This window comes from Panthera onca, chromosome B1 (assembly GCF_046562875.1).
Source record: "Panthera onca isolate mPanOnc1 chromosome B1, mPanOnc1 haplotype 2, whole genome shotgun sequence".
NCBI lineage: Eukaryota > Metazoa > Chordata > Mammalia > Carnivora > Felidae > Panthera > Panthera onca.
The window spans coordinates 162,346,186-162,490,364 of record NC_138342.1 but is presented as its reverse complement, the minus strand read 5'-3'; the positions used below and the strand labels follow the sequence as shown (position 1 = coordinate 162,490,364).

The following is a 144,179-nucleotide window of genomic DNA, read 5'->3' as shown; positions in this document are numbered from 1 at the left end:
TTGTTACAAGTGTTGCATAAATGAAATTACTGCACAGATTAAGAATAAGGCACAGAAAGTGGTACATAATATTCAACATATGGTAGTTATTGCTATTTTCACTCTGGTTTTGAATGAAGAGAACAGAGAGGCTTTGAGACTACTTTGTCCTGGCAGGTTTCTGACCAGGAATAGGCATTGTAATGGACTTCTCCATTGTAGGAGAGCCTGCTATCTGCCATATGCTTATTCTCCTTTTCCTTTCTAACAGACCCCGACTGAAATACTACCCTCCAAGCTTTGCTGCAGAAAATGTGGCCATGTGCCCGAGTTCGGGCCAATCAGGCACAAGCGGAAATCTCTGGGAGGGATTTCCTGGAAGACCCTTTAAATGGAACTGAGACATTGGAGTACTGTTTTCCTTCCTTATTCTTCCACGTGACCACTCTTGTGGGTATTTTGAGAGTAGAGGGCACGGGTTACACCCAAAGATCTGAGGAGCACAAAGTTAAAAGGAGACTGACTCCCGACTGAAATTGTGATTCCTCCCTAAGAACAGGAGACTGCTGACCTCCAGTAAGAACAACAAATAAACCTTAAATTGTTTAAGCTGTTGAATTTAGGGTTTCTGTTACTAGCAGCCAAATTCACTTCCAGGGATGCTACTATGCCTGACTAGAGCTCAGGAGGATCTAGTAGGTATGGGTGTGGAATGTACTCAAGACTTTTGACCTTGTTAGGAAATACAAGTGGCAAGTTCTAACATAGAATGTGGGACCTTACACTGTTCTGTTGGTGCTTTTGCATGATCATCAAAATCATGATCATGGTGGCATTGAGTCAATAGAAGTAGAAATTTGAGAAACAGTTTTCTCTTCTTTTGTATGTTGAGTTCAACATAGAACAATTCATGCCCAAAACTATGGCACACATATTTCTTTCAGTTGGGTGAGAGTTTCCTGGTTTTATGGTCAGATATTTGATTCTGTATAATCTCGTCTAAAATGTCAACTGTAAATAGATATTGAAGTGATCCAGGATATGGTCTCCCGATAAAATTAAAGTCACTTAGGTGAGTGAATTATATCTCTCTTTTAAGTCGGTTGCCAGTTCTTCCAGGTATTACTTTATATGCCCCCAGCAGTTTGACCCGGCTTCGAAAGATAGCCTGAGTTCAAACTTTCTGCCTCTTGGCCTTAATGGTGAATGACAGCAGACCCCTCCCAATTACTGAAAAGAATGTTGCAGATTTCCTGTTTAACAAATTATGGTGAAGATGGGCAGAGGATGAGGCGTCAGTGATCCTACCTATGAAAATATGGTACATGGCTTTGCTAAAAAAGGATAAAGATGAAAGGTTTCTAAGTGGCTGCATATCTATCCATTGTTTAGTGCAGACGGTGCTGACTCACTGTCTTTAGGGCAAGGGGAAATCCTGTATTTCCCTCTCTGGGACTTTTGGCTTAATCTTGCTTAAGAGGGGCAGACATTTCATTGTCCTGCTGGAGCCTTGGTGTCACTATTCTTGACACACTTGTGCCTGGTTTCAGGTGGCCTCTATAAATCACGTCATTGGAACTTGGGGCATAACTTTTTTTCTCTTCTGTTTGGATACTGGCTAGTATTGTGTTTGTATTGTGTGTTTGTATGTATGTATTGTGTATGTGCATATGTCTGTCTTCCTATTCACTAAGACAATTCAGCTAGGTCTTCATGGCGACATCCTTCCAAGTTCACCTGCCATTTTCAAGAAGAATTATTCACTTTTTTAATCATATTAGGACAACTCCATACTACAAAAACTCCAGCTACTTATTTCATCATATTAAGAAAATACTATATAAATTTACAATATCATTTACAATATCATGTATTCAACACTACGCTCATCAATTTACAGAAAGGAACCCTCCCCCCCAAAAAATTAAGATATAGCATCTGCCTTAAATGGATGAAAAGAGTGAGACAATCAACTTGAGAACAATATGGCCTAGAACTCAGGAAACTCCCCAGTCATTTGACTGCAAGTGAAAACCACAAAGGATTCAATGAGAAGTCAAATGGACTAAAGTACTGGAAGAATTCACCAACAAGGTAGGTGGCTTGAGGGCTTATAGTTTATGTAGATTCTAAATTAGGAGGGGGAAAAAGGCAATTCCAGCAAGAATCACTGTATTCAAAAGTTTGGGATCAAAACTACTTGCTAGCAGGGATCAGTCAACTAAAACCCTGTCTGAAAAAAAGAGAATTTGCAGAGAGCCAGCAGCATTTTAAATTGTTTAGGTGAGGCTACATTTTGGAAAGTGTTTCAGTTTAATCCACTGGAAAACAGAGAATCTTTAGAGATGCTCAGGGACAAAACAAAACAGTGTTTAAGGAGAAAGTTGGCAAATGTTCATTAACTATTAATATAATGCTTACAAAACAAATGAATAATAAAATTAAAATTTAATGTAAGGATGTTTAAAATTACTTAAAAGGATAAGCAGTTTACTTACATTAAAGGATCTATTTATGGACAATTAAGATGCTATGTCCAAATTACAGAATGATGAAATTGGTGGAACAAAAATTTCATGAGTTTGAGCCCCACATCAGGCTCTGTGCTGACAGCTTGGAGCTTGCTTGGGATTCTCTCTCTCCCTCTCTCTCTCTCTGCCCTTCCCCCACTCACGCTGTCTCTGTCTCTCTCAAAATAAACAAGTAAGCAAATAAATAAACAAACTTAGAAAAAACATTTTGTAATTTAAACTTAAGCTGAGTTCTTCCACTAGTTGCTTTGAATTAGGGAGTCATAGTAAACAAACTCTGGCCTTATGCTCTAAGTTGTAGTTGAGTTGGGGGCCATGCTGCCCATGCCCATTATATAATTTGTCTTCCAGTTCAGCCACTTCAGACAGTCATTTGTACTTGACAATTATTTTGTCCAAAGTTCAATTCTTTGATAACTGTGAATTAATTTGGCTTGTTACTGTTTCTGTCCCTCTACCTTCCCCATCCAGCTAATTTTTGTTTAGTGTATTATTGCTTATTTCCTCAGGTTCAGCACTCTGCTCTGTCCTTTAACTCTTGTAAAATCTGATGGATTTAATCTTTCTTATTTGGTATCTTGGCTATTTGCTGTGGTGCTACTTCTGAGTAGCACTAGCTCTCTGGCTTTCACAGTTCATTTTGAGAGCAGTCTAACATTACACAGTTTTCCAGTGTTCACCTGTTGGGTATTGTGGATGTCACTCAGGGCTGTCTTTCAGAACTCCCAGCTTGCGAAGTAATGGCCAGTAGGTTCAACCACAATAATTTCCAATAATTTTAATCATTACTATATGAAATACTTTTATTCAAGGACTTTAAATGTAAAACACAGTCATCTCAGTAATAACCAGGTCAGATCTCTGGATATAACTTCACTCAACCTGAAAAAGAAATGGTGATTTCATTCTTAATTTAGGGAATGTTTTGGCTGTATATAACCTTTTAGTTTCCAGATTTTCCATTTGCATGTTCTCTTTATCATTTGCATAGTTATATATTGAAGAGTCTTGCTCTCACATCAAAGTAAGTTTTGAAGTTAAAAGGTTTTATTGTCATTAAGTCTCTTTCGCTGACAGATTTGCATTGCCAGTGGTAAGACAGAGTGGGTCTCAGCCCAGGAAGAAGGATCTGGGAAAGACAGACAAGACTGACCTTGTAATTGCTGGGAAAAAACATGTAGCATCTTCTAGTTCAATCTTTTCAAAATATACCTTTTTATCTGCTTGAATTAGAGGAGCAGTTTCTCTGTTGTAGTGCACCACATTGTACTGATTCATTCACCCATTGTAAATTGGTTGAATCGTTAGCCAGGTGATTTAATTCAATCTCTATTCCCCTCCTTTACCTGTGGATGGGAGGTTGGACTGACCTCACAAGGCTCAAAGTCCCAACCCTCTAATCACACAATAGATTTTTCCAGCATGGCCAGCCCTACACTGAGCTAGCTAGGGGCTCCCCAAGAGTCATCTAATCAGCATAAACTCATGTGTGGTCTCAGGGGTCTACAATGAATAACAAAGACACTCCAGTATCTTGGAAAATTCCAAAGATTTAGAGTCTTCTTCCCAGGAACCAGGGAAAAAGACCAGTCAAATTCTTTATTATACAACAGGATTCAATAAATTTATTTACATTTGTTAATGTTATTACTCCGTTGAGGATCATAATAACTTTGTAAAGCAGAGAGAATTTTTAACATAAATCTTCACCCTGTGTTTTTTAGAGGTGAGAAAAGAGTGCAGATTGAGGGTGTGTTCAGTTCAAGATAAACCTTCTGAGACTCTTTGGGAAACCAAATACTTTTAAGCAAGTAAAGAAGAATGCTAGCCATTTCACACATTCAATTTTTACATTTGTAAGCAAAAGAGTAAAGGGGCTAATATTGTCATAACTTTGCATGGTGACAGGTGTTAACTATACTTACCAGGGTGAGCTTTCCATAATGTATATAATTATTGAATCACTATGTTGTACACCTAAAATTAATGTAATACTGTATGCCAAGTATGCTTCAATGAAAAAGGAAGAAAATATTATAAAGCTTTTTAAAAAAGACCAGAAGGGCTAACTGTAGCATATTTCTGTAAATTAAGTCAAACTAAAAAAAATGTGTGCTTGAATTCTCTGCTAATTACATATAACAACTGTTAAAAAATAACTTCCGTGCAAAAGCTGATTAATTCATTTTTGGAAGAGAAAATAGAGATGGAAGGTAAGCCAGATCCTCCAAAAATACAAGGTACAGATGTTTGGCATATGCTGTTTACAACCATTATCACTGGTGGCAACCAAGGAAAATGAACTCTTGTCAAAATGCCCTGGGTTTTGCTGTATCACTATAGCTTTGATTTACCTTATATTTTTCCCAGAGAAGCAATAACAGACTTATAAAGATTACATTAGCATTTTTATACCTTTGTAACAGTGGGTCTGATGATGGCTTTGCATCCTATTAAACAAAAATAAAGACATTTGAAAAGTGTTCTGCTACAGTTTTAAGATATAAGAAGTCTCAGGGTTCACTTATTTACCCAGATGGATCCTGACTCAGCATATGAGTGACACAGGGAATGAGACCTGCCTCACAGTGGAAGGTTGCAAAGTAGAGGCTTTTGAAAAGGATTCTGAATAGAGTATCTCTTCAGGCCTTTTTCCTTCAGACAGTTAGACAATTCCATAATATTTTATATTTCAGACAATTGAGGCCCAAAACTAGGTAACTTCCTCAAAGTTATGGGGTAGATCTTGTTTAAATAAGAATGATGTAAAAACAAGTAAGCCTGAATTTCCATGAGTTTAAAACATTTCTCAGCAATCCATCTACTTTCTGTGAAAGGATGTGACAGAGACGGTTAGAAACTATTTATTAGATAACCATGACCTCTCTGAAAAAAGGCAGTTTTTTTCAGACATTCCAAGTTGCCTATTTTGTATCACATTTAAGTACACACTTCGCTTCTCAGGTTGTTTGTATCAGAGTAACATGATTTATTTAGGTGATTATCTTAAAGTTTTAAAAGAAACTGCTCCTTCGGTGGTGTTGGAAACACTTTGTTAATATAATGTGTCAGAGTCATAAACCACCAAAGGGGACTGTTTGGTTACTATGCAACTTGGAGAGGAACTCTGAGACAGATTATTTTCTTCTGTTTCTTGGAGAAAAGACTGTAGAGAAAGCCTGGACCTAAAGACAGAGATAGCCTCAAACCAGTACAGAAGATCCAGGTCATTTCCACTTCTAGGTAAAGAGGAAGAGAAGGTGAGGTAAAACCATAAGCAATGTAATTGGTTGCCCTTGTGGTATAAACATAGAGTCCCTAAAAAGCCACTTTTTTGGTAGGCTCTGATTTCTGCAGAATTTTACCCTAACATTGACTAGCTGTCTTATCCACAGTACTTCACAAGGTCTGTTTGTGACTCAGGTCCTTGTCTATAAAGCTCAGGACTTTTTTTTAAATTTTTTTAATGTTTATTTATTTTTTTTGAGAGAGAGACACACACACAGAGTGTGAGCAGGGGAGGGGCAGAGAGAGAGGGAGACACAGAATCCAAAGCAGGCTCCAGGCTCTGAGCTGTCAGCTTAGAGCCTGACGCAGGGCTCGAGCTCAGGTAGCTGTGAGATCTTGACCTGAGCCAAAGTCAGACACCCAACCGACTGAGCTACCCAGGTGCCCCTAAAGCTCATGATTTTATAATGGAACATTTAAGATGGACACATGATTCATGTTTTTCATGTATAAGCAACTCATATAAAAAGAGGACTACTTAACAGATAAATCGGTACATGGTATGTAAATGGAAATTTATAAAAGGATAAATGTAATTAGACATTAAGTATATTATTAGTGATTATCAAAATCATTAGCCGTTTTTATGTACCAAATTGTCAAGTATATAATAATAATGAATGCTCAGATCATTCTTACCTTACTGTAGTAGTTAGAAAGCAAGATGATAATAAGTATGAGTCATTTTTAAAAGTTTTATATTTTTGAAACAGAAAGCCCACATTTAAGAATTTATATTATGTAAGAGATGTACAAAGACACTGTTGAAAATGAGCATTCACTGCACTGAGATTTGAAAACGATATTCCTTTCTAACTATAGAGAAATCTTAAATTATAGGACATCTTTAAGATAAAATATTTATATGCTGTAATTAACATCACATTCTCAAAGAATAATTAGCATGTGGGAATATATTCATGATATATTAAATGCAAAAGACAAATTTCAAAAAAGGAGTATGATTCCTATTTTGCTATAAAAGATGATAAGCATAGGAAAAGTCCTGGAAACATAAGCTAACATTTTAACACCAGGTGTCTCTAGGTCTAAAAATACATTTTGATTTTTATATTTCTCTTAATTCTTCACTTTATTTAAAAATAAAATGTGGATTACTTTTAGAGTCATAGAAGACAAAGAAAGTTATTTTAAAAAAAAAAGCTGGGATAGAGTAGAATGATCTCTAATAGCCTCTCATTAACAAAACTTCATGATTCATTTTTTGGACTGAAAGAGCATATTAACACATTTGTCACTCACCAATCAGTCGATAGGGATTTGTTTTGCATGTTAGCTAGTCCTTCATGACTGCCTTTAAAACTTACTAGAAGTGAGGAAATATGCATCTTGATTTGGGAGAAAATGGAGTCCAAAATTTTAGGAAGCATTACAGCTTTATTGGAGGCACCGCAGCACAGACTAAGTGCTGGCCTGGAACTGGGTCTGCAGGGGCAGAAGACACTCTTTTTCTGTTGTTCTTGTCAAATTCTGAGTGCAAAGCCTTGACAGATATCATCTGGTAAAGCATACATCCAATTTTTAACACCCACAGTAATAGATACATTTTACAAAGCAACTCAGCACACTCAAGTGAAGATGAGTACATGTGCAAGCACACACACACACACACACACACACAAATGGAACAAAAGTTCCAACCACATACAAAAACTTACCACTCTTACCACATACTGATAACGCTGGTCTATTTCATTATTAAAAAGATCTGGTAGAATAACATAGAACTTTGCATTGTTAAGGGAAGTCACAATATCATAAACACACACAAAAAAAATCTAAGCACTGAAGATAGAGGGAAGATCCAGATTCTCCAAAGTGAAGCAAACTCATAAGGTAAGAGTGAAAAAAAATGTTTGAGCTTTTATTCATATTTATTATATTGATTTCTATTTGTCCATCTTATTTATATATTTATATTAGTAATACACACATATAATTTATAAATAAACATATAAATTAGCATAGTATGGAGAAGTGTGCCCAAATTATTTTTTCTTTGATAGGGTTTTGTGGTCAAAACGTATGGAGAACAGAATATGGTGTATATGTGCAAAAAGAGTTGAGAGGAGAAGAGATTTCTGGAAGTACATAATTAGGAAAGTTCCCCAGAGTAGAATATTATTTTATTTGAGCCTTTAAAGATGGATTATATTTGGCCAGATATATGTGTAAAATATGTCATATAAAAGTTTGATATTCAGAGGATCAAGTTACAGGGCAATGGGCAGAGGGACCCTGGAGAATACCAAAAGAGATGGGACTCAAATCTTCAGACAAACCACACAGGAAAGTAGGGGCAGAGAGGAGATCGGAAAGTTTCCCTTCCTTTTAAGGACACCAGGGCTAGGGGGTTATGGATGGTTTCTGAAGCCCTTTTGTTACTGGTGCCTTAGAAGTTGTGGTGCATGCCTCCATTTACTCATCCAGATTTATTCTCCATTCATCTCTATCTGCTTCATGACCCAGAAAGGCCCAATTTGAAATGTGTGATCTATTTCTTGGGACCCAGATTGACAGAGGAGCAAAACAGGTGGGGTGGAATCCTAGAAGGCAGAATGTGGAAGAACTGGAGTCTGAGCACTTGAAGGCTGGCAGCACAGGAAGAGAAATGCATGTTAGTGTGGGATGCAAATAAAAGATTTATCATTTCCAAAAGTAATCATATGCAGAAAGGTCCTAAGGAGGCGAGTGCACTCACTGTAAGGTATTACTCTCCACCCCACCCACCCCACCCCCCACATCCCCACTCTCCTACCTGCCCCCAGCCCAGGAAAAGAACAATGAAGAGAAGGACAGATAGAACACTTCAAAGGTTCTGGCTGTGTCCAATTTCCTGGTCTGGTGGTTGATTCACAGGCATTCATGTATTTTTATAGACTCATCTGTATGTTTATGCTTTTCATAATTAAATAAGTGGAGGAAGAGTGAATAAGGATATGCTGAACAAAATCACCCAGGATTCCTGTCAACATCATATCTGATATGTTTTACATACTATTTTCTGTTATTTGATCTTCATCCCAGGACTATGAGGTAGAAACATTCATCCTTTATTTCAGACATTCTCAAGAGTGTGGGAAAGAGGTATATATTAGATGGCAGTATTCTATGAAACGACTTAACCAGAAAAAAATATCGTGAAAGATTGCCCAGATTGTGATGTCTCACTTTGCAAAACATCCTTACTTTGCATCTCAAATCAATTTGTGAGCCAAGAGTGTTTTTAATAAGTAATTATCTTTTTTAAAAGAGTCTTTAATCATTAACAGGAAATTTTATACTTCAGTGAATGCAAACTCAAAAAACTATTGCCAACCTGTGAAGCAACCTTAAAATATTTACCATATTTTTACACTCTGGCTTTCAAAAGCAAAGAAAATTTCCAATTTTTCTCAGTTATCAGAACAAAATAGAATGCTTATAAAAAACTAAGCAGGATGAAGTTTGGCATTATATTTGGTTTCTAAACAGAAAGTTCCCCAGTACATATGTGCATAAAGTCCCCTTGAGAGTGACCTAGCAACAGTGAATAGTTTCAAGGATAAAAACAGAAAACTGTTTATTATACTCATTCCCTACCAAGAATACAAATGAGTAGAGACGTTATTATTAAACCTCTTTGAATTGGAGTTTTTCTCCAACAACTCACATTTACTACTGTTAGTTTCATTTTAAAGTCAATGTGAATTCAGATGTGAGGAAGGAAATGCTTTATTCATATGAAATTTCTGCAGTGATTTATACACGAGTGCTTCAGGCAAAAAGTGAGATGAAAGCATTTTATTCCCCATTTAGAATTCTTTTCCACAGTTCATAAGTAAAATTCCTTCTCACTGTGGTTGAGTTTAAACTCACTTAAAGTCCTAAAAAAAATCATGGAAGAGGTACTCTCTACTTGGACTCGGTCCCATCCTTCTACAGAAGTTGCTTAGACAGAAAGTTCAGAGAAAGGGATATAGGAAAGTCACCAGGATATATAGTAGCCTCACTTGATTTCCATGGTGGATCATTAAGAACAACCACAGGGGATTGGATTATGGAGAACCTTGAAAACTCGACTGAAAATTTAGTATTTTCCATTTATCTGCAGTAAATCATTAATATATTCTTAAAAAATAGAATAGTCCAGTACATGTAGTATTTTAAGAGAGTTAGTCTGATAGTGTACCAGTTAAATTGTGTGCGGAGAGGACACATTTGGAGTAACCCACAGCTGCAACAATAAAGGAAGGACTGTGTAATTATGAGGTGGGACAAACAGGGAGATAAGCTTGAAAGGTAATTCAAAACTTCAAAGACAGTAGAAGACTCTGATGGAAATATGGACATATAATGGGATGGAAGAATAGGGCATAAAGAGGGCATAATTGCAAAGCTTCCTGCCTTCAAGATCCTAAAGATAGATAGTGGGCACAGCAAGACTGTTGGGAATGTGTTTGTGATTTGCATTTTGATTTGAGTGAGTTTGCTTTGGGCCTGTGGGGTTTGTGATGGCCATGGAATATCCAATGAGAAGCATTTAATAGGAATGGTAGTCATCTATGTAAATGTATTGACAGTCACTAATTCCACAAAATAATTAGAATGAGAGAGAAGAGGAGAGAGGACAAGAAAGACCTTTGGTAAAAGTAAAAAAGTGTACCATGAAAGCAGAGTGAAAGAACAGCAAGAGAAGTAGGAGAAGAAAGCAAACGGGAATTCTATGGAAACAGAGACAGAAGAATCTTAGGAAGTAGGTGGATACCAGGGTCACACCTTTCACTGACGTCAAGGGCATGAAAGTTCAGACTAAGTCACTGTGTAGGGCAGTTGTGTTCAATGGAGTAGTTACAGAGAAAGTTGAAGGTAGAGCAGAAGACAGCTAAAGGAAGGTGTTGGATGTAGATCACAGTAAATGAACAGGGACAAGAAGAAAGTAGAAGGCATCGAGTAGATTACAACTACAGAAACAGCAGGGTCAACTGGAAGGGTTTATTTTAGGACTTGAGAGTCTTGGGGCATGGGAACACTTTTGAACCTGGGGTGAAACAGCCACACATTTGGAAATACAGTATGTGGAGTATCATGGGCCTGAAAATGGCTCCAATGCTGTAATCTGATTTCTGGTTTTCTATTTGTGGCTTCAGTGGATGAGTTTCAGAGACCAGCTCACATGATAAGAGAAAGAAAAATGCTAAAATACCCTTCGTACTCCATTTCACTGTAAAAGGCAGCCTTACCACCCCCTTCTAACTGGTTAGAAACCGGCATCTTCAGAGCCTACTTACTTCCTGCTCAAACTGTGAGGGTAGACTAAAACCAGATGTGTTGTGACCTTATCAAAACCTACACACAGGCAGGAGGCCATAACATACTGTTTCAATACAGCCCACGTGTCACTAATACAGGCTTTCATTTTCCATGATGTGCCGAAGGGCTGGGGCCCAGCCAGCTGCGAGAGCCCCAGGCTAGAATTTTACAAAGAACCTGCTACCCTAAGAGAAAAGCCTGTGCCACGGACAGATAAGTCACGGAGTGGCCATTCTTCCACATGGAGATGTTTCACCTTAAAGCTTAAACCACCTAGAAGAAAAGTGACATATAATTTTGACCCTTTTCAATTTTCTCATAATGAAAAGAACTCATGAAGATGGGTCCCTGAAAGGTCAGCTTTGAAAAACTGGAAAAGACAAACAAAATAATATTTTGTTTTCTTTTTTTTTTTCGACATGACTCAAGTAACAGACTCCCTCCACTTCCCTTGTGGTTCAGCTCCACCATCCAGTGTATCTCTCATTGGGAATTTTATTTTCTTTTAAATGCAGCTTTGACATTTTTCTTAATTTGTTTCCATCGCTTCTTCTAGACCACCCTGAAAATGTTTTTCTTTTATTTTCTATTCCCTCTCTGTCTCAGACACACAAACACACACACACTTGCACACACGTGCACATGCACATGCACACACATCACAATCTCTCTCTCTTCCTTCTCTCTCTCTCTCTCTCTCCCCCCTTGATTTTGAAGAATTTCAGCTATGTTTCATTTCTCGCCTTCAAATTTCAATTCGACAAACATGCACTGAATACCAATTCTGCAGTAATCAGCCATTTATTATTGTTTTATATTGAAAATAGCTGTATTGCTTTGGGGGAAAAATAAAGGGCTTAAAGATAGAAAGGAGAAAAATGAAAGAAGATCTTTCAGATTCCCACCATTCAAATATAACCGAATTAACCATTCATTAGCTATTTCTTCAGACATATTTATAATATATATGCTTATAACTTTGTAAAATGGAATCATATAGATTTCCTATAAGGAGCTTCTTTCACTCACTATGCTGTGAATATCTTTCCTAGTGAAAATGTATCACAACATCATTTTTCATAGTTAAATCATGTTACATGATACACATTCACTAGATCATCTAAGTTCCTATGACTTCTTTTTCTTATTTGAATTTCCAGAAGCAACCTTTGACATACATAGTTTTTCAGTTTTTTCTCTAGGTGCTTATTGTTTGTCAGTAGGTTGCTAACTCTTTTCCCTGATGCTTCCTCTTCCTACCCCAGATTGGCTTATAAGGGCTTGAGAGTGATTTAAAAAAAAATAATGTTTTATTTTTTATTTTTGAGAGAGAGAGAGAAACAGATCATTAATGGGGGAGGGGCAGAAAGAGAGAGGGAGACACAGAATCTGAAGTTTCCTTCAGGCTCCAAGCTGTCAGCACAGAGCCCGACATGGGGCTCAAACTCATGGACCAGGAGATCATGACCTGAGCTGAAGTTGGATATTTAAACGACTGAGCCACCCAGGCACCCCGAGAGTGATTTTTCATACAAAGATCTTTCATGGAAGCCACATTTTATGGGCTGCTCCAAGCAGATGAGATCACAGGGTGGAAGTTACACACAGGAAGATTATAGTTCAACACTCAGAAGTATGTCCAGAAATAACTTTATTAAATAAATGGAATAGTATAGATTTAAAAGTGTGCTGAAAGTTGATAGCCCAGTAATACCAAACAAATACCATTATTATACTGTAATTATGGGAGGATCTGCTTCATTGGTGAATTCTTAGGTCTCTTTGTACTAAAGGCAGATGAACACTTTCAGCAATTACAAGACATGTTCTTAGGTGAAATTTGAGAAAGCTAACCTCTTATATATTATTCTCCTATAAGTTTCTAAGGTTCCAAAATGGAGCTAGTATTGAATTGCTCTTTAACCTCACCACCATTTCCTTAAATCCTTCCCCCCTAAGGTCTTATTTTTTTATGTTAATTTATTTATTATTGACAGAGTGATCAAGGTAGGGACAGAGAGAGAGGGAGACAGAGAATTTCAAGCAGGCTCTGACCTCACAAACCATGAGAACATGACCTGAGCCTAAATCAAGAGTCAGTTGCTTAACTGACTGAGCCAGTTAAGCAAGCCTCCCTGGTATTTATGCTATAATAAGGGATTTTGGAATATTTTAATTTTGCCAAATCCTTGGCAGGTAGGTAGAGAGAGAGAGAGATTTGGAGGGAGGGAAGACTTATGGGTGTCCCTTTAAATCATAACTTTTCTATTTATATGTACCCAACTCAGATTTCATGTGTCTCACATGGGACTAACTCTCCTCCTAAACTCTCCTCCTATGTACACACACACACACACACACACACACACACACACACAGAGGCACACGCATCCAGAGTTTTAGTCCATAAAATTTTCTAGTTTGGGGGATTATTGGGTGGATGAAGAAGAAATAGCAACAGGGAGAGACATGTATATTCCATTAGTCCATTATATCCCCAGTTATGAATTATGAAAAGATAGGATATGCTAGACATTGAGGCACATGGAAATAAAAGTTGTCAATGCAATCATTGGGGTGGGAGAGCTTGGACAATTCTGTCTTAAATTCCCTACAACAACCTCAAGGAAAGATGTCTTTCCAAAAAAGCTTCCTTGCCCAGCAGCTAGGGACCAGGACCCACCAGCATGCACACATAGAGTCTCAGCTATGGTGTCCTTGTCAATGTTCATACAAATAAATTAATGGAAAGTAGGATTACCCTGTCAGTTAAGAACGGTCTCATTATTGCAGAAAGAATATTTATACTTGGAAATTTAATATTTCCCAAAGTAGAAACTTTTTCAAATAAACTCTTGACTTTTTAATAAAAGAAATAGTGTCCTCAAATAAGGAGGAAAATGTACAAATTTTCCCACTGGTGAACTTTTTGTGACCTCTGAGCGTGCCTTTCTTTCTTTTTCTCCCTTTCTCTCTTTTCTTTCTTTCTTTCTTTCTTTCTTTCTTTCTTTCTTCCTTCTTTCTTTACTATGGTCATAGGTTTTGCTTTGTTTTGTTTTACTTTTAATTCTAGTGTATTACAGTACTATACTATATGTAATACAGTATTATATTAATTCAGGTGTACAATAGAGTGATTCAACATTCCATGTATTACTAAGCACTCATGAAGATAAATGTACTCTTCGTCCCCTTCACCTGTCTCACCCATCCCCCCACCCACTGAAAGAACACGCTGCAATAAAAATGAAACCATGTATGTGCAAGTGCTTTGAAGACATAAAGGCTGCCTGCTGTTTGTCAATGACAGTGATGGTCTTTATCTTCACTGTCCTGTGAAGTCTTCAGGGTGTGAGGAAGAGTTAGGAAAAGGAAGGATCTCCCAGAACAGAAAGAGTTTGCATTTGTATGGAACTTGAGTTTCCTTTTAAAATTGCTCCATAACCTGAAATAGTGATGATTCTCTTCTTTTCAAAATATCTGCAATGGTTTTCCATAACTTAAGGCTGGTGCTTTTACCTGGGGTAACTTACCTCCAGGGTTATTGGGCTGTAAGTACAAGGTACTTAAAGCTCCAAGATAAAACATTTGCCTACAGCTTAGATTTCTTGGAATTTTTCATAAAAGAATGTAATAATTGTTATAATAAAATGAAATAGGTATTATGAGTAGTATACAATATTGATATACATCATTTGATTTTATTTTAAAAATTATCTATGTAAATTATCATAAAACTTCAAAACTTTTTTCCTTTACAGTCAAATGACAATAGAAGCATTCACATATTCAAACTAGCCTTGGAGATGCTTCTGTGGAGAATTGGGAGAGGCATTAACCTAAGCATAGAGCACAGACTCCCACCCTGGTACTCAAAATCCTTCATAATGTGCTCTCAAATTCTTCTTCAGATTTTTTCCACTACCCTCTATCTCAAATCTGAACACCAGCTGGCAAGTTCACCCCCTCACTATTCCCCAGACACATCAAGCTCTACAATGCCTCAACTAGCTTTTTTCCCTTCCAGCATGTTCCTTTACCTCTACTTTTCCTTGACTTCTGGTTTTTAAATTTCAGCTCTCCTTAACTCTTCAGCAGCCCCCAATCCCTTAGTGGTTATCCTCTCCTCTGTCCCACATCTGTACCTATTTATTTTTCATGTTATTTGCCACTAGTGACAAAATACATTGCTTACTCTGAAAACATACAACTTCTTGTTTCACTTATATTTATTTTCTTCCCAACTTAAACTGAATATTCCCCAAAGGTAGGGCTTTTAATATTCTTTATAAATCTCAGCACACTGTGAACCACATAGTGATATAGGTTACAATAAATGGACAACATTTTAGAGATCGTTGAGTCTGAATTTCGCATTTTACATAAGATGAAAGAAGCCAAAGTTAGAAAGGTGACCACTGATTGAATGAATGAGAGAAACAAAATGAGGAAACTTGGAGGATAAGACAAGAGTGATGTTCATGGAGTCCTTCTCCTTTTAGTTCTGTTAGAGGTTAGCTTTACATAATACCCTCAAGTATTAAGAGAGGTGGGAGGGACTGTTGCTTAGTCTATGGCACACAGATTAGGTCAGAAATAAGGAATTTTGTCTAATAGAAAGGATTGTTCCGTTTGTTTCACTCTGGCCTCTGGGGATCTTTCATGCTGATCTGAGAGAAGTCTGGCATTTCCTGACAGGAGGAGGCACCACATTCTTGCGATTTCCCTCATCTATACTCAGCACTAGTTTGGCCTTCATTTTTAGTGTGGCTTTATTTTTGGATTTCTACCCATTCACATGCAAAACCATAAATCCCATACCAACCCTCTGAAGATTTCTTTACAGCCTTCTCTGTGACTCTTACATCACCACTACATTTGTTTGTTCAGGTGTGTCAAGCCTCCTTTATATAGCATGATGTCATTTGAGAGGCTGGTGGAGGGCGAAAGTTGAAAGAAAGGCAGATGTTGGAGGGGGGAAATGAGGCTTATAACTACCAATGTACAACCCAAGAGGGAAGGCAAAATGAGGACTTCTTTATTCACTCCCCTTTCTCTCTAGGAGAATAATAGCCTTGGTCTATGCATCCTGTATTTGTTGACTCATTGAACGTTCACAGCAATCCGGGAGAGATAGGCACCCTTATAATCAGAAATGGGGGCCCAGAGAGGTTATAACTCAACCAAGGGGGCCAGCTTAATAGGGGTCAGCACCAGTATTTGTACCCAGGGGTTCCAGTTCCATAGCTATGCTTCCATCTACGATGGACACTACTTTCAAGACCAGGAGACATAGCTGACCTCCCTAATACATTGAAACAAACACAGGGAGTCACATAAAGTGAGGAGACAAAGGAAATGTGGCATTTTTGCATTACCTGGCCCATGCTGACCTCTCCCGGACAAGCCTGGCTTGTCAGCACTCTACAGGGATTCTCTCATCACATTTGCCCACCACCCAGACTAGCCTAGCCTATCTCATGGTCTTTGAACCTTCTGGAGATCTCAGCTCAGATATGTTGCCATGATGGAAATTCATACAAAGTTGAGTCCTCTCAGTCATATCCTTTTAGAACCCTGTGCTCTTTGCCCATCACAGATTTGCACTCTACACCAAGTGTATAGAACAGTGTTGGACCTAAGCAGCCATGGAATCACTAAATATTGGATGACTACATATGTTTCTATGTTGGTATTTGACTTGCTTTTTCAGCACAGCAAGTTTATTTTTATGAGTGTGTTTTTTAACAATAACTAGCATGGTATGGTGGAAAGATCACAGGCTATGGAATTAGACACACCTGAATTTAAATTGAGCTGTTGTGTTTTGGTTGTCTAGATTCAGATGAAAGAGATGTCAGTTGCTAACCTTCAGTTCCCACTTCCTTTGATCTTTCTGTTGAACACTCACTTTTACTTAAAAGTGTTCCCTGCCACTCTTATGATTCTCTTTCTAAATCTCTGAGAACTTCCTCAGTTTTCTTCCCTTTGCCTTCAAAGTGCTCTTCTGCATCCTCTCCTCATTTTATATCTTTATACAATGTTTTATTTTCTCTTGTGGTTCCAACAGCCCAAACCTGAATCTTTCTACTGCTCCATTAGGATCTCCATGAGAGATTAACGCCAGGACCATGCTGTGTGATGTCCATCCATCACTTGTAATTTCTGTATAGTTTAAAGTTTAAGGTAATATTTTAGTGAATTACTTATGGTTTATACCCAAATGCCATGGGAAATGTATTTGGCACAGTCTTAGCTCAGATTCACTTACTTTGTTATAAAAACAATTCCTGCGCATGCACAATCTACAATAGATGGCTGCATATATTATCTAGTGCAAGAAGGAACGTCTAATATTTCACTGAGTGATCACAGAGATAAGAAATCCCTTCCAGTCCATCCATAGAAATTATTGAGTTTGAATACAGTCCTCTTCACTCAGATACTTAGACAACTTCTCAGGGCAATAAAATCCATATGGAAGGAGATATGCACTCTAAAAATAATTTCAAAAGAAAGTTCAGATATAAAGATAAGAAACGCATCATCTAGATATATATCTGTGTTAAGGAAGGCATCTCCAAATTTACTATAACAATCTAAAATGGAAGGACCTTCTTTAAGAAGAAGGATAAAGATTTGACTGATTATGACCCATCAAACTCAAAGCTGCCATTCATCAAAGAGAAATAAGTTTTCTTTGTGTTTAAATAGCTGCTGCTAAGTCAAGACATTTTCTTTGATTAAAAAAAATGTATTAGTCATATTTTTAACTTCCTATTGTGAGCCTTTGAATTATCTACAGGTTATAGATAAATATGTTTTTAAGTTACTCTGCAGCCGTACAGAGCAAGAAAGACAAAAATAATCAGGCCATATTTGGGAAAGTCACCCTTCGATAGACCTGAGGCATTGAGCCTTGCTTCTCCAACATACTTTGCCCTAAACTTTCTCATGAAAACTTTGAAATCCATGGCTGCTCAGAGACATCTGGAGACTAGGTGAATAAGAAGATAAAAGTTCCATTCTAAACACTATCCTTCTAAAGTCATAATAGGAAAATGAGGGAAAGGAAAAAAAAGCAATATTAGAAAACATTTTCTATGCTCTTTCAAATCAGAAAACAGTTGTCCCACATTCTTATAGACCCAGACGTGGAAGCACAGTCTCTAAGCAACTGTCTGTGATGAGATTTATTCACTTGACTTGTAGACATACTCTTCAGTCGTTTATCCAAGCCCATTTATGGTTCTTTCATGCTAGTTTCAATAAATTTTCATATTTGATAGCTGAGCCAATATCAGTTTATAACGTAGAAATTAGAATATAGAAATGGGAAAGCCTTACTTTCAGCAATGATATAAATCATTCGAATCTATTTGACAGAGAAAAGAAAGAAAAACTAAACAAATCAGTAATACCTCAAAGAACACAGAACATGTGACATCGAGGACATGCAGGGAATCCTACATAGCACAAGATGTCCTGATGAAACAATGCATTGTAAACAGCAAAAAACCCTGTTGATCCTAAGATACCAGGAAACGTGAGATTTAAACCTTCTGTGAAAGACAGTGCAGTTTTTTTAATTTTTATTTTTTATTTAAAATAGGTATCATTGGAGTTTTGATGTTTAAAGAAGTCTTCAACTACTCATCAATTTTACTGTGCTAATTATTCACTATTTTCTCTCATTTCCAAGCCCATCCTCTGTCCTCTGGTATGTGATGCTGAGGCTGGAGTCTCCCTTAGCTTCTTCCTTCTGGTTAGCATCTGACAGTGGGAGGCACTGAGAGTCAGTGGAGACAGAATGGAAGGAAGAAATAAGTCACAAAGCATCCCTTCATGTTTTCCTGTGCCCATCCGCTTTTCTCCAGCAACAATAGACAGTTGGTTCCAGCTCTCAGCACACCAGCACCTGCCTCAGCTGAGTCCTTCCTCAATAACCCATCCACAAAGTAGTAAGCACAATTAAATGTCTGTTTAATTAAGTAAACGTTTAATTAAGTAGAATGGAACTTTTACCTTCTTATTCACCTAGTTTCCAGATGTCTCTAAGCAGCCACTGATTTCAAAGATAACATGAGAAAGTTGATGGGTAAAACTTAATACTGCTAAGTTTTAAGATAATTTCTTGTAACAATGGTAACCAGAACAGTAGATGTCTTAAATGTGTCCTCATAGTAGGTGCTCAAATAATATTTATTGATGAAAAGAAAATATGCAGAGAAAATAGGTGGTGGCAGGATGCCAACCGTATACTCTATTTATTCCCTAAGTTTGCATCAGATTGTCCGTAGAATGAAGAAGCTACCTAGAAACAGTTCAGAAAGCAAATTCCATGACACAAAGTAGTTGTTTCCCCTTTTGTTTTTGTGAATAGAGGAAATATGCTTTAACCTTAATACTGAGGAAGCCTGCTTTTTAAATATTGACACAAAACAGTAATTTCCACATTTCCCATCCCATCATCTCAAATTCCCTTTAATTCTCATTGATTCCTGAGACTAGACTAGACGTTCATGTTATTTCAGGAATTCTAGGAATTGGTGTTAATAAAGTGCTTATACTATCGCATAATCCCAGAAATGGTGGTCTTCTGGAGAGTGATTATTAAGGAAATTTTCATTCTTAATAGATTAGATGTACATTCCAGATGAAACTCAGATTTTAAATACTTACAAGAACATCACAGTAGCAGCAGGCACATCTAGCACCCAGATCTTGGTTTCTAATATAATAAAAGGATTTAGGGCTCCTTGGAAATGTAGCCAATTCTTAGATCAGAACAGGAAATATACAAGGTGAGTCTGGACCATCTTGTCATTCTAGAAAATAAGAAACTGCTCAAAAAATAAAAGACCCACACTGATGGGGGTGTGAAGAGACATAGAAGCCAAGTAAAAGAGTTCCCAATAGTCAAATCTAGAATAATTTGAGTAATAAAATAAATAATTATTGGATTATAATCCAAACTATAAAATAAATATTTATTAATCCATACTTACATAAATAAATGATTCCACAAATAAATGGGGAAAACAGATAGATTTCCCATTTGGAAGAATTCAAATAATTAATATAAACATTCCACTTTGAGGGAAGTGTACCTGAACTCCTCACTTCTTACTTGCGGGCTGCATTGAGTGACTTGTCTCCTAGGAATACAGTATAGAAGGTGGGGAGTAACTTTACAGTGGAGAAATTGACAAGCACTACCTCAAACCAGGTGATCAAGATTAACATCAATAGTCATAAGTCATGTGATAGTATGTACCCTCGATATAATATGATGAGAAGGATATTTTACCTCTGTGATCTTTTTTCCAAGAATGATTGCCCCAGTCTAATCCTGAGAAAAACAGACAAATTTCAGTTGAGGGACATTCTACAAAATACTTGACCAATGCTCCTCAAAACTGTTAAGGTCATCAAAAACAAAGAAGGGTATAACCAAATGGAGTCTAAGGAAGACATGACAACTCAGTATAATGTAATATCCTGAATGGAGTCCTGGAACAGTAAAAGGACATTAGAGAAAAACTGGGGAGATCTGAATTAAGCTTTTAATTCACAATAATGTACCTATATTGGTTCATTAGTTATGACAAATGTAATATACCAATAAAAATTTTAATAATAATAACCAGGGAAACTGGGTTGGAGTATAAGGGATCTCTCTGTATTGCCTTCACAACAATTAAATTTATTTAATTTATAATTATTAAATAAATAACACTTAAAAATGTTGACAAAACTCAACACAGTAGCTTCACTCTGTGCACAACTGACTGCCATATATTTCGATGGCTGGGTTTACAAGGACAAGTTAAACCTATACACGTGGCTACACATAACAGGCAGTATTAAAATCCTGCCAACTTTACACATGGGGGGCTCAGTCGGTTGAGCGACCGACTTCGGCTCAGGTCATGATCTCATGGTTCGTGGGTTCGAGCCCCGCATTGGGCTCTGTGCTGACCGCTTGCTCAGAGTCTGGAGCCTGCTTCAGATTCTGTGTCTCCTTCTCTTTCTGCCCCTCCTCCACTCGTACTCTGTCTCACTCTGTCTCTCAAAAATAAATAAATGTAAAAAAAATTTTTTTAAACCCTGCCAACTTTGGTGATTAATAGTCTGAATGCTGCCATAGCAAGTCTGCTCCAAGTATTTAGAAAAACCAGCTTAGTCATCTGCCCACTCACTCCTTCATTAAATTTAATTTATGGACTACGGATTTCAGTGTAGTGAAATTTGAAAACAACAGCAAATTGTTCCACAGAAATGGGATGCCATGGGGGCTGAGGCCCACGAATCTCAGAAACAAAGGGGAGATACAATTATTAAAAAAAAATGATGGGGTCACATTGTTGAGGTGGTCCCAGAACAGAACTTTGTGAAACGATTAAAAATGTAATTAAAAAAAGTTAAGGCAGACATGTATCCCAACCTTATTTATGTATTTGCAAGAATTTATTTTTCAATTGTGAGATTTAAGATAAACTAAAAAAATAGGATACAAATGGAAAAAGTCTATGAAACTCTTCCAGAAGAAGTGATTTTGAAGACAATGTCTGTATCACTTGGGCAACATGTCTTAGAGGACAGACAAAATAAACCAAGACCTAAGAACCAATCACAGAGAGGTTAAAGCCATGATTCAAAATGAAGAAGTTATTTCCATCATGGAATTCTATGGCTTTCTACTGGCTCCAGGTCAGTTTCCTTTAAAAAACAGTGTGCTAAAAATGAATCCAACTGAAAGATAAATTTATTTACTTATCGAATGTAATAAATTTAATAAATTATTAAATTGTTGAAATATTTTTCAGAGTTTTTCTTTCACCTCAAACTCATGCCTCTGCCTCCCTCTACCTCTTCCAGCAGTTCTACCTTGTGTTTGCTTCTACTCCAGCCTGTTGTTTGTATAAATATAGGCAGGCTTACTTTTAAATGCTGCACAAAGAGAGCTCTGGCATATAGTGTCAGAATCTATACAAAGACAGCAAGTTTTTTAAAGTCTATTTATTTGAGAGAGAGAGAGAAGGAGAGTACAGGAGAGGCATAGAGAGAGTGGGAGAGAGAGAGAATCTCAAGCAAACTCCGCACCACCAGAGCAGTACCCAACGTGGGTCTCAAACCCACGAACTGTGAGATAATGACCCAAGCTGAAATCAAGAGTTGGACGCTTAACCGACTGAGCCACCCAGGCACCCCTGAAGGTAGCATTTAACCTTTTGGGCTAAAATAGGTTCAGGATGGAAGGCAGTGGCAGGACTCAAATCCACAAAATTAAGAAACTAAAAAGCATAAAAGGAAAGGCTATCATTTACATATAACATGGCAAAAATAAGAACAAGAAGTGTAGATGCAAGTCCTGGATAGGAACTGAATAAAATATAAACCTTGAAAAATCCTCAATAATTTGGCAGTTAGGATTCTTAAAAAAAAAAAAAATCGATCTATTGGCAAAATGACTTTTTGCAAATTTCCCTACTTCTTTTTTGACAATTCCTTTACCATGAAACCAAATTGGAATGCTTTGATCTTTACCAAGAAGACATGAGAAATTATTTGGTAAATAAACTTTTAAATAACCATGCACATGATCCTCTTTCTGATTTTCCTTACTGGTTTACTGTGTGCCTTAAGTAAGAGAGCCCAGAGCTCTCTGAGTTTCAACATTTCTATTTTAGGGAAGAGAGAAAAGAGAGGAGGGAGAGAAGAACTTTATCCTCTTTTAATTTCTGGATAAAGTCAGTTTATGCATAAGTAGTTGTCGCTGTCTTGCTTTAAATAAACCCACTGTGACCCCAGAAACTTCTTTGAAAGCATAGTGTGATTTTTCTGTTACATGATCATTTGCGAACTGCTCAAAAGAGTGGAGCAGATGCCAGTGATCTGGGGCAGCACCAACCCTAAATTCTATAGGTTAAATTCCCACATCCTCAAAATAATATAAAGCCTTTCCTAATATTATTGTGTTCTACCCAGCAATCTGTTGAAAGAAAGAACAGATGGAGGGGTGGAAAAGGAAAAGAAGACAGGAAAAGACATTGATGTTAAACCCTTTTGGTATGGCCAACATGTGGAAAGAAGACAAGATAAACGTTTTCCACCCTTTTCGCACTAGGATCTTCCAGAAACAACCTCCTCACTGTTGTCTGAACACACTGCACTTAACCTGACCTCCTCGCCATGATTACCTTTCCTTTCTGATTCTCTGAATCCCACTATTTGTCTCAATCCAGTTCAGCGACCCCTCTCCTATGCCTTTCCCAACCACCCTGACCTACCTTATCTCATCTACCCCTTCCATAAATTTATAGCAGATTTAAGAAAGAAACTCATCTGAGTTTTCTTTTAGCTTTTATAACTTACTTAGAAATTAATGAGCAACAAAGGAGCAGGATATTATTATTTCCTGTGTGTATTGTATAATAAAAGTATGAGCAGGCCCACAAAATTCACTGTCTTGCAATTTTTTTTCCTTCCAATGTTTACAGCCCACTTGGAGAACATATGGATTAATAAACAAATTGAAAAGTGAATGGATGCACTGACCTAACAGTTGCAGACATAAATGGAAGCAGCATGAGGAAGGGCCAAGCAATAGAACAAAGAATCAGGTCAGAACGATTTCATTGGCTCAGCTCTCCCTCTTTCCCACAGAGCTCTCAGCTTTCTTTAGAGACTGGAACTCTGCTGTTTTGAAATGGTCATGGCAAAGAAAGTGAGTGGACTTCAAAAGAGAAATGAATGATTTCATAAACATGGATCTCTACCTTAACATCCCTTTATGGACAGTAAAAGTCCAAGGAGGCAAACCTAAAATAAGTTTCCAGAGCCCAAGAGAAAAATAATCTTTGAACATCTTTTTTTAATCAAGTTTACATTTCCAGTAATGGGGAAGCTTAAACAATTCCATTTCCTGTTTATGTAAAACCTTTTGCCACTGAATTTGGGGAAAAATGTTCATCTTGTTGGCCTTCACAAAAAGGTATCACCCACTCACCAGTGCCCTGTTCTTTTAGAGTGTAATTTATTAATGTCAGTACCAGTTACTCAAAGACCATATTGAGGCAAACTTCATGTTTCCTTTGTGTCCTGCAGTTCCATAAGGGAAGAGATTCCATTTGCCTAATATTTAATTTTGTTCCATTCCCAGAGGTTTTGGAAAGCATACTTTAAAGTCCAACATGGGGTCTGTCAGAGTGATTTGGGCCGGTACAGTTTTCTACCGTGAGCCTGTCTGAGCTGGTGCCTTTTAGAGAACTCTTTTATTATAAATTAAACATGGATTAATAAATATTTACATGGCATTTGTTTATTGCCTGTCTTAAGGTGTCAGATGCCAAAACTACAGATTTGTTGAAACTATAGTTTTGTTCTGCCCACACATTGCATAGATAGCATCAGCTAAAGCTGGTCATTGCTATTGCTGACTCCATCATTTGAAAGAAGGGGAGAGCATGTAATTCTGCCTCTGGAAATCTGCTTGTGGCAGAGATTTTATTGCCTTCATACTTTTGCTTACTGTGCCCAGATGTTGCATATACTTTACCAAAAAATGCATACTTTAAAGAATTTGTATTAACTGTTTTGAAATAATTTTATGCTTATACCATGTTTGTTTTATCATTCTGTCTCCCTCTTTCTCTGTCAATGTGTGTGTGTGTGTGTGTGTGTGTGTGTGTGTGTGTAAATATTTTTTCTGAATGATTTGCCAGTAAATTGCAAGGATAATGTCCCTTTACTTCAGTGTGTATTTCTTAAAAACAAGGGTATTCTCTTACAAATCCAGAGTACCATTTTCAAGTCAGGAAATTTATACTAGTACAGCTTTTTAATCTATAGACCTTAGCCAAGTTTTATCATTTCTGTCACTAAATTCTTCATAGAGTAATTTTTTTTTTCTGGTACAGAATTCAATCCAAGAATTAGCGTCACATTTTGTGTTCTTGTGTTTTTATTCTCCATTAGTTGAAAATAGTTCTTCAACCTTTCTTTGACTTTTGTGACCCTAATCTTTTTGAAGAGTAATTCCTATTTATTTTGTAGACTAACCCTCCACTGATAATTTTCTGAATCCTCTTTATAGTTAGACTCACAAGATACATTTTCAGCAGGAACCCCAGCAGCGATATTGTGTTCTTCTCAGTTGTCCCATCAGGAGGCACAGGGTATCTATCTGGCTAACTAATGGCAATGCTCATTTTGTTCACTTTGTCAAGGTTTCTCATCAAATTGTCACACACTGGTTTTAGTAGCTACTGATGTTTCTTGAGTAAAACAATTATTACTAAGGTGATTGCCAAATGGCAATTTTCTGAATATATCATGAATATTTTTGAATATTTATTATTTGCCATTCTACTATAAAGAACTTTCCCCTCCTGCTTGTTCATTTAATTTTGATTTATGTGCTTATGAATGCTCCCTATCTGTATTCAGCATGGATTTGTGGATTCTTTTTTTATATGTTAAAAGACAACTATTATTATTTATCTTGATGTTTAAATTACCTCAGTTTAGGCCAGTGGGGCCTGTTTGAGCTGTTCCTTGTAGGGTTTTGTTTTGTTTTTGATGCATACCATCCTTCTTTGAGTATTTCCTTACTTTTTGGTATAAAAATATATTTCAGAATTACCTTGTACTTTTCCGGCACCAACTTTATAATTGGTAATTTCTGTAAAAGATCTTAATTATTTTTATTGGAAAACAGTACTTATAGTCCAAAATCTTGGGCTAGATGTGCTAATTATTATTGTCAATGCCATCGCCATAAGTGATTTCTAACTGATGCTCTCTATTCCAATATAGGATACTAGTTCTCAAAATAAAATGCCCACAGAACCCTAAGCAAGATAAATAATAACAAACATGCTTTTTTAATCCCATTCAATCCACATTTAGAAGCATTTTTAAAGAAACATTTTAGCACATAAAATAGAAAGAGAAAATCCAAAATGGGATTTGGTGGAATACCTGAAAAAAAATGAAAATCTAATGGCACTAAAAAACCATGAAGCTATTAAAAGCAAACTTTGGGTTGTAATTCTATACACAGAAAAACATTATATATTTTAAAGTTAATAATATAAATAAATCTGTAGCAACTGTGATCAAAAGAGAAAGGCATAAGTCATGAATAAAGGGGGGATTCTTCATGAAACGTGATAAGCCATTTTTAAAATTCGAGTGAAAAAGGAACATGTAAGAATAACCAAGATAGCTATGAAAGTGAAAAAAGAGAAAGAGAGAGAGAGAATTCTTGTCCTAACAAATAAACATAAATAAACATAATAAAACCTAAAACATAAGGTTTTAAATATCAAAACAGTGTGCTAATAGAACAAAAAAGCACAATTAGGCCAATAGACCAGGAAAATCCAGAAGTAGAATTTATGTATACAAAGGAATTTTTTATTTAGTAAAGTGTTGTGCTTATATTGAAGAGAAATTCTAACACATTATACAGCATTGGAAAAACCATATAGCTACACATTTGAGAAAATATTAAATTAATCCATAATTTTCAACATTAACAGAAATAAAATTTATATGGATTTGACATCTACATGTCTACAGGTAAAAAAATACACAACTATAAGAATAAATGTGAGAATATATTTATTGACATAAGGCATGATTGTCCTTAATTGAACACATAAAGCAATTGATATAATGGAGAATACTGCGTTCAATAAACGTTCCAATTTTGTAAGGTGAATCACAAAAAAATAAAACCGTAATTCATAAACTATAAGAAATATTGGCTATAATGCTCTAACAACAATTAGTTGTTACAAATCAATAAAAAATTAAATAATGTGCAATTCATAGAAAATTGGCAATAAACATTAAGAAGAAATTCAAGAGGGAAAAAATGGCCATAAATGGCCATTAAACATATAAAATGTAAAAAATGTTCAGCTTCTCTAGTGATCAAAAAAATGCAAATGAAAATAAAAATAAAACAGTCTGTCTTCACCCAATGTACTGGCAATAATTTAAAAGTTTGATAATGGAAAATATTGGCATGTACATAAGAACTTGTTGTCATAGATGGGAATATAAATTGCTGTCTCCATTTTTGTTTAAAATTTAATAGTATGTATTAAAAGAAAAATATGCATATCTTAAGTCTCAGCAATTTGACTTTCAGTTTCTACTCTGGAGATGTATTTGCAGTATTCAAGACAATGTATACAATGATATTAGTTGCGATTTATTTGTTGTAAGAAAATATTAAAAAAATTATGTGTCCCTCAGTATGGGAATAACTATGCAATATTACTGAACATGTTAACACTTATCTCTAAGGCATATAATTTGGTGGAAAAGACAAAATTTAAAGTGAGATATATTATACCCTTTATGTCATGAAAGAAACCCAACAAAAACAAATCCTATGGTAGAAAAAGATGTATGCAAATATACAAAAAATATTGAGAATACATCTCACCCAGTACTAAAACCTCTGAATGGATTAAGTGTCCCAGAGTAAAGGTTCACTTATGAATGTAGCACCCAGTGAACCATTTCAGTTGGATAGAAAAGGCTTAGGTAAAAAGGAGACTAAACTATGTGACTCTCCCATCAAATGCCAATGTAGGTGCAATTGAGAGAGGGAGGAGGCCAAGCAGGAGAGATGAAACTAAGAAAGCAAAGAGAAAACTTAAAAGAAAAACACTTAGAAGAGTATAGAATTTTGAATTTTTGAAATCTCACCTTTGCCATTTACTAAAGATCTGCATTCAAGAAACACAGAGAGATGAAGCTAAGTGATCCTCATGCCTCCATACTAGTGCATCAGTTCTACAGGCTCTCTTTTATTTATGAATACAACCCAAGATTCCCCTCCAACACTACCAACTCTCCAGAAATTGTTTTGGAATCCATAGGGTTATTAAAAAGTAAAAACAACACATAATGTGTATTTCCATATTTTCCTTCTCTAGTCGTTTACTGTGTGCCTTCTCCAAACAGATCATAAGCTCCATAATGGAGATGGGGGCTTTTCTGTTCTCATCAATCTATTCCCAAAGCCTACAACAGAGACAGGTACCTTCATAAACAAGTTTGATGCCCACTTAGAAATTTCAAGAGAGAGAAAGATTCTTCCCAAATTATCAGTGATATTCCATTTCTGAGGGATGGAACAATTTCCTTTATATCAATTTTTCAGATGATCTCTTTCCAAGATCACTTGAAAATACCACTTTTCTCAAAAAATAAATGATAAATCTAGGGCCATCTGGGGTGCTCAGTCGGTTAAGCGACCGACTCTCGATTTCGGCTCAAGTCGTGATCTCACAGTTCGCCTTGGGCACTGCACTGACAGCATGAAGCCTTGCTGGGATTCTCTCTCTGCCTCTCTCTCTCTCTGCCCCTCCCCTGCCCATTCTCTCCTTCTACCTCAAAATAAATAATTAAAACTTAAAAAAAATGATAAATCTATGTCATGGAAAAGAAGCTTCCTCCACTTGTGTTTCAGCCTCTTTTTCTCTGCCCCTTAGTAGTGAGATATTTGAAGGGGACCAGGTAGGGCCTGATAGGCATGATTGGGGAACCAACAAGGATAGATATTATATATTTGAAGCCAATCTAAGTATACATTTTGAAAAAGAGGAGTGGTGGGGCGCCTGGGTGGCGCAGTCGGTTAAGCGTCCGGCTTCAGCCAGGTCACGATCTCGCGGTCCGTGAGTTCGAGCCCCGCGTCAGGCTCTGGGCTGATGGCTCGGAGCCTGGAGCCTGTTTCCGATTCTGTGTCTCCCTCTCTCTCTGCCCCTCCCCCGTTCATGCTCTGTCTCTCTCTGTCCCAAAAATAAATAAAAAAAAAAAAAAAAAAGAAAAAGAGGAGTGGTAATAAATAAAACCAAATATGCAATTTGAAAGCAAGGACAGGCATAGTGAATAAGGTAAAATATGTATATGAAGAGAGACTTAGACAAACATTTAAAAAAGATAGTCGTGGGGCACCTGGGTGGCTCAATCGGTTAAGCATCCAACTTTAGCTGAGGACATGATCTCACAGTTCACAAGTTCAAGCCCTGCATCAGGCTTTGTGCTGCCAGCTCAGAGCCTGGAGCCTGCTTCGGATTCTGTGTCTCCCTCTCTCTCTGTCCCTCCCCCGCTTACGCTCTGTCTCTCTGTCTCAAAAATAAACAGTTAAAAAAGATAAGTTTAAAAAAGATAGTCCCAATATAATATTCATTCAGGAAGACATGTAAGAATATGATAATATAGATAAAGACATGACTTTTTTCAAGGGATAAAGCATGGATATTTTTACTAGCATTTATCTATTGATTGCAATTAGTTCCATGTGTCAATAGCCACAGTTAGACAAAACCAGACCCTCCATATTTAATAGAGTTTTGTGTTAAATATTCTAAAAGTTAAAAAATTAACCAAAGTCTAAAATGATTTTTTTCTTGAATTTTCTTGTCAAAATACTCATTTACCTGGATTAAAGGATACTGTGTCTGGTCAAGTTTAAAATTAACCCTCGGTTCTCACAAAGGTTCCTGAGTAAGAGATGGAACTTAAAAAAAAAAAAAAAAAGCCTCCTAGTCCCTAAGGATGGTATATTCCCCAATGTTCTTTTCATATGTAATCAAGGAGGGTAATGGGAAAAAAAAAAAAAAAGGAACTTCCAGAAGGTCCTAGGAAACAGTGCACATGGGAGCACAAGGCACTCCCTTGGAGCAACTGAGGACCTAATCAAGGAACATTCCACACTTCCAAGATAGGGAGCCCTTAAATACCTCCCATGAACTTGAGGAATTGCTACAGAATTTTGTCAACTGTGTGTCTTCCATTTTTCTCCTCTCAGAAAAGGGTTTAGTGGGATTTCCTATTCCTCTTCTACTCCTGCATATTGACTATGTGTGTGGAGAGGGGTCAGTTAAGGCTGCTTTCCAGTTCATAAAACTGTGTGTCAAGAGGTCCCATATTTGGACCAGAGGTAGAGACTATATTGCACATTTTCCTTGGTGTTGAGACTATTCAGCCTCATCCAGAGATCCTGGCCCTTGATCTCAATGCCATAATGAGAGTTTTGGCCTATTTCCTGATTAAAAGTGATGTGGGCATTTTGCCTGTGGAAAAGGGGATGGGCACAATGTTTAGTAATCAAAAGAGGAAACTATGATTTGTCGTTAGGGCTAGTCACAAATATTCAATTTCTCCTTCCTCAGGCACATAGGAGGAATGAATTCTACATCTCATTCCCACTCTTGTAGTTAAATGTGGCCAAGTGTCCTGTGTAAAATGTAAAGCAGGAGTCTGTGCCCTGCCACATGTAAGCTTTCAGGGTTGGTATATATATATCACTATATGCTTTTCCTCTTTGCCATGGCACTGCCTACACTCCAGACTATGGCTGCTTCATTATGTGTCCTTGAGTGAAGAATGATGGCCCTCAGGGCCCCTATGAGGAGGAAGAAATAAACCTTGTTTTACTAAACTACTGAGATTTTAATATTGTTTGCTAATGCATCATGTCCTAAATTGTGCTAACTAGTTCAGCGGTTATATATATATTTTTTTTTTTTAAATAAAAATACAATGAAAATTACCTATATAGTGTTCTAAAGAAATCACAGGCCCAAAATGACATCACTCAGGCCAGGCCAACTTACCAAACCAGAGCTTAATTAACTAACTTAATTGTAGTTTTAACCTATCCCAGAAATGCAAGTCTTAACCTGTTAATCAGGAATTTTCTGATAAGCACCAGTGAGGTGATCTGTCACTTGGGCTCTCTCCATTCCTCAAAGGAAGATGGAGTGGTAATCCCACCTTATAAGACCCTTTGCCCTTCCACCTAACGGAAGGTGACCTTTCTTTTCTCTTGCTAATAATTTCTTGCCCCATCCTCTTTCCTACAAAATTTTTCCCTGTTGTACAGTTCCTTAGGGCTGCCCTCTGCTTGCTAGAAGGGATGCTGCCTGACTCATAAATCACTTGATAAAGCCAATTAGATCTTCAAATTTACTTGGTTGAATTTTTTTTTCTTTAGCAATAGTTATGCTTTTTATAATAGTAAGAAAAGATCAGAGAGATGCCTAAGATAAATGAATTACAAGAAGAAAATGCAGATGACTGGTCTTTGTGAAAGACTCTTCTAGGGAGGGAACTGGCAATATGGGATTTAGCCCAAATTGCTTTGTGAAATTTTCACGGTCATCCAAAAATAACTAATTGAGCCCTCAGTACAGCAGGTCATGTGCAAAGGGGACTTCCTATAACCCACTGAGCTGGGAAGATGGGAAAGCAAAACACCAGTCAAGTCTTAAAATAACAAGGGTTAACTTCTTGGACTTTTTCTGACTTCATAGCCCTTTGTGGTTAAAAATTAGAACAAAGAAAAATGGATATTCTCTCTTTTCTCACTATCAGTCAGAAAAACTTCTGGGAGACAGGCAAGGGTAAGTAAGACGTGTTTACCTTTACATTCCTCTGCTATACATGTCAATAAATAATTATTCAATGGTAAAATAAATATGAAAGAATGGATAATTGAATGAAATCTGTATTAATGGTTTGGGCAAAAGACACACCATTTTGGGTATATTCAACTCATTTCTTAGCAGCCAAGTGAAGGGTATAATGAAATGTCTCCTTTTGCACACGCATACATACACATTTAGTTCTTTCCAAAGGCTATTGATTCCATCATTTAAACATACCATATCTGCCTCCATTCTCTAACTTCAGTAGCTTAATTTGGAACCTCATTATCTCTTGCTTAGGCTATGGCCATAGCTTGCTAATTGGATCACAAATTTTCTCCATCTTCACCCCTGCAATTCATCTCCACATAGCCCTCTGAATGTAAAGCAGATTATGCTACTTTCTTACTAAAAGAAAATTTTAGGCTTCAATTATAACAGAATCAAATTCAACTCCTTAGAAAGTCGAAGGAACCCTCATCTTGGTCTATTTATATTCTCCAGTGAAATTTTAACTCATTCTTGGCCAAGCACGAAATTTCCTGTACTTTTTGTCTTTCCCTCAATATTTTGTAAATGTGGCTGAACTCTTTCATTGGGCATGCTATTCCCTTAGCCAAGACCTGTCTGTCTGCCTGAAGATCTCTTACACAGAACAGAACAGAACATCAGCTAACTACTACTATCTATTAAGTGCCTGCTATGTTCCAGGCACTGGGCTATCCTATTAATTCTCACCACCTTCTGAGACAAGTATCATTAGGACAAGTAGATGGTGAAAAAACCTGAAGCTTAGAGATAAAAGAATAAAGTCAAGTTCACACAGCTAATAGATTTGGGAGCTTGAATAGACCCTGGGCTGACTCCAAAGCCCATTAACTGCTGTCTGATACTCCCTCACACCAAACTCCAATGTTAACTCTTTCCCCTATGCTGTCATTCCTGGCACCCTGAGGCAAATTACCCATACATTTTGTCCAAAATTCTCTCACAGAACTTAACATATTATAGCTATTTACCACACATCTCTCTCTTTAAGTAAACTATGAGCTCTTGAAAGTTGGGTAACGTATCTTACTGAACTTCGAATTTTCTTTTCAAACATCATTGTTGAGCCAAGTGGTTAGTGAAGAGACCCTAATAAAGTTTGGGAGAAGAAAAGTGGGGGGAAGTGTGAGAACAGAAGTTTGTTCGCAGTGCCAAGACAGAGACACTGAGAGACAGAGACAGAGAAAGGGAGAGAGAAGGATGGGGGAGGAGGAAGGAATATGCACAATTTAAACAACAAAAATGGTACCAACACTGTAACACTGTATGGAAAAGATAATGTTTTCTAGAGATACTCCATATTCCCAAAGAAAGGGAGAGGACATAACGGAGATTAAAAATGACAAGAAGACAGGAAGTCATGGAGTTGATGAAAACTGAAATAACTGGGCATTTTTTGATATGGTTTATTTTTATAAACACATCTCTGCAAATATCACAGCCTGCCTTCATAGCTGCCACTGCAAGGGGATAGTGGTGGTCAAGGTGGCAAAAAGGTTCAAAATAAGGATAGGTGGAAGACATTGCCAATGCAATGAACCAAAAAGAAGAATATAAAATTAAAATTAAGAATTAAAAGTGCCAAAGACTTGAAAAGGGAAATGGTAATAACAAACTGACACTGAGCAAAGATGATTTGAATCAAAACATTAATCAAGAGAGCAATTCAAAGAACTTAAAGATGATATTAGAAGCCTTTCAGATACTTCAGTTACATTGACCAAAGAAAATTTTTATTACCGGACAAAACTTTCAAACATCTTGGAGCTAGGCAGCATAGAATATTAATTGAAATTAAGGGGCAGTATACCAGTGCAAATAAGTCCCTAGGCAAACCTGACTTTGAAAGCTAGGGCAGAAGTGCTCTTACACAATTTGCAGAAAAACAACTGCAACGTCAACAGTAAAGCCTGAATCATCCTGCGCATCCACACAAGCTGGTTCTAGGAAATTAGCCAAATGTGATAGAAGCTCAAATTGGGAAGCATCTAAAATCCAAGTGTTTTCAACCCAGTTCCATTTCAAACACTAATAAATATGAAAGTCAAAGAAGAGAAGCAGGAGACTACTTCTTTGTTTTGTGCAGTCCTGCTTCAGGGATTGTAGAAGGCTCTGAGGGAAGCAAGTAGAAACACGGGGAGGGTGAGAAAACCGATGGGAACAATTTCAGAAGCAGTAGGTTGTGCTTGAAATGGAAATTTAGCTTTGTGGAATTCTAAACAGGGGGAAAGGGCATCCGAAGTTAGCCAAAGCTGGCGGAGGAGAGATATCAGCTGAGTGTGTGAGTAGACAGTGAAGTGCTTACAGAGTAAACAAACATGCCAGACTTTCCGAGTAAGCTTTTTTAAAGCACAACGTGCACTAATTTTCTCATCTGTTTTGTTCTTGAAAGGAGTGAAATCAAGGCAAAAAACTTTCTTTTCCTAATATGATGCCTAGGGCATCAATTTAATACCAAAGGTACATCTGTGAGGCATTTTGTGCGTTAATACGGTTTAATTTGGTTTATTATGGTTTAATACCAGATTGCAAATGCCTCAATCAACAAGTATTTACTGAGGAAGTGCAATGCACAAGGCAGTACATGCCCCAAGGAATACCCAGAGTTTGAGGTGTGTGTTGAGAACTGACTGTTGTGGGTAATTTTATCACCTTGGTTGGCGTGTTAGCATTTATTTGGAAGAAGAAAAATGAGAAAGTAAATGTTGTAAAGGGCTTTATCTAGCTTGCAACCTCCTGCAGCTTCATTAAAAAAATACACGAACTTATTTCTTAAGAGTAGTCTGTAGTCCCTGACTTCCCTTCCTCATGTCCAACTCATCCTTCCAAAAAGGATGGACTTTGCATCTAGTTTAAAAAAAAATAATAATGTTTGTTTATTTTTGACAAGGAGAGAGACAGAGCATGAGCGGGAGAGGGGCAGAGAGAGAGGGAGACACAGAATCTGAAGCCGGCTCCAGGCTCTGAGCTGCCAGCGCAGAGCCCAACACAGGGCTTGAACTCACAAACTAAGAGATCATGAGCTGAGTTGAAGTTGGATGCTCAACGAACTGACCAACCCAGGCGCCCCTGCATCTAGTTTTTAAAATGTAGGTATTTAGGGGCATCTGGGTGCTTCAATTGGTTGAGTCTGACTTCAGCTCAGGTCATGATCTCGCGGTCCGTGAATTTGAGCCCCGCGTGGGGCTCTGTGCTGACAGCTCAGAGCCTGTAGCCTGCTTCAGCTTCGGATTCTGTCTCCCTCTCTCTCAGACCGCGCTCCACCCACCCCGTTCATGCTCTGTTTCTGTCTCAAAAATAAATTTAAAAAAAACATTAAAAAATAAACATAAATAAATAAATAAATAAATGTAAAAAAATTTAAATGCAGGTATTTAGGAGATGCTGAATATATAGAAAAATAAACAGCTTTAACAAGTATCCCTTTTTCCATATCTGCCATAGATTATCGTTTAAAAAAAGAAAATATCACAAAACACTTAAAAATTCCTTTCCCTATCCACCCCTTACCTCCTGCCACTTAATATATAACCATTATTTTCAAGTTGTTAAGTGAAATTCCATGCTCATGCTTATAAATTTAGTAAATAAGTGCATAGAATTTTTTTTTCCTGGCCTAGTATCCTATGTCCTAAAATTGCTTCTTAAAGTTTTAAGGTTTGTTTTCACCTTTAAGACCTTGACCCATTTTCATCACAATTGCAATTGTGTGTGGTAGTTAAGGGCTCAGGATCCAGACCACCAGAGGCATACAGAGAAAGCACAACTCAGCTTCTACTGCTAGCTGCTGTGTGACAGGGAGCAGATTCTGGCTTTTTCTGAGACTCAATTCAGTCATCTGTAAAATGCTTCCTTGACATGTAGAAAGGATTAAATGAGCTGACACGGATACAGCATTTATTTAGACCAGTGCCTGTAATCTAATGAGCACTCAACAAATGTTAGTTATCATTATTGTTGTTGGTGCTGCTGTTACTATTATCATGTGAAGTAGAAATTCGATTTATTATGAAGGGGTAATTACTCCAACTATATTTATCATACAGTCAATTATTATTTCACCCCTGATTTCTAAGCCACTTCATAGACAAGCTTTTATACATGCACATGTCTGTTCTGGGCTCTTTTGCTCTTCAGGTGTTCTTATTGCCCATCCCTGCATCTAGTCCACACTGTGCTAATTAGTGACCTATAATAAACCTTGTATCTGTGGTAGCTAGTCCATCCCCCTCTTCTGCCTCTTTTGTGTTTGGCATTTGTGGCCCTTTATTCTTGCATGTTACTTTTAGTATCCATTAGTTAATTTCTTTAAAAACAACAAAGAACTGGGGTGCCTGGTGGCTCAGTTGATTGAGTGTCCGACTTCAGCTCAGGTCATGATCCCACGGTTCATGAGTTCTAACCCCACATCAGGCTCACTGCTGCCAATGCAGAGCCCACTTCTGATCCTCTGTCCCTCTCTTGCTCTGCCCTCTCCCATTTATCCTCTAGAAAGGAAGGAAGGGAGGGAGGGAGGGAGGGAGGGAGGGAGGGAGGGAGGGAGAAAGAAAGAAAGAAAGAAGAAAGAAAGAAAAAGAAAAACAAAGAACTACAGATATTTAGTGTTTCCATTCATGAACATATTTCTATCACCAATTATTTTGATCTTTTTAAAATATCAATAAATTTTTATAATTTTCCCATAAAGTTTATTCTCAAATTTTCTGAAATATTCCTATGTACTCCTGCTGCCATCATGGATAAGATTTGTTAATATATATTTTCTAAATTTTTATTGTCAATATACAAACATTGCTATATTCAGTGATGTTGATGCACTTCTATTAATTCTAATAACTTGTGCATTTTCTTTCTCTTCTGTGTAGATAACCATGCTATCTTTGAATAATGTCCATTTTTTTTCTTTCAAATTTCACATTTTTGGCATTTTCCTATGTTATTTGTCTGCCTAAGACAGAAGCTATAATTCTGAAGGAAATTGCTGACAGCAGACATCCTTATATTTGTCTTTACCTTAGTGAGAATGCTTTAATGTTTTAGCATTAATTAATATTCAATTTTGAATGTTGATTGACAAGCCTTATAAAGTTAATGCCACTTTTTATGCCTAGTTTGTTAAGTGATTCTTTTAAATCATGAACATTGAATTTTAACATATGCTTTTTTGCATTTGTTAATCACGAATTTTATCTCCTTTAATCACTAATTTGTTAAAGTAGTGAATTATAGTTGTAGGTTTTCTAAGTTAAATTATCTATGAATTATCAGGATGCATACTACTTGCTCACTGAAAAAGTGGCTGGATTCAAGAACCTACTAATATGTTATTTAGAATTATTGCATCTGAATTCCTCTATAAGATTGGCTTACAACTTTTCCTCTTGATACTTTCTTGGCCCAATTTTAGAACTGATATTATATTAATTTCATAAACTGACTTGGAGAGCTTATTCTCTTTGGCTATTTCCTAGATTATATTATATATTAAGAATGCTTTAATTTACTTTCTAGGTAGGATTCTTTTTCTTTTTTTAGGGGGGGAACTAATAAAGAGAAGGAGGGATAGGTAGATTTTTGATCATTAATTGAATAACTTTAATGACATAATTTCTGTCTGCCTGTCTGTCTCTCTGTTTTTGTCTTTGTCTCTATCAGATATTTGCCTGTGTTATTAATTTTTTCAAAGAACCAGCTTTGATTTTTGTTAGTCCTCTTTTGCTTTATTTTATTTTATTTTATTTTATTTTATTTTATTTTATTTTATTTTATTTTTTGGTTTTGTCTTTCTCCTTTTAACTGATGAGCATGCTCTATATTTGTTGGTATTGTGGATATGTTTGGAATTATTTGTATCATTTTTCTGGGTTTTCATGCTATTTCTTGATTATTTTTTACTCCTTTTCTTAATCATCCTTATTTGGATGTTTTAGATTTTTTTCTGCTTTTCTCCTTTCTATCAAATTAAAAGATATTCAAAATATTTTGTCCGATAGAATGATGTAATGTTAAAATGCATACCTGAACTAACAGGTTTTTTTCATGAGTAATAAGGAAAGATCAAATGGCTATATCTTCCACATTATTGTTGTGCAGTATTTTAAGACATTCTGCATTACCCTTCCTCCCCAACTGGATATTATTTTAATTATAATCATTAACTATTACAATAATCATTTTGAGTTATTCACACTGTTCTGATCTATTTCCTAACCACTCAATTTTGCTTCCTATTACTTTCTTTGTCTCAATTCCAATTTTTAAAAGATGGATTCCCATCTTTTACTAGTTCTTTCAGCAGTGTATCTGAATGGTAAAGTTAGTATCTGTGTGAAAATATTTCTATTTTACATTTGCCCTTGAAGGAGAAGTTTAACTGGGCACAGAAGTCTAAGTGCACATTACATTCCTCAGCAACTTTAAGATATTATTCCATTATCTTTACAAAATTCCTATTTTTGTTGATGGAGCATCTAATTGCTCATATTTTGCAGGTAAAATGTCTTTTATGTCTGATTGCTTTGGAGTTATCCTGTTTCTCCTTTCCTTTGTGGTTCCATTATGATGCATCTCATCAAATGTTTGTTTTTATTTATCCAGCTCAGAAATTCATATGATTCTTTACAATGAAGATTCATAGTTTTCTATGAAGACTGAAAATTCTTAGCCATTTATCAGTTTGTACATCTTTTTGTCCATCTTCCCCTAATTCTCTTCTTCTGGAGCTCTTATTAGACACATGCCAGTCATCTTTATTCTATTTGCCAAGACACTCATTCTACATTTCCATGTTATTATTTCCTGTATTATTTGCCACACACTATCTTTCAGTTCACTAATTCTTTATTCAGTTGTGTTCAAAATTCTTTATTCAATTGTGTTTAACATGATGTTAAACTAAATCTTTGAGTATTTAATTTCAGTTTTCATTTTTTAAAATTCTTTGCTTTCAAAAATATTTCTAAAATGTTACCTTTTATTATAATTTTATTATGTCTTCTTTAACAATTTTAAACACATTTTATGATCTTTCTATTACTTCTATTTTTTAAAAATGTTTATTTATTTTGAGAGAGAGAGAGAGAATGGAGAAGGGCAGAGAGACACGAAGAGAGAAAATCCCAAACAGACTCCATGCTGTCAGCACAGAGCCTGTCATGGGGTTTGAACTCACAAAACATGAGATCATGACCTGAGCCAAAACCAAGAGTCAGACATTTAACCAACTGAGCCACCTAGGCGCCCCATTTCTAATTCTTGAGACTTATTCTTCATGTTTATTATTAACCAGATTCTCCCTGAGGATAGATTTTTTTTCCTGTGTGGTTTGTAATTTGTGTGTGTACCTTTTTATTTAGGTGAGATATGTTTGTGTGTATGTGTGTATTTGCATGTGTGTGAACACTGGGCAAAAAAAAAAAATCCTAGAAAATTTTTTCTTTCTTTTTGCTTAAAGTCAGGATCCTAGCATATCTTCACTCTGGGACCAATATTTATGCCAGGTTTTTCTCTCCATTTGGCTAATATTCTGATGAATATTTTTTCCCAACTTACATTTCCTTGAGTTAGTGGCTGGATTTAGTTTTTCTTTTACTCAGTTCTGGACTGTATGCCAAAGTCTTGATTACATATTGCTTTTTTAAGTCATGAACCCCACTTCTTTCTCCCTGGAAATTCAATTCCTGCCTGGGCTGCCATGGCATCACTCATGAGCTTTTCTCTATGACTTTAAGATATTCTTTGTTTCTGGCATTTAAGAATTTTACATTCTTTCTTTTTAGGTCAAATATATATTAAAATATTTTTGTTTACATATTACCAAACACTTCTATGTATTTGTTGCAAAAAGGTAGGCAAATACCTCAGTGTGTCATGTTGTAAGAAACAAAAGTCCAATTACTCTTTAAAAAACTATTATTGTGGGGGCGCCTGGGTGGCGCAGTCGGTTAAGCGTCCGACTTCAGCCAGGTCACGATCTCGCGGTCCGTGAGTTCGAGCCCCGCGTCAGGCTCTGGGCTGATGGCCCGGAGCCTGGAGCCTGTTTCCGATTCTGTGTCTCCCTCTCTCTCTGCCCCTCCCCCGTTCATGCTCTGTCTCTCTCTGTCCCAAAAAATAAAAAAAAAATAAAAAATAAAAAAACGTTGAAAAAAAAAAACTATTATTGTGAAATAAATCTATGTACTGAAAAATGCCGTGTGTGTGTGTGTGTGTGTGTGTCTGTGTGTGTCTGTGTGTCTGTGAACTTTATTACCAGCATCTGAAGTCCTCGTGTCTCTCTCCCCATGATGATATTTTTCTCCTTCCTTCACGGTAACTTCAGAGTAACTTTTGTGACAGGCATTTTCTTGCTTTTCATTATAGTTTTAATATTTATATTAATCATGAAACAAAAGAGTTTACTTTTGTTTGATTTTGAACTTAATAGGACTGGAATGATTCTCCATTCTTAGGTCGTGCTGCTTTTGATATAGAATACGTTTTTAACATTCATGTCAGGAGTTGACGAACTGTTTCAGTAAAGGACCAAATAGTAAATATTTTAGTCTTTTCAGGCTAAATACATTATCTGACAAATATTCTTTTTTGCTTGTCTGTTTGTTTTACAAGTCATAGAAATGTAAAAAGAAAACATGCTTAGCTTGTGGGTCATGCAATAGTAGGTCACCCTGGATTTGTTTGGTCCATGGGCTGTAGTTTGCTGATTTTAGATCTATGTTATTGCAGGAAACCATAGTTATTTGTTTATATCCCTCTACAGCAGGCTACATTTATTCATTCTAATGTTGATGTGCATTTGAGTTTTTTCAAGTTTTTTGTTATTATTGTTATTACTCTGCTAGGAACATACCTGTATCTATTTCCTGGCGCTCGCGCGCGCGTGTGTGTGTGTGTGTGTGTGTGTGTGTACTACATGAGTGTATGTTAAGGGCGGAAATGCTTAGTTTGCATATATATGACTTTTGAAAACATTGCCAAACATTTTCTAGTGGTTATATGAATTTATATTCCCACCAAATAGTATAATATTTTTTTACTGTTATATATCCTTGCTAACATTAGTAGTAATGGAATGTTAGATTTTAGTCAATCTTGTTGACACACAATAGTATCTCATTATGGTTCTAATCAATGTTTTCTTGATTATTAGTGAGGGTGAATTCATTTGTAAATATTTATTGAATATCTTGATTTATATTTTTGTAAAGTATCTGTTCACCTTTTTGGGGGAGGCATTTTTCAAATTGGGATATCTGTTTTTTCTCCAGTTTCTTTTTTTTTTTATAGGAATTCTTTATATATTTTGGACAGTAGTTTTTGACCAGTTATATAGATTGAAAATATTTTGTTATACTCTGTGTCTTGCCTTTTCTCTCTATAAATGCCATCTTTTGGTTAACAGAAGTACCTACTTAATTCCCACGTAGCTCAATTTGTGAATCATTTTCTTTAAGTCCTCTTTAATAAATATTTTCCCATTGATAGATGATAAATATATCCTTTCATATATATGAAATGTTTGTATTTTGCCTTTTATATTTGGATTGTTAACCCACATGGAGCTGATGTTTTGTGTATGGTATGTGGTAAAGTTCAAATTTATTTTGTCCACAAGGAAACCTAATTATTCTAAAACCACATATCAAAAAAGTGCTAATTCTGTCATATATTAAATACTCATTTGGGCCCAATACAAATGCCCTCTATTGTGTTTCATTGCACTCCTCCGTGCAAATAGACAGCTTTTTAATTGTTATAGTTTTATAATAAGACTTGAAATCTGGTAGAGCAAATTCTTCTGAAGAGCTTCTTTTTGAAGGGTGCCTTTGCTGTCCTTGACAATTGCATTTCCATGTAACTTTTCCAATAAGCCCATCATATTCTAATATAAAACAACTGCTGAGTTACTGATTATGATTGTATTGAATTCTTTAACCTTGGGCCTTCCAAGCCATCAGTGGGATCTATTCCTTTTTCTATTTATATTTTCCTTCTTTAATGTCTTTCAAAAATATTTAACGTCTCATAATTTCTTCACAGAAGTCTGTCACACATTTTAATAGATTTTTCTTAAGTGTTTCATATTATTTGATGTTCTAGAAATAGTAAAATGCTTTTTCTAAATTTTATAACTTCCAATTACTAAATGATCATTTTTTGCCTTAATATAGAAGAAAAATTCATTGTTTTACATTTCTTTAATAATATTCAACTAGTATTTAGAAACACTCCTATCAATTTAATACTTTATCTACTGTTTTTTATAATATATATATATATATATGAAAGCGTATTATCTATATAATTGCTCTTTACTTTCGTTCATGACAATCCTTGTGCTTAATTCTTTATCCTGTCTTATTCTCTCAGTGTAATGTTGGCTAGGGGCCGTGATAGTACACACGTTTGACTTGTTCAGCTTGCAGAGGGAAAGCTCTTACTATTTCACTATGATTGAGCTACACATTTTATGTAGATTTCTCTGAGGCTAAGTTTTTCTTCTACTCCTATTGTGGGCATTGTATCATGAATGAATATTAGATTTTATCAAAATTTTTGATAAATGTCTTAAGAGAGTCTTAGGAATTTTCTCTTTTAACCCACTTATATTGTTAATGAGGTAAAAAAATGTGAAGATAAAAATTTAGAAATCATTTGTAGATTAAGTTATTCTGGAAGTCAGAGGATGCATAAGCTTATACATGGAAGAGTGTAGAGATGCAGGGGAAAAAGTCAAGGTAATTTACCAAGTCTTTGGTAATTCGGGTTCTTTAAAGTATAAGCAGCTGGAAAGTAATATTGAGAAGAAATATTTGGTGAAGTAGAAGAAATACCAGTGTTGAACAGTCTAGTAAAATATCTGTTGGTTGACAACATGGAAGTCTTGAAGTAACTTTTGCAGTCAACATCTTTACAGGGTGGTGAAGAGTTGTAGAGTAGACATAGAGAAGCCAAATTGGAAAGAATCCAAATTGGACTCTGATTTAAAAAAAAAAAAAAGGTTTTTGAGATCAATGTTCTCAATAAAAGCAGCTTCAAATTTAGACTAAAATATTTTCAGTCTCTTTAAAGGCATGAAAAAGTTCACCATACATGTAAGCTTCCTGGAAGAATTTGGCAGGAAATCTGGAGCCCAGAGAAATTAAACCAAAAATGAGGGTAACCAAACCAATTTTCTCTGAGACTATTTTGAGTATAGCAATCAAGGGCAAAAAATGCTGAGATTTATCCATTGGCTCAGTACTGTCCTCAGACCTAGATAAGTAGGCTTCCTACCCTGAACCCTATGCTTCAGATCCTCCCTCATGACACAGATCCAACAACACCCATGTTACAACTATGAACTCTGCTTGGACACCTCTGTCATTTGGGATCCCACACTCAGTGTTGGCCCAACCCTGCTCATAATTGGTGACATCTGCTCCTTGAATAAGAAGACTCAAGGAAGTATCTTTCATAACTTTTGTCTTACAAACTTTAAAGAAAAGGCAATTTTCTAACACTTCTTTAAAGATTTGAGAATTATACCACTGCTGACATCCGAGGACACAGCTTTGAATTGCCCAGTTGGTTTGAGAAGGAGAAGCGCTTACACACATTATTTCACCTGTCAGACCCTACCTCTTAGATAACATGAATGCCATAGATTTTTATATTCCTCACAAGTGTGCAGTGCTCAGTTTTGGTTTCTTTTGGGTTCCAGTTTGATTCAGGAGATATTTACAAACAAACATGGCATATGGTACTGGTACAAGCTGTACATAGTGTCTGAGGAACATTTCATCATATTAAACAATTTACATTTCCCTTAAATTTGTGTATATGTGAGACCAGATGTAAAATGCATGAAGAATGGCAGCCATTATTTACCCTTGCAATGAAAGGGATACTAAATGTTAAAAGTTAAAACTTACTTTTGCAAAACTATTTAATGAGGCTTACTTATATTTGAAAGAAAACATTAAATTTTCACCTTTCCTCAAGTTATTTGCATTTCTTTATAAATTTTAATGTTTAGACATATGGTCTGTAGGCCTCCATTTATACTTCTGGCCTAGGCCTTATAAACATCAGAATGGGCTAGATCACGAAGGCCTCATAGGTCATATAGTAAGACAAGTTGATTTTATTCTTTAGGTAATAGCATTTTAAAGCAGAAGAGTGATGTTAGCTAACTTTGAGTTTAAAGTAATAGTTTTCATGTTATATGGAAAATTTACTGTAGGATATAAGAATAAATGCAAAGCTAAACTAGAAGATTCTTATAGTCATCTAAGCTGTGTGGAATGATGGTTAAGACTATAGTCTCTGGAGGCAGACTTCTCATGTTTGAAATCTGTTCTTGGGCACAAGCTATCTCTGGGACATCGTGAAAATGACAATGCCCATCTTTTCACTTCCTTATCAGTAAAATGGAGGTAAAAATAAGATAATTTATTCATTTTTTTTGTAAAGATTCAGTTATGCAAAGCACTTGCAACCATGCCTAGAAATGAGTAAATGCCATATGAATATTAACTATTATTATTACCAAATGTGGAATGGGAAAAAAGAGTGATATTGAGGGCAGTTTTAATGTTTTTGGTTCAAGTAACAAGATGAATGGTGGCAGCATTTACTGAGCTAAGAAACACCGGGAGATGAGTTGATTTGGGTAAAGAGAATGGAATCGGGGCGCCTGGGTGGCGCAGTCGGTTAAGCGTCCGACTTCAGCCAGGTCACCATCTCGCGGTCCGTGAGTTCGAGCCCCGCGTCAGGCTCTGGGCTGATGGCTCGGAGCCTGGAGCCTGTTTCCGATTCTGTGTCTCCCTCTCTCTCTGCCCCTCCCCCGTTCATGCTCTGTCTCTCTCTGTCCCAAAAATAAATTAAAAACGTTGAAAAAAAAAATTAAAAAAAAAAAAAGAGAATGGAATCAAGAATTCAGCTTTAGACTTACTGGATTTGCAATTTCTGTTCGAAGCTTAAATGGAGATTGGATGTTGAGCAAGCAGCTGGATAAATGAGTCTTGTGAGAAAAACAATTTATATAAATTGGGGAACCAACAGTGCACTGGTTGAGAATACCTAAGAAGTGAGTGTATATTTAAAAGACAAGAGGTTCAAGGAAAGAACCTTAGGACACTACAAAGTTGAAGATTTGGGAAGAGAAGAGGATCCAGCCAAAAGAATCAGAAAGAGCAGTCAGTGTGGTGGTAGGGGAGCCAGAACAGTATGGTGACATGGATGCCACATGTAAAAAGGGTTTTAAGAATGAGTGGCCATTTGTGTAACAATGTTCTGAGAGGTCAGATAAGAATGAGAATGAGAATTGGCCACTAGATTTGATATTGTGGAGGTCATGTTGGTTTCAAAGGTATGTATTGAGTGGATTTGAGACAGAAAGGAAGAGAGAAACTTCAGACTGAGTATAAACACACTCCTGACAGGGTATCTGCCAGGATTTCCCCTGTAAATATACTCTTTTCCTATTTGAAGTAAATAAGTTATGGGTGTTTTCTTTGATATTATGTAAATATTGAATTTAAACTAAAACATTCAATGTATTCATTTATTTATATCAGAATAAGACTCATGGCTTCCTATTTTATTCAATTAGTTATAATCTGTTACTATAATGATTTATTTTGATGCCCAAATTCTTTCTTATTTGACCAATGGGACCCTGTTCAAACTGGCATCCAGGTCCTTTTGGTATGCACAGCCTCTTTATCCTGCTTGACTTTGATACTTCATGCCAGTCTCCCTCTTGCATGGATGCCTCCTTACCCCTTCTTGGGATATGACACCATTTGTTTTTGCATCCCTCCCCCGAGTCCCCTGCCACAGATCCCCCCTTACTCTGCCTGGACTTTGACACACTGCTGTGAGCTACCATGGCTCTTACCACCCTGGCTCAGGCACCTTGACTCCACTTAATGATTTGTGCACAGAATTGTTCCTGAAAGGAAGAAGGTGGAAGGGAAATATAGATAAAAGAAAGGAAAGGATATAAAGCATAAGAAAGAGAATTAAGGAGAAAGAAACTAAAGGGAAAGGAAGGGGTGGGGAAGGAAGGGGAAGAAAAAGAAGGGAAGGAAGGAAAAGAAACAAAAAGGCATGAGAGGAAAGGAAAAAGGAAGCACAAAAAGAGGAGGAGCTAAAATAATTTCTTAGTCTTTCCATGTTCACTCATGTCCCTTTCCCAGCCATTACCCATAGAGCAGCTGAGTGCCATTTGCAAAATCTACATGAAATCATGGGAGTATGTTGGTTGTTCAAACTGTAATATGATCTAAAAGGCCCTGAATTCTCTTCTGTTGACGTCTCCATCACCATCTCTTCTACTGTCCCCCTGTTGTACTGTGATGCTGCTGTGCTCAAGTCGCTCAGACCTTGTTTCACGTTCTTATGCTGTTGGACTTTTTTCCTTCCTTCAGATCCTCAGTGTATGTCTCCTTGTGTCTGGTATGCTTTGCTTCCTGTCCTTTGTCCAGCAAACTCCCAAACATCCCTCTAATCTCAGCTTTACCAGAACTTCCTCAGAGATGCTGTCTCCAACCTGCCAAGCTATGAAACACCTTCCCTGGTGTTTTCTCTCACCGAACCCTGTACCCACCCCCTCCTTGCACGTAACACAATGGGTAATTACGTGCATTTATTTTTTAAACGTCATTCTCATTCAGCAGGGATAAAGTCTACTTTGAACATCATTATGTATACAGTGTCTCACATACATAAGGTACTTTATAAATAAATGTGGCCAGATGAATGTCAAGATAAATTAATAAAGACAGCTGACTTCCAAACCAGGTGAGCCATTATGCTACTGATTGTCTACCACTTCTTTCCTAGAAATCATGCTTTCTCTCTTAGCATGGTTACTTTTAAACCTTCCACTTTGATCTTTAATGGTAGCCTGGGATGCATACACCAGAAATAATTCTTCTTGAGCTTTCCCACCATATGTTACCTTAGAGACAACCCCCAGAGGTGCCTTTTGGATTATTTCCTAATTCTGAGACTCTACTGTTGACACAGTGTGCATCACATTACCAAATGGAAAAGATTTCTTTAGAGAAAGATCACAATGAACTAAACTTTAGATCAGCAAGCTCAGGTAAGCCATATGCCACTACTCCTAGTACTACTACTACTACCGATGATAACATTTCCATGCATTTAGCACTTCCTGTGTGTCATTTTCTATATAATTCCATTCATTTATTTCAGCTGCAAGTTAACTACTGGGATGTATGGTACTGTTTTCAAACTCCATTTCTGAAAAATGAGTAAAAGAATAGGATCCTGTTTACCTCCAGATGAGAAAACTGAGCAGCAGAGCAGTAGGTTCCGAGGTGAGATTCGAACCCTGAGTAATCTGACTCAAAATATCCTAACAGTAAGCATCCAAAGAAGGCAAAAACAGAAGGAGAAATAAGAAGCCCTTCATCATATGATTTGCCACATCTGTTGCCAAAATAAGCCCCATCCAGAATTATGGCACCTGGGGGGAGGACAGGGTGGGAAAGATAATTTCTAAATGTTAACACTCTTTATTCTTCACCACGTTTCCCTTTCTCAGAGTCTGAAACTATATTATCTTACTGTAGCTGCACCTCTTGAAGCAAAACATTACCATTCTGTGCTCAAAAAAAGAAACCTTGACAGAAGGGGTCTTCGCCTATTTGACATTACTGAGGAAGATCCCCGATAACATTCATTTTCCCTTTCTAAGTGTCTCCACTGATGTCTAGGAATAAAAAGCACAAGTCCTCTCCATACAAGTGTCACTGAGTTACATGACCCATCCTGAAGTGAAAGGCACTCCATTATGAAGAGTCACCAGACTGAGTCACCTGCTGATTAGCACTTTCTAAAAGGAAGTGCCTGTAGACAGTGCCTTTAGATGCAGAATCCTTTGGTGTTTGTTTTGGAGACCATTTGCCCCACAAACATTGAAAAAAATACACCTTGGACCAAGAACTCTATAATAAGCTGTTTCAGTTCCTGGTAGACTGAATGCTAGACATGGGGACTGTGGTTTTGATTTTTTTTTTTTTTTAATGTTGAAACCTGAGTGATGAAGTGACCAAGTGTTTCTGTCTTACAGTTATTTCTCATGACTGGTAGGTACAATGCCCCCCACAACTTGCTTCTTAACTTTACAGACTGAGATTTGCTAACCTTACAAAAAACTTCATCATCCATGCATTTGGGTTGTATGGTGATGATTTCTGATTTCCTCAAACATTGATAGAAATTAGAAAAAGATTTTGTAAAGCCTGGAAGTATTTTTTGACTACTAGGGTATTGGCTCTGCTGGATGTCCATCTCCAATTAACATAATACATTTTATATTCTGGCATCCAAGTACTAGGTAATTACTAGTGTTTGTATTATACCTTATTGTGTGAAAGACTTGATTGAGTCAGCTTGCAAAATTGCAAGGGAAAATTTTGATTGGAATATAAGATCGCGCTTGTGGGGAGAGCTAGAAAATAGTCCCCTGAGTCATGGCGGTGGGGAATGTGTCTTGGTTTAAAAAAGCCTGAGCAGAAACAAAGCAGAAGACCTGAGTCCATTGGCTGGCTCCATTGGCTTGTGGCAGGACAATGGAAAGATTTCACCTTTGTATCATTTCCTCTCTGCCCTAGTTCTGTGTCCAAAGCTAATGAGTTGACTTTGATAGTCTGTGTGGAAAGGCACCCTGTGGCTCCTGAGCCACCCATTTCTGGGGCTGCAGCACGGAGGGGTGGGAGATTCCATACCAACAGTGTTTTCTCTGCCTCTGGTCCGTTGCCCCCAATTAGTTCAGGCCTCACATCCCAGCAATTCCACTCACCCTTGCTGACTCAAACACTTGTAAATTCAAAACAGCTTAGTAGCTGCTTACAAAATTAATAATCACTATTTTCTAAACATCATTTTATATGTGCTGAGCTCCTAAACAACGTTGGTCATGTAACACAGGATATGATTACTACTGTGTATAACCATCTGTAAGATTCATTATATTCTCCTCCTTTGAGAGAAGAGTGAACTGGCCTAGGAGCAGCTGACTGGCTCAGTTGGTATAGTGTGTGACTCTTGATCACAGGATTGTGAGACTGAGCCCCATGTTGGGTGTGGAGATTACCTTAAAAGGAGAGAGAGAGAGAAAGGAGAGAGAGAGAGAGAGTGAACTGGGCTTAAAGAGATAAAATTATTTGCTTCACTTTACACAGCTAACAAGTGAAAGTATTAGAATTAGAAACCAGTTTTAGTGTTTGGATCTACACTCCATCATTCTATACTGCCTGCCAGGATAACAGTAGTGACAGGAGCTTTGATGAATACCTCCAAAAGGAAGAGAAGTGTATCTATTGTAGTATTCTCCATATTCTCTAATAGAGAAGAGGTACATATATGAAACTGCCCAAAAATAACAAATGGCAATAGATAAAAAGTTTCAGAATTGAAAGCAGGGACTTGAAGAGATATTTGTACACTTATCTTCCAAGTGGCATTATTCTCAAGAGCCAAAAGGTGAAAGCAACCCAAGGGTCCATGAATGGATGAATGAGTAAGCAAAATGTGGTATATACTTGCAATACAATGGAATAGTATTCAGCCTTAAAAAGGAAGGGCATTTTGACTCATGTTACGTGGATGAACCTTGACACTGTGCTAGGTGAAATAAGTCATTTAAAAAAGAACAAACATTGTATGATTCCACTTACATGAGGTATTTAGAGTAGTACAGTTTGTAAAAACAGAAAGTAGAATGGTGGTTGGCAGGTCTAGGGGAAGGGAGATAGGGTGTGATTGTTTAATGGGTACAGAGTTTCAGTTTTATAAGTTCTTGTGGAGGGATGGTGGTTGTGGCAGCATAGCAATGTGAATGTACTTAATGTCATTGAACTGTGCACTTAAAAATGATTACGATGGTAAATTTGATGTCGTGTGTATTTTATCACAATTTAAAGGAAGTATGTGAGATCACCCAGCAAAGACAAAGATCTTGGTTGGGGAGTGGTCTGTGAGAGCCATCGGGGCTCTACCATAAGAGATACTTTGAAGGAGTGGGTTAGATCGTGCTTCTCCCTTTCCTGTGATGGTCTTGATGCAAAGCCACAGGACCAGAACAGCCAAATTAAGTCACCCTTTCCTTTTGCAGCAGCAGGGTAATTTTTCTGTGGTGCAAACATGGTCACCTCTCTCCTCTTTCTAAAAAATGTCATTGTCTCCCTATTGCCTTCCACATAGAATCTAAGACCCCTAATATAGCTCTAAGGCCCTTTGTGATCTGAACCCTGGCGAACTCTAAGTCTCTGCCCCCTCTTGCCTTTTCCACTGCTTACCCCCTGAGGTCTGGCCCCACTGAGCTGTTTTCAGACCCTTAGATGTACTAGATTATTTTAGAGCTTTGGACCTTTACATATTTCAAGTTCTCTCTCTCCCCAAACCTCTCCATGAGCCCTTCTTGAAACATTCTTCTCTCCTGGTTTCCCTGACTAACTCTTTTTCATCCTCTAGAATAGATGTAGGCATTACCTTCTTCAGGAAGCTTTTCCCAAGGGCTCTCCCCAACCCAAGCATGAATAATGTGGTCCTATTTGCATTCCTATAGTACCTTGTACTTCCTCATAGCACTTACTACACTTCATTAAAACTTCCCTGTTTTTGGTCTACATTCCCCCAAACACTACCGGCTCAGTGAGAACAAGCACATTATTTGTCTTACTTACTGCCCTATCTTTAATGCTTAGTGTAGTGTCTGACATGTAATAGGCAGTTATTCAATAATATTGGTTGAGTAAATAAATTCAGTGTATAATAATGTTTAGTTTTATGCAAATATCTATGCAAGCACTTTCTCATTTTGTCCTCTTAAAAATTTTGCCATCAAGAATGTATAGATCCTATAGCTTTCAATTTCACAGATGTGGAAATGGAGGCCTAAAAATACATTCAGACAACAATGTAGGCCACAAATAGAAACCTGGTGGTGGAGCTACCTCTTGTTAAAGCCTTTGCTTACATCACAATACCTCATGTCTTGGTTTCTTACTTCATATAAAGAAGATTCCTCCTCTCTCAGTATCACTTCATTTGTTTCCCTCTAGATGCAAATTTTGAATGTGTCTACTGACTGTAGCAAACGCCACTGATGTGCTCTCTCCAAATCCACAGCCTACCTCTGAGTACACTGTGGTGGTGGTAAACGGTTTCCAGAATGTGGAGAACTCTCCACCTCAAGAAGCTACATTTACTTCCCCTCTGCCTAAGGGTTTTCTTCAATACCACCTGCCCTTGCTCTCTGTATTTCAGTGCAGCCTAAAAATGTGTGCAGGGGGCTAATGCCCTTGGGAGCATTCCCCAGTGAATGTGGGTGGGAGCTGGATAAGTCATGCAGCCTCTATACTCTCTGGTGAACCAGTTCTAAGGGCTTTCTCCTCATTGATTTTTATGGAGTCTCCTTTGGGGTTGAGCCCCAATTGCCTCCAGAGCTTAGCCCACACAATAACATGGCCTTTAATGGTAATTTTCTCCCTCCCTGAATTGTTGTCTTCACTTTCTCATTTATGCTTCTAGAGGTCGCTACACAAATAAATTAGTGGCACCCAAGTCTTTGTCTCAGGGACCTCTCTTGGAGAAAGCCAACCCAAGATATTGATAAACACATAGCAAATAAGGACAGGGAAAAAACACAGCTTTATCTCCACTACTAATTAAGCGTCCTTGGAAGACACTCCTCTCCCATGTTCCTCACCTGCCTCCTCACCAGATGATCTTTCAGGGGCTCTTTCATCTTCGGGAGGGCACTCATTCTACTCTAGGGTATGACTGTTTATCAAAAACCAGGTCTGGATGTGGCTGTTCTTCCCAGTTTGGTGTTCCTATAGTTGTGCAGACGCCCTGAGGACACTGACCTATGACAGGCTGGCAATTGGCACAGAGCAAGCAGTTTTCAACCTCTGTGCCAGTTCTCTCTGTCCTCTGTTTATCAGAACTGGCTGGAATTACTGACTAAAATCCCTAAGGGGAGTGCAGAAGTTGCAAACAGCCATGGCTGTCTACACTCCATTAGCTAAAGCAGACAGAGCCAGCAGCACAAGAGAGTATTAACTTCCAGACATACGCATTTAGTTCTAGACAGTCCATGAAGAAGGGTGGATAGTGTATAGAAGAAATGTACCCACGTACTGAAGTGCAAATGAGCAGAGCACCAAATGCCCTTGGTCAACTGTTGCACAACAGATTTCCAAAACCAGTTTTCCCAGAGTTGCTGAAATGTTTGTTTGTTGCAGGGACATTTCTCTAAATTCCAAAGGTCAATTTAGCTGACTCAAGTCAGCACCACCTCCACCACAAAATGTGCACTTCTGACTTGCGCCCTCCTTTCACCTCTCCCTGGGGTCCATGGTGGCCACCTGCATCGCACCACCTGGACGCCAGCTTACTATTTTCCTTACCCTGACCACCTTAACCTGATGACTGCTTGACCACACACTCTACCGTAGCAGGAAGAAATCACAAGTGCAAGGAGGCAAATGTGTTCCATAGGTAGTGGCTGACACTTGATCAAAGTTTGGGCACCTACGTAAACTTTTGCCTTATTTATCTTCATATGCCATTCCTAAGTAGAGTGTCTGGCACTTAGCAGATGCTCATTAAATATTTGTTGAATCTTTGGATACATGCATGAATGGATTAATGAATATATGCATAATTATTTTAGCTTGAAGGAGTGAGGCTTATGCCATGAATATATTTTCTGAATAATTAGCTCCGTGCATAGTGGGTGCTCAATAAATGTGAATTTATGGATCAACAATGTACCTGAAAGGGCTTTGCAGATAATAAATCACTGTGGAGGCCTGTGAATATGCCCCCACCTGGCTGTTGGTGGATTGTATGTAGTACCCATTGGGTGATTATAGTCATTGTAAGTGATTCTTGTATTAGTTTGCACTACTGAGATTAATAAGACATCATTTTAGTTGGGCTTTCTATCTCGTCATATACCCTTTTCCCATATCCCAATTTGTATTAGTCTTTTGAGGAATCTAGTCAGGGTTAGATAGTGGGGGAGGACCAGGGCTATAATTGGGGTCCAAACAAATCCTTTACTTGAATAAGAGTTTGTCTGTAGTGTTAAGTGTAGGCAATTAGTCCTCAAGGGGAAGTACTAGCTATGTTATCTATAGAACACTGTGACATGCAATACATTTTATAAAGCCATAATAAAGTAATAGTTAAATCATTCATTGTTATCTTTATCCACTTAAATGTGATTCAGAATGCTCTATCAAATACAGCTTCTTTTTTTCACTTTCTAATGATACTGTAGAATTGAGATAACTTGTTTTTCTACCCTCATATAGCAGTAAATATTTCCAGAAAGTTGTATAAATAGTACACCTGAGTCAACATTTCTTATATTTAATAATAATGATAGTAGTAAAAGTGGTAGCAGTTGCTGTTTTTGAGCATTTACTGTGTGTTAGACTCTACTAAATGCTTTATATGCATCATCTGATTTATTCTTTGAATTTTTTATATTTGATTAGATAAATTTGAAGTATTTTTTTCAGTTTATGTGTGAGGAAATGTATATTTCGAGAAGTAAGTAATTTGATCAATATTATATAGCTGGTAAATCATAGCCTATTTGATTCAGAATCCTTTGCTCTTAATCATTTTACTAGCATGAATGCAGGAACACTTCACAGAAGGTGGAATTAGGACCATCATTTTAAGAAAATGGGACTTAGAATAGAAACAACTACCATCAGATGCTGTGCTAAGCATATTATATAAGTTGTCTCATTTAATATTTAGACTGTGCATCCAATAAATTGTTTTAGGTCCTTTATATAGATGAGAACATTTATAGATGAGCTTCTAAAAGTCATGTGATACGCTATAAGCAACCTGCAAGTGGGTAGTAGAGCTATGACCTAAACCAGCTCCGCCAGACCTTGAAATTTTGCCAGCATCCCCATAACAATATTGTGTCTAATAAGCTAAAGATTGCCGAAGTATCTATAATGAACATTTGTCATTTTTTGTCTGTATAGCATTCATTTCCCCTTCCTATTGACTCCTTGATTTTGTAATTTTTAAGTTGTTGGGGAAGGGGCAGATATCTCTTCTCATGTATGTAGAGTTACTGAGATAGTGGATCCATGTTCATACCTTTCACTAAAGAAGCTAAAAGGACCACTTTTCACCTCCTATCATTTCATGTGAGCAAGATGTGGACAGAAGACCTAAATTTGACAATTGAAATACTTTTGTTGCTGTTGTTGTTGTTTTCAGGGACTTGAATCATGATGTCCTGATGTAGATAGTAAAGAAACAACTGAAATGTATTGATCTCATTTCTCTTCCATCAAATTTCCCTGCTATTCTTGTGATTCCCACATCACTATAACCTCATTCAGGCATAACCCTGACGCATAATGAAGAAAGAAAGAAAGAAAGAAAATCCTTCCACGAGCTGAATTCTAAACAGCATATTTCATCAACTTTGTTTAGGAGAGATGGTATGAGATAAGATCCTCACTTAATCATGGGCAGTGGATAACAGTCTGATCAGATGATGAGGAATTTGGAAGGAGCCTGATTAGGAAATTATTAAGAAAGAAGTTTTGAGAAGTATGTGGATGGATCTTGAAGAATGGATCCTATATTATTTAGGATTAGTTTCAGCTTACTACAACAGAAAACCCTACGAATAGTAACCAAACAAGGTGGAAGGTCATTTTTTTTGTTCCATTTGTTTATTTGTCCTCACATACAGGAGGACTGATATACCTGCTCCAAGGTCATCATGGTTACTTTATGGCCCAACATGCATGCTGGAACTCCAGCCAATAATGTTCTAGGCATTGGAAAGAAGGAAGAAGAAAAAAATCAAAAGAGGAGCACCTCCAAGGTGAATTAGCTTCTTTTTGGCAATCTCCCTGAAAATCCCATGCAATACTTCCACATACATCTCATCAACCAGAATTTAGTTACATGGGAGCACTTAGATAAAATGGTGGTTAGGAAGTATAGGATTTTTTTAGCGAGATGGTTGGACACTCTAAATAAAATCAACTTTCTATTTTATATAAATTATTACCAACAGTCTGTCACTGCAAAAGAGGATCTTAATAATTAGGTGGACAGACATGCATTTTACTAAGTTCCTTTCCTAGTCACCGCAGAATTAGCTCAATACACTCACCAACAAAGTAGCCACGTTGGCAGGCATGGAAAATGTGCACTGGCTCAACCACAGGACATTCCCTCACCAGCGTTGATATGCACTCAACCACTGCTGAATATCCAGTGGGCCTACATTGCTGAGCACCCAGTTTAGCACCATTTGCTGATAAGAGAATCCAGCATGGTGATAAGCGATTGTTCATATTAGGCCACTTCCTTCATGAAGGAAGCAAAGGTTTTATTTTACTGGCACAAACATTTTTTTCCCCTACATTTGGATTTTCTTTCCATGTCTTTCATGGCTTTGCCAGCACTATAATCCCCGAGCTTGTAGAAGTCTTCATATAACATTATGGTATCTCACAATTACATGATATCAAATATATTGCCTCATTATCAAAGTAATAAGGCAATAATTCTATGCTAATGGTATTCATTGATCCTATTCTCTGTCGTGTCACCCTGAAGAAAGAGGTGTACCACAGCTAAGAAACAAACTTGTTAAGTTGTACTGCTGTCTTAGGGAATGTAATTAGTGCTATGAGGCAATGACCTGAAATATGATGGTGCTTCACCCACAGCCAAAATATATGGTTCTTAGGACTAAAAGATGGAAATGGATTTGGTGCTTCACAAGACTACATATGTACTTGCCATCTACAACATCATTGCTTCCTGTTCTCAGGACTTGGAAATCTGAAACTTTTAAAAATGAATTCACTTGGGAATACACTTGGGAAGTTGGAATTCCCCATGTCCCTAGGTGAAGAAGTCAAAAAGGAAGTTACATGGGGAAACTGAATTACTCAAATACATTTGGTCAGGAAAGAACATGAGTGAAATCCAAGTTATTCCCTTGGGGATTTCCTTATACAACAATGCCTAGTAGTAAATGGTTAACTGAAGTCTTTAATATAAGGACTGCCAAGGTCTCAGTTGTTGGCAAGGCAAAGGTGTTGGTCACCATATTAAACAATCTTCTGATGAACTGGTTGTTCGCAGGTGGCAAGGAGGAAAATAATATATGTATGGGAGAAAGGGAGAAGGAAATTTTAGCTATTGTCTTGTGACCAGTTATAGAAATGAGATCTATAATCCCTATCTTTATAGATTTATTGTGCATATCACTGCAGAACTACTGGAGGAATAATCGTCATCAAACACAGTTCTTTGATTTGGAGATGGAAATATAACTTACAAGACTTAAGTTACATAGTTTTCATTGTATGTGAAATAGTTGCAATTATATTAGTTGGGGGAGGTCTTCCAGAAAGTTTAACCAAGGGAAAATTTTTATAGATATTGGATATAGACGTCACATTTGATGGATATTATGTGTAAGTGAGATCTTGTGTAAGTGAGAGTGCAGACCCAGGACATTCATCCCCACTAGACAGTAATTAGCTTTCCTACCCTACATGATGTCAGCTGGATTACCAACACAACCTAACAGTCATAAGGTGCCCTCCATTTCTTCTGTTGTAGTGGTAGCAGAAGGGGCTAATGAGAATCACCACCCAGTGACCTCAGTGGGGAGCAGTAAGAAGATACCCACTACACTTCTCAACCAGGAGAGTATTAGCAGAGGTATAGTTCAGATACTGAACTCCCAGTAATAAAGAAGAACACCCCCATTCCATGAGTGTTGATGGAGGCATAGTGGGGAGCTCAAACTGCCACACCATCTGGCAGTAATGAGAAGGTGTTTCTCTTCTCCTGATGAAATGGTGTCAGAGAAGGCTTGCTACACCAGAAAGTATAAAAGGATATAAATATAATACATAAAGTATCCAAGTTTATTCACCAATCACTTGTCATACAAGGACCAGGAAAACTTCAACTTGAATGAAGAAAGATAATCAAAGGACAAAAAAGGAGATGGCAGGTAATTAGAATTATCTGACAAAGGTTGTAAAGCAGGAATCATAAATGAATGCTTCAACAAGCAATTAAGAACACAGCTGAAACACATAAAAAATATAAAATGTCACGAAAGAAATAGAATGCATAAAGAAGAACCAACTGGAAATTTTTGAGGTGAGAAAAAGAATAACAACATTAAAAAAAACTTAATGGATGAGCTCAACAGTGTAATGGAGAGGAAAGAAGAAAGAAGAAGGAAGCTTAATAAGTTTCCTTATTCTTATAAATTATTTAGGAGTTAGAACACTAGAAATTATGCAATCTAAAAAAAACAGAAAAAAACAGACAAATGAATAAATAAATAAATAAATAAATGGACTCTTGGGACAAAAAATAAAAAAAAATAAAAATCCAATATTTGTGTCATTGGAGTATCCTAGAGGAAGATAAGAAAGAGTTGACACTGAAAAATCACTTTAAGAAACAATTTTCCAAATGTGTCAAAAGATACAAACACAGATTCAATAACTTGAGCCAACACCGAGGATAGATCTCTCAAAAGCCAAACTTCTGAAAACTAAAGACAAGGAAAATTCATGAAAGCAGTAAGAATTGACACTTACCTATAGGAGAAAAACAGCTTGAAAGATAGTAGATTTACCTTTGGAATCTAGAAATGCCAGGGGGAAGTAGCACACCATTTTCAAGTGTTGAGAAAAGGAAATGTCAAGCCAGAATTCTAGTCCCAGTGAAAATTTTCTTCAGGAATACAAGAGAAATGAAGGCACTCTGAAATGAGAGAAAACTAAGAAAATTTATCTGTAGTCAAACTACACTAAAAGGAGTTTCCTTAAGAAGAAGGGAAAGGATATAAAAAAGAAAAATCTTGGAACATTAGGAAGGAAGAAAAAACAATAAGCCGAGTAAAAATACATGTAAATATAATAGAGTATTTCATGCTATAATTTTAAGTTTTCTAAGTTATATTTGATATTTTTCACAAAATTTATAACAATGCTTGATGCAGTTCTCAAAGTATGTGAAGAAATACTTAAAACAATTACATTGTACATGGAAGATGGTTAAGGTGTGTAAAGTGAGGTGAGGTTTCTACACTTCACTTGAACTGATATAATGTTCATACCAGTAGACCTTACAGAGCTGTAATACTGTGTATATGTTACATAATAAAGCAAACACTAAAACTGCTATACAAAGAGATACAGTAAAAATACTGTATACAAATAACACTAAATTGTAAAAATGTTCAAATAAGTCACAGGAAGATAAGACAAAACAAACAACAACAACAAAAATGACAGACATAAGCCCTACCATATCAATAATTACATTAAATCCAAATACTCTAAATACACTAAAAATCAGAAATTAATACAGTGGATTAAAAAAACAAAAACGAGGAACGCCTGGGTGGCTCAGTCAGTTAAGCATCTAACTTCGGCTCAGGTCATGATCTCCCAGTTTGTGGGTTCAAGCCCCACATGAGTAGCACTGTGCTGACAGCTCAAAGCCTTTAGCCTACTTTGGATTCTGTGTCTCCTTTTCTCTCTGTTCCTTGCCCACTTGTTCTCTCTCTCTCTCTCTCTCTCTCTCTCTCAAAATGAATAAACATTAAAAAAAAATAAAGGGGAGCTTGGGTGGCTCAGTGGGTTAAACATTAGACTCTAGACTCTGGATTTCAGCTCAGGTCATGATCTCATGATTCGTGAGGTTAAGACAGCATGGAGCCTGTCTGGGGTTCTTTCTCTCCCCTTCTCTCTCTGCCCCTCCCCTGCTCATGTCTCTCTGTCTCTCTGTGTGCTCACTCTCTCTGTCTCTGTCTCTCAAAATAAATAGGCATTTAAACAACAACAACAACAACAACAAAAACTTATCACCTAGCCATGTGCTTTCCACAAGAAATTCACCTCAAAAGCGACAGTATAAATGACTCAAAGTAAAAGAATGAAAAATATACCTTGGAAACATTAATCAATAAAAGTAGGAGTGGTTATTTAAAATCAGGTAAAATAGACTTTAGAGCCAAAAAAGCTATCAGGGACAGAGAGGGACATTACATGATAAAAGGATCAATCCACCTAGAAGATATAACAATTCTAATGGTATACAACAAACAAAAGAACTGCAAAATGTATGAAGAAAACATTGATACAACTGATATTAAATATAAATATTAATTCATAATTAGAGTTGCAGACTTCAATACTCCTCTCTCAACAATTGATAGAACAACTAGACTGAAAATCAGCAGGTATATAGAAAAAATTCAACAACATAACTGACATGATCTAATTGACATTTATAGAACACTTCATCCAGCAATGGCAGATACATATTCTTTCAGGTACTCACAGAACACATCTCAAAGTAAACTATACCTTAGTCAACAAGTCTCAGTAAACTAAAATAACTGGAATCATACAGACTATGTTTACTAACCACAATAGAATCAAACTAGAAATCAATAAGAGGGGAAAATCTCTAAATATTTGGAAACACATTTCTAAATAACCCATGAGTCAACAAGGAAGTTTTAAGGGAAAAAAATTTATATATAGATTGAACTTACTGAAAATGAAAATCCAGCATATCAAAATGTGTGGGACAGAGCTAAATGGTGATTACAGAGAAATTTATACAACTTAAATGCTTACATTTGAAAAGAAGAAAAGTCTGAGATCAATAATCTAAGCTCCCACTTTGTGATATGAAAAGATCAATATTTACCCAAAACAAACAGAAGAAAGGAAATAATGAAGACCAGAATTCAATGAAATTGAAAGTAGGTAATAATAGAGAAAGCTAATGAAATAAATGTTGGTTCTTTGAAAAGATCAATAAAATTAAAAAAAAAAAAACCTCTTGCAAGATTGGCAAATGGAAAAAGAGAAAAGACATAATTCACCAACAATAGAAATAAAGACTACCACTACAGACCTTGCAAATATCAAGATACTAAGGGAATACTACAAAAACTCTATATACATAACTTGACAACTTAAAGTGGCCAATTTCTTGAAAAGCATAAACCTCCATGATTCATTCAATATGAAAGAGATAATTGAATATCCCTATAACTATTAAGCACATTAAATTGTTACCAAAACCAAAATAAAACTACTCAAATAGAAATCTCTTGGACCAGATGGTTTTACCAGAGAATTCTACCAAATATTTGAAGAAGATTTAACCTAAATTCAACACAATGTGTTCCAGAAAATGGAACAGGATGGGACACTACTGAATTATTTTATAAAGCCGGTATTAACTTGAAACCATAACCAGACAAAGCCTGTACTGAAAAAAGAAACAACCTCCCCCCCAAACTATAGACCCATAGTTTCATGAATATAGATGTAAATATCCTTAACAAAATATTTGCAAATAGAATTCAGCATTTTATGGAAAAATTATGCACTGTGATTAAGTTGGTTTTATTCTAGAGATGCAAGGCTGTTTCAATATTTGAAAATCAAATGATATGATTCACTATATTAATAGATAAGAAAAAAAATCTCATAATTATATAATTTGCCACAACAACAAAAATATATTTGATAAAATTCAACATTTATTCATGATTAAAATTCTCAGGAAGCTAGGAATAAAGAACTTCCTCAATTTGATAGAGAACATCTGCAAAAAGACTTACAACAAACATACTTAATGGCAGAAGATGGAATGCTTTTCTCCTAAGAATGAGAACAAAGTAAAGATGTCCACTACCATTCAGCATCATCTAGATGAAACAATTGTCTTTGTAGAAATCCCAAGTAATCTACAAAGGAACTTTAGAACAAATAAGTGAATTTAGCAATTTAGGGATACAAGATCGACATATATTTGACTACACTAGCATTAACATCATTGAAACTGAAATGAAAAATACAGTATTATTTACAATCACCTGATAATATGAAATATTTAGGTATAAATCTAACAAAGCATGTACAAGATTTATATACTGAACACTACAAAACACTGATGAAAGAACTCAAAGAAAATCTAAGTAAATGGAAAGACATACTGTTTTCATTGATTTGAAGACCCAACTTAGTAAAGACGTTGGTTGTCCCAAACTGATATATAGGTTTAATGCAACTCTTATCAATATTCTCACAAGACTATTTTGTAGATATTGACAAGATTATTCTAAAATTTATATGGAAGTAGAAAAGTACTAGAATTGCTTAAAAATTGTTTTGTGAAGAAAGTATAAAGTGGGAGGAAAAACTACCTCACTTTCAGAGTTATATAGCTAGAGCAATCTAGAATGTGTAGTATTTGAGGAGGGATAGGCACATACATCAGTGGAAAATAACAGAAAACCCAGAAGTAACCCTACATCAGCATAGCCAACTCATTTTTTTTTTTTTTACAAACGTATAAAAGCTGGAAGAGAGATAGTCCTTTTAATAAATGACTTTCGACCTAAACTTCACACCTCATGAAAAAATTAACTCCAAATGGATCATAAACTACAATGTAAAATTCAGAAACAAATCTATTTGAAGAAATCATAAGAGAAAACCTCTGCAACCTAAGTCTCGATACTGAGTTTTGGAATGTGTGACACCAAAAACAGAATCTATACAAGAAAAAAGTCAATAAAGTGGACTTCATCAAAATTAAAATCTTTTACTCTATGAAAGACCATGGCAATGGTGCAAAGAGACAAAATAAAGACAGGGAGAAAATATTCTCAAGCCACATGTCTGGCAAAGGACTCATATCTAAAATATATAAAGAACTCTTAAAACACAACAATAAAAAAACAACCCAATTAGAAATGGGCACTGACACAAAAAAACATTTTACCCAAGGCAGGCAAATAAGTACACTAAAAGATGTTCAGCATCTTTTATTAATTTGCAAATTAAGACCACTATGAGATACAGTTTCAACTTTTCAGAATGGCTAAAATTAAAAATAGTGACAAAACCAAATTCTGGCAAGGATGCAGAGTCGCTGGATCTCTCAGACATTGCTGGTGGAAACGTAAAATGATACAGTCACTTTGGAAAAGAGTTTGGCAACTTCTTAAAAAAATAAACATTCATTTACCTTATGATTTAGTAATCACACTCCTGGACATTTTTCCCAGGGAATTGGAAACTGATGTCCACACAAAAGTCTGTACAATGACTGTTTGTAGCAGGCTTATTTGTAATAGTCAGGAACTGGGAACAGGTAAGATTCCCACAAAAGATGGATGATTAAAAATCTGTGCTCCTACAATATCATGGAAGACTACATAGAAATCAAAATAAATAAACTATTGGTACAACAACAACTTTGATCAATGCCAAGGGGGGAAGAGAGGATTTTATGTAACCATTAAAAGGAATAAAAGGGATCCCTTTTTTGATGACTGAATAGTTCTGCACCATAATTACACTGGTGGTTACATGAATCTACACAGTTGTTAAAACAACATAGAAAGACAAATGTATACACACACACATACCAATATGCCAAGGTCAATTTTCTGTTTCAATGTACAGTACTATTAATTATGTAAGATGTAATCATTGAGGGAAACTGGATGAGGAGTATACAGAATGGTTCCATACTATCTTTGCAATTTTTTGCAAATCTGTAATTACATTAAATAAAATTTTGAAAAAAAAATGGTTATATAGCCTTTCTTCAATTTCACAAATTCCCAATGTCTTTTAATAAATCCATATTTTGCTTAATATAATAACTCTTGCTTCCATCCAAATTATCCTAACTAAATATGTGACATTTATATGAATAATTCATCTCATCCTTGGGAGAATGAATAATAAAAAGACTTGTAGAAGGTATGTATGGAAAAAGGGATCAGAGATTAGAACTGCCTGTCTCTTTCTTCTCTTATGTCAAAATCAGGTTATATTAAATTTGACTTGTGCTCTCCTTTCTGCTGAACACAATCATGTATTTCACACACACCCTCACCCCAAAGTCCCTCCCCCAACTACTCTGCCTTGGTTTAATCTGTTGAGATGATCATAGCAGTCCTTATGTTTGGTAAAGGAGACATTATGTTTTTACAGCATTTATTGAACTGATTTGTTGCAAGGGACAGAGAGACACCTAGCTAAATAAGTACCAGGATCTCAGAGAGAGAATATTAATTTCTTTTATGTATAATGGTTTGGGAAATGGGCATTCCACGGATATTCAAAATCTTTTTTTTTTTTTTGTCAAGAATCCATGGTTATTCATGGATCTTCTTTAAAATTTTAGAATGTTTCTCCTTTAATGTGAGTCAAATATTCAAAATGTTTCTCTCTGTTGATTCTACTGTCACCAGCTTGACCCTGAAGCCCCAGAGGACAGGGTAACACAGTATAAAACATGGCCCACTAGGTAGTGGGGACTATGGATGGAGTGGATTTCCTTAGAAGGGAATGTGAGCAGAGCAGGAAAAAAGCAGCATCATGAGTGTGGCTCTGCTTGAAGAATGCTGGGAGAGCTCAAAGCCCGCCGACCTGTTGAACTGCTTGAAATCACACCTGTATTCCTTTTTACTTAAAACATCTCTGCTTTCAAAATACAGAAAAACAAGTGGCAGTACTAATGTGGACATACTCCTTCAGTTAAGGAGTTTCAAGTGCTACCTGATATCCTGAATGGGTATTAAATCTCAGCTGCGTAGGTTGGTAGAGTTGCAGTGTACTTTCAGGCCAAGAGGGAAGAGCAGAGAAAACCAAGGGTGGAATGAGAAAGGTGGGTGGAGTGTGGTGTGCTTAAATGCACTGGCGTAGCTGCAAGATTGCGAGCAAGACCGAAACTTACCTACAAAGCAAAAACAGAGGCAGAGGCCTGGCCAGCAAGAGAAACTCAGCACCAGGGAGAATGTAAAACCTCATCCAGGAATCTGTAAGCATGAAATTCTGTTAATAACTCTTGAGATCACATCTGACAGAATTAAACAAGGAAGCCAGGTGCAGATTCCAGGACAGGTACATAGTGAGGACAAGTAGTTGTAGACAGTAGTTCATTGTGTTTAGCTTTTTCTTTTTTTTTAATATAATGTATTGACTTAAGAAACTGGAAAGTCCAAGGGCAGTGCCAGCTTCAGTTACAGTGCAGTGGCTTGGGACATGTCTTCTAAGCTCTCTTCTGTCTCTGTCTCTTTCTCCCCCCAACCTTTCTCACTGCCCTCCCCTTCTTGACTCCACCTCCCTGTTTCTATTGGTTTTATTCTCAGACAGGCTTTTACCTACATTTTCATGAACTTCTCTCAGCAACCCGGATGTCCAAAGTCAGAGAAGAGTCTGATTGACTCTATTTGAGTCACACGTGAACCCCCTCCTGGCCTGGGTCATTGTGAATGTGAATAGGGTTGTTCACACGTGATCCAGTCCCCCCACATCTGTGGGCAGGAGAGCTGGAATTGGCCCTTCTGATAGTAGATGAAATGCAAGACAAGCATTCTCACCTTGATCTCACCTTGAGTTGGGGGATGCTCTTGCATGTAAGACAGAGCCAGCATGGGGGAATTAGGAGTCAGGTATAAACACATTAGAACTTTTGAGATTACATAAAAAGAAACAGAGATGGAGGACGGCACTGCAGACAAAAAAAAAAAAAAAAAAAAAAATTTACTTAAGCAAGTTTTCAGAAAAGGTACATGTGGAAGGAAGCCACACATGGAGAAGTTTTGACATAGAGATATCACATTAGGATAGTCACATGAGAGGCCGAAGGAGAAAAAATAATTTCCCTCTGACTACACTGGGCTGTCTCTGGACATAAAAGTTACCCCCAGGATTTGCTTATATGGAGTAAGAAGTCTCCTGTCTCAGAAAGAAACAAAAGACAGATTGTGATTGTCCAGTCTGTGTATCTTCCTGAAAGCCTGGACTCTGAAATAGCCTACACCTACCCTTAAAACCATGAGTAAGACAGCATATGGGTAGGCTAGGAATAGAACTCATAGAGCTTAATACTCAATACTCACGGAGTGATGGATGTTTTGCCTGGTATGAACACCAGGCATCATTTTATGCATTATGCATTTAATGCATCATTTTATGTCTGAGGCTCATGGTTTCTAGGTACCAAACAAGGAACAGAGCCATTCTGGTGTTTTGCAAGGTGCCACATAACACTAATAGTGTGAACCTTACCCTTTATCTACCATCTTAGATAGACTAACAGCTCTTTGAGAACATGTCTTGAGACCATTCTCTGTGTATTTTATTTATATATCAAGACCCTAGCATGTATAATGTAAAATGTGCTCCAAAAATGATCATTTATTTGATGGTCTAGAACTCAATGGCCATTTGAAATATGTCCTTTGGGGCACCTGGGTGGCTCAGTTGATTAAGCATCCAACTCTTGGTTTCAGCTCAGTTCGGGATCTCACCATTCGTGAGTTTGAGACCCACATCGGGCTCTACGCTGACAGTGCAGAGCCTGCTTGGGATTCTGTATCTCTCTTTCTCTCTCTCTCTCAAAAATAAATAAATAAACTTTTAAAAAATTTAAATATGTCATTGGCTTGAAAACACACAATATACTCCCTAATATTTTCATCTATTTCTAAAGTCACTAAATTATTTTACTATGCTCTATATAAAAGCTTTTATATGACCATGATTCAGCCCCTTAGCTGTAAATAGCACCCGCATGAGGCAGCTCTTTGACAGTATTGCTGTGGATTTCAGTTTAGGTTATACTTTTTTATGCCTGGATTAGTAAACCAAACCTTACTTTGCTCTTTAGACAGAAGAGTCCCGGTATATAGCTTTGTGATGTCGTTAGAGTTTTGGAGATGGGGAGTAATGAAGCACCAAATCAAACTTGTTCCCCTGCCTCCACCCAGGGAGGCCCTGTGGAGGGCTGGGGAGGATATTTCAAAGTCTCCCCTACGGAGTTCCTCCATTACTGCTGTAATAATCGGTGATCCCTGTCTCTGGATTAATCCCAGAACAAGGAAGCCAGATTGCAAATGCACTTTAGATTACTCCCTGTTTCACCATTGAGGAGTCTTGGCGGTGACCACAAGGGTGAGGATTGAGGGGAAGATGCTATATTAATGGGTATTTCTATTGAGAATGAAAAGGGACATCTGCTTTCATTTTCTGCTCTCTTTGGTCTCTGTGAGGAGACATAATGCCATAGCTGTTGCCATTGCCCCTAACTATTAAATGAAAGATGTCTCGAGTAAATGGAGCTGTTTATGAAGTATGAATTTAAGATTAGAATTAAATGGCCTGACTCACTGGTGATTGAAGGGTAATTCACTATAGGGGAAATCTCTGCCCAAGGCCATTAAGTATAGTCTGACCAATTAGGGCCATCTCGTTGGGATCCTGTACATCTGAGATGTTGCTGCCAGAGTGACAGGAGCAACTGTTGGGACAGGAGACCAAGTGACCAAATGCTGAGGCAAAAGAACCAAGTCCTCTGTTGAGCCATTTGGCAGAGACTGAGATAGGCTGCCTGACAACATTCTCCTCCAGCTACCCGCCCCCCTCCCAAGGAAACATGCATCCCAGTGTTTGAAATTACTTTTGTTTTGACAACAATGTCATGAAGGAACAATACAGATGCCTTTGCTTTTGGAGCTAAAAAATCTGGGTTGGGTTCCAGTTCCACCATTTACCATGCTTTTGAACTTTGGGGAGGTCACCTAACTCCTTTGAGTTACATTTTCTTTACTAGCAGAAGTGGGATAACAATAGTACCCACTTGACCAAGCTGTGGTAAAAATCAAATGAAATAACATCTGTGAAAGCACTTCACAAACTATATACATATTATAATTATTACTGTTTTACTACTATTGTAGTAATCGTAATGATAGTAATAACTGAATGCTTCTGTCTGAGGTATTCCTGATGCTTATGCTGTAAGTCTGTCAACATCTAAAGCTTCACTTGATGTAGATTTAAGTAAGATTTTACTAGCATCAAAATGTGGTGAGGGAAATACTCATGAAGTCATTCACCCCAGGCTGCAGATTTATAGGGATAAGTAGACTCTTATTCCCTGGTAAGGCAGTTTCTTTCCCCTTTTACCAGAAGTTCTAACTGTGTTTGCATTGATGGCCCTACCACAAATGGGTTTTCTCCACACACTCTCTGAGTTTATTCAAATTCCTTCACTCATTGAAAGAATATTTACTAAATACCTCTATACTGGCATAAGGGACACAGAGGTGACTTCATGGAATTTATAGTTGAGTGGAGGAAGCAGTTATAGAAGGTAATTACAGTGACCCTGTTAGACAAATCCAGAAAGAGGGGCAAGTCCAAGCTTTAGGCAGCATCTAGGCTGCAGATGGCAGGTGGAGTGTTAGCAGGAAGGGCCCCATAGAGCTGATGCCTGAGTTGAGTCTTCAAGGATACACCCAGGAGCTAGTCAGGAAGGGACAAAATGGGAAGGTGCTGAGGAATTCCAGGCTCTCTCTACATAGAATAGATTGACTTAGTTAGGTATCATAAATGATGAGAAGTTAGAATAACATAATTTTAAATAGCAATAGTCACCCAAATGTTCCATGATACTGTTTGGGAGGAACAGATGGCCATGCATCGGGAGGGCTTGTTCAAGAGAAGCTGGTGGTTGTGGGTTGGGCATTTCAGGTAAGGGAGAAGATGGGTTTCTCTGGTGAATGCCATTATTAAACTATGATTAGTTAGTCTATTATTTACCACTTTATTTGTCATAAATGTTGCTTATGTTCAATGCAAACAAGCAGAGTCCAGCCTAAATGACAATGAACCTCCTAGGACTTAGAATAACTCTGATCAATATCACAGATAGAACTAATTCCCTGTGCACGTAACCCAGGACCGACTCTTGCACACTCAGAAGAGCATCGCTGAATATTAGAAGAGACCCAGAGATCATGCATCACAGCAAACTCACTAGACAATCCAAGACCCTGAGGCTCAGTGAGGCAAGGCCATGTACCTAAGATAGGCAGCAGGGAGGAGTAATCCAATCATTTAGCTACTCAGTGTGTATTTATTTGCAGAAGTATCCTGATTTGTATTAAACATTTTCCAGCTCTGTCTCTTCTCACTAACTTTTAAAGGGGTATTTTATTCATTAATGGTAGCATCATTTAAGAAACACACAAAACTAGATTCAGTTCAAGACCAGAGCCAGATTTCCCTCTGATAAAATCATGGTTAGTCAGCAGTTGATTTGGGATTGTGCCATTATGGGGAAACCATCCATCTCCTTTCCTGTGTCTTTTGGCCCAAGCTGTCTTATTTTTTTTATTTTATTTATTTATTTATTTATTTTTACTGTGTCCTTCATTTAACAATAGGATTGCTTTTTTCCTGAAACTTATTTTTTTTTCAATTTTGTTAAAACTTAATGGTGCGAGAGAATGATCAGAAAGATATATTTCCCTTTATAATGTAAGCAAACACTTTCTACATGTTTTTTTTTTGGAGAGAGATGCTTATGTAGGCCACCAACACAGCTTAGGTATTTTGTGCTTTCACATTAAGATGATTATAAAAAGCTTAAGGTTTCCTCCTTCAGAAAGTAAAACTTGCTTTCATTACATGGAGGTAATAGTTCATGGTGCCCTTGATAACAAGGAAAAGAGGAAAACATCATAAACCAGTGATTCTCAAACTTTAGCTTATGATATCATCACAAGTAAATTATCAGGCTGAACCTGAAACCTACTGAGTCAGAAACTCTGGGAGTGGTCATATAGATCTGCTTTTTATCACGTTCTGGGCAATTCTAATGTAGGGCTAACATTTTGGTTGTAGACTGCTATACGCTCATGGAATGCAACTCATTTAAAGAGTTGACTCCTGACCTTCAGAATTAAAGAGTTGACTCCTGACCTTGAGAATAGGTAGAATTTCTTCCAACCTGAAAGCAACTCTTTACACTAGCAGGACTTTTTCCATATCAGTGTAGCTGCAAGTTGAAGATAATATTGCAATTTTTAGTGCCAGCTGCCTGGCCTCAGGTGAAGTGTGGGTTTTCCGTGTGCAGAGATTTCACCCTCTCTTCCTGTCAACACTGCCTATACTCTCCTTGTATCCCCTACTCCTTCCCTTGAAAATTTACTAGCAGTGTTTAATAACTGTACTTAGGTATTTCATCCTATGGTAATTCACATTTCTTAGGCAAGGTTAATGCTTTCATGGCTTATCAATCTCTTATACAATAGAGTGAATTTTAGATTCTTTTCTGAGGAAAAGTTTTGAGAAACATGAAAGGCCCTAAGAAAATTTGACTATGTAAGGAAGATATAATACAAATGGCTTTTTGTTGCTTACCTCAACATGCATTCATTCCCTTCCTTTTTTAATATATTCTTTTTTTAATGTTTACTTATTTTTGAGAGAGAGAGAGAGAGAGGGAGGGCATGAGCAGAGAGAGAGAGAGGGAGACACAGAATTTGAAGCAGGGTCCAGGCTCTGAGCTGTCAGCACAGAGCCCGACATGAGGCTCGGACTCACGACCTGAGCCGAAGTCAGATGCTTAACAACTGAGCCACCCAGGTGACCCCCTTTTCTTAACAACACTATTTTTTGCTAGGTGTGTGGTTGTTCTGTTTAAAGACTACGTTTGCCAGTCTATGGTAGCTAGGAAGGCTATGAGACTGAGACATAGTCAATAGAAAAAATATACATATATACATATGAATATGTATATATATACACGTGTACGTGTGTGTGTGTGTGTCTGTAGGGGTATTCTTAGAAGTTTCCTCAAAAAAACCCAGAAAATTTTCCTTCTTTTCCCTTTTCTTCTCATGACCTACAGGGCAGATAGAATGGCTGGCATTCCAGCAGCCATCTTAAGCCAAGAGGTGGAAGAAACCTCCTGAAGATGTCAGGGTACAGAGAGAACAACTTGAGTCATTAATGACCCAATGGAGCCGCCGTTCTATCCCTGGATATTTTGAAACATGAGAGAGAAAAACACTTCTCTCCTTGGGATATTTTTGATTATATAAAATACAACATTGCTCTGATAGAAGAGATGTCACCAATATGGAGATTGACAGCACAGAAAGGGGAGGTTCAAGTGTGGGAGCTAAACTTCCCATACTTTACAGCTTAGCCAATCCTGTCAGGTGCTAGGATATTACATTCCTTCCCCCAGACAATTAACTTCTTGCCAATATGCTTATGAGTCCTTTGCTCTGTCAATCCTAGTTGTAGGTTGTTGGTTTTTGTGTGTTTTTTTTTTGTTTGTTTGTTTTCAAAATCTACAGTATTTCCACTTCTCTCAAATCATGTTGTAAGGTCTCATAACAACACTGACATGATTTTAGTTTGATTTTAAACTAGAAATTTTATTTTATTCAGAATTTAGAAGGAATGTTGGCGAAGTCTTTGTATAGTGAACATGAGAGCAATCAAACAGCGTCAGAAAATATTTCCCTAAAAAAAGATGAAAAAGCAACACTCTAGAAATTTCTCAGTTTTTCCAAAGGCCTTCCTCTTGCATTCTTAGCTCATAAATTTCCCCTTTCAGGTGAAGAGAGGTCACTCTTCTGTGACTCTATGTCCTAGGTTTTTGAAAGCAAGCTTTCCTTCCACACTGTTCAACAGTGTGTCTAACAGTCCTTGACAATTAATAATAGCAATAATAATAGCAGCAAGTAGTTAAATAATGTTTGCTCTGCATAGACACTGGTCTACTACTACTACATATAGTAACTTATATAATTATCATACCCTATATAAGTGTTGTTATTACCCTAAAATTGACACATGAAGCTGTTACAAATTGTAACAAATTGAACTGGAATTTGTAACCAGGCAAGTGACATAGAAAGGAAGGATGTTATGAGTAGATTTGTGTGGCCTTCGTACTTTGTATCGAGCTCACTAATCTCAAATTTATGTTTGCCATATGGCTATAGCGGATTGAGTGGTATATAGTCTAGATTTGTTGTTTCCATTAGTTTCATATTAGAATTTTTAATTCTCTGGTCAGTATCTTTATTAGTTTTTGGAAATTAATGGACAAGGGAGATGATAAACAAGAACACTATAAGTTTCCTTTCTTTTATGCTTCTTTTATATTTTCAACACAGGTTGAGCTTGGCAACTATGAGCAGATCAGCTAGAGATGTGCCTCAGTCCATCCACATTTCCCTCTCCAGAGTTTGCATATAATTCCAATGCTTGCCATAATAGGACATTTTTAAATGAACTGTCTGTTTTCAGGTGCAGATTGCATCACGGAGCTAATATAAAAGGAGGTATCCCACACAAGTCATACATGGCTAAGTGCCACAGAGCTGGGATGGATGTGAGGGGGGCAATGAGAAGAGAAATTATTTAATGAGTGATGACATTTGTATTTTCTTATAGAGAAAACCCCGACTAACCTCTTTCTAAGCCCAAGACAGTTACTTGGCTTTTCTTGTTTCCTGTATTTATATGCTCTTTTTTTTCAGTGCTAGTCTTTCACTACTAATCTTCTCTTCACAATTTGGAAGCATTTAGGTTTCCCTGAGAGTAAAGATTCTCAGATAACACTAGTCACTGAGGTAGGATGAAGAATTTCTCTCTCTGACTTTTACAAAAACATGCTTTAATGTTTTCCTTTTTAATAAAGAAAAATACAAAAATGGGAATGCAAAGTATCCACAGTTCTAGCACCCAGAATATCTCTTTTAAAATGTACAAAGGAATAGAATATGATTTGCTTTTGGACACCAGTATTTATCTGGATTGATTTAGTGTGGCTCTGTCTGGAGGCATGGTTCTGGGTGATAACCTCTCCAGATTCCTCCGAGTCCTACTGTGGAGAAAGAGATATTTTGAAAAGGGAAAAACCTTCCTCCTATGGGATTAGCCTGGAATCTGTACTTTGCTTGAAGCTTTGGGGCTGAGTGTTGCAGGTCGCGATTGCCCTCTGGTGGTCGTAGACAAGACTTACAGGCAAAGTTTAAATGACAAGCTTGAGACTTTAACAGGCCTTTTGTTTGCCTGGGCCTGGGGTAAAAGTACAAATGGACATCCACATACCGTTTCTTTTCTACACATACATAAATTAGATTATAGATCAGTCTAGCAAATAAATAAAAGGTGTTCTATTATACCCTAGAAAAAGATACTTTCAAAATAACCCGGAAGCCCACCTTGAAGTTAATTCTCTCACTCCTTAGAATTCCATATCAAACATGGAGACATGGGGATAGTCGGTCTCAGGTCCAGCCTCACTCTTTCCAGCACTGCTATTTTGCAACTTCCAGGGACCGCTCCATAATGCCTGTAGACACCCCAGCCTCCTGGCTGAGCTCCACGCACATGCCTGCAAAAAGCCTTGTCCTCCCTGGGGGCATAGGGACTTGAATACCAATGGCACCGTCAGAAGCAAACCCAGGAGAGAAGACTCTGTACACACACCCCTGAGGCCATGTGTGCAGGTATTTGGGCATCTTCCAGGCATCCAGAGCATGATATGGAAAATGGCGGTAATAGAAGTGGTAATAGAGGGCAGGTCTAGTGACCAAATTGCATTGCCTGAATCTGACTTACTTTTAGCACTGGAAGTCTCATGTTCTGTAAACCCCTTCACTGGGGTATTAAAAGCTCCATTTTTCAACCTTGTGTCAAAAATTAAAAGAAGAGTGAAAAATCCATATGACTGTAACACTGTTTTAGTATGGAATGGGTATGGTGCTGATCATCCCTCTCCTGTGGTCTTTGTTACCGGGTTTTCCCTTGACCCCTGATGTTCGCAACCGTAGTTCCTGGTTCACAGTGACGGATGGCCCACTGCGGCTCTCTCTGAGTGACGTGACCCGTGACGTGACCCAAGCAAGCGTCTGAAGCGGGTCCTAATCTTAAATAGGAACAGCTGTCGGGGCTTGTGCCCATGGATGACCAAGATAGTAAAAGTGTGATTTTTCACATTGTGAGTATTGTGAGCATGTTTCCTTAACTCTTCTGAAAAGCATAGATAATAAAAATGAGAACAATTACATAGTATTTGTTTAAATAGTCTTACTAATTGCCACTTACTGCCACTGTGAACTAGCCAATTGTTTTGTTTAAATAATAACATTTATGCAACAGAAGAGTAAGTAGTGCTGAATATTGTAATATATTTTCAAATGGATGTTTATTTTTCATATTTTAATGACAAATGAATAACACTTGTGTGTGCCTATAATTAATTTTTATTATTATTGTTATTAGCATCATTATTGGTATTTTGTCTACTATGGGTACCTCTGAGTATGGGTATCTCTATGAGAACCTCTGATGGGTTCTTTAAAAAGTTGATCGTCCTAAAGGCAAGTTCTACTGGCCCCAGGACTCCTTGCCTTGTGAAGAAGGACATGGCCTGTGAGGGGTCAGAGTCGGTCTAAGGTAAATGGCTCCCAGTGTACAGTGCAGGTCAAATTCTGACTGATACCTTAAAAAGAATGTGGATAATTAAAGGCAAATACCATAATTGAGTTTGGTTTGAAACCTATGCAGCTGCCATAGAACCATGTGGGCCAATAGATTTGTGAGTTTACAAAGGAAATTACTTTGCAAGAAAAAATCATTTATTTTTGATGATGCTTACATCCAAAAACTCAGTTTTTAATGTTGCTGAGAAGCAGCTGCTAAACTGCAAAAATTAACTAGCAATTGCATTTCAGAAAGCAATGATATCCGACTTCTTTATTAAGTTTACTGTTAAGTGAACAAAGAAAGAGAAGAGTGTTTCTTCCATTAGCAAAGCAAATAGGACATCTGTGCATAAGAAAATGCAAGACAGAATTTGGCGGGTGAAATTCACTGTTGTGGAAGAAATAATTGCTTTCAGGTACTGAAAGTTTTATATCCCAGATCTGAAATTGGATAGGATCTCACAGGTTTCAAGCATTTCTTTATGGTTGGTGTTTAGTTTTATTTTTATTTTAACCCTATATAGATTGTATTGAAACAACAAAAAACAAATTTCAGACTAACAACAAGGGAAGAAAAACTCAGTCTCTGAGACTGTCTTTCCTGGGCATTCTGTAAATTGAGAGTTTGGGGATCCTGTTCACCTGCATGCAGTCTAAGGAAAGTATAGGGTCTCTGTGCCCCACAGCATGAAGACTGAATGTTGCTCATGCCATCTAACTGGTGTTCCTTTATGATTTTTGTTGGCTTGCTTTTAAAATCATCCCTGAGTCTTTTCTAATGTCTTCTAAAAATTACTAAACTAATCCTAACTGCACTTGGGCACAGGATAAAAAAGAATCAGTGGCCCCTTGTCCCCAGAAGGCTTAGGTGTGTGTGTGTGGCGGGGGGGGGTGGGGGGGGTGGGGGTGGGGGTTAGGTGAAGGTGACTCTTATGTACAAGGTTTAAGACTTTAAGGCTTTGCCCCCTTCCCAGGTGAAGATTAGCCCTATAAGGTCAACCTCGAAACAGCGGGTTGTTATTTTTATTAAAAGAGACAATGGTTTCATTCTACACAGATCACCTGGTATAAAGAGCCTTTAGCTGTCAATATAGTCAGATTTTTGTGGGCAGTATTCCATCCTTCTCTCTAGGGGTTTCCATCCAGTGTACTGCCTGTATCCCTTCCCAGCATCTCTTAGGGAGAAACTATACATCATTTTTGTACCTCCTGTCCATCATTACAAAAGAGGATTCTTCTCTAATAGAAATGTGGGGAGGGTGTGTATCAGATACCATAACTTTACCCTAATTCACTTTCTTGTAAAGGAGGCTTGTGATAGCTAATTCTATGTCATCTTGGCTGGGCCATGATACCCAGATATTTGGTGACACATTATTTTGTATGGTTTTGTGAGGGTATTTTGTTTGGATGAGGCGAACATTTAAATTAATGGACTTTGAGTAAAGCAGATTGCTGTCCATAATGTGAGTGGGCCTCACCCAATCAGTTGAGGGCCTGAATAGAACAAAGACTGACCTTCACTGAGCAGAAAGGAATTCTACCAGCAGTCAGTCTTTAGATGGTGATTCCCTGAGTCTCCAGGCTGCTGGTCTACCCTGCAGATTTTGGAATTTCCAACCTCTATAATCACATAAGCCAATTTCTTAAAATTTCTCTCCCCCCCCCCCTCACTATATATACAGTAAAAGTGGGGTTTAAGGGCCTGGGCAATGTTGGAAGTGGTCAGATGTTTTTCCAAGTGATATGACAAGACTTTGAAGGCTGAGTAATCTGAAAGGCTTGTTTGAAAGGATTAAACAAGCTGCAAGCTCCATTTGACCAGTACTCATATGGGGAGGGGAACTGCTCAGCAGATGCTAACTTGGGCAGAGGCTGTTCCTGATGATCAGGTCCTTCTCCTTGAGGCCATGATACTAGATTGGCCCTGTGGAATGTAGATACTGTCCCAGATATATGTGTGTGCGCACAGTGTGGGGCGGGGGAAGGGGGGCAGGCCTAAATTAATGGAGTTTATCTTAAATTGGCAAGATTAAAGTTTTCTAGCTTTTGCTATCAGATGAAATGAGATCTTGAGATAGAAAATAAATCAATAAAAAGTTACATTTATTTGTAAACTAAACATGTGAGTTTACTATTTATTCCTGTTTCGATCATTTACTTCCAATGGGTCAATTAATTCATTTTACAACTATAAACTTTCGGTGTAAGAAGAAAGAATCATTCTTCCAAAAATAAAGAATGAAACTAAAACAGAATTTGCAAATTGATGAGCTATGCCAAAGAGCCTCATCCGTTCGTTCCCACATCGTTAACTATTCATTGTTACACTGGTGACTTCCAAGTCTTATGTGAGCCTCCTCTTTCCTCCACATCGCCACTGGAGCATTTCCAACCTCCTGCCACAAACTCAGCACACTCAGGGAGAGGAGAGCTGGATGGGGACCACAAAAATTCTCTGCTCTAATCCCTAAACCAGTGCTCAGTAGGAACGTAATGTCGTTGACTGACTGAATGAATGAATGCATGCATGAGTATTTAATTTGCTTTTTAAAGAAATCAAAAAGGGGATCTGTCCACAGGCAATTTGATTTGTTTTTTGAAATTTAGATTGATTTTCTATTATTTGAAAATAGAACAGGGGTACACGGGCTCCTCTGTGGGGTTCTGAATGAGGAAGTGTCCAAAGCTGTTTGCTATTAACCAGTAATTAGATAGGGAAAGGAAAATTTCTGACTAGCCATGGAAATTCTCCTCTGTGAAGACTAACAGCTCTCAACAAGGGAGAAGATGGTGTTCTGTAGAGCAGGAACATAAACAGGGCTGAGGTTCCTGTCAGATAATTCCAGACATTCTCATTTTCCAGGCCTACGTGCCCTCCAGTGGGAGAAAGGGCCAGGGGAAACCCGAGTTTCTGGTTTTGCATTCTTGGGAAGAGGGCAGTCTCTTAATCACTTTGGTGGAGAATTGCCTCTAAGGTCTTATCCCTGACACTCTTCAGGAAGCTCAGAACTACAGTCCCACCTGTGCCCCTCTCTTCTAGGGCTAGTGGTGGCCCAGGGACATAGTTCGGCCTCCTGCCCTTTGCTTTGGTGGCTGCTGTGATGAGGTATTTGGTCACCACAGTGATGTGATAGCTGCGTAGCTCCGCCAGGGCCTCCACACACTGGTTATAGGCTGTCAGAAGTTGGCCATTTCCAGAGGACCGAATGTGGTCTCTCAGTGAAGGAGTTGAGTGAATTTCTTCTATAAAGGCCTTATGGGAAGGAGGCATGTACTCCCTCATCCTGAGCAGAAAATCAGCTGAAAGAAACAAACCAGAACTATGTCATAGCTCCACATGGAAAGATGCAAGAGCCTGTCTGGTTTTCCAGACATCAGTGCAATGAAAACTTGCTGTCATCTAACTTTCCAATCCACTCTGCTGGCTCTTTTGCTGGTAGACTACAAATACTACATTCCTGAATATTGATGGGGAAGGAAAAAAGAAGCAAGTACATCTCAGATAACTGAGTTGGAACCATATCTACCAGTCAATGTGTAAATATGTATCATATACCCAAGGTAGGCAAAGTATCCTGATGAGACTATCATCATGAGGGATATCTACAAATGTAAGGCATAAACCCTTAAACCGATTTGCTAAATACTCTCCTGAATTTTGCTTTGTTTGGAGAGTGCTAAGGAAGGGGAAAGTAATAGAATTTATAAGGGCAAGAAAATAAAGAGTGAGCAACTGTTGGGGCGCCTGGATGGCTCAGTCAGTTAAGCGTCCGACTTCGGCTCAGGTCATGATCTCACGGTTTGTGGTTGGAGCCCTGTTTCGGGTTTTGTGCTGACAGCTCAGAGCCTGGAGCCTGCTTCGGATTCTGTGTCTCATTCTCTCTTTGCCCCTCTCCCACTTGTGCTCTTTCTCTGTCTCTCAAAAATAAATAAATGTAAAAAAAATTTTTTTAATAAAAAAAAAAGAATGAGCAACTGTTTTTGTAATAATAGCCTCTTGAAGTCAAGTTGTTTAAAAATCAAATCAATAGATATTTATAGGAAATACAGATAGATTGATCATTTATAAGAAATTCATTATGTGTTTAATATCATCATAGTTGATAAGTGACTTTTGTGGATGAGACTGGATGCTATTTGACTGCACACCAAATTCTAGTCATTTTTACCCCTAAATCCGACTTGAAAATGCCATACTCTGAAGTGCCTTTTTGCAGCTGTTAAACATCAGCTTGATGCTGGCAGGTAAGGAAATGAACAATTTCAAGCTTCTAAACTGGTAGGCCTATCTTCTGGTCTAAATAGACTTGACTTGAAGTTGCAGCATTTTTATGGGGAAGGGCTTTGGTGAGGAGCTCAGACCCATCATCAGCCATATCCAGACTTTGTAACTTAATTCCACAGTCTTCAAACTCTGGATCTCTCCCCCATTTTAGACAAAGCAGGCTACTGCCTAGGATCCAAACAAAACTGTGGGGAACAGTTGGATATATGGCAATGTTTTAAGATATGGAAATGGAAACCCAATATCCTGCTGAGATCAAATATTAACTGACTTGACACAATAACATCTGGCAGGCATACAGCCTCCTGGTTGACTTAGAGAAGTATAGATTTCATGACATTTTAATTTACACTTGGTCTTATCAATTGGTAAATACATTTCTGTTCTTCCTCCCTGTTAAGGAACAGAAAGAAAAAGAAAATGTCTGACTTACCACTTTCCTTGCTGTGACAAATGCCTAAGAACTCATCAAAGGCATGAAGCACTGTGCTCTGAGCTGCACTCCCCCCAGAGTATTTCAGGGGCTCTGGGGAGACTCCTTCATAGATCAACCCCACCGGCATTGCTGGGTTATCCTTCCATCTAAGCAAGAGTAAAAGTCAAAGAGAAGAAGTGGGTGCTAGGAGTTAAGAGCATATTTTCTGATACAGCAACAGTGAGTAAGAAAGCAAACACAATTTCAACGGTGTTTTTAGAGCAAAAGACTGGGTATCTTTGTAGAATATATACTTAAGCATACTTCAACTTCATAACAGGCCATTGAATACAGCCCTTCCTTTCCCCAGTTGGAGGATTATCCCAGAAGAGTAAAGGAATCCTTGACATTGATCCTATGACATATTTATTAGAAAAATTCAGTCATAAAGATTGAATACAGCCCTTCCTTTCCCCAGTTGGAGGATTATCCCAGAAGAGTAAAGGAATCCTTGACATTGATCCTATGACATATTTATTAGAAAAATTCAGTCATAAAGATGACATCAGTGCTGCTCAATAGGAATAATTTAGGGGTTCTGGAATAATCTTCACTCCTTCTGCTCATCTCAACCTTAATCACCTGATACCTTTAACTCCACAAGTAGAGCTTTGTAAGTAAGCACACACACACACACACACACACACACACACACGCCCCTTTGCTTTTCCCTGTAACAGTTTTAACAGTTGTCATGTTGAACTACCAGTGTTAAATAATGCATGACTTTGTGGGAATACCTTTGTCAAATACATTCTTGACAGCACGTGTTGATAATGAGGGCAGCAACAAAGAGAACACAATACAATCTTGCAGGTTACCAGAGGGACAGGTAGATGGACTGGAATTGAGGCTCTGGTCTTGCTCAGATGAAGTGGGTTTTCCCTGCTTCCTCTCCTCTCTTATCTCCTTTCTTCTCCCCTTCTGTCTCCCTGATTCCATTTCTTTGCCTTTTTGTGTCTGAAAACCCCTAGTTCTACCTCCAACTATTTTACTCATTTCTCTGTCACATTTTTTATAGAGTCTTAAACAATTACAGAATGTATGTGGTGACTCCATAAGATAAACAATAGCACCAAGAACACGTTATTGTACTTCCAATGTGTTAGTCTATAAACTCTCTTCACACTCATTTTCTTTTTTTAATGTTTATTTATTTATTTTTGGGAGAAAGAGAGAGAGCACAGGCAGGGGAAGGGAATAGAGAAAGAGAGGAAGACACAGAACCTGAAGCAGGCTCCAGGCTCTGAGCTGTCAGCATAGCGGGCCTCGAACTCACAAATTGTGAGATCAAGACCTGAGCCAAAGTTGGACAACCGACTGAGCCACCCAGGTGCCCCTCACCTTCATTTTCTAACTTGACCTCTTTTGAGTAGATCAAGGCAGGTGTCTAAAAACCCATTTTACAGATAAGCAAACAAAGGCTCTGAGCAGTTAATTCTCCAGGGCCACACTGTTCAAAAATGGGAAAACCAGAACTTAAATCCCAAACTTATACTTTTCTATGTTCATTTTCTCAAGACCCCCACATATGGATTTCCACTTTTACTAAGGAATAGAATCTTTTTTCTCTTATTGCCAGGAATGAGCCACTGTCCCTGCTGTGAACAGTTTAAATAACAGGCTTACAGTGATGTCTCATCTTCTTCCTATAATTCTAAAAGTCATTTTGCTCAAGAGAAGGAAAATGCATCACACACATAAAAAAAACTGTAGCCAGACTGCTCAGCTGGCTGTTCATGACCTTTGTCAAATACTTCCTTATGGTAGGAAATGCTATAAGGAGCTGGGTTGTTTGCATTGGAGAATGGTTTGGTCAGCCGTTCTACGGTTTCCACTGGATGAACGTCAAAGTGGCCTTTTTAGGTGGGGTGACATCACTCTGGAAACAGATGAGGCATAGACAGCAGAGCAGGGGGAGAGCAAAGGAAGGAGTCTGATCATAAGAGGAGAACATGAGGTAGCTGTTGGGTGAGAGGACTCTGTTTCAGGCAGATAGAAAATTTAATCTCAACTTTGATATTTATTAACTGTGAGCCTTGGTTAATTAACCTCTCTGAGCCTCTAGTTCCTCATCCAAGTGATATTAGGATCTACCTTATTGAGTTATCGTGGGAGCTAATTAAAATAATACCTGCTCAGTGCCTGGAACATATTAAGCATTTGCTAAATATTAGCCATTTTACATTATTTAGAGTGAGCTGGAATCCCGCTCCCTCCATTCATTATTTTGTACATTTGTACACACCTTCCTGAGACTTAGTCCTAATTTGCACCTACTTCCTAAAGCTGCTGCATAATTAAATGGGTTCCAGAGAATTTTCATGACTTGTCAGAGTTCAGGACACTGCTCCAATGAAATTTCTAAACAGCATTTTAGAAATATTTGGAAATAGGTAAGACATATTGAAAACGTGAGTAAGTGGAAGAGAGGCAGTGGTCACACTGGTTCAGGGTTGTCTCTGCCATGTTGTGGATGATCTCAGATGGTCACTTTGGTCTCTTTCAACAGTCCCTCCTCATCATGACCACTTCTAGGTGTTGGACTTTCTCAGAGCTCAGTTTATGGGATTCTTGCTACTCTTACTTCCCAAGTGCTCTTATCTACTTCACTGATCTAAAAACCAACTATATTAGGAGTCTTTAAAAATGTACACTTCTACCTGGACCATTCCCCTACATTCCAGACTCATATATTAAACTGCCAGCTTACAGATATCTCCACAGAAATGGACATGTCCCAAACTGAGCTCCAGATATCCCCTCCCTTTTGCCAAATTTCTTCCTCCTACAGTCTTCCCCATCAGAGAAAATGGCAGCTCTATTCTTTCAGTGGATTGGGCCAAAACCCTAGAGTCATCTTCGACTGATCCCATTTTCTTCCTTCCTCCTGCAAACCAATAGCAGATCCCATCAACTCTACTTTCAGTCATTTCCAGAACTGAACATTACTCAATGCCTCTTCGGCCACCACCCTAGTCCAAGCCATCACCCTGATTGTGGGCATAGCTTCTTGAACGTTTTCCTGTCTTCCATTCTTGCTCTTAAATTATCTATTTTCCACGTTAGAAAATAGAGCGATGAGTTGAATTAAGACAGATCATTTCATTTGTCTCCAGACTTGCCTCTGCTGCCCTTGTCTCTCAGAAAGTAGCCAACAAGCCCTGACATGATCTGGTCTTCTGCTGTCACTTGTATCTTTCTCATTCTCCCCCATACAAACTGCATTCCAGTGCTGCTATCTTCCTTGCAACAATTCCTCCATGACAAGGATGCTCCAATGTCAGGACCATTGCAATTTTTATTCCTTTTGCTTGTAACAAGTATCCAGGTAGCTTAGTCCTCACTGCCTTCAGTTATCTGCACAAATGAAGTATGGCATTCCCAGACCATAATAAATAAGTAAGAAACTTACACCACCTCTCCCTAATACTCCATGATGCCCTGTATCCTACTTTACATTTTCCCGTATCACTTATTGTTGTAACATATATTGTATAATACTTTTTAAATTATATTTATTTTTGCATGATCTGATTCCCACCATTAAAATGTAAGCTCCACAAGAATGGAGTTGCTGTTTTGTTTTATTGCAACATTCCCTGCACCAGGAACTGTGCCTGGCATATGGTAAGCACTCACTAAATAGTTGATTAATGAATGAATGAATGAATGAATGAATGAAAAAACTATTATTCTATAATTCTGTGTTATATATCTAGAATATATAAACCCAAATGTTTTTCTGGAAAGGACCCGCCAGCTTTAAAGAACCATCAGATGCTCAAATGGCCAGGAGACATCAATATTTTTTTGGTGCCCCAACATGAAGCAGATGTGTTAAAGCCACATTGAATGTGACAGAGAAGACACCAGAATGTAAGTCAAAAAAGATAAAACAAGGGGATCTACTTTCAAAAGCTATATTCTCCACCTGTGATACAATTGGTCTGAGGGAGGGAAATAGGGTTTCTCTGAGCAGTCCCATACACTCTCAGGCCCAAACTAATGATTATAAAGGAAAGCAATTACTTTCCTTTCAAATCTCTGTAGGCAAGGTTATTTTTAGTCTTTCTCATAGCCTATTTTTAGGAAATCCAAGAAATATAAACAGAAGAAAAAAAAGAAAGAAATGACATTTTTCCACAGGGGCTAACTTCCATGTGAAATTTAATGTGAGTGGGAAATGGAAAGAATAAGTTTAATCTACAAATGATGAAACGCCTAAATAAAAATGTTTTTAAAAAGTAAATGAAAACAATAAATCAAACATGGGACACATCAAGAACATAGGAGGAGATTTCAATTTTCTAAGACAATCCCATTGGGAACTCTCAAAAATCCGGATGATTTTGGCCATCAACACCTTCAATACATTTAAGATTTGGTGCTGGTCACTTAGTTGCACTACATGAGAAATATTTTTGAGGCTCAGACCGACGGGAGGCGTTTATGTAGATCACAGATAAAATGCATCACTGACCCAGAACTTATTTTAATGAAAACATAATCACCCTCTAGTGAACATTTAATCATGATAGGCAGAAATTGAAAAAGATAGCCCCAAGATTTCCATTCTCATTCCTAGAACTGTTCATATTATAAGCTATCAATACCTGTCAATATGATATACAGCAAGGCAAAAGAGGCGTTGCAGATATAATTAAGGTTACTAATCAGTTGACTTTAACATAGGGAGTTACTCTACATTGTCTAGGCGAGCTGAATCTAGTAACATAAGACCTTGGCAGAGTTTTTCTCTGGCTAGTCGCAGAAGGAGAAATCAGAGAGATTTAAGTACTAGAAGGATTGGAAGTGTCATTGCTGCATTGGAGGATACCGTGTGATAAGGATTGCAGGAAGTCTAAGCTGAGAGCAGATCCTATGTGACAGCCAGCAAGAAAACAGAGGCCTCAGTTCCAAAACCACGAAGACTTGGATTCTACCAAAAACCTGAACGAGTTTGGAAGTGAATGATTCCCCAGGTTCTCCTGATAATAGCTCAGCCCAGCAGATAGCTTGACCTCAGCATTTTGAGACCCTAAGCAGAGAACCAAGCTGAGTTTGCCTGGCCTTCTGGTCTACAGAAATGTAAGATAATAAATGTATGTTGTTTAAAACTGCTGTCTTAATTTGTTAAAACAGCAGTTTTTTGTTATGGTTTTCTGTTATGTTTGTGATTTGTTATGTAACAATGGAAGACTAATACACATTTAGAGAGCAAAGTGAAACACAAAGAGATTTTCCAGAATTAGGTACTTCTTAAACCCCAATGTATTTAAAATGTTTAAAAGACTTTTTTTCCTCTAATTTTACCAAAACATATCTGCATATTTTGTTTTACATTTGTTGCTAGAATCACTATTGCACAATCATATCTTTGTCTTAACCCTGATTACATGTAAAATGTGCACACAACAAGAAGAGTTCTGAGCACAGATAACCTCTCTGGGGAGGATTTTGGGATCGAATGGGTATACAGCAAAAGTCTGAATTCTGAGAAACACTCCCAATTCCATTCCACACTCTTCACCATTTTTCTTGTTTCCTCATAAACCAGGAACCCATTAACCTCAAGTTATTCTCTAGAGACCCTCCTGCTTCCCCTCTCTACTCCCTAGAGTGAGGAATGCCCACCCAGGCTGGCGTCCCCTTGGACTGTCCAGATCCACTCAATCTAGAAAAAACACTGGGTTCATGTTGTCACTCCCTTCTTGCACCCATGTCCCTTCCAGGTGCAACTTCATATTCTTTCTGTCTATAGCAATTCGGCACCTCCTGGGTATCAAGATGGAACACTAGGTGAGCCCTATGTCAAATTTTTCACCTCATCCATTCACTACCTCTACTTTTCACTATTAAAAAAATAAACAAACAAACTTAATTTCTCTCAGTTAATGTGAATGGGAAAGCAATTTGATTAAAACATGTCAAGGTATAATTAGTGTATCTAAAGGAAGAAATTTAAGGGTAGAGTTCTTTATCTGGAAAAATTACAGTCCATGTGACAAAAGAAGAGACCCACAAATATGAACAAATGACTTGGGGTAACTCTTCCAAGAACATTAGAAGAAGGCTGGCAAGTTACTTTCTATGTTCCCATTAGCCTTAGTAACAGGGGAAGAGAATGGATATAAATGAGAGAGCATTGTGGTTACATAGTGGGCTTTTTTTTTCTGCCATCAATATGGGATTCTAAGTGAATACAAATGAATGTAATATGGTGGCCTAAGGACAATTATTCTGACCTTAAATATTCATTTGTCCTGCAGATGGTACCCCACCTCTTTTATCCAAGAATGGATCCAAATGATCACTTTGTTAGCAAGGTTTCTTAGTGTGTTTATTACTATAGGAAGCTTCTGCCTCATAAGTTTGGAATATGCTACAGAGGTCTCATGCAGGAAAGCAGTTGAACTGTACTTACCCAGAGAGAAAGATCCGGATGACTGCATAAAATATGTCTGGATCAACATAATCTGGAGAAGCAATCAAAATGTGAACTTTACTACAGGCAAAAAAAGCAATTGGTTACATGTGCACGGGTCCTGCTGCTCTCTTGGGGCCACCCCCTCTATCTGATCTGCACGGAAACCTGGAAGGAAGGCAGCAGCAAGAGGGGGATGGAATGTTCTCTTCTGTAGCCCCCTCACTGGCACTGGCCAAACTTTTAAACTATTCCAAATGCTGCCCTTTTCTATTTGTGGTGCTTCCCTTTTCTGGACTTAATAACTACAAAAGAAGAGATCAAGGCCATCTTTGAAAAATTAATATTTTAAACAGACATGATATTTGAGAGAATGTAGGAAATAGAAAGGAAAAAAGCAGAGAAAAAGAATCACCTCTGTCCAGGCTTTCACAAGAGAGGAAAACTCAAGTTGTCAATGCTCAAGCGAAGTTCTATATAGGCAACCAAGGATGGAGGAGTGGAGAGGCTCTTGCCCAGGGACCGCCACACCAGGTCAGATATAGGCTCATTTAGCTCCACGTTAAGCTGCATTCATTAATCTGTGCAGCTATTTTTGGCTCTAAGCCACTGCTTAGGGATAACTTATTCCACTAGTTTATTAACTTGTATATAAAGAAGGGTGTCCTCACATTTGTACTAAATTTCTTTTCATTAACTTATGAAGATTGTTTTCTCTTCTTCACATAATGGGGCCCCTCTGTGAGCTGGTATGTTTCTTTTACCTGGATCCTGTCTATGTTTCTTTGTTTCTCTTTGAGAAAAAACAAAACAACACAGCAAAAGAAAAACAAAAAAATCCACATCTTTTTTATGAGACCCAAATAATGTCATCTCTATACCATCAGTTATCTTTTCTACCATCATACCTAGTCTCTGTTCCTTTATCTCTATGTTCTCTGAAGGCCCATGGGCTCAGGTAATTCAGATATTCCTTTGGTCCCAGCATTTCCCAATGCTCCTGAGTGGTGTCACATTCTCTCTGAGTAGAGAGAATTCTGTGACAATGTTCCATGTGCTGGCCTTTTATTGGGCCCTATTTCCATGTCTCTCCCATCTGGTGCCCTATTCACACAAAAATGCTAAGCATTATGTACAAATTTTCTCTGAAACAGTAGTGACTAGCAATAATTTAGTATTTTATCTTCTAAAGTAAAATCATTAGCCAATAGATATAAAATAATTTTAGTGTAAAAAAAGTCAATAGATGTAAAAATATTCATTTATGATTGAAACAAATAAAAAAATTAGCCAATTAGGAATAAGAGGAACAATTTTGAAATGATAAAAAGAATCCACAGAAAGCCATTTCAAGTATACATTTTATACTTGAAAGATTAAAAATAAGTATTTAAAAATGTGGAACAAAACAAGGATCAACACATCCATTCAACAATACGGTGTTAGAAATTTTAGCCAGAAGAATAAGGAAAATATATATATTTAAAGAAATAAAAGTTATAATTATTATACATGAAGGAACAAAATAATTCTCAAATAATATGATTTTCACATAGAAGACCCAGATAATCTGCAGATAATCATTAGAACTATTAGAATTAATAATTAGAATTAATTAATAAGAATTTTTTCTATAAACCAGTAACAAACAGGAGTTAGTTAAAATCAAAGATACCATGTTCACTAGAAACAAAAAATAAAGTAACTATGAAAAAAAAGAAGATATCAAAGTCTCTTATTTTGAACGAAATTAAAGAAAATTTAAGAAATTCAAGAAAAAATTTGTCTCTACTGATGGACAAAAACCTCAGTATCAGTATCAAAGAGAAGAAGTGTATCTAAAAAAGAGTTATCTATCTGGATAAGTTTTAGTTCACATCCAATAATATGAAGGCATGATTTCCAGTACCTTGTCCGACTACCTTACTTAGTGTTTCTGTGGTATTCTCTGATTGTCCATCTGCCTTGATCATAAGGCAGAAAGACTGGATATAATATCAAAATCATGTAAATTTTCTCCAAATTAATATACAGATTTAATGCAACAGCAGCAAATTTTTTTAATGTTTATTTTTGAGAGAGAGAGAGACAGAGAGAATGAGTGGGAGAGGGTCAGAGAGAGTAAGGGGGACAGAGGATCCGAAGCGGGGTCTGAGCTGACAGCAGTGAGCTGATGCAGGATTTGAACTTATGAACCATGAGATCATGACCTGAGCCGAAATGGCACACTCAATTGACTGAGCCACCCAGACGCCCTAGCAAAAACTTTAATAGAGATTTTTTTCAGAGCAGTTTGAAAAGCTGATTGTTTACATGAAAGACAAAATGTTGGAAATAGTACAGGCACCTCTGGGAAAGAAGGGCAAGAGACGGGTTTTCTTCACCTGAAAGAGATACTATGAAGCTATAGTTCTGAAGACAAATGATATCTCTGTTGGGAAAGGTAAACAATGACAAAGAGTAGGAAACCTGGAAACAGAGCCAGTCATTTAAGAAAATCTGTTATAAAACAGTGCTAATATTGCAGATTAGTGATTCTTCAAAGAAGGGACACTGAATTTATTTCCTTTGTCATATTACATATAGATAACAATTATATGTGAATTAAGGACTAACATGTGAAAGACAAAACAACAATTTCAGAAGAAAATGCAGGAAAATATACTTATCAACTATGATTATGAAATAATATCTTATGTAAGACTTCCCCAAACACAGACTTTTGCAAAAGAAATGGCAGATACTTTGACTATACGAAAATTAAGAACTTCTGCTTTCAAAAGTCATAAGGCAAACCACAATATTTGCAACACATATAACTAATGAAGATCAGGCTTCTGAGGTTTACAAAAAACTTTTAAAAAATCAGGAAGGAAAAGATAAAAGACCATTAGAAATATAAGGAAACACATGCATTCACAAAAGAGGAACATGCGTGGTGAGCACCCACAAGGACGCACGCACACACACAAACACACACACAGAAGACAGTTAAATCAGGGAATGCAGGAGTGACATCAACATCATGGTAAAATAAACGTTTTCTACTGTCTTTCCCACAAAGAACACTGGCTTAGACAATCACACACAGACAAGAGGGCCTTTGTGAAAGTCCAGGAATTCAGTGGGGAATTTCCAGCACACCACTGAGCAAAGAGATCCAGAACTGGATGAATTGAAGAGGGTAAGAACATTTCACTGTGCTCACATCACCCCTTCCACAAGGCAGCACAGCTCAGTGCTAAGAGATCTCCTAGGGCTGTGATTTTTCCAGTAAGGGAAAATGAGAGCATAAGATTGCGTGCCTGGCTTCCCCAGCTGCAAGGAATGCCGCCACGCAGACCCACTTCTTTCCCATCCCATCCAGAACACTGAGGTGTCCTGCACAACTAGGGAGCAGAGGAGCCTGGGGGTAGGGAGGGACTAGGAGAATGCCACATAGGGCTTTTGGCTGGGGGGTGGGGGATTAAAGGGAGGCAGATTATACTGATCGCCTCACAGATTCCATTAAGAACCCCTCCCATGAGATGCTGGGAATGCTTCACCCGCAGATCACCCCAACTAGCCACGGGTGCCCCTAGTGCTCAGGGTGTCTCACAGCTACACCTTCACCCACTCTGGCCAGCTCCTTGCGTGCACTGCTGAAAGCAGAAAGGGTGAGCCTCTGCTGTTGATTCGTGAGCTCCTCCAGCAAGGTGGCTGATTCTATGGGACTGGGAGAAAGCACACGACCTGAGCCTTAAACACTGCCCCAGGGAAAGCCAATGTTAGGTGGTCAGCACCTGGCCTGACTTTGCAGACCTAGAGAAGGCATACGCAATTAAAACTTTTGCCAAGAGAGGCCTCAGAATCCCTGCCAGGGCTGATGGAAGGTGTTTCTCTCCTGAAACCAGTCAGTAAATACTGGAGAAAGTGAATAAATAACTTCTTCACATAATTCCTGCAGCAATGCCAAGCTTCAAGGAGCACAAAATATCAAGGAAACATGACATTACCAAAAGAAAAAATAATTTCCCAGTAACTGACCCTAAAGAAATGCAGACCTGTGATTTGCCTGATAAAAACAATTCAGAATATTTTTTTTAATTAATTTATTATTTATTTAGAGAGTGTGAGCAGGGAAGAGGGACAGAAGGAAAGAGAGAGAGAATATTAAGCAGGCTCCATGCTTATCACTGAGCCCCCACACAGGCCTCCATCCCACGACCCTGGAATCATGACGTGAAATCAAGAGTCAGACACTCAACCAACTGGGCCACCTAGATGCCCCCAAAATATCTGTTTTAAGGAAGCTAAGTAAACTACAAGAAAACATAATAAGACAATTCAATGAAATTAAGACAACAACACATGAACACAATGAGAATTTTAACAGAGGAAAAAAATCATAAAAAAGAACAAATTACTTGGAAATATATTTTGGCAACTGACTCTGAACGGTGTTCAGAAAATACCAAGTAGAGAACCTCCTCCTCAATTAACAGTGATCTGGTAAGGTAAGAGAACCACGTATGCACTCTTACTTCTAGGTCTAATGTGTGCATATTTTGGCTAAGAAAAGGGCAGTTCCTAAAAGCCAATGACACAGAGGATCTAAGAACACACCTGAGTTACATCTCCTCTTTTTCCCTCCATGTGGCTTCCTAGAAGAGCAGGAAAATGACACCAAGGACTGCAGCTTCTGCCCAGATGGCCAAGTGCAGGTTCATTTACTGCCTGGCTAGCCATCATCCAGTGTTTCTAAGGTTGTTGTTCAGCAAAACACAAAACATTTTGGTCAAGCACCTTTTTCTTTTAAATCTAAGTGAGTCTCTAGAGAAATAGAACATCTGCCTTTGACTCATTTACACTCATCATAATTCTGTGTCATAAGCATTAGTTTGGAAAACTAAGGAAACTTGCTTTTTAAAGTTTGCAGGGGTAGAGATTTAGATTTTATACTGAGAAGTAGCCTCTACACAAATGAAAACTCAGCAAATCCTTGCTTTGGATCAAGCGCTATAAAACCACAGCCCCTGAATTACTGTAATATTTTCACATTACTTTAGTAATATTCATATGGTCCCACTCAGGAAAGTAACACAACAGGTGCTCAATTACTGACACCTACAACAAAGCATTGTCGATGCATAATCAAACCATACATCTGATGGCCACGACCACCGGGCAGTAAATTTTTCGTGTAATTCCAACTGTCAAAGCCACGAATTTCCACTAAATGTCTTACCATCACCTTAAGCATGACATATCTCAAAGCAAGCTCATCATCCTTCCTCCGTGTGCCCATTTACTTTGAAAATCAATCAACCCATCAAGCAGAACTTGATTCAACCTTTCAAGTGACAAATCTTTGCCAGGGGTATCATGATTTTTTTTTAACCAGCTTTGAAATCTTATATACATCCTGGACACCTCCTTCTGTCTCTGATCATACCTATACCCTGCCATTTCTTAGTCCTTTTCCTTGATGTCTCTTGTTGGTCTCTTCTGTTGCTGTGACTGCTCTAGCACCTTCTTCTTTCTCCAGATTTAGTAGCATTGTTAGTAAGGTGTAAGCAGCTCTATGTGTCTGGATGAAACCAGGGCTTACTTAAATCTGAAGCATAAGTAGGTGTGAACCAGGCAGAGGGTGAATGGGAAAGAATGTCTGAAACAGAAGAAATAGTGCATAAACAAGCCTTGAAGTAGAGGAAGTTGTAGAGAACAAAATGGATTCTCTCATGTCAAGCAGGAGACTGCATCAAACAATGACGCAAGTAGTCGAAGGTACCACAGCTACGAGACATTGTCCCGACCAGCATCAGCCCTGACAGCCCAGAACTGAAAACAAGCAGGACCAGAGGAGGTCTGCAGGGGCCCAAGAACCATTAAATCCATTTAAAAAGGAGAGGGTTCAGGGGCACCTGGGTAGCTCAGTGGGTTAAGCATCCAACTCTTGATTTCAGCTGAGATCATGATCTCACAGTTCGAGAGACCGAGACCCACATCTGGACTGTCAGCATGGAGCCCGAGTGGGATTCTCTCTCTCTCTCTCTCTCTCTCTCTCTCTCTCTGCCCCTCCTCCACTTGTGCTCTCTCTCATTCCCTCTCAAAATAAGTAAAGAAACTTAAAACGAAAAGAAAAAAGTAAGGGGGGGGGAGGACTTTTGCAGCAAATTATCAGACTCTTCCAACATGACCTCTATGCCTGACCACGAAGAAAAGGCAGCTGCCACTGAAGGCTCTGCCAGATTGATCTCCGAACAAAACCGAGATCCTTCCCCACTTGAACGTAATAAGCACTAAGTGCCAAGAGCTGACCTGGACCAGACTGAGGCTTTATCTCAACTGTGTGCCCACAGACCAACTTTGCATTTAGTTTGTTCACTTCCTACACCCTTCTGTTATCTTGTTATCTTCTGCTATCTTGTTTGCTTGTTGTCTTCTGTCCTGCTCTGTGTGCCATATAAGAAGCCAACTTTAATCATATGGTGAAACGTCATTGAGTTTGGAATCCTGAACATGTTTTATAACTGTGGTTAACTTTGCTTTATGATTGACTAAAGTTGACACTGTGGAAGGACAAAACTCATGTGTGCACCTTCACACCATGCTTGTGACCGAAGTTCTTTGCAGGAACTACAAGCTAGTGTCAGAAAGAATAGGTGAAGGAAAGCATGGTGTCAAATAAAGATAAATTGAAATTAAAATATTCTGGTGTCAGATCATGCTAGGTCTTGCAGAAAGATTGGGATTTTGGCTTATCCTTAAAATAATGGAAAAACGAGTGCGGGCAATAGGAATGTAATGTGATGGGCATGTATAATTTAAAATTTTCTAGTAGTCATATTTTAAAAGGTAAAAAAAATTTGGCAAAATTAATATCAATACTATATTTTAGCTAACCCACCATATCCAAAATATTATAATCTCAAAAGATAACCAATATAAAAATTATTATATGTTTTCTTGTGATAAGTTTTTGAAATTTTGTCTATATCCTTACAGACTTAAAATCTACTTTACGCTTATAATGCATTTCAACTTGGATGTTTAATTTTCAACAATTAACTGACATATGACCTATTCAGTACTAAAGCTGTGTTTAACAAACAACTATTTTATATTGATTCAGTTTTTATGTTTCAATATCAATTCACTACTATTAAATACAATTAAAAATTTAGTTCCCCAGCTACCCTGGCCACTTTTCAAGTGTTCAGTAGCCACATGTGTCTGGAGGATACCTTACTGTACTGTGCCAGAAGAGAAACTGAAGAGTTGGGGGAGTAAAAGTGCTTCAGCGTGCACTTTTAAAAGCTGATTCAGGCTTCTGTGTACAGAAGGAAATAGATAAGATAAAGGGCAGAAGAGAATCTGTTGTAGGGTCCCCTCCCTAAGGAATCTGGTATGAAAAGACATCAGGATAAGGGAAGACAACCTCGCTATGTGTGTAAGTGACATCCCTCACGACCCTGTAACATGAGACCACCCAATCAGACCGTATGTCTATACATTACCCATATATAGGAGACAAAGAAGTAGAAAATGCATAAAAGACTACACCATGTGGCATTCGGGGCTCAGTTTTTCGGGTACAAACCCAACTGAGCCAGTGCTGGCACAAATAAAGTTGCTTCCTGGAAAGAAAGCCTCAGTGTCATAACTGTCTGTGCAAGAAACCTGCTACAAGACCACTGCAGAGTCCTGGCAAGTGATGATGGGAGCCAAGTTCAGAGCAAGCGATGGTAAAAACAGAGAAAAAGGAAGAGATGCAATCGATATTCCAAAAAGAAACTTTCATTTGCAGTAGTGGAGTGTTGTTTCATTCAGATCTGTCCTTCCACTAAAAACAATCCAAAAAGAGGGATAAAGGTTGCAAATATCCTAAAGACATCAAGTAGCTGAAAAGACAGGAAGGAACTGCCAAGCAAAATTTTAAGGGAAAGCAGGAACCCAGAATGGGAGGCAGAAAACTAGGGTGGCAAAACCTCTTTTTCCTGAAGTCATTTCCCAATCCAGGTATGCCTGGCCTTGCTTTTAGTGGCTTCTCTGGATGGTAGGTGTCATAAGTAAGACCCCAGCCCCATCCATGGGGAGGAATTTTACAGGAGACCCTGTTCATATTAAACTGGGAGTCCCAACTACCTATATCTCAACATCAGTGTGCATCAGAGCTCCCAACCCACCACTCCTTGCCCCCAAGAGACAAAATCGAAGTCACCTTGGCACTGAGCAAAACAGGATTTTAAAAAATCTGTCCCTGAAAAGTTGTGACCAATTTTTTTTTTTTTTTTTTACATTCTTAGCCCAACTTTAAATTGTCTAATTGGTACATGGGCCCTCACTTGCTGAACTTGCTTCAAGATGGTCCAGAATTTTAATGTCCCCAAGAACCAGGGAGAACCAAGTACAAATATTTCTCTGCCCTAGTTCCAAAAGACTGTCTACAAACAATGTTCCAAGGACAATGAGCATTATATAGAATGGAAAAAACAAAAAAAAAAGAGCAAAACAAATCAAGCCTAAACACACACACAAAAAACATGACAACCTGACAACCAACAATAGGAAAAAAGAAATAACAAGAAGGAAACAATCAAGTGTCCAATATTAGAATCACACACAAATTATGACACAGCCACAAGTAGTATGTTGAAAAAAACTAAAAGTGAGCTTGAAAATGTCTCTGGGGAACAGAAAAGTATGAAAAATAAACAGATTAGATAGTAATAAAATATAACTTCTGGAAATGAGACAATAAAATAACCTTTTCAATATATGTATTCAGCAACAGACTAGAAGCAGTTGACAATGAGTTAATTAGATTAGAAGAATTAATGCAGCACAAAGAAATAAAGAGATGGGGAAAAAACAGCAAGGCTAGAAGAGAATGGAAGATAGTGGATCAAGGTCTAACATCCTCAATTAAAGTTGAAGAAGGAAAACAGAAAGAGTGGGGCACAATTTGTGAGGATGTGATGGCTAAGGACTTACCAGAATGATAAGTCGTATCAGTTAAAGAAGCATAATGAAACCAACCCATAATAAACGGAACAACACAGACCCATAAAGAGAAACTCACAAGCAGATCAGAAAAAGATAGGTTTCCCTGACATCTAACTTCTTAGTAGTGACAATGGAAGCTAAAAGATATTGTACGGATTTACTCAACATCTAAAGGAATATTGTTGCTAGCAAATATATTCTTTAGGCATTGGAGTGAAACAGGGCAATTTTCAGACCAGAGAGTTAGCCAGCAGCAGGTCCTCACTAGAGGAAATCCTAGTAGCAAAAGAGATGTGTGCAAAGGAGTGAAGGGCAAAAAGAAGGTTATAATAGGTAAGCAAATCTGAGTGAATCTTAACCATATGCAACAATAATAATCACTGTAGATTTCTGGATATTTTTGATGTGTGATATGCAATGTATATTCTTCCTTGTAAGCCTAAAAACATCTTTTGTGAAGACTCATGGGACTCTTCAATATTTTGAGAACTGGTTTTGTGTGGGCATGTTTCTTGATTTTATGCATTGACATGAGAAAATAAGATTCAAGGTAAAATATGGTGGGTCAGGTGACTAGGGTATACTGAGATTACTATGTGTAAGTAATCCACGAGTGAAGACAACTTTAGAAATATGAATGGAGTCGTTATTATCCCACAGTATTTAGCAGAGAAGAATCCCAGTGTTGATTATTTTCCACTTTGCTTTATTTACTTTCTATTATTATTATTTTCAAAGTTAACCTTTGATAACTTTGGATAACTTTTATTACTACCAGCGGTTTCTCTCATCAGTACACAGTTCTGACTGCAATACCTTCTTCAGACTGCACAGGGAGCTGAAGATCCAGAAATCAGTAGGCTGGGAAGGTAGGGGGAATGACTTTCACCAAGAAAATCGTAATGCCTTAACATAAACCAAGGGTACTGAATTTAATTATTGCCGTTTATAAGCCCAAATCATAGAGCTTCCCAACATCTAGACAGTATCTCTTACTAATTATAAATTAGTAAAAACTTATCAGTTACCAAAAACAAAAAACAAAAAAACAAAACAAAACAAAACAAAACATTTACCAAATATTGTTTTATACAATGTCAACAATGCTTTCAACAAATCTAAAAATATCTTAACTGCATGCCACTTTTAAGCTTTAGGATAAACAAAAATGGAAACAATAATTTTGTTTCCAATCAGTTGTAGACAAAGGAAGTTTACAAATTAGGAAGAAAACTTCCTTAGGCAAAATTAAGTGAGCCAGCCAGAAGAGGGTAGCAGCAGGAATTCACACTATCATTTAGTACCAACTCACCGAGTAAGAAACCTGACTTAAACACATGCCAAACTCTTAGAAGGAAACATTTTGACTCCTTGCTATCATTAAAGGAAAAATTCTTACAGGCAGCAATCTGTCAAGGAGAAGATGGAAACTGTGTTGATTCAGAAGGAAATACAAGGCAAAACTTTCCGTGGCATTTTGGAGAGAAATTTATCTCTCAGCGTTTCTAAGGAGGAAATTAACTCTTAGAAACAGGAGGTATTCAGAAATCTGCCAAAAGACATGCTTGTGTAATCGGGATGCTTGGAAATGGAAACATATTTTAGCCTTCCAACAGAGCACAATGTCCAGGCCTGGTTGAGCTCTCTGCAAATCACCCAGAAAAGGGGAGCTAGACACGGATCTTACAGGTGCACAACGCTGACACTCAGCGAGCAATGCACAGTGTGGGTGTGGTCTAGAAGTCTAGTGCTGTGACGGACTTCCACCTGAAGAGGAGTCCGTCTGCGCTGAGGACTAGGTTAAGGTTGTGAGGTGGAATCACCTGTGGGCTGGGCAAAGGCCCAGTGATAACATGGGGGTTCTCAGAAATATAAATTGAAGCCTTAAAATAAAGAGTACCTTCTCCTCTGCGTTGGGCATGTTTTCAAGCTATCCTGCCTGGAAATGAGGTAATTATGGAAGAAGGGAGTAGAGCACACAACTCTTGCTAAAGCTGAGCTCAGAAAGAAAAAAAAAATTCATGAGCTCCATTTGGTGTGGGGGGAGACGCAGCAGAGGGGAAAGTGCTGCTGAGCTCTAAAGATCATGAGAAAAAAGTCATCAACTACAAACCAGACACAATGACACAATTTATGTGATTCCTTACACCTGGCAGTTTCCAGGGGCACCTGAGTGGTGCAGTTGGTGAAGCGTCCGACTCTTGATCTCGGCTCAGGTCCCGATCTTAGATCTCACAGCTCGTGAGTTCAAGTTCCAGATCAGGCTCTGTGCTGACAGCATGGAGCCTGCTTGGGATTCTGTCTCTCCCTTTCTCTGCCCCTCTCCAACCTGTGTGCTCGCTCTCTCTCTCTCTCTAGTAAGTAAAACTTAAAACTTAAAAAAAAAAAAAAAAAAAAAACCCTTGAAGTTTCTAGTATTTGTTATTTTTATCATTTCATTTTTCTGTTTACTGTGGCTGCATAACAAACCACTCCCAAGTGAGGGGCATGAAACAACCAGTATATGATGCTCTTGGAATCTGCAGGCTAGAAATTTGGACAGGACACAGGGGACAGGACACAGGACGGGACACAGGACACACTGCGCTTCACAGTATTTGGGCCCCCAGGTGGATGACTAGAAGACTGAGGACGGTTTGAAGGTGGAAATCTAGAGTCATCCAAGGGTTCATTCGCTTCCATGGCAGCTTCCAACTAGAGCACCTACATATGGCCTCTCCGTGAGGCCTGGTGTTCTCACTCACAGCATGGTGGCCTCAGAGCAGGTGGCATTTTTACGTGGTGATTCAGTATACAAGGTAACAGTTGCATCACCCCCTCTAGCCTTCCCTCAAAGCTCACGCAGCATCACTTCTGCTGCGTGCTATTGATTACGGGCATGTCACAGGCCCACCAATACCACAAGTGAGGACACAGCCTGCACTCCTTGAGGACAGGCACGTCAGAGCCACATTGGAAAGGAGCCTATGAGATGGAAGATTTTGTGCCTTGTTTGGAAAATGCAGTCTGATGCACTCCTGTTTCACTGCGGTGACTACAGATACAACTTTTAGAATAAATCATGCCTGTGTGGGAAAATTAACTTTTTAACAAAACAAGGAAAGTAGCCCTGCAATCTCCCAGGCCACCAGACTCCTGCAGGGGATAATGGAGAGAGAGCACTGGGCTGGCCTGGGCTGAGAAAGTGACTCTGACAATGAGCACTAGGAAAGCTTGTGACAGACAGGACTGTGCCCTCTTACTGCAGCAGGCAGTGTGACAGGGTGAGGGGTCTCTCATGAGTTTCCAGACGACTCACTTCTGTTCTTTCATACTAATGGGGTTTAGGGGTCATGGGGGTCTGGAGCTGACTGCCAAGAAGGAATTCTTGAGGTGTCTTTGGTGCAAAAAGGTGATCCTATGAAAGCACAGGGACAGAACCCTTGGGCAGTAAATGCTGCACTGGGGTTGTGCAGAGTGACTGGTTATATACTATGGAGTTGGGGGGAGCCTCCAGAGGGACTTTGACATGCTAAAGGGGATGCCTAAGATACCTGAGGCCTTGCTATTATCAAGCTAAGGTTGTTTTCCCTCTAGTAAGGCATTAACATTTTGACAGAAGGGGGTTCCTGGAGAAATGGTACACTCTGTATTTGCCTCAAGTACTTGTTAAGGGGCTGCAGATTATAAAGAAATGTAATTTTACCTGCCATTTCCTTCTTGCCTTTGTTCCCCACATCACGAAGGAGGGAAGGGTAATATTAGGGCTCCAGGAAACTGAGTCCACAGGTTTCTGGAGATTAGGCTACTGATAAGATTGCCTTTTTATTACAATTTACTAAGACATTTGTAAACTTACTAAGACATTTGTAAACTCCTGTCCTGCATGACTATAATTTATATCCGTTAACCATCTGTTTCCCCTTTCCTTTGTTCTTGGGCAGCCAGAAGTGCCTGACAAATATCACACATACCCCACCTGAGGTGGGGTGGGGGAGGGGGGATGCAGGGTGTCAGCTTGCCTTATGCTCCCTTATCAATATGATCTGAATGCACCTGCAATGTCACTTCCCCTGGTCTTGATGTCCCGACTAATAAACTCAGGGTACCTTGTTAAGGCTCAAATCTATGTCACTCAGTTTAGAGAGCTTGTTTGATGTGATCAGGAGGGCTTTAAAATTAAAATTCAGGGAAGTGGAGGAAGTGTGGATCTGAAATATAAAATGGGATGTTGAATGGAAATAATACATAGTCCTGTGACTTCTGATGGACTTCCACTAGTGCAGAGAGTCTGAGATGACAAATAAATTTACTCCCTTAATAAAAAGTAATAAAGCTGGTGTCCTCCCTTTCTCCCTCCCTCCCTTGCTTCCTCCTGTCCTGTTTCCCATAAACCTCTCCTTTCCTGGACTCCCTCTATTTGTCAGGGAAGCAGGATCCATGGAAACTGATACTTAGATCCTTACCCTCTTGTTAAACAGATCACACCCCTCTCCCACACCTTCTTCAAACACACAACAATTACATTTTCTAGATTCTTCTGATTAAGGAGTTAAGAGCTGCAGTCCTTAGGATAAGATTAACCGGCCACACCTGTAACAACTCCTCTTTAAACTAGCCTCAGAGGAGGAGCGATGGAAGGCCCCTCAGATAAGGCCCAAAGCCAAGGTCAGTCATCTCAGCTTCCACTAGAGAACAAAGAATGAGAGAGGCTTTAGAGAGTGTAAGGACAAACTCTCTCATATCACAATTCTGTCCTTCAGTAACCTAACATTGCTGGATAGAGCTTATACAACCAATGTCGTGTGCTCCACCCTTTCAGCCCCAGCTTCGTTACTGTAAGACCTCTACATGCAAAGAACATTTTGGCTAGCCAGAAGAGGAAACAACTGAATCACAAGAGATATAAAGAACGATAAAACCATGAGAAAGTCACTGCAAACTGAGAGTTCATTTTTCAGTAGCATGAACAACATTTGGTTGCCTTAAAACAAAGACATTGACATTTTGACATTTTATGTCTTCCCGAGCAAAGCCCTCAGCCTTCAGAAGCCTCATACCATGCATTTGTCCTAAAGTTCTGGTGATATCCTGAATGCAGAGTCTCAGTCGCTGCAGGGCTTGAAGCAACAAGTTCTGGCTGGGCTGCAAGATGGCATTCACTGCCTGAACAAGTGCCTGAAGAGGAGATTCATTCACTCAATTCATTAACATTCAGTCCACTGAGGTAGAGCAGCAAAGCTGTGGGAATCTAGAAAAAGGGGACCCATCTGACTGCTGGATTGTTAGGCAGGGCTCCCCAGGGGCATTCCTAAACTAAATATCCTGTGAGGTTTTCCTGAGAGCCAGAATCTTTCTGGGCACCCTTCAGATAGATCCCTAGTTAAGACTTTCTGGAGCTTTTCCATTGACTGCTACTTCTTGTACCTCTCAAGGGCATAACTCTAATCAATTTTGTTCTTTCTTCTGGATTTATCTCATATTATTAATGGGGTTTTGGAGTGGTGGGGGTCTGGAGTCAATGGCCAAGAAACAATTTTTGAGATGTCTTTGGTGCAAAAAGGTGATCCTATGAAAGCACAGGGACAGGACCCTTGGGCACTGGGGTTGTACAGAGTGACTGGTTATATACTATGGAGTTGGGGGGAGGCCTCCAGAAGGACTTTGATATGCTAAAGAGAACGTCTAAGATGCCTGAGGCCTTGCTGCTGTCAAGCTAAGGTTGTTTTCCCTCTAGTAAGGCATTAACATTATGACAATAGGGGGTTCCTGGAGAAATGGTCTGCTTTGTATTTGCCTTAAGTATTTGTCAATGGGCTGCATGTTATAAAGAAATGTAATTTTACCTGCCATTTCCTTCTTGCCTTTGTTCCCCACATCACTGTGGAGGGGAAGGTGATATTAGGGCTCCAGAAAACTGAGTCCACAGGTTTCTGGAGATTAGGCTATTGATAAGATTGCCTTTTTCTTGTAAAGACCTTTGTAAGACCTTTGTAAACTGATGGAGACTCATGTCCTGTATGACAGTAATTTCTATCAGTTAACCATCTGTTTCCTCTTTCCTTTGTTCTTGGGCAGCCAGGAGTGCCTGAGAAATATCACACATATCCCACTTGGGGAGGGGATGGGTTGTGCTAGCTTGTGTTTGGCCCTCAGCTTGCCTTATGGTCCTTCATCATTATGATCATTTCTACTTCTAGGACCTTGAACTAGGGCAGCCTCACTCCTGAGCTCTGTTGTACATAAAATCAGACAGAGTCTGTAGATCCCATAGCATCAGAGCTCCATTCACCAGGAAGACTTCCTTGTTCTCGGGCAGTTTCTACCTTATTTGAGCTATATTTTGAAGACCAATGCTTTACTCTGTATCTTTCAGTGAACTAAACACACGAAGGAGAAGTAAAGTAAGCATATAGTTTCACTTTTGAGACTGAAAGAGGGTGCTAAGGTAATCATCCCATGATCTGGTCACTCTACTGAGGACACAGTAAGCACTCAAAGAATGTTCACCAGGGAAGGTAGTGAGGAAAGACTTAAATCTAATCTAAATATCTTTGTGCAAGGCAAGCATTCCCTAGATGATCACCTGTCACTCCACCTTCATTTGTTTTATACCTGAACTTTCTGTTATCTACCTGACCCCTGAAGGAGTTCAAATATGCAAGCTCAGGGCTAGGTATTCTCAATGAGGGTTCACTGTCCTCTGAAGAGGGTTCACTGTTTTCTGACGCTTTTGCATAACAGTTTTCTCTGCCAGGAATGAATACCCACTTCCATTCTTACTTCCTGCTTAATTCCCATACATCACTCAGATTTTAACTTCAGCTGTCATTTCCCTTTGCCTGATCCTGCAAGTCTGGATTAGGTCTTAGATGTTTTTTCATGAAAAACACTGGGTTTTTGTTTTTGTTTTTGTTTTTTTTTCTTGTTACCCCATACATCAGTCCATCTTTCTCTACTGGATGGTGAGCTTCTATGGCATCCAGAACAGTATCTGTCTTGTTCTCCCAGACATACATTACTCAGAACAAGACATGTCAGTTGAATGGTTGAATGGTCATTCCAAGTGATGCAGTAGTTGAAGAAAGGGAGAGCTGTGGGCTAGAGATCAGACCTCTTTTCCCAGACATACACCAAGTAGGACAAGGCCGATACTCATCTATAATTATTAGTTCTCTACAGGGAAAGGGACTTGGTGGGAAGTAAAGCTCAGACTAATTTCTCATTTAGGACAAAAAAAAAAAGATGCCATAAAGAAAATACCTTAATCCCAGGTACTGCTGCTTTCTCCACCAAAACAGTCACCAGTATAAAGCCACGCAGGCTTTCTTCCCCAGGAAATGAGAAAATGACGTCCAAGTTCCTTGGGAAGGAAATGACCACATGTTTAGAGAGGTTTGTACACTGTGGTGTGAGCAGGGCCCAAAGACCACCTCAGAGCCAGACAAATGCAAGAGCAAGTAGACTTGAAGAAAACCCCTCTCATCTCTGTAGAATAGCTCTGAGGAGGAGAATCTGCCTCCAGCTCTGCTCCAGAAAGGAAAGAGAGCAGACTTATTCAAGACCATGGTCAAGGACCAGAGGACTCTCAAAGTCTAGCATGGCTTCCCAGTGGAACAGCTGACATATAAGTGGGCAGGCACTGCTGATTCTCCACAGGGCCAGTCTGTGGCCCATCACACCATCCCCGTCAGGAGCAGGGGCAGTCTTAGAGGTATAGTGACCACAGACAACAGCTAATTTCATGCTCCTTTTTTAGACTTGAAACTATGGCCCAAGGAAGCAAAATGGTTTCCCCAAAGTCATGCAGCTGATTAGTCACAGGACCAGGGCAGGAATATCTCATAACTCATGTGAGTGCTTTCTCTCATCAGTGACCTTTTTCCCCAAGTGCTGTATTACGTAAGAATGACAGCTGCAAGACCGTCATAGAATCATCTTTAAAAGACCAGCTATCTAGATTCAAATATCCCAGATGTCAGTCCAATCTGCAAAACCTAAAATTTCACTCCATAAATCACTTCTGTCTCTAACATTTTAAGCATGACCAGAGATGAAAAAAAAAAAACACAAAAGAAAAATAAGTCAGGAACTCCATTGTGCCAGCGAAGTTACACTTGTGTGGAAAGTGGCTTCTTCATCCTTCCAATCTCCATCTGCTGAGCTACAGTTTTTATACAGAATGTCTTCATTGAGCTGAGGAGAGGCAATGTCAATTTAGAGGCTAATTTTGCTCTCTGGGGAAAGAGGAGCCTGAGGATGTCTGGACCAAACCTGGCCCATGAGCTCCAGTCCATGTAAAACAAGATATTTCAAAGGGATTCTTCTGTAGCTATAGAAACCACTCTACAATTTTGGCCTTTTCATACAAGCTATGGTGAGACCATAGATCTTTTTCAGGTCTTAGACTTCAAAGAATCACAGAGGATTTAGAGAATTTTTAAAGTCTTTTTTCTTTTCTTGCATTGAACTTTATTTGCTTCATTATGAACAGACTTGAAAATGTAGTAAAGAAAATTAATCGCCTAATCCTTACAAAGCACAGGGACCATTGTTAATTTTTGGACTTTTAATTTTTGGCACATTTCCCTCTAGTCTTTTTTTCAGGCATTTTTATTTTTATTTTTATTTTTTAATTTTTTTAATTAAAATTTTTTTTTAATTTAGTGACTCATCAGTTACATATAGCACCCAGTGCTCATCATAACAAGTTCCCTCTTTAATACCCATAACCCATTTATACCATCCACCACCCACCTCCCTCCATTAACCCTCAGTTTGTTTTCTATCATTAAGAGTCTCTTACGAAAGGGTGCCTGGGTGGCTCAGTTGGTTAAGCGTCCAACTTTGGCTCAGGTCATGATTTCACAGTTGCTGAGTTTGAGCCCTGCATCAGGCTCTGTGCCGACAGCTCAAGCAGGAGTCTACTTCAGATTCTGCGCCTCCCTCTCTCTCTCTGCCCCTCCCCCACTCATGCCCTCCCTCTCTCTATCAAAAATAAACATTAAAAAGAATTTATAAAAAAAATTACAAGAGTTTCTTATGTTTTGCTTCCCACTCTCTCTTTTTTTTCCTTTCCATGTGTTCATCTGTTTTTCTTCTTTAATTCCACATATGAATGAAATCATATAGTATTTGTCTTTCTGTGACTGATTTATTTTTGTTAGCATAATACTGTCTAGCTCACCCCACATCTTTGGAAATTGCAAGATTTCATTCTTTTTTTTTTTAATGTTTGTTTATTTATTTTGAGAGAAACAGTGCAAGCATGAGAGGGACACAGAGAGAGAGAGAGAATCCCAAGCAGGCTCCGTGCTCAGTGCAGAGCTACATGTGGGGCTCCATTTCATGAAGGTGAGATCACAACTATGATATCACAACCTGAGCAGAAATCAAGAGTTGGAGGTTCAACCAGTTGAGCCACTCAGGTGCCCCATGATTTCATTCTTTTTGATGGCAGAGTAATATCCCATTGTGTGTGTATGTGTGTGTGTGTGTGTGTGTGTGTGTGTGTGTGTGTGTGTGTATGTATGTGTGTATGTGTGTATATATCATATCTCCTTTATCCATTCATCGGTCTGTGGACATTTGGGCTCTCTCCACATTTTGACTATTGTTGATAATGCTGCTATAAACATTGGAGCACTATGAATCTATATATTTTTTTTATCCTTTGGGTAAATACCTAGTAGTGCAATTGCTGGATCATAGGGCAGTTCTATTTTTGACTTTTTGAGGAACCTCCATACTATTTTCCACAGTGACTGCATCAATTTGCATTCCCACTAATACTGTAAGAGGGTTGCTGTTACTCCACATCCTCGCCAACATCTGTTGTTTCCTGTGTTGTTAATTTTAGCTATTCTGACAGGAGTGAGGTGGTATCTCACTGTGGTTGTGATTTGTATTTCCCTGATGATGAGTGGTTTTGAGTATCTTTTCATGTGCCTGTTAGCCATCTGGATGTCTTCTTTGGAAAAATGTCTATTCATGCTTTCTCCCTATTTCTTAACTGGATTATTTATTTTTCGGGGTGTTGAATTTGGTAAGTACTTTATACATACTAACCCTTTATCTGATATGTCACTTGCAAATATATTCTCCCATTCTGTAGACTGCCTTTCAGTTTTGTTGGCTGAAATAGTTCATCTTTGCTTGTTTCCCTTGCCTCTAGCAACATGTCTCATAAGAAGTTGCTATGGCCTAGGTCAGAAAGGTTTCTGCCTATGTTCTCCTGTAGAATTTTGATGGTTTCCTGTCTCACATTTAGGCCTTTCATCCATGGCGAATTTATTTTTGTGTTTTGGGTAAGAAAGTGGTCCAGTTTCTTTCTTCTGCATGTTGTCATCCAGTTTTCCCAAAACCATTTGTTGAAGAGGCTGTCTTTTTTTCCATTGGATATTCTTTCCTGCTTTGTCAAAGATGAATTGACCACATAGTTGGGGGTCCATTTCTGGGTTTCCTATTCTGTTCCACTGATCTATGTGTCTGTTTTTGTGCCAGTACCATATTGTCTTGAGGACAAATGTCTTGAGGACAAGCTTTGCATTAAAGCTTGAAGTCTGGAGTCGTGATGCCCCCAGTTTTGCTGTTCTTTCTCAGGATTGCTTTGGCTATTTGGGGTCTTTTGTGGTTCCATACAAATTTTAGAATCGTTTGTTCTAGCTCTGTGAAAAATGCTGGTGGTATTTTGATAGGGATTGCATTGAATGTATACATTGCTTTGGGTAGTATAGGCATTTTAACAATGTTTGTTCTTCCAATTCATGAGTATGGAATGTTTTTTCCATTTCTTGTGTCTTTTTCAGTTTCTTTCATAAGTGTTCTATAGTTTTCAGAGTACAGTTCATTTACCTCTTTGGTTAGGTTTATTCATATGTATCTTATTGTTTTGGGTGCAATTGCAAATGGGATCAATTCCTTTATTTCTTTTTCTGCTGCTTCATTACTGGTGTATAGAAATGCAACATATTTCTGGGGCACCTGTGTGGCATAGTTGGTTGAGCCTCTGATTCTTGATATCAGCTCAGGTCATAATCTCACAGCTGTGAGATCCAGCCCCACATTGGGCTCTGCATTGAATGTGGAGCTTGCTTGGGATTTTCTCTCTCTCTTCTCCCCTCCCCACATGCTCTGTCTCACAATAAATAGACATTTAAAAAAAAAAAAAAAGAAAAGAACTGCAGTGATTTCTGTATGCTGACTTTATGTCCTGCAACTTTGCTGAATTCATGTATTCATTCTAGCAAATTTTTGGTGGAGTCTTTGGGTTTTCTAAAAAGAATATCATATCATCTATGAATAGTGAAAGTTTGATTTCTTCATTGCCAATTTGGATGCCTTTTATTTCTTTTTGTTGTCTGATTGCTGAGGCTAAGACTTCTAGTACCATGTTCAGTGGTGAGAGTGAAATATTCCTGTCTTGTTCTTTTTCAGGCATTTTTAGATAGTTTATATACTATATACAAAATTTGATGTGCTTTCCTTTTCGTTTATTTGTAAGCTTTTAGTTAGTATGGATTATAAAGTTAGTGAACGATTTCTGAGAACTTACCTGATTTCCAGGGGTCTAGTCAAATTTCAGTATCGATAACCACAAAGAGAAAAAGGAAATAAAAGAACAAATCAGTTTCTAAACTGGTATGTGTTTTGAGAGGACATAGACACAGGCACATACATTTGTGTCCAAATGCACATGCACACACACACATCCATGCACACTTTGGATGTCACAGGTCGTGACTACACTGTGGGTCTGAAGGAGAGCACAATGCTCCACCCCAAATGCACTGCTTTGGCACACTGATTATTTGAACTAATGTTATGTAAGAAAGAGCTGGCACAAGAAGGACATTCTGACTTCCTTTGTTCCCCTGAAAGCAGGAAATAAATCTGGTATGTGACAGGTACCCAACCTGTACCAGGAAAATTAACCCGAGAGGGAATTTAGGGCCAAGAAGCCTGTGTAAATACACCTTCACTAATTTGCTAACCCTAAGCCCAAACCCCTATGTCTTGTCAATTCTTCCCAAATGTATTGTTTTCTTGTCTAAAGGTACAAAGTTTTCCTGTTTTGGTCACTTGTCTGAGTCTCATATTTTATGGGCTCCCATAGGTAAAATAATTAATTTCATTTTTCTTCTATTGATCTGTCTTATGTCAATGTAATTATCAGACCAGGCAAAGAACCTAGAAGGGAAGAAAGGAAAAATTTTCCTTCCCTGAAAGTCACTGTGTGACAAGGAGTAAGCTAAATCTCCACTCACACAGGAGCCCAAGAATATTTAGCCTGTGGCCACCATGATAAATTATCTTATTCCTTTTATATATTTGTCATTGCCACAAACCCATATTTCTGTTATAATTATTATACTCTTACTTACCTTTAGCATCAGATCAAGTTTCACTTCCTCATCAAGCTGTTTCCTGATTTTTAAAGCCTGCATTGATATAATTGCTTTGAAATGCTTAAGGGCTATTGCTTATGTCCCTCTTTGACATTTGTCTTGTTCTTTAACCATGTTGGTGCCCTTTGCTTCCATGTCTTCCATTTCTCTACAGCACTTAGCTCTATGGAAGGCATATTAAAAGACTCCAAACTTAATCACCAAGAAAGCTAACTACTGAGCCCCAGACTGTGTCTGCCTCTCTGGGATGCAGCCCTGCTCACTCACTCACTGGGCAACTAGCCCCTTGTTGTTGTATTGATTTAACCATTCCAGTCCAGACATTTTTTTTCCCTTCAACCTTTCCTGTTTCTCTCTTTCTCTTCAAACCAGAAATCCACCTGACTCAACACCCAATGCCTTGACCAGAATTATTTCTGCACATATATATATTATTTCTTTCTGTCAAAACTCTGAGTCAGATTCAGCAGCTGGTCACTAATTTTGTTATGAAAGAACTGGTCAAAGATCACGATTAATAATTATGGAAAATGTATCCTCCCAGGCCTCAGGCTTCCTTAGAGAGATGAGATGGCCTCCCTTCTTCCAAGAAGCACATAAATTAGCCCCAAAATCTATAATGTTATATTAAGTGTTTAATCATCTAGAACAGATTCCCATCATCTCCTCTGGCATTCTTGTGGTACCTACAACCCTCAAGCTGAGGAAGTTCTTCCTCACATCTAACCTAAATGTCCCTTTAGTTATTTTATTAAGTTACAAAAGTACTATTTCTTGTACCTACAGCCTGAAATAAATTTGGTTGTGATAATAAAGTTCAAAGGGAAATTTAACAATTCACGTTTTCCACCCATTCTGATTAATTATTGTTTGTTTAAAACTCACACTATTTTTTCTTTAGACCAATACTTATCTACATTCCCAGCCCAACTTTCCAAGGATTGATGCCAGCTAGGTAGAAGAGATAGCATTATTAATCAAATTCTCAATCTAACTTTCTAGAGCCCTACTCTTACTTCACCTATAATCATAATCATAATCACAATCATTTATGATCATTATATCAGGATGACTTATTGAAGTCACTGGCCCTAATTTGACATGAATGGAAGGCATGTTGTGGAATGGAAATTTGATGAGAGAATGAATGAAGCCTAATTATGCAGGAGCTTGAAGGTCAAGTTAAGAAATTCAGATTGGATGTGGAAGAAAACAAGAAAAAGTAGCCTGCTCCAATGTATTCAGAGTGGATTGAGAAGAAACTTCTGGGACGTGTAAATTTTGAACTTGAACACAAGTTCTTTGGAACCATAAAGCAGACACTAAATATGAACATCTAGAATCACACATAGCTGAAAACGCCAGGCCTTTACTGTAAGGAGAGGAAGTTTCCATCAATTCACATCCAAAGCACTCACTCCCTGTCTTACCTTTCAGGATCCCTAATGGTCCAGTTTGTCAGCACCAAGTCTGCATGGACCAGGATAGGAGGGATGCCCAAGTTCCTGGAGACTTCAACAAAGGGAAGGGCAAGATTTCTTGGCAGAACCTTTTGGATATAAATACAGGAAATTAGCATACACCAGAAAGAATGCAGCAAGGGAAGTAATCTGATTGCCCTTTACTCCAGTAATCCTGTGGTAGAGAAATGACCTGGGCATAAAACTGGAATTATCTGAGTGACCCATATACACACACCTCACTCTCATATTTTTTTCCCTTAACATTCTAGTGGATATAATGTGTATGAGTACAATCTGAAATATATATGAAAATTACAAAACTGGAACACATACGTATACATAGCATATAAAATAATCTCTGAAAACTGACTCTGCAAAGAAGGGCATCACCAATGTTTAAACATAAACTGGGGGCTGAGTTGATGAGCAGTGGGAAAAATATCTCTAACTCTTTATATATCTACTTATCTATTGACAGAGATGTCTACATAAATATGTATGTGTGTATTTGTATAAAACTACATATATACATACATGTGTATGTATACACACATATACGTGTGTGTTTATATTTCAATCAGGAACAGGAATGGGGAAGACAGAACACTTCATCCTGTGTGGCAGCCAACTCTGTTCATCACTTCATAAGTCAAACCCAATAACAACTTCAAGACGGTCCCTATTTAACTCCTAAGTTATCCAAGGAACACTCCAGAGAGACATATCTGCCCACAAGTCCAGAAAAACTACTCAGATCTGTGGGAGATGGGGGGGCGGAGGGGGGCGGGGGTTCTTTATCTGTAGACAAAGTTAAATTGGTTTTGATATAAAATAACATTCTTATGCTCCCTATCTCCCACTTGCATTTTTATATCCCCCTAGGATAAAAGTATCTATTAAAGAAGTCTTGCTTCTGCTTTTGCTTTCCTTGGATTTTTAGACTTGGGACAGAACTGTTTTTCAGGTAAGAAACAAAAAGAACTATAGAGTTTTAAAATTCAAACTTAAGTTTAGTTTCCCTGAGTCAGGGGTTGAGAAGGGCAATGCAAAAGTGAGGTGTCTATTTAGGTAAAGAGTTAGAAGAGGAGATGTAGAGAAAGTTGGAGATGATCCCAGGCCATGGACAGGGGAATCCCTGGTAACCTGGAAGTAGATGGACACTCCACGAAACTGAAGGCTTCCTCCCCTGTCACCCTTTCTCTACCCCTTCCCCATATCTGGGATTACGGTTTAGAGACACAAAAGGGAGGGAGGCCCAGCGGGACATTTTGTAGTGTGCCTAGATTTCAAAGTTTTTATATCAGACGTACATTTTTTTTTTTTTAATGAGATGTACTGACATTTAAGAACTCTGAAGCACATCTATATCTTCTTCTTCTCTCCTTTCTCATTTTCCCTTCCTTTTGTCACAGGGGGGTTTCCTCTGTTTACTTGAAAGAAAATAGGAAGCCTTCACCAAGCAAACAAAATAGGCCTGGGCTGCTCAGTGAACCACGGAGTACTGGAACAAGTAACTCTGATTCCTGGAAAAGGGACACTTAAACAAAATGAAAGGGAGTGGTGCTTTTTTACTGCTGTTAATGGAACTCAGAGATTTCATGTCTCCAGGTTTAGGTTTTTTGTTTTTTGGGTTTTTTTTAAATGTTTATTTATTTATTTTTGAGAGAGGAAGATAGAGAGAGAGAGAGAGAGAGATGCAGGGGAGGGGGCAGAGAGAGAAAGAGAATATGAAGCAGGCTCTGTGTGGACAGCAGAGAGCCTGATGCAGGGCTCGAACTCATGAACTACGAGATCATGACCTGAGCTGAAACCAAGAGTCAGATGCACGACTGACTGAGCCACCTGGGCACCCTCCAGGTTCAGGCTGAAACTATAAAAGGTTAAGTAAAGATTTAGAAGAGATTTAAATGAATTATTAAGAGATCAATAATCAGTAGAAAGAGCAGAGTATTAAAAAATTAAAATTAATCTTGTTAATGTCAATGGGTGCCTTTTAGGGAAAGAAGGTTACATTAGTGAATCAGAAGATCTAAGCATGGCCTTGCATTTTACACTAACTTGCTATCTGACTCTGGAGAAGGATTTTTGTCTTCTGTAGTCCCCAGCTGTCTATAAAATGGGCACAGTGGAGTTCTGTTTACTTTATGGGATTGAGAAAATCAGGAGATAATATATGTGCATAGGAATACAGAATGCTGCAAGTGTAAGCTATTATTAAGTTTCTTTTTTTAATGAGATCTCAGTTCTTGCCTTCATATACAACTTGTTAAACATTCTTGCCAGAAAAAAAAAAAAAAAAAAAAGATGTGAAAGCAAATGAATGGCTACAACTTCTAAAGAAAATTAGCTTCTTAGGGAAAAAATTTCTCTCATGTAAGTGAGCCATTTGTCCTTCCTTCAACTGACAGCCAAAGAAAAGAACAAGAAAGGACCTATTTTCCAGGAAAACAGTGTGGGGCCAAGCAGTGAGTGTACTTCAGGAGCAGCAGGCTTGCCAGGTGACAAGACAGGCATGTGTTTTGTCCCCTTACCTCTTTGGGCTGCGTCTCTCCTTTCTGCCAGACATAGCCCATGGTAATAAAGCTCAGAACCAAGTGGGCCAGGCGCTGTTCCCGGTAATTCTGGAGGAACTGGCAGGTCAGGAGGGGCATCTGTTCAAGAGAATATCCAGAGATTATCAGTTGCACGGTGAGGATGAGCACAGGGGTTCTTTGACGTGAAGGGTTCTATGTGTATAAGGAGCAGGTTATATTTTAGTGAAGGAACTAAGAGCCACCATGCACACCCCATTTCTCCCAATCTTAGGACACTGCAGTATCTGAGGCATTTCAGGGGACCTTGCTCAGGAACTACCTAACCACTCCATCCAAACTCCTAAATTGCACCCATGGTTGTGTCAGACGCTAGTCACCTTCACTGAGCTGACAGAGTGTGTAGTGTTCTAGAATAATTAATTTACAAGACTGAGATCACTTATTTCATGGAGTCTATCGTGGCAACTTTTACAGTCCTACATATCAAGGCACCTCTGCTTCCTTGGTATCATTTAACCCTGGTAACAAGCCTGCACTGTGAGTGTTACTTTCTCTGTTTAATTCCGAAGTAAAAAGAGAAACAGTGCAATTAGGAGTTTGACCAAATCCCTAGGGGGTGTTAGCTGAGCTGGGCCAAAGAGTTTGTTCAGTCCTGTTTGAAACCTTCCAGTGACCCTGGCTGGGTGTTTTCACCTCTCCATGCCCTTTTTCTCTGATACGTATCACCAGTATCACCAGGGGATTTACAGATGTTGTCTTCATGAAAACCACACCCGTACAGAAGTCAATTGTTGACAGCGCTGCCCCAACAAAACATTTTGTCACTTTTGTCTGGAACACCCTTGCCTGTCTTGGTTGACTGAAACAGTGAGTTCCACCTTCCTGGCACACCCCCTCCTCACCTCGGCCTTTTTCCTTGGTCCCCCTATCTCTTCCCCAGCTGTAGACACAGCCTGATCCAGATCTTCCCAGGGGTCCTTCTCTGGGTCTTTAAGTGCCCCAAGAGGCGGCGGTGGACCTCTTGGGTATCCCTTTAAGCGCCAGGCACCGCCTCTGCCGCCTCAGACCCGCTGCCCCTCCCGCCCAGGCTCTCCGCAGCTTGCTCTAGAGCCTCTGCGGTGACGACGGAATCCTTCCTCCGCTCTCCGCCAAGGGGCAGCCTTCCCGTGTCTGTTCGCCCCGCGCAGCTGCGTGTTCCTTCCTCCTAAAAGTTGGCTCTGAATCGCAAATGCAATGTGCTCTAGGCTCGCGTGCGTTTGCGTGTGCGTGTATGAGGTGGGGGAGTGACTGCTGAGATGTTGCATTTCAACAGGAACCGGCTTGAGAATTATGACCATAGTTATTAAGCACTTGTTGTAAGGTGCTTAGGAAAGCGTTTCCAAGGCACGATGCTAAAAACTTCCCATGCCGGATGTTCTGTCTTGCCCCCAAATCCACAGGACACAACTAAGTCAAAGAGGGTAGGGTCAGGGTCACAGAGCCGGCAGGGACTGAGCCCGGATGCTACTTCAGTTCTGCCGACAATTGCCCTGTTCTCCCAAGTCAGCACTGCCTGCTAGAAACATGGAAACCACACATGTAATTAAAAAATTTCCAGCAAGAAGGGCAAAAAAGGTTCTACTTAAAGGGCCCTTCCTAGGCAAGCTTATCGAGAAACCCCGCAGATGTCCGTGTTTGAGCCTCTTTCTCTTTCAGGTCGTGGTGCCCTTCATTCTCAGAAAATAGACCACAACTATAAAACTTAACCTTCTCTAGCCTGGGACCATAACCCACATCCCAGCAGAGCCTGGGACAGAGCATCCTGAGAAACTTGTCACCTCCCAGTCCCGCCCCACCATGGGTGTGGCTGCAAACCTCTCACAACCTTAAAATCCTTTAAGAGGCCCAGCCTAATACAAACTCGGGCCACTGTTTCTCTTGATATCTGGCCCCTCTCCTCTCTTGGAGAATGAGTAAACTCTGTCCTGCTAGTTGTTCTACTCTTTGTGCAATTCTTGGTCGCTGGTGCCACCAGCCACCCTAACAAGAGACATTTAAAAAAATTAGTAAAAGAAACATGAAATTTGTTTTAGTAACATATTTTTTTCTAGGTCAATATATGCATAATATTATTAACACATCATCAGTATAAAAATATTGAGATGATTTGCAGTCTCTTTTTTAGGGTAAGTCTTCAGAATCCAGTGAGTAGCTTACATCGCAATTTGTCTTAACCACATTTCAAATGCTCTATAGCCATAAGCCCCTATTGGTTACCTAGAGTGCAGCCAAGGTAAAGGAACAGGGTCCAAGTTGAGAATGTGGCTTTTGGTTAGAGGGTTTTTTTTGGAAATTTCCTGCACATCCCAGAGTCCCTGGGTTCCTCTTTCCAAGCAAACCCACACATTTTTTTAAACATCAAAATGATTTGGAAAAAATAAACAGCAACAACAAATACCCTTTGTAATGGAAATTTTTTTCTACAAAAAAAAAAAAAAAAAAAAAAAACCCGGATAAAATAGTTAGGGAGAGAGTGAGTCATAAACTTAATGTTTTCTTCAGTTTAAAGAAATCAACTTCATTTCATATTTGTGTTTTATTGTGAGATGGAAAGTAAATACGAAAGTTGTAAAATCCAATCCCATTACACTTTTAATTTTCTTTTCCTGGTTATTAATACAGGTTACCATCTTCCAATGTCACTTGGTCATGTATGTTTGCTAGTTTGTAAAATGTCTGTTCCTGTTTATACCACATTTTTTTTTTTTTAAATGTGGTTGTTTCTCTTTCTGTTTGATTTCCAGGACTTTATATATACAGGATACAAATCTTTTTCTCAGTTATATACATGATAGCATTTTTCAGTTTGTGGCTTGGCTTTTCATTTTCTTTATAGTCTATTTTGAGGAAAAGAGGCTCTATTTTAGTGAAATGAAGTCTATCATAAAAACATCCCAATCTTAGTCATTAGGAAATCTTCCTTAGTCCAAGTACATATTCTCTTAAATTCTCTTCTAAAACATTTATTTTTTGTCTTTTACATTTAAATTCTTAATCCATCTGGAATGAATATATTTTTGTTTATGACACAAGGAGCCAATCCAATCAATGTATTCTTTTGCTCTGTGCTGCCATATGTATGGATAATCGGTCATTCTAGCACCATTATGTTCCCTTCTAATCTATCATTTCCTCTGTGATATATTAACATTTCACATATGTGTGGGTCTGTATGTAAGTTCTGTATTAAAGTTTTGAGTCCTCGTTGTTACTGCTGCCCTATATCATCTGGTCTCAAATTTTGTAGTTTTATAATATGTCATGATGACTGACAAGGCAAATTTTCTCACCTTGCTGTTAAATATACATATATTTATTCATTTACTTTCTAACATGGCATAACAAACTAAACATTATTTTATATTTACAACTTCCAAATGTTTTAAACTTCTTGTTAAAAATAAATATGGAATTTTAGCTCCATCATCATGTTAATGCACTTTGGCCACAAGACTACATTCATACACACACATGCAGGCACACATTATTTTAGAAATTCCTTCTTATTTCACAGCCACATAGCAGTGCTTATTAAGATTAACCATACAAAACAAAAGTTGACCATACATTTCATTAATTTCATTATTTGTCAATGTTTCTTAAATGAGAATTTAAGAATTCTCATTCTTTAAATGAGAATTTCTATGCTCATCCTTCTCAAGGTAGACCTTATCCATCAACTTGCCTACAATTCCCAACCAGACTGCCTTCCTTTTTTAGGCAAATATTTGTTGAGGGCTTAATATGTTCCAGAAATTGTTTTGTGCAGACTCTGGAAATTTTACAGAAATACATGTGTCATATGAAGAAGTAGTCATTCCACTCTTTAGGAAATGTGAGATACCCTTTTTGGTAATCTCAGTGGCAACATTTGGTGTCCCTGGGTCCTTGACCCACTTTCACAGTGCTAAGGAAAAAAAGTGGTACGGGGATGAAAATAGGAAGGTTAGAAGAACTTAAGGAGAATAATGAAAAAAAGATATACCTTGTCCACTTGAGCTTGAAGCTGGTGACTCTCAATCAAGTGAGGGAGTTTGTTAGCAATTTCCATCCAAGGTCTATAATGATCTGGAAGTTCTTTCTGCATTCAAAATATAAACGTCTCAGTATTTCTGACCTCTTTGGGAAGCAGCATCAGGGCAGTAGCTTCTTTCAAATTTCAGTCTTAAAGTAGAATTCAGGTCAGTTCAGTTGAACAAATATTGAGAATTCACACCATGCTGAGACTTATGCTAAGCACTGTACACTCACAGATGACTGAAATACAATCCTTGGGCTTAAGGAGCATATGGTCTACTAAGGCAGAAAAAAAGTGTAGTCAGATATATCTTTGTATATGCAGTGTAATATGTTCGGTTACTGATATGTGTATAAGCTTAATAAATTGCAAAGAAGAGGGAGTTGTTAACTCTGTCAGTGGTTGTGGGATACTAAAGGGAAGTATTTGTAGAAATATGAGAATTGGGGCCAGTATTAGAGTCTGAAAGTGACTTTGATATGTGACAATTTGAAAATGGGAAGGCAGTAAACAAGAAGAGATAGTGGATAAATAGAGATAACTCCTTCTTGGGACTACAGATGATTCAGTGTTACTGGAATATAAAGCTCAACAGAAAAGGTGATAGCAGATGAGACTAGAAAATCATATCAAATGTGCTTTCAATAAAGTACATAAGAACTTTCTTTTCATGTTGTGGGTGGCATGGTTTGATTTGAATTTTGTTTATAAGATTTGTTTATAAGATTTGAAAGTCAGACTAGGAAGGCTTTGAAATACTACTTGAGGACTAAATTTAGTTAATGGCAACGGATTTAGAAAAGAAAAGGCATGTATTCAAGAAATATTTGGAAAGTAAAATTAAAATGATGAGATGATCAAATTTAGAGATAGAGGCTAAAGGTATGATGACTTCTATCTAGTTCAATAACATTGCCTGTGTTGGACCCATGGTTTAGCCAAGTAGAACATAGGCTGAATTTCAGCAATCCTAGCTCCATCCCAGGAAATGGCACACTGTACCTGTTACTGTAAGTAAATTTTCATTGGAATACAGCCACATTCATGTGTTTACATGTTGTCTATGGCACTTTCACATTACAGCAGCAGAATCGGGTAGTTGCAACAGAAAAACCATATGCTATGCAAAACTCAAAGTATTTACTATTTGGCCAACTCCTGAATATTTTTTACAGAAAAATATTTGCCAACTCCTGAATCCATCCCTATGGTCAGGTCTGGGCCTACATTTTCAGTGTATAAACTGTACAACTGAATGTTGTGTTTCTGGGTTAAGAAGGAAGAGGTCATAAGGATGATTGACATGTTTATGAAATAGGTACTGAATGAATTGAAGGGAACACAAACTGAAACAAAAATGCAAGGGAATGTCAAGGAGAGGGCCCAAAAATAGTGAATTTATTTTTTGATATATACAGCCTAAAATGTTTGTGGAATGTCAAGATATGGCCACATATTGGGCAGGCGCATTTACAGCTTGAAGTTCAGGAAAAAATTATTAGAAATACATAGTTGGGAAGCATAATTGCAGTAAAAACTTCACATTACTTCAAACCACAAAAGTGTGTAAAGTTATTTGAGAGAAGTTGCAAAGTGAAATGAAAAGACTGAGATCAGCACACGCGAATTTTGACAAGGCAGGCAGAGGAACTGAATCCAGTAATACAGATCAACAAGAAGTTCAATGAGTCAGAAGGGAATCACCCTACAGGATTCAAGACGTCAGATTTCAGATAAAAAAGGAATCATCAGAAGGTCAAATGTATCATTAGAAAGTAAAAGAAAGACACTTTCTGAGAGGGGCCAAGATGGCGGAGCAGCATGAAAGTTTATTTTGCCTCTCTAGTCCCTGAAATGCAGCTAGATTAACACCAAAACATCTTACACACCTAGAAAACTTGATTTGAGGATTAACACAACAATCTGCACAACTTAAACCAAAGACCCTCACAGGTACGCAGCATGGAGAGATGAACTTAGGGAGAGACAAGTCTCACATGGTAGGGAGCTGTTTTTGCTTGCAGAGAGAGGATGGACATGGGGGGAGAGTACAGTAAAAGCACCCTTCCCCAAAGCAACTGGAGAGAAAGAGGAAATAGCCACAAAGGACTGAACAGAAAAGGGAGAAAGGAGAAATGAGAGGGTTTAAATTCCATTAAGACTCTATAAACAGGGAGAGAACAGAGTCTGAAACTCTGCAGCTCAATACCTGGAGGAGCTCTGCTGGGGAGGACTAATCCCCAGGAGCAGAAAGTGAGGTCTGAGGGGTCCTCGGGTCACATGGGAAGAGATGGTTCTCATTTTGGGAGGATATTTGGTAGAGACTGTACAGCTTCACCACAGGCAAAGGTCCTAGTGGACCCAGAGAACAACCACATTCACTGGTGTTGGAATAAGGATGTTAAGGGTGAAGCCTGATGCCAGATGTGTGTTGTGATTTACCATAATCCCTGAAATGCTACTGCTACACAAGTGTGCCAACATTTTGTGGGGCAGGCTGGCACCCAGCCGCAGTCTCTGGGCATATACAGCATCATGGTCACATGAATGTTCCATTGCTCTGCAAGACCCTCCCCCAGAGGGTCTGAGAGGGTCCAAGCTACAGGGCCTTCAGAAGTGAGGGATTTGGAAACACAGCCCCATCTGAGATAAAATTTGGGAAGGAGGTGCTGCCTGGAAGGCTGATGGTTTGGTTGTGGACAGTGTAGAAGCAAGGAGTGGACTGAAGACAGAGAAAAGTAGGGGTGTTTGATTGTCCTATGGGGAGAGGACAGAGTCTGAAACTAGGGACTGGGTAGCTGGGTGACACCATTTTCTCCCCTGCTGCACACACTCTTACATGCCTGCACACACTCTTTCATGCCTACACACACCACAACCATCAACCCCAGTAAACTAAGCAGCACTATCTAGTGGAGAATGGACCTGTTACAGCAGAACCTGCCCAATTGGGCCAACCACACTCTTGAGGAACACCACAGGTCTCTCTGCCAGCTTAGCTTGCAGACTGTAAAGTGCTTCATAGTTTGACTTCCAGGGGAAACTAGAGGTAATTTCCATCGTATTTCATTCTGTTCACTGACCCATTTATTTAATTTTTTTTCTTTTTCTTTTATTCATGAATACAGAAAGAGAAAAAAAATTTTTATTTTCCAGTTTTATAAAAAAGATTTTCTTTAATTTTTTTCTACTGTATTTTTTGTAAATTTTTTAAATTCTATTTTACTTTCATCATTTCATTTTATTCTATTTTATTGTGTTCATTTTTTTAAATTTTCATATGTTTTTTTTCTTTTCTCTATTTTCCCTTTTTTTCTCTATTGTACGAAGTTTCTTTCAACAACCAGATCAAAACACAGGATATAGCATCCTTTATTTGATTTTTTGTGTTGTTTTCATTTTTTAATTTTAATTTTTTTTTTATTTTATTAATTCCTTTTCTTCCTTCAAAATGATGAAACGAAGGAATTCACCCCAAAAGAAAGAACAGGAAGAAATGGCAGCCAGGGACTTAATCAACACAGATACAAGCAAGATGTCTGAACCAGAATTTAGGATCATGATAATAATAATACTAGCTGGGGCTGAAAAATGCATAGAATCCCTTTCTGTGGAGATAATAAACATAAAATATAGTAAGGATGAAATTAAAAATGTTATAACTGAGGTGTAATCTTGAATGGATGCCACGGTGGCAAGGATGGATGAAGCAGAGCAGTGAACCAGTGATATAGAGGACAAACTTATGTAGAATAATGAAGCAGAAAAAAGGAGGGAGACTAAGGCAAAAGAGAACTATATAAGAATTAGAGAACTCAGTGACTCATTAAAAAGGAATAACATGAGAATCATAGGGGTCCCAGAAGATGAAGAGAGAGAAAAGGGGGTAGAAGGTTTATGTGAGCAAATCCTAGCAGAAAACTTTCCTAACCTGGGGAAAGACACAGACATCAAAATCCAGGAAGCACAGATAACTCCCATTAAATTCAACAAGACCGACCATCGACAAGGCATATCATGGTTAAATTCACAAAATACTCAGGCAAAGAAAGAATCATGAAAGCAGCAAGGGAAAAAAGTCCTTAACCTACAAAGGAAGACAGATCAGGTTTGCATCAGACCTGTCCACAGAAACTTGGCAGGCCAGAAAGGAGTGGCAGGATATTTCAATGTGCTGAATCAGAAAAATATGCATCCAAGAATTCTTTATCCAGCAAGGCTGTCATTCAAAATATAAGAAGAGATAAAAGGATTTCCAGGCAAACAAAAATTAAAGGAGTTCATGATCACTAAACCCACCCTGCTAGAAATTTTAAGGGGCACTCTCTAAGGGAAAAAAAAAGATGAAAAAAAAAATCAAAAAAGACCAAAAACAACGAAGACTAGAAAGGACCAGAGAATACCACCAGAAACTCCAACTCTACAGACAAAATGATGGCAACAAATTCATATCTTTCAGTACTCACTCCAAATATCAATGGACTAAACATTCTAATCAAAAGACATAGAGTAACAGAATGGATAAGAAAAGAGGATCCATTTATATGCTGTTTACAAGAGACCCATTTTACACCTTAAAACACCTTCAGATTGAAAGAAAGGGGATGGAGAACCATCTACCACGCTAATAGTCACTAAAAGGAAGCCAAAGCAGTCATACTTATATCAGACAATCTAGGCTTTACTTTTTTTTTTTAATGTTTTATTTATTCTTGAGACAGAGAGAGAGAGCGCATGAACAGGGGAGGGGCAGAGCAAGAGAGGGAGACACAGAATCAGAAGCAGGTTCCAGGCTCTGAGCTGTCAACACAGAGGCCAAGGCAGGGCTCAAACTCACAAATCACGAGATCATGACCTGAGCCAAAGTCGGATGCCTCACCAACTGAGCCACCCAGGCACCCCAAAACAATCTAGACTTTAAAATAAAGACTGTAACAAGATGAAGAAGGGCATTATATCATAATGTGTCTATCCACCAAGAAGATTTAACAATTGTAAATCTTATGCTTATGCTCCACTTATGCTCCAAACGTGGAGGTACCCAAATAAATAAATCAATTAATCATGAACACAGAAACTCATTGATAATAATACCTTAATAGTAGGAGACTTCAACACCCCACTTACAGCAATGGACAGGCCATCTAAACAGAAAATCAACAAGGAAACAATTCCTTTTAATGACACCCTGGACCAGATGGACTTAATGGATATATTCATAATATTTCATCCTAAAGCAGCAGAATACACATTCTTCTTGAGTGCACATGGAACATTCTCCAGAATAGATCACACACACGGACACAAATCGTTCCTCAACAAGTACAAAAAGATAGAGATAATACCATGCATATTTTCAGACCACAATGCTATGAAACTTGAAATCAACCACAAGAAAAAATTTGGAAAGATAACAAGTACTTGGAAACTAAAGAACATCTTACTGAAGAATGAATGGGCTAACCAAAACGTTAAAGAGGAAATTAAAAAGTGCATGGAAGCCAATGAAAATGATAACACCACAGCCCAAAATCTCTGGGATGCAGCCAAGACAGTCATAAGAGGGAAGTATATAGCAATCCAGGCCTTCCTACAGAAAAAAGAAAGGTCTCAAATACACAACTAACCTTACACTTAAAGATCTGGAAAAAGAACAGCAAATAAAACCCTAAACCAGCAGAAGACGGGAAATAATGAAGATTAGAGCAAAAAATCAATGCTATTGAAACCAAAACAAACAAACAAAAAAAACAAAAAAACACAAAAAACACAAAAAAACCAGTAGCTGGTTCTTTGAAAGAATTAACAAAATTGATAAACCCCTAGCCAGTTTGATCAAAAAGAAAAAAAGGAAAGGACCCAAATAAATAAAATCAAGAATGAAAGAGGAGAGATCACAACCAACACAGCAGAAATATGAACAATAATAAGAAAATATTATGAGCAATTATATGCCAATAAATTGGGCAATCTGGAAGAAATGGACAAATACCTAGAAACATGTAAACTACCAAAACTGAAACAAGAAGAAATAGAAAATTTAAATAGACCCATAACCAGTAAAAAATCTAATTAACAATAAAAAACTTCCCAAAAAACATGAGTCCAGGGTCGAGGGCTTCCCAGGGGAATTCTACCAAACATTTAAAGAAGAGTTAACATCCATTCTTTTGAAGCTTTTCCAAAAAATAGAAATGGAAGGAAAATTTCCAAACTCATTCTATGAAGCCAGCATTACCTGGATTCCAAAACTAGACAAAGACCCCATTAAAAAAGAGAACTACAGGGGCGCCTGGGTGGCGCAGTTGGTTAAGTGTCCGACTTCAGCCAGGTCACAATCTCGCGGTCTGTGAGTTCGAGCCCCGCGTCAGGCTCTGGGCTGATGGCTCGGAGCCTGGAGCCTGTTTCCAATTCTGTGTGTCTCCCTCTCTCTCTGCCCCTCCCCCATTCATGCTCTGTCTCTCTCTGTCCCAAAAATAAATAAAAAACGTTGAAAAAAAAAATTAAAAAAAAAAAAAAAGAGAACTACATATCAATTTCCCTGATGAACATGGATGCAAAAAACCTCAACAAGATATTAGCCAACTGGATCCAACAATACATTAAAAGAATTGTTCAGCACAACCAAGTGGGATTTATACCTGGCATGCAGGGCTGGTTTAATATCCGCAAAACAATCAGTGTGATACATCACATCAATAAAAGAAAGGATGAGAACCACTTGATCCTCTCAATAGATGCACAGAAAGCATTTGACATAATACAGCATCCTTTCTTGATAAAAATCCTCAAGAAAGTTGGAATAGAAGGATCATACTTCAAGATCATAAAAGCCATATACAAAAGACCCAACAATAATATCATCCTCAATGGGGAAAAACTGACAGCTTTTCCCCTAAGGTCAGGAACAAGACAGGGATGTCCACTCTTGCCACTGTTATTCAATATAGTATTGGAAATCTTAGCCTCAGCAATCAGACAACAAAAGGAATAAAAGGCATCCAAATCAGCCAGGAGGAGGTCAAACTTTCACTCTTTGCAGATGACACGATACTTTATATGGAAAACTCAAAAGATTCCACCAAAAAACTGCTAGAAGTGATTTATAAATTCAGCAAAGTCGCAGGATATAAGATCAATGCACAGAAATCAGTTGCATTCCTATACATCAATAATGAAGCAACAGAAAGAGAAATCAAGGAATCGATCCCATTTACAATTGCACCAAAAACCATACAATACCTAGGAATAAATCTAACCAAAGAGGTGAAAAATCTATACACTGAAAACTATAGAAAGCTTATGAAAGAAATTGAAAAAGACAAAAAAATGGAAAAATATTCCATGCTCCTGGATTGGAAGAACAAATATTGTTCAAATGTCAATACTACTCAAAGCAATCTACATATTCAGTGCAATCCTTATCAAAATAACCCCAGCATTCTTCACAGAGTTAGAATAAACAATCTTAAAATTTGTATGGAACCACAAAAGACCCCAAATAGCCAAAACAATCCTGACAAAGAAAACCAAAGCTGGAGGCATCACAATCCTGGACTTCAAGATGTATTATAAAGCTGTAATCATCAAGACAGTATGGTACTGGCACAAAAACAGACATTCAGGTCCTTGGAACAGAATAGAGAACCCAGAAATGGACCCACAAATGTATGACCAATGAATCTTTAACAAAGCACGAAAGAATATCCAATGGAATAAAGACAGTCTCTTTAGAAAATGGTGCTGGGAAAACTGCACTGTGACATGCAGAAAAATGAACCTGGACCACTTTCTTACACCATACACAAAAATAAGTTCAAAATGGATGGAAGACCTAAATGTAAGACAGGAAGCCATCAAAATCCTCTAGGAGAAAGCAGGCAAAAACCTCTTTCACCTTGGCCACAGAAACTTCTTACTCATCACATCACTGGAAGCAAAGGAAACAAAAGCAAAATAAAAACTTTAATAATAAAAAAGCTCCCAAAAAACAAGAGTCCAGGTCCAAAACAAACAAACAAACCTGTGAAGAAATGGGCAAAAGACATGAAAAGACACTTCTCCAAAGAAGACATCTAGATGGCAAACCGACGCATGAAAAAGTGCTCAACATCACTCATCATCAGGGAAATACAAAATTAAAGCCCCAATGAGATACCACCTCATACCAGTCAGACTGGCTAAAATTAACAACTCAGGCAACAACAGGTGTTGGCAAGATGTGGAGAAGGAGGAACTCTTCTGCACTGTTGGTAGGAATGCAAACTGGTGCAGTTACTCTGGAAAACAGTACAGAGGTTCCTCAAAAAATTAAAAATAGAACTACCCTATGACCCAGAAATTGTACTACCAGGTATTTTTTATCCAAAGTATAGAAGTGCGCTGTTTCAAAGGGGCACATGCACCCTGGTGTTTGTAGAAGCATTATCAACAATAGCCAAAGTATGGAAAGAGCCCAAATGTCAATCAATGGATAAACAGATAAAGAAGAATTGGTGTGTGTGTATATATATATATATATATATATATATATATATATATATATACCATTATACCGTATATACCATGGTATATACGGTAAAATGGTATATATATTGGTATATATAATGTGTGTGTGTGTGTGTGTGTATATATATATATATATATATATATATATATATATATATATATCCATTATATATATATAATGGATTGACTAGGCAATCAAAAAGAATGAAATCTTGCCATTTGCAACTACGTGGATGGAACTAGAGGGTATTATGCTAAGCCAAATTAGAGAAAGACAAATATTATATGACTTCAGTCATATGAGGAATTTAAGACACAAAACAGATGAACATAAGGGAAGGGAAGCAAAAATAATATAAAAACAAGGAAGGGGACAAAACATAAGACACTCTTAAATACAGGGAACAAATTGAGGGTTGCTGGAGGGGTTGTGGGTGGACAGATGGGATAAATGGAAGGAGCATCAAGAGACACTTGTTGAGATGAGCATTGGGTGTTACACATAGGGGATAAATCACTGGAATCTACTTCTGAAATCATTATTTTACTATATGCTAACTAACTTAGATTTAAATAGATAGATAGATAGATAGATACAGTACATAGGTAGATTAATAAACAAATACATAAATAAGAAAGTTAAAGGAATATTGTCCCCATTGAAAAAAATTAAGAAGTCACTCATGTATATCAGTCTCCTATATATATGGCATAGAGAATTAGGTCAGGGTCATGGAAGCAGGGTTCAAATTTTAGTGCGTTGAGGAAATGAGAACATAGAGACCAAAAGTGTAAATTACTGTTGTTAGGAGAGTCAAGGGCATTAGCACGCAGGCATTTTGGGTCTGACAGCTATCTCAATTTTCAAATGAGAACGTTGAGCACTTTAGTCTCATATTGCAAAAGAAAGAGATTGAAGATAAATGACAGACAGGAGTAATTGCAGGCAAAATGTCACAAAGGAAAGGGAGAAGGGGAGTAGGAGCCCAAATGGAGCATCTGGTTTTGGAGTGATAGAAGGAGAAACTCTGGAATTTGAGGGAATTTGCTTTTTATGAATTTAATTTCTCACCAAATGGTAGTGAAAAATCAGGTTCTATGACTTGAAAAAAGGGGTTGGTGTTAAATTAATTATGGGGGGGAGAAGGAACAGGAAATTAAACATAAAAATACAAACACAAACGATACAACATGTTACTATGTATTATTTTATGTATATTACCCTATATTAAAATAATTTATAAGACCCAGCCCAGTTTGGAAACTGTAAGTTTGGAGAGGTATAGAACTGTAAGCTGTGTTCTTGTCTGATACATAAAATAAATGTTTCACATTATTTCCACTCTGGGGAAATAAGGAAATACTTTTCTTTTTATATTTCTGTGTTTAGAATGACCTTTTCTGGTCAGAAAATGTCCATCTCTCTGTGGGCTTTCTACTTGTTTTAACTTCCTCACCCCCTTACTCTTTTGGGGTTGAAGATAGTCCTTTTTTTTACTGGTACCATCTATTATTATCATTTCCAGCATAACTGTGTAAGCATATAATTCTGGGTTTAATTTAATATGTAACACACATAGTGATTACATAAGGTAATACCCACAAGAGCTGTAATTTCTTACTTGGCCAAGAGATTTCACATTTAAATGTTAGCATTTCCACTTCAGTGAAATCTTACCATATCAAAAAATGTTGGAAGGAGGGATTCCCTTTGGTGTTTGGTCCTCTACTTAGGAAATACCTGTTGCAGTTCGAGTTTATCTTACAGTATTCATCTTCATATTTTGGAGAGCATGAGGTTTGAATTCATTAATATACATAGAGGTTAACTAAAGTTCTTGATCCAACATGAATTATAAAATTGATGAGATCCATCGTTCTTCATCATGGAGTTGATGGTATCATGAGTTATTGTTACTCCTACTCTGCCCCCCCTCCTTTTTCTCCATCCCTCTCCTCCAAGGATAAAGAAATGATAGATTTTCTGTTGTACATTTAACTCTTACTTTAATTAAGATTAAGTCTAGGTGCTGTACCAGGAATGCTAGGTTTCTACCTATCTTTCAATTTAAAGCACTGGTTTTTAAAAACAGTTTCAAAGGATGAGAACTTATGTACTTTGATTTTTTGAAGAATCAGTGGTAGGAGCAGTGAAGAAAATTTCATGGAATACATTTCTGAAGTAGCACATTTCTGAAATTATAAGTAAGTTGATTCAGGTTCTCATCCTTCGCTGTACACAAGCAGATAGAAATGCCTCTGTTATATAAGCAAGAAAAGATGTATACTTATTAAACCTTTTACAAATACTCAGCATACAAACTTGCGTTTGAGCTTGCTGGTGTTTTCTCGTTGTTGCTAATGTGTGTTCTCTCTCAAGGTTTCTAATGTGTGCTGTGAATAATTCAAGAAGACCAGTTTCTTTTGGATTCCTTATTTTATTGACCTAATTATATATTACTTAAGTACATTCTAACACTGCAAATATTACTATAAATGGGTCAAAGTAAATTTGGTCTTCTAAAAATATGTCCTGTGCTTTTAAGTTCCATAAATATAAAGTACCTTCATTTTCATAAAGACTCAGTATCATTTGTAAACCAGAAGTGTTTTATTTTTTCTTGTGCTAACAATGCTATAAGAAGGACAACTAAAGGAGGTTTTTTTCTGTTTTAAAATATACAGTTATTAGATTTTGAGCTACATTAAAAATAAACTATGGTTTCAAACTGGAATAAATAAAATTAAATAAATAAATAAATAAATAAATAAATAAATAAATAAATAAATAAATCTATCTTGTATGGTATTCCAGTATTCTATTAATAGATATTACTAATTGTTTTTAATTTTTCAGTATTAACAAATCTGAAACAGTCACCCATATACATGTATTTTTGGATGTTTTCTTCTTATTAGGACAAATTTATAAAAGTGGATTGGCTTGATTAAAGATTCTGCATGTGGAAAAGTTGAAAACTACTTTTTGATTTTCTCACAGAAAAATAACATGAATTCATAATTGCAATTATAGTATGTGATATATAATGGGAGTGCCAGCTTATTTATGATTCTAGGAACACTGAGCATTACCAAACTTTTTTTTTGTTTTGTTATGCTTTTAACATAAGAAATGTATTATATTACTGCATTAAAATTCTATAATTGTTTTAATATTTAATGAACTTATTAAAATAACTTCCCAGGAAATATACCTCTTTTAGAAATGATGATTAAAAATAATATAATCAATGTTTATGTCAAAAGAGCCAAAAAAGAAAAATTTATAAGATAGAAAGTAAAAGTACCCTAATTCTCATCCTCCCATCTAGTAATGACAAACCCTGCAAATTTCTTGTGTGGTTTTCCAGAAATTGTATATCCTATCATAATATTGTATACATTTACAATTTCATGATTATTAACAAGTTTGAGTATCTTTCCATATGTTTGATCATTGCATTTTGGGCATGCATGTGAAATAGCCATTCACAAAAGAGTAGTCAAATGAACCAATATTTTCATTTATGTCATTGGGTTTTACATTATGTTTAGAAAGTTCTTCCCATCTAACAATATTTCCTTTAGGCTCTTTCTAGTTATCGTTGATGCTTACATCTTGACTCTATCTACATTTGTGTATTATGTGTTATGGGTTAGAACATAGTATCTCATTTCCATCTCAAAATAGAGCCCAAAGATGTTGGATGAATTTCTACTTTCCTGAGGTCACACATCCAGTCAGTGGCTGGGTCAAACCTCTTCTGATTCAGAGTTCAGTGTACTTAATACCTCCTCAGTGTAAACACATAGAGAATAGCAGGCAGGGGGATGGGTGCGACTGGGTAGAAATTTGAAAGAAACTTTGCTTGTGTTTCTTCCCCTTTTCCCAATAATTAGATGATCCAGAAGTGGGAAGGCCAAAAATGATTAAATCTTTGGTCTTCCTTCCTTTATGAAGCCCCATTTCCTATTTTATGTTATTCTTTTGCTAGACTTTCACATCTGTCACAGTATAATTTTCAAAAAGTTAAAAATTTACTCATATAAATATAGAATGTATGTCCAAAATATATTTGGTTCATCAATAAAGAAATCAGCAAGATGGTAAAGTTGCTTCAAAAACACTTGTTAAACTAGGTATTTACAGAGTTTTTTTTTTAAAAGGACATGAAATCAAATCACTATGTTTAATAATAACCATAATCCAGTTAATGTCCTATAAGGCAGTACAATCATTACTTTAAGGATATATCTTATACTCACCAGAATTCAATAGAAGCTTCTTTTGTACAAACATTTTCAAATTCATATGTAACTTTACAGACTGGGCCATAATCAGTAGTATGTAGCATATCAAACAAAAGGACATTCCTTGGATGATTACATAATACTTAGGTGAGACTGTTAGAGCTCCAGGATGGTATTAAATGAATACACAGCCATCCTTTTGCTTCATTATGAATAATTTTTCTTAACACATTTATAATGTGAAATAGAATGGGCTTTTAAAATAAACCCTTTTATAGAAATGATAAAATCTTTGTTAGACTAGCACTTTGGTTAACTAAAATTTCTGGTTAAGAAAATAACACAGAAAGTTTAAAAATAAAAGTCTGAGTAGAAATAAACCAGGAAAATATCAACAAAGTTAGGTGACAATATTACTGTAAAAATTAGAATGTAAACTATCAGACAGATTAGAATTTAAAGCAGATGGTCTTAAGTGAAATAAAAGATTTAAGTTTCAATGGAAAGAAACTCACATGAGTAAACTCACTTCAGTAAAGTGAAGTGAGGTGAAAGAAAGACCAGATGGCTTTGAAGAGATAGGTGGGCAGTGTGAGTGGCCTCATAGGCTACATTAAAATATTTGGTTTTGTTCTAAAGAGCAGTGAGAGTTTTAAAGAGAAGAATGATGTGGTTGGATTTTTGTTTCAAAAAGTCATTCTGACTGCTGTGCAGAGTGTTATACGGCTGGGCAAAAATGGAAATGAGACAAGGTAGAAGGTGTTGGGGGGGGAGGGGGTGGGAGGCAGGGAGAACCCAGAGGGAAACAGGGGGAAATAATGGTGGATTATAGTAGGGTGGATAGCTAGGAGATACGTTTCAGAGATAAAGCTGAATCCACTCATTCTCAAATGAATTATTTGTGAATAGTGAATATTATTGTGAGGCTCAGGTGAGAAAAATGTAGTTAAGATCAATACAGGCCAAGTACCAAGCAAATACTTACTAAATAGTAATTACTACTATTATATTATTATTATATATTATAAAGGGGTTATAATAGGAAATAAGAAAAACTCAACTCTTAATGAATATAGGAGAATGGTATAAATGTATTTTGTTAATACATTTGAAAATCTGAATTCAATCACCATTTGGAAAACTGTAAAAGATAATTTTCTAAATCTAGAAGTGTAGAAAAAATGGAAAATGTAATTAAAAACTTACTACTTAAAATTTCTTCAGTCTTGAGAATTGTAATATATTTTCTGTTCCAGAGCATATTAAAAATGAGACAGCATTGAGGTGCCTGTGTTGTTCAGTTTGTAGAGCGACTGACTTTGGTTGGGGTCATGATCTCACAGTTTGTGAGTTCAAGCCCCGTGTCAGACTCTGTGCTGACAGCTCAGAGCCTGGAGCCTGCTTCAGATTCTATGTGTCTCCCTCTCTCTCTGCCCCTCCCCCATTCATGCTCTGCCTCTCTCTGTCTCAGAAATAAATAAACATTTAAAAAAATTTTTTTTAAATGAGACAGCATCAAATGCATCTTTTTTTTTCTTAATCTTTTAAATGTTTACTTATTTTTGAGAGAAAGACAGAGCATGAGTGGGGGAGGGACAGAGACACAGGGAGACACAGAATCTGAAGCAGGCTCCAGGCTCTGAGCTGTCAGCACAGAGCCTGACATGGGGCTCGAACTCACTGACCATGAGATCCTGACCTGAGCTGAAGTCAGATGCTCAACTGACTGAGCCACCCAGGTGCCCCACATGTAGTGCCTCTTATGAAGATAATATAACCTCAGGAGTAGTCCTTGAAAGAATAACACTACTGTTATTTATGAATACAAAAAGGATAATCCTTAAAAAAAATATTATCAAATTGATTCAATAGTATGTTACAAGACCAATCAATTTTGAGCACTGCTGTAAGTATATTTTAACATTAGAAAATTATTATGCAAGGGGCGCCTGAGTATCTCAGTCGGTTAAGCATCCTACTTCAGCTCAGGTCATGATCTCACCGTTTGTGAGTTCAAGCCTCACATAAGGCTCTGAGCCTGGAGCCTGCTTCAGATTCTGTGTCTCCCTCTCTCTCCTCCACTCCCCTGCTCACGTTGTGTCTCTCTCTCAAAATAAATAAACATTAAAAATTTTGTTTAATAAAATAAAAGAAAATTATTATGCATGGAATTAGGAAAACCTAGAAAAATAATATAGAAGATGTTTGGAGAGAATATTTTCATAAGCTGCTGGAAGATAAATCAAAGTATAAGTAAATGATGGTTAAAATGTCTTCTAAGGAAATGGTACTTAACAATAACTATTTTCTTTTCTTTTCTTTTTCTTTCTTTTTCCCTCCACCTTGAGGACAGATAAATAGATTTGAGACTAAAGCTGAGTAGCTATGGATAGCAGCTACCATAGAAAGCAGTTTACCTTCTCTGGCCCCTCTCTCCACCTAGAAAGGGAGCATATTCATTTCCCATAATCAACACTAGCTAAATAATACAGACTATAGCTTTTAATTGGCACTAAGCTAATTAGTCATCTAGAGTCCTTAAATCTTTTGTTTTGGTCTCCTATTGTATTCTAAGCATCTACCTAAGTGCCCTTAAATGTAAAAAGTAGTGACAAAATACTCACTAAATTGAAACAAGGAATAAAATACTAGCAAAAAAAAAATGAGAGAATAGTAAATCCAGAGAGTCATTAATTTGACACTAGAGAGCACAAATGGTTGGAGGTTAGAAAGAATGATGAGAAAGGGTTCTAACTTAGCTAATGCTGACAAGTTATTTTCAGGAACAAGATAGTGAATTTTTGGCAAATGGTTTGGTTTGAATTAAAATATCAAGCGTGGAATAGACACAAAAGTTTTACATATCAGTTTTATTAATAGTGAGAGGAAATTGAAATTGACCAATATGTCCAATGTTGTTTAAATTTCAGTGTTATATCATGCAAATGGAATCTGATGCAACCATTAAAATTATATTATTAAGCATAACTAATTTTTAAAATTTTTGATATTTATTTAATATGCTTCTATTAATTTAGTAATAAAATAACAACACTTAGAATATATTTTTCATAAAATCATTTATTTGGGCTAATGATAAACCACCATACTTCAGTAGTTCCCCAATTCCTAAAGATTAATAATATATAAACAGTAAAAATAAATGTAAAGTAAAATATCAAACATTGGATTGTCAATTTATGGGACTTATTAACCTGAGTATATAATTGAAAGATTTGATCAATAATAAAGCCATAAGATATTAGTAAAAGTAGTTAGAAGATATTCAGGGTACTCATGTTTCAAAATCAAATTAAGACACATAGTTTGCTAAATATTGGCATAATTATTGTATGACATGGGATTAAATATTCTATTTCAAATTGGCCATGATTTAGAAATTCTGGGCTACCTAGGAAAAAGATGGCGGCATAGGAGGACGCTAGGCTCACCACATCCTGCTGATCACTTAGATTCCATCTACACCTGCCTAAATAACCCAGAAAACCACCAGAAGACTAGCAGAACAGATTCTCCGGAGCCAAGCACAGACAAGAGGCCCACAGAAGAGGGTAGGAAGGGCGGAGAGGCTGTGCGCACTACACAGACTGGCAGGAGGGAGCCGGGGCAGAGGGGCAGCCCTACGGCAAAGCAGAGCCTCCGAGTCTGGCTTGCAAAAGTGAAGGGGTCGGAGGGAGTGTGTTCGGACAGCAAGCGGGACTTAACATCTGGGAAGTTATAAGTTAACAGCTCTGCTCGGAGAGCGGGAAGGCTGGAGGACAACGGGAGAGAGAGTTGTTGAGTCCCGGATGACAGCACAGCTTGGCAGGGAACAAAGGCGCTCACCAGTGCCATCTCCCTCGCCCATCCACCAGCCAAAATCCCAAAGGGAAACAGTTTATGTCAGAGAACTTACTTGCACCGCACAAACACCCAACGCTGTGCTTCTGCGGATCCATCCCTCCGGCAGTGGCGGGTCTGACTCCCTCCCGGTGACGCAGGGCCCCTCCCAAAGCAGATCACCAAAGGATAAGCAAGCTGAGCCTGCCCATCCTGCCCCCATGCACCTTGCCTATCCACCCCAGATAATACACCAGATCCCCAGCACCACAAGCCTGGCAGTGTGCAAGTAGCCCAGACAGGCCACGCCACCCCACAGTGAATCCCGCCCCTAGGAGAGGGGAAGAGAAGGTACACACCAGTCTGACGGTGGCCCCAGTGGTGGGCTGAGGCAGACATCAGGTCTGACTGTGGCCTGGCCCACCAACTCAAGTTATTCAAGACTGCACAGGGGAAGTGCCCCGCAGTTCCACACCACTCCAGGGACTATCCAACATGACAAAACAGAAGAATTCCCCTCAAAAGAATCTCCAGGAAATAACGACAGCTAACAAACTGATCAAAAAGGATTTAAAAAATATAACAGAAAGTGAATTTAGAATAATAGTCATAAAATTAATCACTGGGCTTGAAAACAGAATAGAGGACAGCAGAGAATCTATTGCTACAGAGATCAAGGGACTAAGGAACAGCCAGGAGGAGCTAAAAAATGCTAAAAATGAGCTGCAAAATAAAATGGAAATGACCACGGCTGGGATTGAAGAGGCAGAGGAGAGAATAGAGGAACTAGAAGATAAAATTATGGAAAAAGAGGAAGCTGAGAAAAAGAGAGATAAAAAAATCCAGGAGTATGGAGGGGAAAATTAGAGAATTAAGTGATGCACTAAAAAGAAATAATATACACATAATTGGTATTCCAGATGAGGAAGAGAGAGGGAAAGGTGCTGAAGGTGTACTTGAAGAATTCATAACTGAGAACTTCCCTGATCTGGGGAAGGAAAAAGGCATTGAAATCCAAGAGGCACAGAGAACTCCGTTCAGACGTAACTTGAATTGATCTTCTGCACGACATATCAGAGTGAAACTGGCAAAATACAAGGATAAAGAGAAAATTCTGAAAGCAGTTAGGGATAAACGTGCCCTAACATATAAAGGAAGACCGATAAGACTCATGACGGATCTCTCTACTGAAACTTAGCAGGCCAGAAAGGAATGGCAGGAAATCTTCAACATGATAAACAGAAAAAATATGCAGCCGAGAATCCTTTATCCAGCAAGTCTGTCATTTAGAATAGAAGGAGAGATAAAGGTCTTCCCAAACAAACAAAAACTGAAGGAATTCGTCACCACTAAACCAGCCCTACAAGAGATCCTAAGGGGGATCCTGTGAGACAAAGTACCAGAGACATCGCTACAAACATGAAACCTACAGACATCACAATGACTGTAAACCCATATCTTTCTATAATAACACTAAACGTAAATGGACTAAATGCACCAACCAAAAGACATAGGGTATCAGAATGGATAAAAAAACAAGACCCATCTATTTGCTGTCTACAAGAGACTCATTTTAGACCTGAGGACACCTTCAGATTGAAAGTGAGGGGATGGAGAACTATCTATCATGCTACTGGAAGTCAAAAGAAAGCTGGAGTAGCCATACTTATACCAGACAAACTAGACTTTAAATTAAAGGCTGTAACAAGAGATGAAGAAGGGCATTATATAATAATTACAGGGTCTATCCATCAGGAAGAGCTAACAATTATGAATGTCTATGCGCCAAATACAGGAACCCCCAAATATATAAAACACTTCCTCACAAACATAAGCAACCTTATTGATAAGAATGTGATAATTGCAGGGGACTTTAACACCCCACTTACAACAATGGATAGATCATCTAGACACACGGTCAATAAAGAAACAAGGGCCCTGAATGATACATTGGATCAGATGGACTTGACAGATATATTTAGAACTCTGCATCCCAGAGCAACAGAATATACTTTCTTCTCGAGTGCACATGGAACATTCTCCAAGATAGATCACATACTGGGTCACAAAACAGACCTTCCTAAGTATACAAGAATTGAAATCATACCATGCATACTTTCAGACCACAATGCTATGAAGCTTGAAATCAACCACAGGAAAAAGTCTGGAAAACCTCCAAAAGCATGGAGGTTAAAGAACACTCTACTAAAGAATGAATGGGTCAACCAGGCAATTAGAGAAGAAATTAAAAAATATATGGAAACAAACGGAAATGAAAATACAACAATCCAAATGCTTTGGGATGCAGCGAAGGCAGTCCCGAGAGGAAAATACATAGCAATCCAGGCCTATCTCAAGAAACAAGAAAAATCCCAAATTCAAAATCTAACAGCACACCTAAAGGAAATAGAAGCAGAACAGCAAAGGCAGCCTAAACCCAGCAGAAGAAGAGAAATCATAAAGATCAGAGCAGAAATAAACAATATAGAATCTAAAAAAAAAACTGTAGAGCAGATCAATGAAACCAAGAGTTGGTGTTTTGAAAAAATAAACAAAATTGATAAACCTCTAGCCAGGCTTCTCAAAAAGAAAAGGGAGATTACCCAAATAGGTAAAATCATGAATGAAAATGGAATTATTACAACCAATCCCTTAGAAATACAAGCAATTATCAGGGAATACTATGAAAAATTATATGTCATCAAACTGGACAACCTGGAAGAAATGGACAAATTCCTGAACACCCACACACTTCCAAAACTCAATCAGGAGGAAATAGAAAGCTTGAACAGACCCATAACCAGTGAGGAAATTGAATGAGTTATCAAAAATCTCCCAACAAATAAGAGTCCTGGACCAGATGGCTTCCCAGGGGAGTTCTACTAGACGTTTAAAGCAGAGATAATACCTATCCTTCTCAAGCTATTCCAAAAAATAGAAAGGGAAGGAAAACTTCCAGACTCATTCTATGAATCCAGTATTACTTTGATTCCTAAACTAGACAGAGACTCAGTAAAAAAAAGAGAACTACAGGCCAATATCCCTGATGAATATGGATGCAAAAATTCTCAATAAGATACTAGCAAATCGAATTCAACAGCATATAAAAAGAATTATTCACCATGATCAAGTGGGATTCATTCCTGGGATGCAGGGCTGGTTCAACATTCACAAATCAATCAACGTGATACATCACATTAATAAAAGAAAAGATAAGAACCATATGATCCTTCAATCTATGCAGAAAAAGCATTTGAAAAAATTCAGCATCCTTTCTTAATAAAAACCCTCGAGAAAATCGGGATAGAAGGAACATACTTAAACATCATAAGAGCCATTTACGAAAAGCCCACAGCTATCATCATCCTCAATGGGAAAAACAGAGCTTTTTACCTGAGATCTGGAACATGACAGGGATGTCCACTCTCACCCGCTGTTGTTTAACATAGTGTTGGAAGTTCTAGCATCAGCAATCAGACAACAAAAGGAAATCAAAGGCATCAAAATTGGTAAAGATGAAGTTAAGCTTTCACTTTTTGCAGATGACATGATATTATACATGGAAAATCAGATGGACTCCACCAAAAGTCTGTTAGAACTGATACATGAATTCAGCAAAGCCGCAGGATTCAAAATCAATGTACACAAATCAGTTGCATTCTTATACACTAATAATGAAGCAACAGAAAAACAAATAAAGAAACTGATCCCATTCACAATCGCACCTAGAAGCATAAAATACCTAGGGATAAATGTAACCAAAGATGTACAAGATCTGTATGCTGAAAACTATAGAAAGCTTATGAAGGAAATTGAAGAAGACATAAAGAAATGGAAAAACATTCCATTCTCATGGATTGGAAGAATAAATATTGTCAAAATGTCAATACTACCCAAAGCTATCTACACATTCAATGCAATCCCAATCAAAATTGCACCAGCATTCTTCTCGAAACTAGAACAAGCAATCCTAAAATTCATATGGAACCACAAAAGGCCCCGAATAGCCAAAGTAATTTTGAAGAAGAAGACCGAAGCAGGAGGCATCATAATCCCAGATTTTAGCCTCTACTACAAAGCTGTAATCATCAAGACAGCATGGTATTGGCACAAAAACAGACACATAGACCAATGGAATAGAATAGAAACCCCAGAACTAGACCCACAAACGTATGGCCAACTAATCTTTGACAAAGCAGGAAAGAACATCCAATGGAAAAAAGACAGTCTCTTTAACAAATGGTGCTGGGAGAACTGGACAGCAACATGCAGAAGATTGAAACTAGACCACTTTCTCACACCATTCACAAAAATAAACTCAAAATGGGTAAAGGACCTGAATGTGAGACAGGAAACCATCGAAACCCTAGAGGAGAAAGCAGGAAAAGACCTCTCTGACCTTAGCTGTAGCAATTTCTTACTTGACACATCCCCAAAGGCAAGGGAGTTAAAAGCAAAAATGAACTACTGGGACCTCATGCAGATAAAAAGCTTCTGCACAGCAAAGGAAACAATCAATAAAACTAAAAGGCAACCAACGGAATGGGAAAAGATATTTGCAAATGACATATCAGACAAAGGGCTAGTATCCAAAATGTATAAAGAGCTCACCCAACTCCACACCCAAAAAACAAATAACCCAGTGAAGAAATGGGCAGAAAACATGAATAGACACTTCTGCAAAGAGGACATTCGGATGGCCAACAGGCACATGAAAAGATGCTCAACGTCGCTCCTCATCAGGGAAATACAAATCAAAACCACACTCAGATAACACCTCACACCAGTCAGAGTGGCCAAAATGAACAAATCAGAAGACTATAGATGCTGGAGAGGATGTGGAGAAACGGGAACCCTCTTGCGCTGTTGGTGGGAATGCAAACTGGTGCAGCCACTCTGGAAAACAGTGTGGAGCTTCCTCAAAAAATTAAAAATAGATCTACCCTATGACCCAGAAGGAGCACTGCTAGGAATTTACCCAAGGGATACAGGAGTACTGATGCATAAGGGCACTTGTACCCCAATGTTTATAGCAGCACTCTCAACAATAGCCAAATTATGGAAAGAGCCGAAATGTCCATCAACTGATGAATGGATAAAGAAATTGTGGCTTATATACACAATGGAGTACTACGTGGCAATGAGAAAGAATGAAATATGGCCCTTTGTAGCAACATGGGTGGAACTGGAGAATGTTATGCTAAGTGAAATAAGCCATACAGAGAAAGACAGATACCATATGTTTTCCCTCTTATGTGGATCCTGACAAACTTAACAGAAACCCAGGGGGGAGGGACGGGGAAAAAAAAAAGAGGTTAGAGTGGGAGAGAGCCAAAGCATAAGAGATTCTTAAAAACTAAGAACAAACTGAGGATTGATTGGGGGTGAGAGGGAAGAGAGGGTGGGTGATGTGTATTGAGGAGGGTACCTTTTGGGATGATCACTGGGTATTGTATGGAAACCAATTTGACAATGAATTTCATATATGGAAAAAAAATAGAAATTCTGGGTTATATGGTCATAACTTATCCTGTTGTCAGTAAGACCATGGCCTAGGCTGGTCTAGAATTGAGTTCTAGACTTAAACCAGAGTGTCAAAATTATAAGGGGCAGTCATATCTAACTTGTATGGATTTCTTACTTTGATCCTTGTAGCATACCCATAAAGGGAAAATAAGGTTCAAAGAGATTAAATATAACTTGTTAGGTTTAAAACTGATAAGAATTTCAGCTGGAATTCAAACTCAAATCAGTACGACTACTGTCAAATCTGTCTATGCCATTAATCAGAATTTGTCTTATTTACTATGCACTATTTCTTAACTAGAATTGTCTTAAGAGAAGAGACATCACAGGGCACCTGGGTGGCTCAGTCAGTTGAGCATCTGACTCTTGATTGAGCCTGCTTAGTGTGGACCCTGCAAAGGATTCTCTCTCTCTCTCCTGTCCCTCCGCCATTCATGCACGTGCACACACTCTCTTTCTTTCTCTTAAAAAAAAAAAAGAAGAAGAAGAATATTAAGAAATATCATGAACTCCAAAGAATAACTTCCTGAGGATACAAAGACTTCATTGGAAAAAATGAAGAAAGAAACTGAAATCTGATTTTATGGAATATCTTTCAATTGTAAATTATCATCACAACATAAAATTTTTGTTTTTTATTTCTAGTTAGAGAATAAAAACACAAAATTGAGTTTTTGAAAAGTATGTCCTTGCTCCTCCTCCCTATTTCCTACTGCAAAGGCCACAGTTTCAAAACATGATGGTAGCATAACCATTTATTTATTTATTTATTTATTTATTTATTTATTTTAATGTTTTTTTATTTGTTTTTGAGACAGACAGAGACAGAGCATGAGCAGGGAAGGGGCAGAGAGAGAGAGAGAGAGAGAGACAGAATCTGAAGCAGGCTCCAGGCTCTGAGCTATCAGCACAGAGCCCGATGCAGGGCTGGAACTCACAGACTGTGAGATCATGACCTGAGCCGAAGTCACACGCTCAACCGACTGAGACACCCAGGAGCCCCTGTAGCATATCCTTTTAAATTCATGTAGAAGAGGCTCCTTTCCCATGTAGCTCTGGTCATATAATTACTGCCCATACAATGATTTTTCATATTCTAACTTCCCTCTGACCTCATACCTACAATTTTACAGCAGAGGATTGCCTTTTCTTCAGAATATCAAGGTCATACTGGTGAATATGAGCTAACGTTATGCTGACAAAACTGGTCAGTGATATTTAACTGTCCCTATGACCCATTGATATTGTGATATCTTGGACTCTGCTTTTCATTGTCTTCACCTTCCCATGCTTGTGTGGTCAGATTTGGGAATCTTAGGGCAATTGTAGTTCTGGTTGCTCAGGCCCCTCCCTCCTTCTAACATTCTATCTTTTCATCTCACCCCCCATGGTGTATTTAATGTATGCCTCCTCCAAAAGGCAAGAAAGAAAAAAGAGACAGAGAGGGAGACAGAGACAGAGAGAGAGAAAGGAAGGGAGATCTCCTTGGAAACTGAATGTGACCCCATTTGGAAAAAAGGGTCTTTTTTGGTTAATGACTGATTGCAAGATGAAATCATCTTAGATTAGGATGGTTCCAATAACAAGTGTCCTTATAAGAGAAGACATAGACAAGAGGAAGAAGACACAGCCACAAAGAAGGCCACCTAAAGATGGACCCAAAGATTGGAGTTATTCTGCCATGAAAATGGAATGGCTGGAGCCCCAGGAAGAAGGGAGAGGACAGTGGGGATCCTCCTGTAGAATGATTGGAGGGAAACTGAGCCTGCCAACACCCTGAATTCAGACTTCTACTCTTTAGCTCTCTGCAAGAATACATTTCTATTGTTTTAAGACACCGAAACTGTGGTAATTTTGTTACAGCAGACCTGGGAAACAAATAAATGCCCTGAGCCTCAATTTGAATGAAATTAGCAGATTTGTATTTTCCCATGGCCAATCTTTTCATTCTTTCTTAGGATCCGTCAGCTCATCTCAAGTTGTGTCATGTTTCTCTACAGCAGAGATGTCCTGCGTGAGAAAACTCTAAGTGGTTTCATTGTTTAAATTCCAGTTTCCAGATGACTGTCTTGGTTATTCCTGCTCCTCCTATTTCCTTATCTCTGTCTGCACATTTCTCCTTTGGCTTTACTCACTTTCTTAGTTCCTTAATTTTGGCACAGAAATCCACACCCCATCCAACCTCCCTATCCCCAAACACGTTTTTCTTTATTGATCTACATTAACTATTATGAAATCTGATCACTTTGTCTCTATCACTACTATATCACCATCACTGCCTCAAATCCTCCTTTTTTTTAAGTTTATTTATTTATTTATTTAGAGAGATAGAACAAGAAAGGGAGGGGCAGAGAAAGAGAGACAGAGAGACGGAGAATCCCAAGTAGGCCCCATATTGTCAGTGTGGAGCCCAATGTGAGGCTCAAACTCACAACCCATGAGATCATGGCCTGAGCTGAAACCAACAGTTGGATGCTTAACCGACTGAGCCACCCAGGTGCCCATGGAGTCTACTGCTTCTATCAAGGACTTTGGATTTCTACAGGAGAGGATATATCTATCTCTTTTTCCTAAGTAGCCACTTGATTGCTATAAAGAATACAGTTCCCAGTGTCCCCATGGCATCATTCCTTGTCTGCTGCTCCATGGCACACTTAAAATTTCCCTCTTTCTTTGTTTTTGCATAAAAATGACTTCCAAGCTCTACTCAGAGCTTCTTGTAGCCATGACACCTATAGCCAACCTCTCAAGTGTAGGCCCCTGTCTCTAACCTGAACCTGCACTGTCCTCGAAGCATTTTATGATTTTCAAGCACTGAATTATTTAGGTTAGAGATTCGGAATTAACCGTTGGGTTGGGGTTCTGGCATCAGTATTTTTTAAAGTTCCCTGAGTGATTTTGGTGTGCAGTTCAGCAACAGCTGTTCGAACCCACCCTGCACTTTACAGTCTTTTGGGAAAAACATTGAAATGCCTGTTGCATTATATTATTTTCCAGATGTGCGAAATCTAAACTCAAGCCTGACATTGGAGATCTTAGTTCCACACCAATCTGATCTCCATCTATCGTGTACATAGACTCCTGTTTTTCTGCCAAACTGATTTCCTTGTATTGTTTATATCTAAGGAAAAATTACTTCCCACCTCTCCCCACCCAAACACACATACACATGCACGGGACCCATGATCTGGCAAAGGATTTTTGTGGCATATTTATGGACACGGGTCTGACAGGTATACATTTTCTACACTGAAACGTTAGACCCTGGAAATGTTTGAGAGTGGATACAAACAGTGGGGTAAAGCACTGAAAACTAACCTAGGCTGCTCCCCTAAAGCCACAATATTTGCTTGCTTATTCATTAGCTTGACTGTTTTCTGGAGAAAGACTTTGAAGTAAATATTTATAGAAGCAACTAAGCTTGCTGAAAGAGCATCTTTGGGCCAGAGGGCATGAAGTAACAGTTCTCCCATCACTTGCCTTTATACTAAAGGAAAGAAAAACTTATTTGAGCCCTTGACAATGTCAGTGACAGACATTTCCTAATTTGTGATCAGTATCAACACTGCTAGCTGACTGATGCAACCTGCGACAGAACCCCTCCTAATGAAGCAACTACAGGGCAGATTCTGATGAAAACTTCCTCTCTCGCCTCTTCCCAGAAGTAGAGTGGTTTAAAATTTCACACCAATGAGAGCAAATGAAAATAAAACTGAAATACAGAATCACTTTTCATAAATCTAGCATAGGACTATTATAAAGTTGGCCCAGTTTGTCAGGGAATTTTTTATAATGAGCTCAGCAATGGAAATTTCTCCTAAGGGATAGCCATTAACCATATCACAAGACAGACATGATCTGGCTCAGAACCAATCACAAGCATTTGAAACTTTTATTGTTTCTCATCTAGAGTTCTTATTTATATATAAAAAAGGAAACAAAGAGGGGAGCTCAATCATTATGGCTCTATAAAGTTACATACTTTATATTATTATTTTTCCTCTGCTCAGTGTAAATATTTAACCTCAATAAGAATGTGTTAGCCTATTGGCTTTTCTTTCCTTGTGAACCAGGGACAATGGGAATATTCCCAAATCAAGTTTACACACAGAGTGAGCACTAGAATGAGGGTTCGAAGAACTGCTTCTATTCCTTATGCTGGATTTATTAAAGTGTCTCATGCTCCACAACAATCCAGGGGGAGTGGCATCAGATCTTCACCTACTACATGTGAAAACTGGGGTCAGGCAATGCTTGTGATTTATACAGGGGTACAAGATTTAGTAAGTGCAAGTCAGAGTGACTGACATGTTCTGGTTTGCCCAGGAATGTCTTGCTTTAGCCCTGAAAGCCTCACGTCTTGACAACCCTTTCAGTCCCTGGCAAATACAGATCCACAGTCACCCTAGTTGCAGTCAGAGATTGCAATCTATACACTGGGCTACAACCCTATTCTCCATAACATCCTGAAGTCATTACTTCTAATGCTCAAGTTACTTGCAGATCTGTGACTTGTTCTCTCAACTAACAGCTCTACAGAGAGCTTTTGGGAAGAGTGAATAGATGATATCTTCATCTATATTCTTCTAATAACAATCAAAAATAAATAAGCATTAGAATAGGTATTCAATAAAAGTTCATTGAATTCCAGAGTATTCTTTAATTGTAGTTAAAGATGAATTAGGCCTACAGGGAAGGTGTAGAATTGGATCTATTAAGTCATCACAAAAGCTGCAGTATTGGACCCCTAGATTCTCACCCGAGTAGTTTGGGCCCTTATCAATGATGTAGTAGAAAAAAGATGTTAGCAGTGCTGAGTATTAGTTCAGCTTTTGACACTAAAATGACTTTGGCAAGCCACTTCCTGTGCACTTCAGCCAGCTGAAATATAAAAGCAGGAAGGTGGGACCAGGTGACTTCTAAGAACTCTTACAGTCTTAGCGTAATAGGCTTTGAGCCACAAAGAGTAAACAATGTTAAGGGTTCACTGATGGGGCCCCTGGGTGGTTCAGTTGGCTAAGTGTCTGACTCCAGCTCAGGTCATGATCTCACAGTTTGTGGGTTCAAGCTCCGTATCTGTGCTGACAGCTCGGAGCCTGGAGCCTGCTTCAGATTCTGTGTCTCCCTCTTTCTCTCTCTGTCCCTCCCCCACCACATTCTATCTCGCTCTCTCAAAAATAAACATTAAAAAAAAATGAGTTAACTGATGAAACAGAATTGGATTATAAGCTGTGCCTTCAATAGAATTCAAAAATAGGTATTGTTAGTTCTCACGGGTTTCTTTCTATTCTCAGCAATGTCTGTGAATATCTAACTCTTCCTACCAACACCGAAAGTACCCATGGTCTTTTGTGTTCTTTCTGCACTCCTACTAGCAAGTGAAGATAAACTGATTTGCTCCCTTACTTGATCTCTAAGTTCTGTCTTTTCCTTGGTAACCCAGATTTGCTAATAAGTTTACTGGACTGATTGACAATCTATTAAAAATAACCGGCATTAAAACATTCCATTTGAACTATCCTGTGCTGTATGTAGCTGTCACTTTTCTCTTTTCATAATTCCATGTTGATTTATTTGTAACATCTTTCTCAGGTATTTATATTGCATCTCCCCTAATGACCACATAAATTAAGCAGATAAAAGAGAGAACAAATCAGCATCATGAGAAACCTATTCTGTCCTGGTCCAAGGTTCTATACTTACCAAAGGATTTGGCAGAAGAAAGCCATACTCTTCAGAAATATGAAATCTTCCTAAAGATAATAATGGTATTGTCTTCAAATTCTGACTTTGAGGTTCCATAATTTTGTCTGAAGTATCTGCACTAAAGCCAGTCCTGAGTGACAACGATTCCAAATATACCAAAGACTCAGGTTGAGGGAGCTTCAGGATGGCATCTTCTTGCTGCAATTCTGCAGTGTCTCAGCAACAGAGGAGAACCTTGGTCTGAGGTTGAATTCCAGAATGCCATAAACTTTCTCTGACACAGGTTGAGTAAACAATTAGAGACTGCTGACTAAAACAAACAGGCAAACAGAATCACAAAAGAAAAAAAATATCTCCTTTCTTTTTACACACATGTAGTAAGAGAAAATTGGTTTTAAAGATTGGTTTTAAGTCCAAAGACAATTTGTTCTCCTTTGGAAAAGGGGAAATGAGCTAGTACTTTGGTTATGGCTGATTCCAAATATCCTGACAGTAATCTTGTCCAAAATGAATTTTGACAACAGGGTCTTTATCCCAAAGGAGTGAATGATTAAAACTGGAAGTGAGTCACCTTTAGACAGATATTTCAGTGGTTGGTGGTGACTGGAGATCAGAGGAAGACTCTAAATACATATCAGAACCTCAGAGGGGGTCTGAACAACATATTCTAAACAACTGCTTTGATTTACTTTAAGAAATAACATTTAATCATTTTTTGAAATCTTTAGCCACAATAAGGAAGACATATATATTTTTAACAAATGAAGTAGTGGATATTAATAAACTTAGGAGTCTGAACAGATTATATGATTGAACCCTCTACCTTTATCAACCATCTTTTGAGAAACTTCTACTAAAATGGGTGACTTTACCTATGAAGGAACTACTACTTTTACTGATTTTACAGAGTAGTAAACTGAGGAACACCATATAGATAATCCTGTCTATTGTCACTCCACTAATTATTGGCAGAGTGAGGACTAGAGCTGAGGTATCTTAAATTTTTTTTTAACATTTTTTATTTATTTTTGAGGCAGAGAAAGAGACAGAGCATGAACGGGGGAGGGGCAGAGAGAGAGGGAGACACAGAATCAGAAGCAGGCTCCAGGCTCTGAGCCATCAGCCCAGAGCCCGACGCGGGGCTCGTACTCACGGACCGCAAGATTGTGACCTGAGCTGAAGTCGGACGCTTAACCGACTGAGCCACCCAGGCACCCCTAGAGCTGAGGTATCTTGATTTCCAAGCCATTGCTGTGTTCCCTAGATCAGGCTGCCAGGCTGTCTGTCAAAAGTGCTCTTACAGTTTGTTTGTTTTTTGAGAAAGAGAGAGAGAGGGAGAGAAGGAGAGAGAGAGACAGACAGCATGTGCACACATGTGTGCTCTCTAACAGGGGAGGGACAGAGAGAGAGAAGAAGATAACCTTTTTTTAAAAAGGTGTTTATTTATTTACTGTGAGAGAGAGAGAGAGAAGTGCAGAAAGAGAGGGAGAGAGAATCCCAAGCACGCCCTGCACTCAGGATAGAGCCTGACTGAGGGCTCAATCTCACGATCATGAGATCATGACCTGAACTGAAATCAAGAGTTGGATGCTTAACCAAGTGAACCACCAGGTGCTCCTATAGTTTGAATTTTCTTTACTATGGAGCCAGGTTATAAGTTCCAGTCCATAGATCTGAAGTATGGAAATTCTGAAGACTCTACCTTTTGCCAAATGGACCCTAAACTTAGGTCAAAAGTTGTAGACAAATTGATTTGGAAGCTAATTTATCTGAACACATCTTCTTCTTCCCTTTCTCTATGATAAATAGAAAAGCTAAGAGCAGGAAGTTCTCTGATCATTCATTGAACAGTTCCTATGGAAGGTTCAACTTTAAAAGTTGTCTTTCAAAAGTAGCCTAATTGGTCTATGTATCTGTTTTTGTGCCAATACCATACTGTCTTGATGATTACAGCTTTGAAGTACAGGCTAAAGTCTGGGATTATGATGCCTCCAGATTTGGTTTTCTTTTTCAACATTACTTTGCCTATTCAGGGTCTTTTGTGGTTCTATACAAATTTTAGGGTTGATTGTTCTAGCTCTGAGAAGAATGCTGGAGGCAATTTTGATTGGGATTGCACTGAATGTGTAGATTGCTTTGGGTAGTATCAACATTTTATCCATATTTATTCTTCCAATCCATGAGCATGGAAGGTTTTTCCATTTCTTTGTGTCTTTTTCAATTTCTTTCATAAGTTTTCTATAGTTTTAAGCATACAAGTCTTTTACATCTTTGGTAAGGTTTAATTCTAGGTATTTTATGGGTTTTGGTGCAATTGTAAATGGGATCAAATAGAGAACCCAGAAATGGACCCACAAATGTATGGCCGGCTAATCTTTGACAAAACAGGAAAGAGTATCCAGTGGAATTAGGGCAGTATCTTTAGCAAATGGTGCTGTGAGAACTGTACAGCAACATGCAGAATAATGAAACTGGACCACTTTCTTACACAATATACAAAAGTAAACTCAAAATGGGTGAAAGACCTAATGTGAAACAGGAAACCATCAAAACCCTAGGAGAAAGCAGACAACACCCTCTTTCATCTCAACCGCAGCAACTTCTTACTCAACATACCTCCAAAGGCAAGGGAAACAAAAGCAAAAATGAAGTATTGGGACCTCATCAAGATAAAAAGCTTCTGCACAGTGAAGAAAACAACA

At 38.0% G+C, this 144,179-nt stretch overlaps 1 protein-coding gene across 2 annotated transcripts; it reads right to left on the bottom strand.

Moving 5' to 3' along the window:
• Positions 1-73,927: 73,927 nt before the first annotated feature.
• IDO2 (indoleamine 2,3-dioxygenase 2) lies at positions 73,928-142,144 on the bottom strand. Of its 2 annotated transcripts, XM_078445521.2 has the most exons (10): positions 141,475-142,144; positions 113,614-113,709; positions 109,587-109,706; positions 107,023-107,141; positions 104,740-104,754; positions 100,449-100,548; positions 98,246-98,363; positions 84,219-84,270; positions 77,750-77,898; positions 73,928-76,331 (listed from the first exon to the last, which is right to left on the bottom strand). In XM_078445521.2, exons 1-10 carry the CDS (start codon positions 141,571-141,573, stop codon positions 75,976-75,978), a joined length of 1,224 nt encoding a protein of 407 aa, XP_078301647.1. In that variant the 5' UTR covers positions 141,574-142,144; the 3' UTR covers positions 73,928-75,975. The 2 variants fall into 2 exon arrangements, with proteins under 2 accessions (XP_078301647.1, XP_078301649.1); XM_078445523.2 differs by lacking the exons at positions 113,614-113,709; positions 141,475-142,144 and adding an exon at positions 110,492-111,385.
• Between the last annotated feature and the right edge of the window lie 2,035 nt (positions 142,145-144,179).

Coding starts and splice junctions, on each gene's coding strand:
- IDO2 (XM_078445521.2), bottom strand. CDS start 141,573: ATGGAACCTCAAAGTCAGAATTTGAAGACAATACCATTATTATCTTTA. Junction 84,271..98,245: donor AACTTTAGGACAAATGCATG/GTATGAGGCTTC, acceptor TTGCTTCTCCAG/ATTATGTTGATCCAGACATA. Junction 77,899..84,218: donor ATCCGGATCTTTCTCTCTGG/GTAAGTACAGTT, acceptor ACTCTTGCTTAG/ATGGAAGGATAACCCAGCAA.